We start from the raw sequence: 144,179 nt of genomic DNA, 5'->3' as shown, positions 1-144,179 counted from the left end.
CTTTTTAGGTGTGTGATCTGAAGCTACAAATGATTGTTTTGTAGTGTCAGTGGCACTTGATATAGGATTTTGAATAGTATTAGTATCTACCACTAGTGGCCTCTTGCGAGAGATATTTTGTTGTAGCCCTTGTCCAACAACTAGACAACTAGTATCAGTAGTACTAGTAGTACCCATGCCAACTCCACCATGGCCACCAATCACAACGTCACTTGACTGAACAATAATGAGAATATTGTCCCTAGATTCCCCCCTTGTGGTAGTGGCACTTGATTCACCACCAATGGGAATACCATGATGTGGTGGTGGTTGTAGATTTGAACCTAAAACAAATGTAGGTGGACCCTGAGGCTAATGAGTAGTACCTATCTGTGATGAATCTGAAGAATCAAGTCCAATGATTTGTTTAACAAGAGCTTTTGATTTTGACCCTGATGGAAGTTGTACCTGAAGTGGACACCAAATGCCCTCTCCTTTGGCACCTAAACCACCACCTTCAAAACCCATTTTTTCCACAATGCTTGCCCCTTTGCTATATTTTTCTTTCATGGACTCATGGACTGCACCTAATATTTTAGGGGCGGTAGTAGTTGTTGGAGCTGGCTCAACCTCATACTCATCATAATTTTCACTCCTATCATGTGCTGTTGTGGGATGCTCCATATTCCACAATTTTCTAAACTCATCATCCTCGTCGATGGTCTCAAATTCTACACTGGTCTTTGGTTCATTGAGATTCTTCCTCATAGTCCAAAAATCATTTATTTTGGTTTGAGTCCAAAAACTCTCTTTACATTCTTGTAGAATTGATTTGGGAATAGATTTCTTAGATGGATTAGCAAATTTTAGGTAGAAATTGTAGGACCTCCTAATTTGGATGCCCTGGCCCTCCTCTATTGTTCTCTCTGTGTGCAATGCCATAATTTGTTTCTTCTGTTGAAATGTTATTGTCAGCTGCAATTTTCTCCATCTCTTTTTTAACCTCATCCCAGGAGTCCATGTTTCTAAGCTTTTCTAGTAATGGTTTACTTTCATGTTGACATAATGCTGAAGAGTTCCCATTTTTCTTAAGCCTTGCTTGAACTACACCGATTGGATCATACTGCCAAAGACCCTCATCGCCAAAGTTAAAAACTGTCAAAAAATCATGTGCCACATTGAATGCTTTTCTCTCAAATGTGAACCCTCCACATGAGAAAGGCAAGGAAGGAAATATGCTCTTCTTTTGCTAACCATGGAAGTTCCTATCTGTGCTCTCCAATTGCCGTACATACTCTAATGCAAATACCCTCTCTGTCACATGTATTGGAAGTCTGTATGATTTTATTGCCGATTCGTAAAACCTTAACACAGTGAATTCTTCCATGAAGAACCAGTCAACCAATTCTATTTGACTTCCAAGTTGAATGCAATCTCTACAAGACACAGGCAACCTAGGCATTGGAGTGCTTGTAATTTCATTATACATTGGTGCCAAAAAGAAGTCTACAAAATGGTTGTAGTTCTTTCTGTTATCATGCATCCTTATCTTTGGTGTCCATTCATTTATTGGACACTTTGTTCTATTCCCAGTCTTCTCATCAATCTTATAGCTCACAATTTGAAGCTTGTTGGTCTGGAATATTGCAGGATACTTGGATAGAAGGAGATGGAACAAGTAGGACGAGAACCTAAATGTCTTACAGGAACCTTTTTTGATCATTAGTAATTGTTTTTGCATGGATTTAATAATGTGCTCAATAAAATTATATCTTACTGGCTGACCTACACAATGGATATTATAAATTATTTCAAGAAAGCTTGCACCCACTTCCCTATCAATTTCCAATCCTAGGCAAAACGACAACAAGGAAATAGTATCCCCAACCCATGGAACAAAAATATTAGAATCATAAGGAGGCTTATGATTCTGATCCAACACAATACCAGTACCACTCTTTATTATAGCTTTGATAAATGAATCTCTGTGACTTGGATCGAGATTCTCATAATTCCCTGCCAACTTTTCAAGGTCAATTTGGATGTTTGAGTTTTGGGCTTCAAATCCTAGGTTCAACAAACGAGCAAATTCTCCCTCGTTTATGGATAGAATTTCCTCTTTTGTATTTTTATTGACAATTGCTTTTTTATCTTCATCATAATTTTTTGGCGTAGACCATGACAAAATTAGGGCAAGGGAATACTTCAGGTAACACCATGCTTCCCAATCCAACATCCCACAATGCGATTTTATTTGTTTTTTTGTTTTAACATTCGGTTGAAAACAATAAATTTTGCCCTGGATGCATCTGCAGCCTTACTAGACAATGCATATCTAAAATCTATGATACACTTTTCACCATGGATAGCAGGGTCATAAATATCATGGTATTCATCAGTGAAACCTGGTGTTTTAACCAGTTTGGTTAGGTACATTTTGTTTTTCACTTTGCTTCTTGTTGAACTACTGCTTCTTGTTTTCCCCATCGCTGTTATTGTTAATAATTCAAAATAATCTAGATAAAAACCTGAAAATGCTAACCCTCAAATTGGACCACGAGATTAAAAAAAGCAAAAAGGCAGGATGCAGGTGTTGTAGATTTTACCCAGAATTTACATTTCACTAGATTGGCGCAGACAGTCTCTATTGCAACATGCATTCCTCAATCTAGTAGCTGTTTCTGAATCTCCCTCGATTTATTGGTTTGTCCATGAAATGAAATACGATTATGATTTATGAGTCTCTTATTTTGAAAACTCTGAAAAGTACAAAAGTAATACCTAAAGGGCAAAATATCTAGAATCATGTTGTAATTTTATTAATTATTATTAATAACTATTCCATGCCGAAGGACAAAACATTCATTACTTCAGTATAAATTTCGAGGACATTAAATGTAAAACATTCAATTCCAAGTGAAGTTCTCACAAATGTGTTCACTTCCCACATTCAGGCCGAAATCCACCCTAAGCCGTTGATCTTAACTCATCCAACAGACGATGGCAAAATATCTAGAATCATGTTGTAATTTTATTAATTATTATTAATAACTATTCCATGCCGAAGGACAAAACATTCATTACTTCAGTATAAATTATGAGGACATTAGACTTAATTAAATTTAAAACGTTTCAATTCCGGGCGAAGTTCTCACAAATGTGTTCACTTCCCACATTCGGGCCAAAATCCATCCTAAGTCGTTGATCATTGTGTTAGAGTAACTGGGTCTTTACTTGATCAATTAAACAATATTTGTTTAATTCTTTAAGTTCCCAATTATCTTTTTACACTTAAGCTAACATTAGGTGCATATAATTAATTATTTTAATTAATTATTATGTGCAAGCCTAGGGTTTTCCCTTTTTAGGGTTTCTTGACCTATTAGAGGTTAATTTTTCTTTTCATTGTATTATCTTTTGACAATACATTTTTGGTGAATTGGAGCTCTCATATTTTGAGAATATTTTTCCTGTGTTTTGTATGTTCTTCAGATTTTGCTTCATTGCTTCTCCTTGTAACAGGTTATTCGGCTTGCAAAAGATCTTCAGGCTACTGTAGGGTTGTATTTCTCAACTCCTATATGGTATCAGAGCCGCTCTTTTTGGAGAGGAGTTTTATCCCACTGGGTTTTCTCCTTTGTCTCCGTTTCATAGAGATTTCATTGTATTTGGGTACCTGATCAGGCCTTGCTGCCGGGACCCATCTTTTTCATGCTTTCAGTAGTTGTTCGGTTTTAGCTTCTCCCTAAGTCTAGCTTAAGGGGGGGTGTTAGAGTAATTGGGTCTTTACTTGATTAATTAAACAATATTTGTTTAATTTTTTAAGTTCCCAATTATCTTTTTACACTTAAGCTAACATTGGGTGCATATAATTAATTCTTTTAATTAATTATTATGTGCAAGCCTAGGGTTTTCCCTTTTTAGGGGTTCTTGACCTATTAGAGGTTAATTTTTCTTTTCATTGTATTATCTTTTGACAATACATTTTTGGTGAATTGGAGCTCTCATATTTTGAGAATATTTTTCTTGTGTTTTGTATGTTTTTCAGATTTTGCTTCATTGCTTCTCCTTGTAATAGGTTATTCGGCTTGCAGAAGATCTCCAGGCTACTGTGGGGTTGTATTTCTCAACTCCTATACATTGCTCATCCAACGGACGATGGTACCTGCTGTCAGATGTCGTGGCCCGTGGGTCCCATGACTTCTGCCATTTTTCTGGCACATCACCATACTCATGTCACTTTTCGGGTCTATTTTTTAAGTCTATTTAATCATTTTAAACTTTCACCCGAAAAAGGGCTTTATAGACTTAATTATATTTAATTAAATTTAAAATGTTCAATTCCAATTTCTAGGCGAAGTTCTCACAAATATGTTCACTTCCCACATTCGGGCCAAAATCCATCCTAAGTCATTGATCTTTTCTCATCCAACAAACGATGGTAACTGTTGTCAGATGTCATGGCCTGTGGGTCCCATGACTTCTGCCATTTTTCTGGCACGTCACCATACTCGTGTCACTTTTCGGGTTTGGTTTTTAAGTCTATTTAATCATTTTAAACTTCCATCTGAAAAAGAGCTTTATAGACTTAATTATATTTAATTATATTTAAAATGTTCAATTCCAATTTTCGAGTGAAGTTCTCACAAATGTGTTCACTTCCCACATTCGGGCTGAAATCCACCCTAAGTCGTTGATCTTTGCTCATCCAATGAACGATTGTACCTGTTGTCAGATGTCGTGGGTCCCATGACTTTTGCCATTTTTCTGGCACGTCACCATACTTGGGTCACTTTTCGGGTTTGTTTTTTAAGTCTATTTAATCATTTTAAAATTCCGCCTGAAAAAGAGCTTTATAGAGTTAGACTTAATTATATTTAATTAAATTTAAAATGTTAAATTTCGGGCTAAGTTCTCACAAATGTGTTCACTTCCCACATTCGGGCCGAAATCCACCCTAAGCCGTTGATCTTTGCTAATCCAACAGACGATTGTACCTGTTGTCAGATGTCGTGGGTCCGATGACTTCTGCCATTTTTCTGGCATGTCACCATACTCATGTCACTTTTTGGGTCTGTTTTTAAAGTCTATTTAATCATTTTAAAATTCCACCCGAAAAAAGAGCTTTATAGACTTAATTATATTTAATTAAATTTAAAATGTTAAATTCCGGATGAAGTTCTCACAAATGTGTTCACTTCCCACATTTGGGCTGAAATCCACCCTAAGTTGTTGATCTTTGCTCATCCAACGGACGATGGTACCTGTTCAATGTTGTTAGATGTCATCGGTCCCATAATAAGAGACATTTAAATTTTAAAGACGTGCAATAGTTTGAGATAACTACTAAATCTATTGTTAATATTATTTGTAAAAATATGAAATTGAAAAATAGTATAAAACATGAAACTTAGTTTCTAGAGTAAAACAAATAACTAAATAAAAATATAAATTTTGATATACAATTTGAAAGGTAAAAGATTAATATAAAAAAGAAAACATTCAATATTAAATATAAAATATTAATTTAAATTTTAATATAATTAAAATAAGTAAATATGCATAGTCTTTTAAAAAATGTGCAGTTCTCAACTTGTTAAGAGAATAAATGTGGCAAGTACAACTGTCAAGGTGGTGAATGTTTGTTGCAGAAGAAAGTTCTCTACGGCAGGTCGCACGAACGGAGGGAGGAGAGGATGGTAGGAAATCTTTTTCCTGATCTCATGGCATTAATACCTTATCCTCCACACTCATTACCCGCCCTAGATGGAGGCATAATTTATTACCTTTTGATCTGCATGCCAGATTTTGTTTTGAAGAAGACCAAATTTGTAGCTTGTAGCTTCTGTGTTACATTATTTTAGCAGGAAGTGTTTTTTGAAATTGCAGGTGACCATGGAGGCTAATTTCACGCTGCGAACATAAAACAAATTGGTGGCCTTTTTGGGCTAAGTATCAGATAAATGAATGCAAGGATTATTCTGGTTTAAGGATGAGAAGTTGTGGGTGACAACTCGTCTGATGCTTGCGGAAGAGGTAGCACTTATCTGTCACTGATATCGAACCAACATGGAGGTATACTCTTTGATTCTAGGGTGGGCCTGTGAATTTGAACCGGAGGTGGAAAAGGTGAAACTCACTTTGGTCAAATTGATAGATGGGGATTTTTTGATCAACCTGGACTCAATTTTGGAGTGGGTGGTGCCGCAAGTTGGCATTCGAATTAAGGAAGGGGACGAACAGGAGGAATTGCTCCCTTTTATCCGTGGCCCAGAGGATGAAATCAAATACCAGTGTCGTGAATGAGCTCGTGTGGGGTGGGAAGCTATGAAATGTTTTGTGAAATTAACTAGGGTGGATGAAGTCTTGAAGGCTCTACACGTGGTGGCAAGGATGGAGGTTGGTAGGGAATTGAGAGATAGATTTGAAGGCAGGGCCATACAGCTACTGGCAAATTTGGAGGGCGACCCCGACTTTGGGTGCCTAGACTGCATTCCAAAAATGAAAGTTGAAGTGGCAAAAGGGAAAGCATCGACCTACAAGGAAGGAATAGTGGAGGCGACCCAAGGGGATAGCGAGTGAGTGGCCTATCGACCAGTTCTTTTTAGTTTTCTTCCAAATGTTTTCAACTGTTAGTTTTTTAATTCCAAAACTTTTTATCAATGCTGGAACATTTGTTGGATAACCAACCATGAACTGGTTTTTTGTTTACTGCTACTAGATGTAGGGTAGGATAATTTACAAGTTTGGACTGTGGGCAGTATGGATCTCTTTCCATCTACATTTATGCATGGTGATGGACTGCAAATTTTGTATTTTGAAATCTCCGAATCAATAGAATGAAAAAAATATTTACCGATAAAAAAAGAAGTAAATTTAATATAATTAAATTTAGTTTCATATAAGTAAGTTGGAGTTTTAGTTCAAATCTTAACTATATATTTATAAAATTATAATCAACCATAATCAATGTACAAATAATTAATGGAACGAACTGAATTTTTTTTTAATTAATTAAATATAGAGGAAGAAGAATTACATAAAAAAGATCACAGTATTAAATTTATTTCCATTGTTTAACAAATAATTGAAATAACATAGCTCATATACAAAAAACATTTGAAAAACTTTAATTAATAAAAATGAAATAGAATTATAGAAAGCATTTTTATATCCATAAGACTCTAAGAGGCAAACTGAAACAAACTGGAATTTGAAAAATTATCATTAATATTTATGCTTTGGAAATTTATAATTTTTACGTCTAAGACTTGAGTCCCTCAAAAACTTAAAAGCCAATATGAGTGAACCACTGGCACTAAGCCTGTTAGGGTTCGAGGACATAGGGAAAAAAAACTACTAGGGGCCCAGGGGGGTGGGGCTAGGGCACAAGTAGTGGAATTGATTACAATTTTGTCCTAAGAATCTGGCCCTCCTTCCATGTAGAATTCTTCAAACAACATAAGTTGAGAAAATTCTTCAAGCCACATGTAGTTTGGAAAGTCATCCAGGAGCAACCATTTCTGGAGGAAGTCCCTGCCAATCCGCGCCCATTTTTTGTGACGCGTCAACTGCTCTGCATTCAGGTTCAAGAGAAATGGTTGCCTAGCCACTGGCACTGTTTGGTCAGGGAGGAGAAGCTTGGATAATTCACTCGCCCAAGGGATCCCCACCCCTACTTTTGCAAGGACGATAAAAGTAATGTCATCTCCAAGGAAGTCTTCCTTAAAAACCTTCCTCAACAACATCAACATATCCACCTTGTCTCCTCCGAGGTCTAGAAGAGACGCTAAGAAGTGAGATGTAATGTCTGTGTTAACACGGTACCTATTTTTTGTTTCGCAGAAACTCTCTGCCCAACACCATCTGCACAGCCTCATTGATGAACGACCCAACCTCATTGCAGACTGATTGGAGGGTTGGGTCTCTAACAGAGCCTAGAAAGGCCCTCTGGTCCTCTGCAGAAATGCTTCTCAAGCGGATGGGAGTGTCCATCTTGAGAAAACAGATTAACAAATTAAACAACCTAAGCCTATAAACCTAAACTAGAGGAAGAATTTAAAATTTTAAATACTGTGAGCTCCGATGATTTATCTACCAAATGACAAAGGCTAATTGAAGATGAAAGAAGCATAGATCGTATATAAATAGTTGAATCTCTTGATTGTAATAATTACTTCTTTAACCGTATTAATTGCTATAAATTTTTTTATATTTTTCGTATTTTTGCAAATCTTTCCCATAAATGCACTATTGTGTGAAAATGGAAACAACTATAAACCAGTACCAAATTGGCAAGTATCACATTGGAATTCGTGGGGACAGAGTGGATTGCAGTTAGTGAAAAGATATATATTAAATGAACGAAATTATCAATCATGATTCGTGACATTTGATACGTGTCTATTGAATCCAATTCCATTTCGAGCACTTTCTGGTGAGCTATGTTCTCTTCAAAAAGTTGGGCCGAAATAAAACTTCAGCCATTGATCTATGATCATCGAACGGTTTAAAATCATTGATAGATTTTAGGTATGTGTCACCCTTCACGTGTCAAAGAGGCCGCGCTTATTGATACATCGTGTAGAGTCCGGATTCAATGTATTATGTGATGTGATGTACTGATGTGATGAGATGTGCCTTGTCTATTAATGGCAATGATTTCATGAAACCGCCAATAAATTATAGATTTTTCCATAAATAACAAAATATTCGCCAAAACAAATTAAATAATTTTCAAGCGGTGGATAAAAAATGCTAATACATTTAAATAATTTTCAAGCGGTGGATAAAAGTCGCCAATAAATTTAAATAATTTTTCCTTCGGAGTAAAATTTTTCGCTCATACAATTATATATTTGTTCCTTTTAACAAAAATTATTCACCTCCCACAATAAATATTTTTCCCATAGAACAAGGTATTATTCACCAAAAATTTATGGAATTTTTGTACCATAGAAAAAAATCGCCAATAAAAAATAATTTTTTTCCCCATTTTAAAAAAAATTTCACCATCGACATGAAAATTTCCCTCCGAAAATAATGTCTGATTCACTAGGATTTTACACAGTTGCTTGGGGGGTGGTTTCTTAAAGTTATCCCTGACAGGAATACAACCCATAATCTACGTCTGAGATATTCAAAGGTTGTCTTAGGCAAATGTTTAGTGAATATATCTGCTAACTGTTCTTTGCTAGACACATACCCCATTCTTACTTTCTTCTCCTGTACTCTTTCCCTCAGAAAGTGATCAACTCAATGTGCTTTGTTCTTGCATGTTTTTGAAATATTAATAATACTAGTGTTATCACAATGAATAGTAACCAGTTCAGACATGTCTTCCTGAAAACCTTCCAAAATATGTCTCATCCATATAACTTGAGTACAATTCATTGATGCTGCCACATATTCTGCTTCAGTTGTAGATTGTGAAATACAAGATTGTTTCTTGCTTATCCAGGACACCAATATTTCTCCAAAAAAGAAAGCTGCACTGGTTGTGCTTTTTCGGTCATCAACATTTCCATCCCAGTCTGCATTTGTGAAAATGTTTAAAGAAAAATTATCATTGGAAGGATACCACAAACCAAAAATCAACTGTTCCTTTCAAATACCTGAATATCCTTTTTACTGCTACCATGTGTGTCTCCTTAGGATCTTTTTGAAATCTTACAACCAATCCAACAACATGTACAATGTCTGGTCTACTGTGAACAACATAATGCAACTTTCGAATCATAGACCTGTATTATTTCTCATCCACAGACGGTGAATCATCTTGTTTTGATAATTTACAACATGTCACCATCGGAGTACCAACCGGTTTACTATCTTCCATGCCAAAAGTCTTCAAAACTTCTTTTACATACTTAGTCTGACAAATAAATATTCCATTCTCTAGTTGTTAAATCTGTAAACCAAAAAAGAATTTATGTCACTGATAAGAGACATCTCAAATTCTTTCTTCATTTCATCTGCAAAAGACATACACATGCCATCATCTCCACCAAATATTATATCATCGACAAAAACTTCAGCAATTAACATTTGTCTCCATCAATCTTCAAATATATGTTACTGTCTTCATTGGTTCTTTGGAATCATATCTTGATCAGATGTGCATGCAATCTTTCAAACCATGCTCTGAGAGCTTGCTTCAATCCATATAGTGCCTTGTGTAGTTTTCAAACCATATTTTCATATTCACTCACTGCAAAACCATCCGGTTGCTCTATATATACTTCTTCTTACAAGATACCATTCAAAAAAGTTGATTTAACGTCCATCTAATATACCTTAAATCCCTTAAATGCAACAAAGGAAAGCAAAATTCTAACACCTTCAAGTCTTGCCACTGTTGCAAAGGTTTCACCATAGTCTTCACCTTCTTCTTGCACATACCCTTTGCAAACCAACCTCGCCTTGTTTCTAACAACTTCACCATCTTCATTAAGTTTATTTCTGAATATCCATTTTGTCCCAATAGCATTTTTGTTTTTCGGTCTAGGAACAAGAGACCATGTATTGTTCTTCTCAATCTGGTCAAGTTCTTCATTCATTGCATTCAAATAGTCTTCATCTTTCAAAGCTTATCTAACAGTCTTCGGCTCAATAGTTGAAATCAGACAGGAATTCTCTTCGATTTTTCTTGTTGTTTGCACACCAACATTCTTGTCACCTATAATATGGTCTTCTGAATGATTTAGCCTTACATATCTTGGGATTACTTGTTCAGGTGCAATTCTTTATGCTTCATGTTCATCATCTCCGTCATCGCTTACCGGTTGAGCTCTTATTTCTGCATTGTTCTACTTATCTTCCTTTTGCACTTCTGGTTCAATATACACAAGTTTTTCTTTATCATCAGCAGGATCAGATCTACTGGACTCATCAGGTTTGTCAGAAAATTAATCAATTTTAACATTCACACCCTCAACTATTTTATTTGTCCTTTTATTATAACATTTGAATGCTAAATACTCTTGGTAGAATATCCAAAAAATATTTCTTCATCACTCTTTACATCAAAATTTCCAGTAAAATCATCTCTCTTAATAAAAAATTTACTACCAAAAACTTTAAAGTAGCTAACATTAGGAGTCTTACCATGCCAAAGTTCATAAGGTGTTTTATCATTACCTTTCTTCACAAGAACCTGGTTTAAAGTATAAACAGCAGTACTAACTGCTTCTGTCCAAAACATTTTTGGAACATCTCCTTGTATCAACATTGTTCTAGCAACTTCTACTATTGTTTTGTTTCTCCTCTCTGTAATGCCATTCTGCTGTGGAGTCCTAGGTGCTTCCATCTGTCTCTTTATTCCATGTTCTTCACAATACCTAGTAAACTCATCAGAAGTGAATTCTCCACCCCGATCAGATCTTAAGCACTTCAGATTCTTGTCGGTTTCCTTTTCAACTAGGGCTTTAAAGATCTCGAATTTTTTGAATACCTCTTATTTCTCCTTCAATAAAGTTACCCACATCATCCTTGAAAAATCATCAGTGAAAATCATAAAATACTTATCACCATAAAAACTTCTAGCTCTCATAGGACCACATAGATCAATATGCACTAAATCAAGAATATGCTTTGAAGAAAAATATTTACTCTTAAAATATGTCGAATTCATATTACCCATTTGACAATCCTTGCATAACATATTATCCAGTTTAACAAGTTCGGGCATACCTTTCACCATACTTGATTTGCTGACCTTTATCAAATTATCAAAGTTGACATGACAAAACCTTTTGTGCCACAATCAGCTATCATCAGTTTTAGCCACCAAACAACTATTCTCATTTGCATTTAGATGAAAAAGATTACCTCTAGTTTGTTTACCAGTTGCAATCAAATCTCCATTGCATCCGATGATCCTACACACTCCTTTTTTAAACTCAAAGTGATATCCTTTATCATTCAATTGTCCATAACTCAGCAAGTTATGTTTTAAGTTTCCTTCAACCAAATAAACATCATTTGCATTACTCTTACCATTTAGTGAAATAGATCCTTTACCTTTTACCATGCAAGGTGAGTTATTACCAAATCTTACCACTCCACCATCAAAATCTTCAAGACATATGCATTTGTTCTTATCACCGGTCATGTGATGTGAAAAAACACTATCTATTATCCACTCATCACTAGAGTCAAACTGAGATACCAAAGCCTTTTCATCAGTCATGTCTTTCTTCACAGCAACAAAGACAATTTCCTCATTGTCCTCTTCCTCAAATTCCTCATCTGTCACTCCTTCATCAACTGCAACATAGTATTGTTTCTTCTCTTGTCCTTTATATTTCCTAAACTTCTCCTTTCTATCACTGTTACGGAAATTTGCAACAATATGTCCAATCTTATTGCAAGAGAAACACTTAAGAGGTAGTTTACCTTTGTATTTACCAGTGCCTCTTGGAAGTATCTTAGCCATAAGAGCTTCAAAATCTATCAGATGATCTTCGTCATCATTATCTCCTTTTCTACCGGCATGACTAGATCTGCAATCATAAGTTTGACATACATCTTTCCCTTTTCTCATAGGTGTACCGATTATAGATGCTTTAAAATCTGATTCAAATGACTTAGAAACACTATTATCAAAAATATTTAGTTCAAATGCAGCCAATTTACCAATAAGAGAACCAACGGTGACTTTATCACTACTTACTGACCTTAACTCTTGAATAGTAGAAACTCTTATAGCATAGGCAAGTAAAAGAGTTCTTAACATCTTACTTACAACAGTGTCATCTTCAATCTTTCCCCCAAAACTTTTAATACCACCAACAACCTCTTTAATCCTTTGTCCATACTGAGCTATATTCTCTCCTTCAACCATTCTCATGTCATCAAATTTACCTCTAAGACTCTCTTCCTTAGCTTTTTGAACATGTTTATCACCACCATAGATTAGTTCTAATCTCTCCCAAACTTCACATGCAATTTCTAATCCATGTACCTCAATGTATTTAGTATCAGACAGTGCACTTACAATAGCTTCCAGTGCTTGATTGTTTTCCTGTTGCTCCTTAAGCTGATCTGGAGTTAGAGGACCAGTAGGAGGTACATATTTAGTAGTAACATGTTGCCAAAACTGAGAACCCATACCTTTGATATAAATCTTCATTTTGTCTTTCCATATTGTGTAGTTGTCCTTTGTAAATTTCGGACCCTCTTACTTCATCATCTTTCTTCGGATCTTTTCCTCAAGTGGTTAAGCTTCTACACACAGAGGACCAATGCTCTAATACGAATTGTTATTTATAAGGATCCAATAATTACTAGGAGGGGGATGAATCAGTAATTTTCAATAAACTTTAAAAATTTTAACAATCACCAAAGACTTCTTTCAAAACAACTCATTAACAGTACCGGTAATAACTGAAATCTTACTGCTGATCAGATTTATCAAGCTGCTCATCTAAGTGTTCATCAACATGCATTTAATAGAAAGATATCAACTCAACACATAAGAAACCAATCAACACATGAACACTAGGATTTTCACGTTGAAACCCAAATGGGAAAAACCATGGCAGGAATTGGTACCCACAAGATTTTTACACTCTTTCAGAATGCGCCCTGGTATGAGCCTAGCTCAGTTAGGAGCTTACAAATATGCCTGGTTATGAGCAAACCCTATTAGGAGTTCCTCGATTAAGGGATTTACCTCAGCCCTGTTAGGAGCTTTACTCTATTAGGAGTCACCTTGTGAAAGGATTTAGAACCCAAGCTAATGAGTCATGCCCAGTGAAGGGATTTATATAATCAGGCTTGTCAGGACCTACCTGGTTAAGGGATTTTGATTTTTCTGCAACTGTTAGGGAACAACAGATGTATGATCTGAAAAATAGCACACTCTTCTTGATTGTATAGATCCTTTTCTGCTCCAATCTGCTTCTCTCTTGCAGACACACACACTGGATCAGACACACACTCTTCTCTTTGATCATTGACACAGTAAATCATCAAGAACTTTCCCTAAATAGACTTTCCAACTTAGTCGGTTACAAAACCCTAATCTCATACTAAGATTTACATCATAGATCATCACAGATATTTACAAATCATTACAGATCATCATATGGATCATTACAATAAATTACAAATCAATTACAATTGTTGAATGATCACCAATCGTCACCACACTTCGATCTGATACACTTTCAAACCCTTAGCTCATTCTACTAAGCACTTTGCTCATTCCCAAGAAATTCACTCTTTGATCGTGCCAAAAAATCATTTAAACACTTCACATGGATTCAACCACGTCATCACCAACTTACAAACACAATGTAATACACCGTCAAACTCAAAATCATTATTGGTTATAAGATTTGAATACTGGTTCTTTAAACCATACTAAAACCCTACAAAATATACATCAGTCAATCACAAATATGACCTCCGATAGCCAAAACATGATGTTGTTCTGGTCATAACATCATTACAATGTTACAAACACACATTCCAAACCGCAACACCAAATTCCTCATCAATCTCTAGATCCAATTACTTAAGCATAACACAGTTTCACATTTACCGGTTAAAGTCCTAGTTGCCAGTTAACTTTCAAATCCATTCCATAGCTTCCCGGTCAATCATAGACAACTTAGATAACACGATAGAACAATGTAATCATAGTTGCCATCAATGACAACACAAACTGATCATCAAGTCATCAAACACCATCTCAACTATATCATCACTAACAGTCCTTATACTGGTTCATCAATATGATCAACAATTATGCCAATATGCCAAAATGCATCATATCGAATCATGTCCGCATCAAATCAAAATTTATCATATCAAGATCAAATCTGCATCAAATCATGTCAGCAACATCATCAAATCGAGTTTTCTTTGAACCAATGCGTAGTCACGCATAGCTTCAAAGAGGGGCAAAATGTATACACCTAAAAAATGGTCTGAAGATAATTAATTAAATACACAATTATTTAATTAATAATCCTTCCAAATTTGATTTCACAAGTAATTTAATCAATTTCCCAACATTCCTTTACTTGTGATTAAATCTAAGGATTTATTCATATAGTTCATTCTATAATCCCCCTTCGATTAATTAATTTTAAAAATAATTAATTCCCCTCATTTTAATCAATTATTCTAATTCCTAATTAAGATTAACAAACTCAAGTTTGTTGAGATTAATTACCATTTTCCTAAATATTTGAATTTCTAAATTCAAATATGAAAACATGGCTCCTAGCTTCTAACTACCTAACCTAACCTCCCCCTAACCTAACCCATTCTATCAAATCCTGGGTTTAACTAACCCTATCCTATCTTGCACATCCTAACCTCTTATGGGTTGGATATTCTCCCTTTGAGACACATGGCACTTTTGCCGCATGTCTCCTCCCTTGGACACTTTCCCTCTCATGAGCAAGGTTCCTTGACACTTGTCACCACAAAGATGACATGTTTCCCTTCCTCCAGCCTCTTCTCCAACTTCCTCACTCTTAGGCCTTGATATCTTCATATTGAATCTGGGCCCTTCGATTCCCGCCACCTCAGCTTTGGCCTTGGAATTCCTATAAATACCCCTCATTTTGGAGCAGTAAAGATCCCTTGCATCCTATATTTTAGCATCATTACTATAGTTATTTTTATCTCAATCATCTAGTATAATTGGCATTTTAGATTAATCATGCATCTCATATCATTTGCACAATCAGTCATGAAGTAGCTACTCAACTCTTGAGTTGCCACTTTGGAGGCCATTGCTCCACTGAGAGCCAACAATCCAACACCTTCAAGGTCCTCAAGAATAGAGGAAGATGGGACATCTCAAAGGAGGTTTTGGTTTGCTTTTTGTTTATCTTTCAATTTGCTTCATAATTTGATTTATATTGTCTCATCTATGTGTATGCTTGCTTTCATTTAATGACATTTTTAGCAGCACAAATTCAATGGTAAAATCTGCTACGTGAGTGCTAGGGTCTCCTTTCAAATATTATATAAAAGTGGACTACTTGTGCAATATGATGGAAGGGTTGGTTGAGATTGGGTTTGGCTTCTGTTGGCTAAATATTTTTGTAATAAAGACATATTTTGCACAAGTTGGTTAATGATAGAATAAATAGGTGAATTGATTTGTGAAAATTTAGAATATGAAGGTGGATTAGAATTAGTGATAGATGATGGGACATTAATGGTAGGTGAGAGGTGAAGATGATAGATTAATGGTATGATGGATACTTTGAGAAGTTAAGGGGAGAGGGAAGGATGGTAGAACATAAGCATAATAATTAATAGGATTAGGCCAACGAATAACATGAGTGGCATTACCATTTTGTGTAGTAGTAACATTATAGAATAAGTGAATGTAGGAATAGAAGGTACCATCATGGGCATTGACATCTACGCCTCCATTTTCATTTAATCAAGCATATATCCAAGCACTTCTATGCAACTAGTTATGTTCATAGTGTTTTCATCCATTATGTAAGCTATGCTATACAAAATATTCCACCATGCGAGTCATTCTATATCAATATCCTTAGACTCTCAATAAGAGGGATGACCTCTCCAACCAAATGTTTTGTACTCACAAATTGTTGAAATCCTTCTAATTCCTTGTCTATCTTCTTCACTTGTTCGTTAAAGACTTGAGTTGTAGGGTCATCCTCATCATGGGAATCATGAGGGGAATTGATTTTAGGCATAGGAGGCAAGATGGATGTTGGATTAAGGGATGATTTCCCTTCAACTTCCGTGATTGAATAAGTGAACATGCAACTCAGGCTCAACACCAACACTATTCAAAGCATGAGAATCCATAAATTTATATTATCAAACAAACAATAATTAATCTAGAAGTAGTGCAATTCATGAAATAACTAGAAACACTACAAGTGATTGGTAGGGCTTCATCGGCCATGCTTTACAAGTGTTGAGATCATCAATTCCACCCTCTTAAGAAAAAAACAAAAATGTGGAAATTACTACTTGTATCTCCACTTCTTGTTATACCATGACTCTATTTTCACAAAGTTTTCACTTAGAACTAAGTCTTCCTTTGTATCAAAGATGCTAGAGGTACAAATCCACGATAAAATGCAATTAGAGAAGTCTAATTTTCCATTTAGAAACCTCTCTTGTATAGTCCATCATTACTATAAAATAGTGAAACCAAATTTCATCGTAGTGATTTTATTGGTCAAGTCTACCATTTATTATGTGTAATTGAAAAAGCAAGGTCCTAAAGTAGTTGACTTTGGTGAAAAATATTTAAACGATTGGAAATTTTGCCTCTCTTTTTTCAATAGAGTCAAGGGTTTCTTATCTCTCTCTAGAAAAACACAAAATTGTATTATTATACAAAAATAATATTTAATTAGATGAGATACATGATTATGACTTCTATAATCTTTAGATCAAAATTTGTCAAAATATTTAGAGTGGAATGATTAAAGAGTTTGAATTAATTGTTGCTGCCTGTATTTATAATGATCATTAGAAATGAAGTTTAAAAAATAATCAAAAATTCTTAATAGAATTGAATTTGTCACATTTTTGTTAATTGTTTCCATCTCATTAAAATTATGTCAATTCAATTACATCAAGATTAATAAAAAAATGACATTGATTAAAAAACACAACATTCTGGGATAAATTTAAATTTTATTAAATATAAAAACAATGAAAAAATAATATAATAAAACGAATAAAAATAGATTAAAAATTCTCTTCTTCCAAAATCAACCAATAAAATGTGAAAAAAATATTACATGTTACTATTTTCTAAGATATATTCCAAACTTCAGACCTAATCAACTACAAAGAAATAATATCTGATTGGACCTCCCAACCCTCCATCATCATGAGCCGTGTAACAGTAAACAATGTTAGAAGAACAGTCGTGTAAAATTTGCCAACTCTAAATTGGTTTTGTTCTATTTCTCTGTATGTGTTTTGTTTTCAGTGCAGAGGAATACCAAATGGAATTCCACGCATTGAATTTTGGATTGCTGTGTACAATTCTACTTGTGATTGGCAGCATTTTGGATGGAGGCTGTGCTTTGGGACTTCATGGTGGGCAAAGTGGGATGCTCAGGAATAACCGACTGCGTGGTACTTATCTTGAGAAGTTAAAGAGATTTCGAATCACTAATTCTTATGATTCAAATATAAGTGTGTCTTCATACGAGGCATACAACTATACCCAAATTCTAGACCATTTTGGGTACACACCAGAGAGCTATCAAACCTTTCCCCAGAGATATTTCATAGACAAGTCAAATTGGGGTGGCGCTCAGAACAATTCTCCCATATTTGTATGGTTGGGTGAGGAATCTAGCATTACGTCAGATTTAGACACAGGCATCCTCGTTGATCAGGCTCCTAATTTCAAAGCTCTAGTGGTCTACATAGAGGTAATTTTACAAGATTTCTCATATAATTGTATATTCTGTGCGAGTTATATTGGAGAACAAGTATTGTAAGTACAGTACTTTTTTCTTCAATATATATGTATGTTTAATATTAGAGGGCTAATTGTGGTAAGGTGTGTAGCACCGTTATTATGGGACGTCAATGCCATTCGGGGGAAGGAAGGAGGCGTATGCAAATTCGAGCACAATGGGTTATTTCACATCCACGCAGGCCTTGGCCGATTATGCGACCGTCATTGTCGATTTGAAGAAAACATTAAACGCTGAGAATTGTCCAGTTGTAGTGTTTGGTGCATCCTATGGTGGAAGTAAGTAAGATTTTTTATATTCTCTGTTGAAACTGAACGTAAGTAAGTGGGATTAAACCATTGAAATGATATTGTTGCAGTGCTAGCTGCATGGTTTCGCCTAAAGTATCCACATCTAACAATTGGGGCCTTCGCATCATCTGCACCTATCCTTTACTTCGACGACATAACTCCAACTTATGGTTATGGCAGTGTTGTCACCAAAGATTTCAGAGTATGTTCATTCATCTCTTTCACCTTAATCTCACCTTTACTATCATTGAATTTGACATTTGAAAGTATGGTACAGAATGCAAGCGAGATCTGCTGCAGAAGAATTAATGAATCATGGGATATGATGGACAAAATTGCATCTATCCCTCAAGCCCTGCTAAACCTAAGCAAACTATTCAACACTTGCGAGTAAGTAACCCTAACTTTAATACCTATGTTAAGCATACTTGTGATAAAAATCTCTTGACCGGGTATTCCTACCACAGAAATATTACGGATATGGGTGCCCTGTACGATGTGCTTGAATACATGTACGAGACTGCAGCACAGTACAATTTTCAACAAGTTGAAGAAGTAAAATACACTATCCAAACCTTCTCGCCAAAGCCCATTTTATTGCTTATAATCAATTTAGTTCTATGATATAGCCGGTGCTTACTGCAGATCTGCGAAGCCATCAACAGCCTACCGGAAGATGCAGACACTGTTAGCAGAATAGCTGCTGCAGCAAAATTATCACATTTAGCCAGACCATGCTTGGATTTGAGTCCAATCAGTTATCCCGGATGGCACTGGCAGGTATCTCCTAATCATTATTTCTTTTAAAAGAAGAAAGTGAAATTAGTCTTGTCATTGTCTAACAGCTTTTCTTAATCCACACTCACAGACTTGCACTGAAATGGTGTTGCCAATAAGCAATCCTCCTGGCACCACAATGTTACGGCCCTCCTACTTTGATATCGAGTCCTACTCAAGGGATTGCTACCTTACGTACGGAGTCATGCCACGCCAACACTGGGCAACAACTGAATTCGGAGGACATGTATGTAGCTTTCAATATACTACCAAATTTTGTCGAAAAATGTTAAGTCTTATATATCTTAATCAAGTTTTAATTACAGTTAAACAGACGTCACAATGTGGTTTGGATTGATTTGTATATCTTGGTTACAATTGACATGCAGGACATTAAAAAAGTATTGAAAGATTTTGGAAGCAATATCATTTTCTCCAACGGCTTAAGAGATCCATATAGCAGTGGAGGGTGAGTGACTATCCTTTGAAATTTCATATTCAGATATCAGTTTTCATAATGTTTCTTATTGTTTATCATCAAAATTTCACACTCTTGATCCATCCATCATCAAAATGTTCAAAATGTTAGAGAACTCGTCTTTATTATTCCATCATCAAAATGTTTTATTATTAATTAAATTATTTGAGCATTTTTGTGAATGGAATTTCAGTGTCTTGTTCAATTTATCTGAAAGCATTGTAGCCATCGTCACCGAAGAGGGTAAGTTGGTTCAGATTTGTTTTTCTTGGTCCTTGCCATGATACCTAAGCAAGTAGAAAGAGTTTTTTAATCTTATAATTAATTGAACGCCATGCAGGAACGCATTGTGAAGATATTGCAGCAAGAGCCAGTAAAGATCCAGTGTGGCTGAAAGAACAAAGACTAAAAGAGATCATGATCATCCATAAATGGATTGATGATTACAATAGCCAATTTGAACTGTTTATAAATGGGGATGAACATCTAGACGTTTAAAAGAGTCCAATTCAAATTACGGTATCACGTAATTCTTCATGGTGAATGTAATGTAGTATATGCACTATGTCATCTTATAACCTTGTGGTTAATGTAAACATCCAGCGTACGTCGTGGACAGACTAATTAGCAATTATTTAATTTTGTGTTCGTAATATATAGTTTTGAAATAAACTTTCGTTACACATTTTTCAAGTAGTTTTAAAATGTAATCAGTAATATTTCGTTCATATGATATATCAATTTGTATTTTTCATAATATAATTTTTTTTACAAATAGCATAAAATTCATTTACTTTTGTTTCAATTGATTGAATTTCATGCACTTAATCTACAATTGAAAAAGGCAATTCTGTGAAATATTACTTGCAAAATCCTAAATACTATTTTAAGAAATCCATTCTAATTAATTGATGGACATGACTTGGTAGAATTAGGGGCTATTGCTTCTTGAGATCTCAATAATATTTGTAGATTGATGAGAATTTGTAATTCTTGAAAGATATTCTCCAAAATATAATAATTTTGCAATAATTTATACTATATTTAATTTTCCTTTTTGAAAAATCATTTTGTTAAAAGCCATACATGAAATGATGCATATACATTGTATTTAGAATTCCTTAAATTAAAAGATCACATCAATATAAATGCAATATATTTGTATAATAATTTAATTTGATAACTTTGCGGAAACAACTTTTATCTAGTTATTGTTTAATTGAATTGTTTACATTTCTATCTAATGATTTAAACAAAGTAAGGAGAACAAATAAATCTAGTTTAGGTTGCATGTCTTCCACATTTGACTCAAAGGGTGCTCCACATTCGTTGTTCATGTCTAATTCCACATTCACTGTTCATGTCTCAAACCAAATAAAACAACTTATTGAGTATTGAAACATTTTATTAGAACAATCATACAAGTTAATCAAACATTTCCTACATAACCGTGTGACAAAAAAGAATTCATACAATCTTAGAGAATAATCATATGCAAAGATAAAAGACATATCACAAGATATACTTTAAAAATCACAAGTCACAAGTTTTTAAGTTTGCATCTTTGATCAAATATATTAATTAGGCACAAGGAACATTGAAGTATATGAAGACTCAATATGCCACAACATATATATTAAAGGGAATAATGGAACATGGTTCAACAAACCTTCCAACCTTCAAATATAGATTAGGCCATTCCAAGTATGCATTGGAAATACTATTTCCACTCTTTGAGTTATCCATCATGATAATATTAAATTTCATAATTATAATAGATCATGTACATGTGCCAAATTCTTAAGGAAGGAATAACCTATAGTTGAAAGTATTTCTAGAATTCTTTTGACATTTATTATCAATTTTTTCTAATGTTTCCATTAGATCCCTCTTTATATCATTGTAGAAAATTAATCTAATAATGAGACCTATGACATCTCCCTTTTTTATTAATTTGTGCATTCAACATAGTATTAGAGTAAATTTAAATCATCAAATTCATTTTCAAACTTCCTACTTATTCATTTTTCTTTTCTTTTATATTTATATATTACAAGTCTTGAAATTAGGGTTGATTATACATGAAGTTCAACATACATATCTTTAAACTCCTAGTTCCTCCTACCAAATAACAAGTACACATTAATCTATAAATTTTAATTTAGATATAATGGATCCTTTTAGTTAATTAGATCATGATATATGCACATTATATTTTTTTATTTTTAAATCTAGATAATTATGCACTCTACATTTAAAATTAAATATTATGTTGTCTTGCATCATCTGTGCATTCTTGATATTTTTTTCTAAATCATTTGTGCAAGTGTATGCTACATTTTATTTTCCTCCTACATGGAATTGATTAGTATGTACATAGATTCTAAGTTATATCTATTTAAATTTAAAATAATTTTAAATGTAATGACAAAGTCACCTCAAACTAGCATGCATCTATTATTTATGCTAACTCTATACTTGAGTGCATTATATATAGATAGGAGGAAAGTAATTTACATACATTAGAAAAAATTTATGTGACATGTTTAAAATTTTATAGTGGTTTGAGCCCATAAATGCAAAAAATTAATTTTCTATATATATATGCTCAATCTAGATTATAGTAGAGAATGATTTTGAATAAATTGAAATACATTAAAAAACTTTTAAATGTATCCATATTTTGAAAATTAGAACTTTACATGTATATATCCATGATGTTTCCCTTATTTAAATATTCTAAATTCTTCTTTTATACATGAAATGTGTAGGGGCTACTGCTTTTGCTGGCAAGGTTGTGGATGCTCCCAGACCTCCTCCACTTTCTGGTGGAAGAAGTTATTCTCGTGCGGCTAGGACTTCTACTATTAAGGGGGTTCGTCCCCTTCCCTATGCCAAATCTTCCCCTATGGTGGTTTGTGGCCAGGATGTTGTGGACAATATTGACTTCTATCAGTGTAATGCTTTGGTGTGCAGATTTTCTGGGCTTTGGCCCTCTCTTCCATACCTCCATAGTTGGGTGAGTAACTCTTGGAAACCTCTGATTCCCATAGCATTGAGCTCTTTCCTTGTGGGAAGGGTTTTTTTATTGCATCCTTTACTTCTACCTTGGATAGAAACTTGGTTTTGGAAAAAGTACGAGCTTGGGGAGATCACTCTCTTTCTGTCAAGCCCTGGACAACCTCTTTTAATCCCCTTACTGAATCATTGTCTATGTGTCCAATATGGGTTTGCCTCCCTAATCTCCCTCTCCATTTTGGGAACTCTCTTTCTACGAGGCCATTGGCAACTCCATTGGTCATTTCTTGAAGGTGGATGAGGCCACATCTTCTATGGGGCACTCTATCTTTTCTCACTTGTTAGTCAACATCGACATCTCCTCGCCTCTCCCCAAGGATGTTGTTCTTATGGTTGAGGATAGGCCTTGGTCTTAGCTATTGGATTATGAGGGCCTTCCCTTCCATTGTCGAAAATGCTTCTCAATGGGGCATCTTGCTTCAGAATATTTTCTTCCTCGCCATAAGGGTGTTGCTACTTGGTGGAAAGATGCCACTATTGAACATTTGACTATCAATGCATTGGATTCTACTTGTTCCTCTAGTGAGGGTGACGTTTCCTCCTGTGATGAAGAACCTCTCACTGCTGCTGAACCTTCGATTGATCCTCTCACTGTTGTTCAGCGGTCTTGTTCTACTACTATTGAGCCTGGTTCTGGTGTTTCTCTTCTTTGACAACATATTTCTGCACCCCTGCAACAATCTGCCTTTGTTTCTCAGCTTCTTGTTGCGGTTCTACAGCAACACTCTACAGCTACTTCTGATCACAACTCTATTGAATCACTTCCACCTGATCTCTCTCTTGGTCCTAATGATTGTATCGCCTGGACTATGGTTCGTCATAGGCGGAAGGGGAGGTCCTCCCTCCTTGTCCTAACCTCTCCCTCTCAAGGCTTGGGTGTCTCTTGCCCTCCTTGAGTTGGGTCTAGTTTGTTTTTTGATCTGACTTTGTTGTAAAGGGGCTTGCTCCCTTGGTTTGTTTTATCTTTTTGATAGTCTCTGACTATGTTAAGGGTTGGTGCCCTAGTTAACGCTTCTATTTTAATAAAAAACATATAGAAAATGAAGTAGAAGTAGAGTCTAATGTAAATATTGGAGTAAAGGAGGTTGAAGAATACATAATTATGTGGGGAGGAGGCTCAAGCACAAACATTGGATGTCAAAGACAAAGCCCATCCACACTTTTATGTTAAAGAGGGATTGGGATCACTTACTTCTATCATGGATATAAATATTAACCTAATTAAAGAGGTGAAGAGAATTTTTTTTTACAAAAATACTTGTAAAAAATATAGAGAAATTGAACTTGAAATTTTATGTTGAACAACTGAGTCAAACTAGTAAGAGATAATTGAATATAACTACAAAGGATATACTTGAGACTTATTTCAAAAATCGTGGTACACTTGGTCAAGACCAAGTATTATCAAATATACTTCTTTTTTTATGAGCTAAAAGAGTCATTACAATTGTTGGGTGCATATTTCACAAAAAATAGGAAAAGACGCCTAGAAAAAGATATTGTTGAAAAATTAAAACTTGAGGTTTTGTTTCCATTGGCAAACATTATTGATTAGTGGATAAAATCATTTGCAAAAGAGTGATGTTTTCATCTATTGTAAGTCCACAAATGCCAAGAAAATGATAGATCTCTTTGCTTTCATTAACAAAAAATGGCTTAAGTAGAAAGACACTAACAAGATATGTAAAAAGGAGAAAGGTTTTAGATAATAGTACTATAAAAGATAATTGGCAATGTTGTGTAGGGATCCTCATTCTAACAAGATTGAAGATGGTGTTAGAAAGTTGATCTCAAGTTTTTAGCACAATCATACTCACCCTTCATCAAATAGAAGAGATGTTATAAAATATAGGATTGGGCCTAATACCTATAGCTACATAAATACTTTGGTTAGACATAACATTTGACATGAGATTTATGTGATGTTTTGTAATTCAAATTCTCATATATAGATTGGAAAAATAATGTTTAAAATGTTAAGGTCATATTATGTGAAGTCAAATAAGGTTTTTGAATCTTGTTGTTGTTATCATATTGAATTTGATCTTTACTATCAAGTGTTTCAAATTATTAGAGAAGAAAGTGATAGTATTTAAAATGCATCTCATAAGAAGGTAATTCAATTCATAGCATCCATCTTATGCGATAAATCAAATGATGATGTAGACGGTCCAATTAAATGCATAATGGCACTTTGTGAAACATGTGAAAATTTGGCTAAAATGTCACTGGGAAATGAAGTTACTTTTATGAGAAAGATGGTAAATTGCAAGAGTTATAAATACATAAAGTCTGAAAGAAAAATCGGGAAACAATCCATAAATTTAGATTATGTAGAAGAGGTACCTATTGAAAAATTTATGAATTGTTTTGTAAATTGATAGAACTATACATACATAATTTCTTTTTTCTAAATGGCAAGAAAAATAGATTCAGTTGTTAAGAGATACTTTCCCATCTAGAATAATTTTATCAATAGTCAACTTTGCAAAAAAATTTGTTTTTATCCATAAAAAAAGATATTCAAACATAAAATAACTATTCTGATTAGGTCATTATTATAGTGCATGTGTGTTATCGACATGCACAATTGGAATTGGAGGGTGTTGAAAGTAAATTTGAAGAACGATTCACTAAGAAAGAATATCACTTTTATGTTAGTGATGATAAAGAGCATGGCACACATTTTGTAGAATGTTACTTTAAGAAGTTTTTTGAATATTTGGCAAGCATGAGTGTTCAAAAATTGAAAATATTTTCATACTGTCAAAAAGGGTGTGTGTCACAATTCAAATCATCAAGGACATTTTATACACTATGTAGACACCATCGATATGTCAATAATGTCAACTTAAAATTAGAACCAAAAAGCGACAATGTAACATATCAGTGGGTAGCCATGCATTACATGACTTGATTGTTCCTCTGCCAAATTCAAAACATAAAAGAGTGCAAATGAGTGGCTAAGGGTGCCCATGAAGATGTGATTGCCACTTTGTCAACATCAAGAGATAACAAAAGTGTAAATGAGTGTCCAAAGGCACCATTGAACTCCCATAGCCACATTGTCAAAGTGAAATTAGACCAAAAAGTGCAAATGGGTTCTCAAGGGTCATGGACCTCAAATTGTCAAATTGTGGAAGTGAAATTAGACCAAAATATGCAAGATAATACCTAAAGGTTTTCATGAGGCTCCTATTGTCAATTTGTCAATGGAAAATAAATGAAAAGTGTAAGTTATCCTACAAATCGATGGACTTATTGTCAAATATAAAATAGAATAAAAGTGCATTCCCATTCTTGGGGTGTCCCTCATGACTTGATTGCAAATTTTTCAAGAGAAAAATATGTTAGAAGTCCATTCTTGTCTCTGGGAGACATCCCCACACCTTCAAATATTAAGTTGTTTATTAAAAAATAGAAGACAAAGTGCCATTGATTGCCCAAGATGGGTTAAATTTTAAGAAAAACAAGATAAAAATAAGTGAAGACTAAAAAGAACACTTCGTATAACATAACTAAGTTTTCTTCCTCACATCCCCATCAGAGATAACTTCCATAATCTCTTGTTGATCACTAATAATAGGTTTCTTAGGAACTGCCAATGTTGACCAAGTATTGACATTTGCCTTCATTGTAGATAAGATTCAAGTATAAAATAGTGGATTGCACAAGCTCCTAAAGAACAAATTAGAGTCAATTCACTAAGATTGGTTTTCCCAAGCAAAATTTATAGCCTGTATTATTTTCATCCATCATTAATTTTGAGAAGTTAATCATATCTTGAGAAACCAAGTTTTAAAAATCTACTTATAGACCAACTATTTTTAGACACCCTTCTAGAAGGCCTATTTTAGTTTGTATTTATCCTTATTAAAAATCCACTTGAAGATTTCCAAATTAAGAGTTTGAAATTTGTGTACAAACTTGTATATTAAACTTTCTTTATGTGCAAGAAAACTATGCATAATATAGAAGTACAATTTTATTTTATTTTTAATTTCTCATGCAAAACTTTATGCACTTATAAATAAATATATTAACACTATTTTTAAATGGTTCTTTTATTAAATTGATGTTCAAAAGTGTAATGATATATATATGATGTGTGTGTATGTGCGCGAGCGATTAGGTGTCACGCCTCTTCTTTGGACTAAGAAAATAATTCAATAAGTCAATATAAGTTGTTCAAAAAAGTAATTTTACTATTATAGAAAGGTAGCTTATTTTTTTGTTATTAAATTGTGAAGTTCGATATTATAAAGTGTTATTAAAAAAATTCTAAAAAATCACTAAAACAAAGGAACAATTTGAAATATTTAAATTAAATTAAATTTGCAAGTATTTCTTTTAGAGGGCTAAAAATAGAAAATAAATGAGATTATAAATATTAAGAGTTGGGTTTGAGAAAATCAACTATTGTCTGTCAAAAACCTCTTTCTTGAAGATTGAACATTTGTATTTGTTTTTATTAATACAAAGTTAAATAAGAAATATTCATAAAAAATGTGTATTTATCTTTCTGTCAAATGCTGAAAACCTTGTTGCTTTCTAGACAGGATTTGTAGAATAAACCATCTTATGCAATTAAAGATGACTCCATCAAGGAATTGCATTTGTGCAGGAAGATCAACTCGGATATTTTTAATAATATTGAGAAAACTATATAGTACATTCTATGACTTTTGAAGAAGGTCATACCATATTGTTTAGTCAAAGAATAGCTGTCATATCAAATTCCCAAGTTCACTCACACCCTTGGAGTCAAATATTTTAAGAGTTATTTAAGACTAATCACAGTTTTTAATATTGGTTATGTTTCACCAATCAAAAAATTATTGGTTATGTTTCTTTTAACTATTAGAAAAGCTAAATCAATAGGTTCCATCTTACATCAAAATGTAAACATGTTAATTTTATCACAAGAAAAACGGCTATCCAGTCTCTAAAATATATTTATACATAAATTATGATATACAAAACTCGGAAAGTTTTTTCATAGAGACAACCTCTTTTAACAGGCTGTTTGCAGCCGACCTCTAAGGAATCAAATAAGCAATATTTTTAGTCACCAAATCAATTCTAAGATTACAGAAATATTAGATGGAAAGGCTTATGATTATGGACCAGCTGCAGCCTTAAAGGCATAAGATATTTAATTTATACTTAGTTTAGAATTGTCCTGATTTGTCAGATGATATGGCAGATTTGGTGAAGTCTTCAAGGCATTTAGCCTAGCTGTACATATTATATCAAGCAGATTTCCTTGGATCTTATGTTGCAAATACCTATTTGGCTATCGTAGTTTGTTGTATCATTTAATTTTTTAGTTGTATCAGAGAACCATACCGTTTTCAGAAGAGGGATTCAATCAGTTTGTTGGTATGGCCTAGAGCTCAATGCTCATTGTTGTAAATTATCTTCCATTCATTGTTGTTGGAAAAGGTTTAATCAGATGAGATCAATATTAAAGATTCTTCTTTGCTCAGGTAATTATTTAATGTGTTTTCAGTATTAATTGTTCTATGAAATGTTTATTTTTCGTTTGTTGAAAACTGTTTGTCATAATTCTTACATTCGTATATTGAATAATTGTTTTATCATTCAAATTGTGATCATATGTGCAGTTTACTGTCATATTAGTTCAAATGTATAAGTCCAAATGACAATACCACCAATATATGGTTAATTATTAAAAAAAATTGCATTACATACATACATTGTACAAAAGTGCAGCTTACCTGATCAGAAGCAAATTTGAAATATTGAAAAAAAATATATTTTTATATTTTTTATATTTTTTCTATATGTTAGTAATTGGCATTTTTGAAGGCCTTCCGAACATTTTCAGCCCTTGAAAGTTTGGCCAGTCCTTAACAACACATTCTTTCAGGACTTCGCCTTCAACTCTTGGAGACCTTTCCAAGGAGTTAAACGGTTCGTAATTTCGAGTCCTGAGTAGAAAGTTATCTCTAGTTGAAGTTAGGGCAAAATTTCATATAGTTTTTTGAAATTTTCGTAGTTTTAGATATTATTATGTAAATAAACAGATGTGACTGTTGGGTTTCGATTTTCAAAGGGTTTTGGTGACCCTTGGAATCTCATGAACTGATATATGTTGGATTTTCGAATTGAATAGATTACTTTTTGGCTTCCTTCAATTCTGTGTTTACCTTGTTCATGTAAACAAATCCACAATACCACAGGTTCTCACTCGGATGTTGTCATCCGAATCCATAATTCGAATCATTACCGTTGATTAATTAATGTCTCAATTACCACTTGTTTTCACCTTACTCACATCGAGGTATAGACAATCAAAATATGCAAGTTTCAATTTTATGCTAAATCTGTTAAAAAAATAAAAAAATCAGTTCTAAGACATCATAAAGCTGTCAAAATTACCGATCTTGTGAGCCTATTAAAAAAGCTATTGCAGAATTTACTACTTGTTCAGTTGTATCAAGAAATACAAAATTGATCAAAGCCAGCCTATAGGGTTAAAACTAACATTTTATGCATATCATATGTTTGTCAGTGATGAAAAGTATACAAAATGAAAATGTTTCAAATTTTTTTATAAAAGAGATTAGAATATTTCCAAGATATAAGGAAATGGAATGGTTTTCGCCAGAAGCAGAAGGAAAAGCGTGTTTAAAGAGCCCAAATTTTAACAAAATAAAGTCAATATTACTTTTGGAAAAAACTTCGAATTTTTTTGAAGTCGTCAAAAACAGAAGGGTAAACGAGAAAGAAGAGAAAGCTGACCAAAAGTCAAAATTAGAACATTAGAAGTTGCTAAGGAAGGAGAAAGGTTAGTATAGCACATTGAGCAAGAACATAAGGATTGTCATGCATGTTAAAGGTAAAAATCCTTTGATAGTATAACATGTTTATTTGGTTTCTAATGATTACATGTGTTAGTGAAACATTGATGAAGTTAAGGAGGAAAATGCATCATTTGTTGGTTACGAAAAGTTCAAGATGGAGGATGATGTACATTGAATTGTGAACTATCCTTTGAACTTTCAAATGGTGAGCCCTTGATTAATTTTCAAAGTATCATTGTAGATGAATATGCATTTTAGGAGAATATTTGAATTGAACCTAAATATAGAAGTGTTGAGGATATCTCAGGAATTCCAATTTTAGGAAAGGGAGGTGAGTGCTTTGGTTGTAGCCTAAGATGAAAGTAATGGTCATATTTCAAATTTGTTGTCATCATGAATTTAAGCATCATAAGAAGGGTAAAAATGTTCAATATGTTTGTACGTAAAACTGTGAGATCTAGGTCATATTTCAAGATATACAAGGAGTAGAGTTTGTAATAAGTTTAATAACATCATTGCTAATAATTGCATCATCCTCATACAATTGGACAAGAAGAAATTCCAAATTGATAATAGTTTCAGAGCATAAGAAAAATGTTGAGAATGATAACAAGGTTTAGTGGTTGTAGGTTATGCAAGGAATACAAGGAAGGCACCTCCTATTTGAAAATGATAATAGCATAGAATTCCCTATCTTATTATTGTAGTATTCATGGATGGACATTTTTCTTTAAAGGCAACTTTATCCCATAAAGCTTGCACATGTGCACATAAGTTTATACGACACCAAAAAATAGTTTATGGGATTATAATAAAAAGAATATGCTCCTAACACCTATCTATCATGAGAATTTATTGCATGTGCAAGTGTTTCTCAATAAATTGTGCATGCTTTTTGAATCAACGTTTTGGATTGTGTAGACACCTAAAATTGTCCTAGCCTAATTAAATAAATATTTTATTTATTTATTTATTTTATCCTAAGCCTTCTATTAATTAAATAGAATTTTATCTATTTAATTAATTCACTTATCCTCTTCTAGCCTTTCCCTATTTAAATAAATATTTTTATTTATTTAATTAGCCCCACCTCTTCTATATTTCAAATAAATCTTTATTTATTTAATTAATTCATTATCTTTTTCTCTCCATGACACTTCTCATTCATCTCTTAATCCACCTTTAACCACCTCTCTAATATTTTCCTATTTCCTATGCCTACCCTCTATTCTGAGTCAGTCATCTATCCCTCCACCTCTTAATCCCAACCCTCCATTTCTAGGTACCTACTCTCTATAAAAGAGGATCCTTTCCCTATCTTTCCATATAGAATTCAAGCATAAGAACCTACACTCTGTCGAATTGCATACACAACCACAATCCATTATCTATTAAGCTCTTGTGCACACAAAATTTGAGAGCAAACATAATCAATATCAAGCAAGATCAATGAAGATTAGAAACAATGGCGATCAAACCCTATGAGCATGTGAATGATATATAATCTTTCTATATTTGTTGTTTGCGTGCTATCAGGTTCTTCATTGGTGTATGGTAGATTTCATTGTAGAACTAGGTTTTATGTGGTTGAATCTATTTTATTTTACAATATTTAAGTTTTCAATTCTAGCATATACAGATTGCACTTAGCAATCCTTCATCAGAAAGAGGAAGAGTGATGATTTGGATTGCAGACAAAGTATTAAAAGAGGGGGTTAGTGAGCATAGACCTAAAAATCAAGGAGCAAATGTCTACACCATTGCACTCGTTGGAGAGTAATTTTTTTTTGTCTTTGTTGAAAATAGCGAAGATGATTTTATCTACACCATTTTTTTCAGGCATCCAAGACTATCAACACTACAAAACTATAATATTCCTATTTTTCATAATAAAAAAGAGCGGGAGGAGAGGCACATTTTGGAAAATAAACACCATATTAGTTATTGCATAGAAAAGTAATTGATCAAAATTCACCAACAAGGTTGTTGGGCTAATGGAAAGCAAATGATAGCTATAATTCATACTTAAATATGATCACATTCAACCAATGTTATGAGATTGAAATTAAATGTATAGAGAAACCAAGAGAATTTGGAGACTCGATGATAGTTGTTACAACAAAGGAAACACTTCATCTTGCTCCTAGTGTAAATTTTGAACAACAAAATAATTCTTTTTTTTTAAAGTAGTAATATGCTTATCAAGATTTTGTTGATAAGGGGAATAGGGAGATATACTAATGCTAGAAGGAGATAATTATGCTCCTAAAATTTTGTGCATGACACAAGTTGTGAGGATTTCCCTATATTGTAGGAACATAGTCAAACCTCATAGAACTATGTATGACAAACATATGGAGGAAAGTAACCTAAGAGAATGCTACTTCAAAGATACTTTCAAGGAATGGCCTCATTGGGATATTTTCAATTATCAGAGATTGATTTGGGATCCCAATATTTGTAAAATTGTTCAATTAGAAAGAGTTGAATCAACATTTCTTGAGGGCAAGTAATAGTTGGGAAATATAGACTATTAAAACCCTTTATTAAACAAACAAATAATTTAATAATTAAATTTAAGTTGCCTGAAAAGTAACTTTAACATTATAAAAATGATAGCTTGAAATATTAAAATGAAGAGAAATACCTAAAATGGGATGTCCAAAATCCTATAGATTTTCTTCACCTTCGAGGTCAGGGTTTTGTCATTGAGGAGATAAAGTATGCTTATCTATACATTTAGAAGATTTAAAGCTAATTATGAGAGTGGGTAAAATCCTATTCTTTGATCTCAACTTAAACCCAAGAGGATGCAGTTTAACATATCAATTGACATATCAAAGAGTTAACAACTATACATAGTTGTTCCCTTGACCCCTAAAACTTGTGACTAAGTTGAGACAACACTAGTTGCATCCAACCTATTATAGTTGATTATATGTCTTGCATCATATGTGTAAGATGAAAGAAATTTATGGTTCACATTTTTTTTATATCCAATGCATATAACATACAACAAGGTATACAATATTGTGCATGATTTACTAAACATAGGTTAATTCAAATTTCAATTAACATGCATCCCTAGTTATTTCATAGAATAATAGGTCCAAAATGCAAATTTTCTCCTTCTATTTTAATAAAATTGGTAAAAGATGTGGGAGGCTGAGATCTTTAGTGATCAATGCCTTGTTAGGTAACAAAGTAATGTCTAACCATTGCAAATGAAAATCAATAAGGAACAATAGAGATATTATGCAAGATAGATAGTTCTACTTAATAATCATTGTATGAATTCATTAGTATTTGAACATAAGAAATGAAAGATTATTACTAATGACATAATAGATTAAAATTCTAAAATATTTCTCAAATATGCATTACAATTGCACAAATAAATGTGGTGGAAGAGAATTTACAAGGAGAGGTCTTATCACCTCTCAAAACCCCTAAAACCCTAAAAACAAGTGAAAGAGAACTATTTACAAGCACATGTTACAATAACTATCTCTATGCAACTTAGAGAGTAGCTTTAATGATGGATACATTATCAAAAATTAAAATCCTAGACTATTTTTCACTGTATACAATGAAAACCCAAAATGAGCAATCTTTATAAACATAAAAACCTATAAATATATAAACCTCAAACCTTAGAAGCTAGGATGAGCTGAGAAAACATGGTGGAGGAATGTTGCAAGGGTCACTTAGACCATTTTTGACGATGTCATTAATATTTATAAACCGTAATTGTTGAGCTTTGCAAGACAACACCAATGGGTAGAAAAACTTCATCATTTTGATTTATGTCACTTTAGGAGATGGGAAGAGTATTCGAGGAGGGAAAAGTCTGACTAGCCTCAACAAGAGTAAAGAGAATCAAACTTAGGTTGCATGAGAGGATATGAAAGTCCAACATCCTGATAAGGAAAAAAGGAAAGTAAAGGTGAACAAAAGTATGCATATTGAGAAAACTTGGACAATTTTGCAAATCTATCAACATACCAAACTTAAGGAAAATGAAAAAAAAAATGTCAAAAACAGGATTTCTTAAATTTTTAGCAACTTTTGGCAAATAGGGGTGGATCCAAGATATATTAGATTATTTATCAATAAGGGTTAAAATATGGCTAAATGCACAAAAAATATGGGACTCAAGAAAAAATTGACATGGCAAGATTGAATTCCAATAAGAGAGGGTCTTATAGTGGAGCACTTTAACTTCACACCTCCCAAAATATTATGCATGGATAATTCCAATCACTCTCAATTTTGTATAGTAGCTTACTTGTCAAGTCCCCTACTTAAAAAATTTGGTTCAAGTCCACATGGTCAAATATGTGTTGAGGTGTCCAAAATGGTCCAAAAAACAAGTAAGACCAATAGTTGTACACTACGTAATGTTTATTTGTGCATTGATGTGGTAGCATATAACTGATTGCTTTTATAGATTTATTGAAATCATTTTTGAGATAAGTATTGGGATGACATTTTTTTTGCTCCACTAAAAGGATTATTGTGCCCAACTACTAGGGGAGATGACCCTATAAGTGTGTACCCTAACTTTGCGCTTTTCAAAGTCCTATGGATATTTCAAATTATTCTCAATTTTGTATAGCAATTGACTTGTCGAGTCCCCTACTTGAAAAAATCGTTTTCAAGTCCACAAGATTAAATATGATGCCACATCAACATGCATTTTTGTGAGGGTGTTCAAAATGGTCCCAAATTGTGGTAAGACAATAAGGTATGCACTAACTCATGTTTACTTGTGCATTTATGTGGCATCACATGATTTGTTATTTTTTGAATTCTAGAGGTACTTTTTTGGAGATAAACATTGACATGACATATTTAGGGCCCCAATATTGATCCCATTTTGTTCAACTACCATAGCATGTATTGGACCCTCTCACCTATTGGTCCCTCTCCCATATCCCCACTAGTGAGCCCCACTCCACTATGGACTCCTCTCCTTAAAATATTTGAAAACTATAATTTTCTAAAATGTTATTATAGCAACTAGTTTGTAAATCGCACGAAGTGAGATTGTCAAATCCCATGCACTAGAAGACTAGGAATATAATAATAAAATAAATTAAAATATCCTTGGAAACATGCATTAATGGAGGAATTCCCCCTCCTTTCTATGAAAAGGAGACGTATCACATTAAATGGGAACCACACGTGTACAAATATCCATTAATGTTGAGTGACCTCCAACAAGGTATCCACCATGAGGCCATACCTACACATTCAACTGAGTTGTTCACCTCTACAATCAAGACATCTTGTCCTTCATATTGGATTATTTTCATTAGAGCCGCGAGTGCTTTGTTGGCAGTTGACACTCATTTGATTGGTTTCAATATGTTGTCATTGATGGCAACATGTTCTAGCTTCATATTTTGGTTTGGTTGTTTACCGACAGACACTTCACCGACATCGACACTGGCAAGTCTCTTCACCAGTTGGGAGGAATTCTTTGGTTAACGACATTGCAGGTCGACATGGTTCACATTCAAGATACCGATATTGGAAGTCGACATCATTTGGGAGATCTAGCATCGGCAATTGATTTTGATATTTATGTATTTATGTTATTGAGCCGACTTGTATACTCATTTTGTAATTATCTATGTAAGCCGACATAAGTCATAAAAGATTGTAAGGGTATATAGGTCAGTTGATTAGATCATTTTGTGATATGAGATGTGATGTAATGTGAGTGAGATGGATAATTGTAATGCGAGGAATGTTGATTATGTAAGAGGTTATTCTGGTAAGGGTTTAGGGTTTCAAAACCGGAACAGACAGAGCTTAACCGGAACTGTATTCAGGCATAGAAGATGTTATTATTGTAGTTCACTCATTTCTCCGGATTGTAGTCTAGATTTGTATGTAGTCAGTGAGACTCCTTTTGTGATGAGTAGTGTGCTCTAGGCTATAAGCCTTCTTGCAAGTGCAGGCCCCCATATTTTGTAATATCTTTTCATATGGCCAGTGGATTGATATTGTGGGTCACAAATCCCACTGTGGTTTTTCCTCTTTGAGTTTTTCCACGCATAATTCTCTGTGTTATGGTATTCATTTGTCTGATTGTCTTATTGATTGCTTTACTTCTTTCAATCTTATATGTACCGGTATACTGGTCGGTGAATGCATGTTTTAATAAGGCTAAAATTGATCATTCTGGTAGAACACTAATTTACCCCCCCCCTTCCTCTCAGTGTTCTTGGATTCCAACAATTGGTATCAGAGCTTTGTGCCTCTGAGGAAGTTTAATAGCTTGAGGGAGATCCTGAATCTGGAATCCATGGATATGAGTTTGGAAAGACAACTTGAGGTAGCACTTGAAGATTATGATGTTGAAAGGATGAAGAACTTGAAGTTACAAGATGAATTGAATTCTGCTCAGGAATTCATTCTTATCCTACAAGAGAGGTTGTCATCTATTCAAGCTAGGAGGAAGGAACTTTTGCAAAATCAGGATAATGATGAGAAAGATGCCCTTAATGAAAGATGTCTGAAGCTGAGTCAGGAGAACATGGTCATGAGGAATGAATGCAAGGCTTAACTATGAGGATGTCAAAGGAGATTGAAGACCGGAAGAAGAAGGAAGAAAATCTTGCTATATCTCTGAAAGACAAATTTAAAGAATGTGTTAGGTTGGTTCATGAAAATGATATGTTGAGAACTGATTTAGTGCAATCCCAGAGTAATGAACAAGAACTTGAAAGACAAATGATAATTCTGAGAGATGATCTGACTATTGCAAGTGAGTATAAAGAAAAATTCAAGGTTAGTTCAACAAAACTTGATGAGTTATTGAAAAGTCGAAGACAGAATGGAGAGTCCAGTGGACTTGGATTTGAACAAGGTCAAAGCTCTGGTACTGCTAATGAAGATCAAAACCAAAAGGCACTGGTAAGGCAATTTAATGCTTACAAATTTAATGGTAGATGCTTTGTTTGTAATAAATTTGGTAACATGGCTAGGCAATGTAGAAATAGAGGAAATCAGAACCCTGATTCTGCTCCCGGTAAATGTTCTAAATGCAACAAGTATGGTCATAAGATAGAAGATTGCATAATGAATGTTAAATGTCATGCATGTGGAAAATTTGGACATATGGCTAATCAGTGCAGGTCAAGCAATTATATTGTTTTTAGCAAAGCAATTCAAAAGAACAATGTTAAATGCTATGCATGCAACAAGGTTGGACACATAGCTAAGTTTTGTAGAAGCAGAAATCCACCGGTTGGCAATGATGGATCAAATGATAAAGGGAAGGAGAAGGTCAACGAAATCTGGCAAGATCATATCAAGAAATGGGTCAGGAAGTCAGATGATCAATCAACAGATGAAAGTGCTCCAGTTACTCAATCGGCAAAAGAGGTTGCTCCTGCACCAATAGGAAGCTCATCCAGTAACTGAGGCAGATGCCTTAGGGGTAGGCAAAATTCATGATAATATTACTTAAGCCCCGGGAAGAGGTTCTGGAAGATGTTTCAGATATTGGAAATGTTTATCTGGCATGGAGATGTTTGATCGAGATCTAGTATCTTTCACTGGTAGTCATTCATATCAATGATGGATTAGGGTTTTTGGGAGGTTAAAAGGTTGAATCCACTTCATTTCTAATCACCTTGCATTCAGAGCAACTAAGTGTAATTCAGAGCGATTCTAAGGCGATTCAGTGCGATCGATATCTTCTTGAGCGATTTCACTAGTGATCGGAAGAGTTCTTTAGGGTTTTTCACCAGCAACTATTTCTCAGGTACTTATCGATATGATCTTTCATCATGGAAGTGAGATCATCCTCTGCACCTAATTTTATTGCAAATCCTATTGTTGTTGAGGTCAAGGACCGTCCTAGGCCAATTTTCAAGCAATGCCCACATATTGCCAATTTGGATGATTCGGTTGGCGCATTTTCCCGTGTCCTGGAAGGAGTTGTATATGTGGAAGATGTCAAAGCTTACATTCAATGTGACATTGAGGATTTGGGAACCAGTGATATCAAGAGCATGTATATGAGCGAGTTGATGGGAGATTCTGGAAAGATTAAGCCCGAGTATCAACATATTGAGGATCTAGGGTTTATAGGCATTCTGGATATTCTGGAATTTGAAGATGAGATTGTCATATATGTTTTGAGCAGAGTGCATGGAGAGTTCATCTGGTTGGACAGATCTTACAATATTTCGAAGGAGGCCATCGGGGCCATCACCAATTTTCCATAGATTGGTCAGCGTCCGGAGAAGAAGATCTCTAATGATCAGGTTAACAAACTCACCTGTGCAACTTCAGACCGACGATCGATGAGGGTTTGCACTATCACCGATAGAGATATCAAATTTGGAAGCATGGTTATTGGATACAAGGTAACTCAATCAAACCATCTAAATTCTGTTTCTAGCTTCTGCATTTATGCAGCACATAAGATCATGAGGGAGAATGAGAAGTTAGATCTTTGTGGATGGATGTTAGATGAATAATTATTTAACCTAGGGAAGATCAAAGGAGAGAAGAAGGGAACATTCCGGTATGGAAATCTTATTGTCTGTTTGATGCTATTTTTCATTAATGAAACTCCCAGTTTTGGGAAGAGACAATGAGCATTTGATATCCCGATAGGAAGACAACTGAAACAATCTATTGCTAGTTTGGGTAGTCATCAAGATGATAAAGTTTGGGGTTACTTCAAGGCATTCCAGAAGGCTATGAAATCTAGAGAGAGGGTTCCAAAGCACATTGTTGAGAAATACTCAACCGAGATATGCTTCATGGTTAAGAAAGATGAAACTTTAATGGAAGCAGTCAAGCCCCAGAAGATTTGGATTGAAGAGATGAGTTATGAAGTTGATGCAATGATTTTGGATGCTTATGCACAATTGCTAATTGATGCACCTATTGATGAAGCTGAGAAATCCTTTGGTACTGCAAAACAGAAGAAGCAAGTGGTTGAAACTGAGTTTAACAGAAAGAAGAGGGAGAAGCAGCAAGGCAAGGCAAGAAAATTTGTGGAACATGTATCTCAAGACATCAAAGCATTAATAGATGTTCCAGAAAAAGGAAGGAAGAGGAAAGAGCCTGAAGTTTTCATTGAGCCTATTCCATCAGACTCTGGAACTGATGATGACACACCTTCAGCATTTAAGAGGGTATTGAGGAAGAAAGGTGAAGAGACTAAGGAGGAAGAAAAGAAGCAACTGGTTAGGAAGGTTACAATCAAGGTACCGGCAAAGACAAGAGCTCCGAAGGAAACACCTTCTCCTCCATTTGGTACTGGAAGAAGGAAGAAGATGGATGATACCAATCTTGCACTTGTATCTGGTAATGTAACTATTATTCCACTCAAGACTTGTGCAGAATTGGTAGATGAAATAACGGAGGATGATATGTTGAAAAATGTAGAATTCTATTATGAGCATTTAGATGATAATGAACAGAGAGAAGTTGAGGAAGTTGTTTTGTTGTATTTGGATATTTATAAGAAAGCCTTGTTAGAAATTGAAAATCAAATCCCGACACAGTTATATGACAAATTAGATGCTAGAAGATTATCAGCTATGGATATAAAGATTGAAGAGTTGTTGACTACTTGTACAACCATTACTCCAGAGGAGTTGGATATGACTCTTGAGGTTGTAGACATAAAGATTTTTTACAGCAAGAACAGGATAATTAGCCTTATGTTAGGAAGGGTTAATGAGATAGTCACTGAGACCCACAAGGCATGGGTTCAATTCTTTGCTACGAACCCTGGTTTTTATACCTCACCAAAAGCTAAAAATGTTACTACAGACATCCTGGTTGAAGGGAAAGGTAAAGGTATAATGGGTACAATTTTGAAGGATATTAAGATATTGGATATAGAGCCCCTGATAGAATCTAATGTACACGACACAGTGGTGACACCGACAAATGTAGATATACCAGCAAATTCAGAGAGTGTGCAGGTTACAAATGTTGAGGACAATAGTCTTTCGGGTCAGAATGTACAGGTTGAGGACATAGTTCCTAAGGAGGAACCGACAGTAACTGATACTGCACCAAGTGGCGAAGCCACCGATGCAAGAGGGAAAGCTATCAAAATTAAATAAACCATTAGAGGAGAAGGGAGATGAAACTGGTAGGGAACTGGTAGTGAGCGCATCATTGTTGTCAATTGACACCTCACAGATAGAGCAGAAAATCTTAACGAAGATGAGTTCTACTGAGCTCATGATGATGGCCACACAGAAGATGATGAAGGAAGGATCTATGGACAAAGGAGTTATTGATCAGTCAATCCTAGTATTGCATAGACTTGTCCCGAAGTGCAAATTTGACAAAGGAGCAAGCCCATCTGACAAGCTCAAAATAATCACAAAGCACATTTCTAAAGACTTTCAATCTTTACAGCAGATATCAAACCGGTAGGCATTGGAGAGGTTTACACAAGCTAAGAGAGCTACTTTTGATTAGATGATTGAGTCAGAGAAGAAAGAGATTAATGATAAACTGAAGTTGATCGATAATGCTTTGAGGCAATGTACTAATATTTATAGAGTATGCTGCAACACAGGTTTACTTACTGCAGAGACAGATAAAGGGATCAAGGATGTTCAGGAGAAGATTGTAGGTATAGTCAATTCTTTTGATGGCACATATTCTTTTACTACATCTATTGATGGTTAGATTTTGGTATTGGAAGCCTAAGTTTCAGCTCTTTAGAGGGATAAAGATAAAATCATTAGGAGAGCTAAAGGTCTTAGAGGATTGGTGAGTCCCTGGTTGGACTCTTTAAGTGTACATAAGAAATAAGGCATTGATTTGGTTAGTAGGTCTACACCGGTAGAGCTTAATGAGAAAGAGTAATATGCACATATGCTTAATGGACTTGTATCTATTTTCGACACATTCAAATCAAGTTGGGACACCTATCTAGAGCTTTTGGAGAAAGCTTATCCAAAAAATTTCAAGCATATTCAGCTCCGGTAAGATATTTTAGGACATTCTTTGTACAGACTTTCATTCTTCGTCCCTTTTTTTTGGTATTTTTTTTGGCATTGATGTCAAAGGGGGAGGTACAGGTGAAAAATATTCAGGGGATATGGAGATATGAAGTATTTTGTTCAGATCATGATCACAGATGGATATTCAGCTCAGGGGGAGCAGTCTCAAGATGAAACCGACAGATGGAAACCATTATCATTTTTCACATGAGTGTTGCCATCAATGCCAAAGGGGGAGATTGTTGGCAATTGACACTCATTTGATTGGTTTCAATATGTTGTCATTGATGGCAACATGTTTCGGCTTCATATTTTGGTTTGGTTGTTTACCGAAAGACACTTCACTGGCACCAGCATCGACACCGACACCGACACCGACACCGACACCGACACCGACACCGACACCGACACCGACACCGACACCGACACCGACACCGACACCGACACCGACATCGACACCGACATCGACATCGACAGGTATCTTCACTAGTTGGGAGGAATTCTTTGGTTATCGGCATTGCAGACCGACATGGTTCACATTCAGGATACCGATATTAGAGGCTGAAATCATTTGGGAGATCCAACATCAGCAATTGATTTTGATATTTATGTATCTATGTTATTGAGCCGACTTGTATACTCATTTTGTAATTATCTATGTAAGTCGACATAAGGCATAAAAGATTGTAAGGGTATATAGGTTAGTTGATTAGATCATTTTGTGATATGAGATGTGATGCAATGTGAGTGAGAGAGACAATTGTAATGCGAGGAATGTTGATTATGTAAGAGGTTATTCCGGTAAGGGTTCAAGATTTTAGAACCAGAACAGACAGAGCATGCTATTATTGCAGTTCACCCATTTCTCTGGATTGTAGTTTGGATTTGTATGTAGTCAGTGAGACTCCTTTTGTGATGAGCAGTGTGCTCTAGGTTGTAAGCCTTCATGCAAGTGCAGGCCCCCATATTTTGTAATATCTTTTCATATGGCCAGTGGATTGATATTGTGGGTGACAAATCCCACTGTGGTTTTTCCTCTTTGAGGTTTTCCATGTATAATTCTCTGTGTTATGGTATTCATTTGTGTGATTGGCTTATTGATTGCTTTACTTCTTTCAATCTTATATGTACCGGTATACCGATTGGTGAATGCATGTTTTAATAAGGTTAAAATTGATCATTCCGGTAGAACACTTATTCACCTCCCCCCTTCAGTGTTCTTGGATTCCAACATGCTTGAGGAAGTTTAAAATTTGTGGGTCTTAGAGAGGAAAAAGGCATGAAAAAATACAAAGAGAAGGGTGCGAAAAGGGAGGATAGAGACATTGAAGTGCTAATTATGGAAGCATGAAGGCATGGGAATTAGGGGGAGGGGATGAAATCCCTCAAAGAAATGCGGTCTCATGAAATAAAAAGATTGAAAGATTCTCTTCAAATAAATTTGTTGAAAAGGTTTTAGAAATTTTTAGGCAAATAGAGCTAGTGGGTGAAAATACTAGACTACACAACATTTCACTTGCCTGCACTCAAATTGGTTCTTGGAAAGAGGCTAAGGATGGTTAGAAAATTCAATTGGAATGGTTTTTTATTATTTGTTATGGTTGAAAGGTCATTACATTGCATTGTGGACTTTTTGTTGAAGCTTTTTTAGACTACACAAAATCTTTTGAAGTTAGCTTTTCACTAACATTTCACTATACATATATATGGGTGTGTACACACACACACACATGCATATACATATATGTACATGCACGCGTGCGCACACACACATGCATATACATATATGTACATGCACGTGCGTGCACACACACACACACACAATTTCATACTACTACACATTGATATATATTTGTCTATTTCTTTCTTGTTCCTCTTAGTATCTTATAATGGAAAATATATATTGACCACTATAGTATAGATTGTGAGAGGGAAGTTTGAGCTAAGAAAATATATATTCAAGATGTCCCTACAACTTTCTTTCTTCTTGGCCTTATTCTCTCTTTATTGTTACTAATATATTGTCACTTTCCCATAGAAAGAATATAATTTATGCCCAACTTCTCTTGAATGATTTCAAACCATGATTAATTCTCTTCATACTTTATATTGGGTGTTCTTAGTTTAAGAATATGATAAATAATTTGGTCAAGGGAGATGTGCGACTACTATAATATCAAATTTTATATAAAATGATCAATCTTTCGACAATGACATAATGTTATTAAAGGTATATACACACATTGGTCAAAAGCTACTTATTTATGGGTGGACAAACTTGTTTGTAGTGGCCTAAGGGCAATTGAAGTTGAATCTACTAGGTTGATAGATTCATTACTTTAAAAAAATCTTGAACTTGTGCTTATATGACCCTTGGAATGGAGGGTGGACTCTCGGTGTAGTATGGGATACACCAAATTCTATTCCCAGATGTCTAATGGTATCACAAATAGTATGGGATGCTTGTGATCATCACATCTAGTGCAGAAAATTGACGAAAAGGATGGACCCATAGTGTAGTACAAAATGCAATGACATTTTTTTTTCTATATGGGATGCACTAAAAGGGGTAGGTGTTACCCACTCATTGTGGGTGCATAGTCACTTATTGTTTATATGTTAGTCATTCATTGTGTACTTGGGTAAATAGCTACGAGTTTTATTCACTTGTTTATATTGATGCCCTTGCTAGTGATGACATCAAGTAGTACAAGATGCTTGATTGTTGTCATGGGAGGCAGTGGTTTAGGAAAAGGATGAGACCCACAATGTAGTATAGAATGCACTGACATACTTTTTTCAGATGAGATGTACTTACAAATGTATTTGTCGGTGAACCAAGTAGTGGGATGATACATATAGTAGGTTGCATCCACTTCCATGGTGCCAATTGTTCTTTATGTGAACATGTGATGTATTATGTGGATTGTTCACAATATATATATGTTATGTATGTTTGAGCTAACCACTATTGCACTTGTGATGTGTGTGTACGCTAGTCACTATTATACTTATGATGTGTGCATAAGCTAGTTACTATTGTGTTGGCATTGTGTTGTCATTGATGTCAACCGGTATGGGATGACTACTGGTATGAGAGATGTATGTGCAACACTGCCATGAAGGAGTACAAAATGAGATATCTTTGATATCACCTTGTGTTGCAGTTCATCGGTAAGGAAATGATGTCAACTAATAAGTGTTGTGTTGACAGTGTGTAGTTGCCAACTGGCAAGCTCATGACCAGTGTACAAGCATGATGGGCAAGGTACTTGAGCTGTTGTTTGAGATGAAGAGGCAGAATGTTACCTAAATCACATCAACACCGGAGGAGAAGAATGAATTGGTCACCGATATGTTGTGTGGCTGCAAAACAACAAGACTCCCATCGGATGAAGATGCGGTCACCATGTGAAGAGATGACTGACAGTGAATGTACCCACATCGGATCACATGTGCCTGTTTGAAGATATGCTACACAAACAGGGAAGTCACATGAGTGCATTACAGGATGCAGATGACAAGGTGTCACTCCATCGATAAGTGGACCTTATCTCCTATTATGCATAGTATGCATCATAGTTCTGAGAGATAAGGAAGAAGAGGTAAAGGCAAGTGTTTAAAGTCTCACACCGAAACTACCAGTGAATCAAAGGAATGCCTCAAGTGCATAAGATCAGGGATATGCACTGGACCGATAAATAAGGCATGTTGTGTTGTCGGTATAGATGAAGAGTGATGGCTTTGGCTCTTTGACAAACTGGTTGAGATATGGTCGGAGCTGATCTGGGAGAAGGCAAGGCTGAGCAGAGGGAGTCCGAGGAGAATGGTCGGATTGAAGATGGAGTCTAGTGAAGGTTGATGACATAGTATCATCAAGAGTGTTTACCGGTATGTATGTCCACCGGTAATACATTCAAGGTGCAGATGCAGAAGACTCCCATCTGATGAAGATGAACATGCTATGGATAGGCATGTCTGGTGACCGGTTAAGGAGTTCCACCGGCAGTTCAGCAAAGAGAAGACATAAGGAGTTAACCAATAAAATGTGAGATACATGCAGAAAACAAGTGTCGGTTGTGTGTTTGGTCGGTGATTCATTCTGAACTGACACACTGATCTAAGCTGGCAGTTGGTCGACATGGATGCCACATGGAAGTCAAGGTGGCAAACTTGCATGCAGCGGTAGATGGAGTGTGCACCAACAAGGTAGTTGCAGAGTTGGTCGACATTAATGGTAGATCCCGTAAATCATGGGATGTGTTGTTGAGTCGTTGCAGAGGTTTGCGGCTCGAGGTCTGAGGACAACAGAGTGCCAGCTCAGAGTGATTAAGGAGATCGAGGCAGATGAAGGAAACCGCAAGACCAATCTTGGTGATTGACCAATAAATCAACTGATAGGGTAAAAAGCGAATTGCCAAAGATAGAAGGCGTGATCAAGAAGGCATGACAATGGCGGTGATGAGAAAACAGTTGTCTGGGTGATCAGATTAGATAAGATCTGATTGGATTTGATTTGCCTCGAGGTTTATGAGGAAACCCTAACCGCCTATGATTTGAATTGGCTTTTGGTGAGAAAACCAGGTTATAAATAAAGAAGCCAAAATTATTGAAGGTTGTTGTGGAATAGAAGAAGATAGAGTTGTTGTGAAGTGATTGAGTGCAGTATGAGAGAATTAGATCAGTCAAAGTGAAAATAACAGAAGAGGATAGTGACTGAGGGAGTGAAGATTAAACCAGTGATAGGGTTTAACAAAGGGTTAATCGGTATGGTTTGAGCATCCAGTATAGTGGCTAGAGTGCTCTGAGGAGATAACCGGTAGGTGCTTGTACCAGCAAGAGGACAGTTGAGAGGACTGAAGAGCAGAGCAGTGAGGAGGAGATCCAACAAAGTAGAAGAAGAGTAGAGGTGAATCGGTAGAGGTTACCGGCAATGCAGCAGCAGATGAGAGCAACATAAGAGTGAACCGGTCAAGCAGAGAAGGTGTCTCATCGACAGAAGGAAGTTATGTGCCGAGGTTGCAAAACTCTTTTGTAACCAGGATATTACTCTTGTATTTGAATGTTATTTATGGTCACTGAGTTGTATCTTGGTGTAGGGGTTGTAGCTCCTTTGGGTTGTAGCCCTTAAACAAGTTAGGGGTTGGTGCCCTAAATCAGAGGTTGGTGCTCCTTGGGTTAAGGCCTTAAATTAGGGGTTGGTGCCCTAAACATTGTAACAGAGTTTTCATTATGAGGCTGGATTGTAGCAGTAGACTCCAACAGCATTGCTCACTGAGGTTTTTCCCATCTTGGGTTTTCCTCGTACATATTGGTGTTATGTGATGTCCCTTTGTGTGAATGCATTTGTGTTTTGTCTCCTCACAAAACGATAAGTCTGCATTCAGCTAGATCTATTAATCAATATACTTTCATAAGGATAGTTAAAGGGAAAAGTTTAAGAACCAGTGATTCACCCCCTTCTCACTGGTGCATTGTGTCTAACATATTGTTTTTGTGATGTGCGCATATGAGGTAGTCACTATTGAACTTTTGATTCATCTATGAGCTAGTCACTTTATGTATAAGTGATGCATACTTGATCTAATCACTATGTGAATTTGGGATTATGAAATGACATGACCCCTATGTGAATTTGTCTGTGTGCAAATTAATGATTGGTATCTAACTAATGTTTGATAGCAATTTGTTATCATTATATTAAACTGGACTAAGTTGATGGCTTACACCAATGAATGGTTGTGATTTAAAGGCGAGGTCAGAAATCTCCTACAAAAGAAGAAGATGGGCTCTCTTTATCATTGGCATACAAATTACGAAGCCTTTGATTTCCAAAAAGGGATACATGGGCAAGGTCACCACGAATAGGTTTAGGACTAGGTCTAAGGATGACCTTAGTATTGGGAGCTTACCACTTTCTAGTGTAAGCAAATAAGCAATAGTGTCAAGTTGCCGCCACCATGGTAATTGGAGAAGTTATCAGGTTGGCATTTCTAGGGTAGATGGAAGGTGCTCAATTGATTATGTTGCTAGTAGTTGTGAATTGAAAACAAAAAAATAGTAACCCAAAAGAGATTTTTAATAAGAAATTAGAACATGCAGCAATCAATTTTGTTGGTATGGCCTAGCGGCCAATTGCTTTTCATTGTTGCAATTTTCTTTTATTTACTAGTGTTAGCACAAAATTTAATCAACTAGGATCAATAATAAATATTCTTATTTGGTCTGGCCTTGCATCGTTTCGAATAATTATTTTATTGTTCTTTTAGTTTATTTTATGTCTTTTAGTTTATTTTCCAACTATTTGACATGACTACTTTGAGTTTATTTTATGTTTTTAGTTTACATTCTAACTATTTGACATGTCTACTTTGAATTTGTTGGACAACTATTTGTCAAACTTCCTAAAGTTGAAAATTGAAATCTATTAATTGTTTTACCAATTGATTAATGTGGTTTACTAGTCATATAAGCTCAAATGTGTAAACCTAGATGGCAATGCAATCAAGATGTGGTTGGTTAAAAAAATTTGCATTGCATACATTGTAGAACTTCATAGTTTGTCGTTAGTTAATTAGTGTCACAATCATCATATGCTCACCTTGCCCACATCAAAATTGGGGTAATCGAAAAGTGCGGGTTTGCATTTCATGCTAAACTTGCAAAAATCCTAAAAAAATCAACCACAAAACATTACATTAAATAAATAGAATTGCTTCATTGACTTCCCACGCTTTATATCGTATATATTTCTATTTGACAGTTTTGGCTTTCTAATCAATTCCTTAATCCCTTTACACTTCCAATCTCTACTTTTATTAGCAACGATAAGTTTGTTTTAAACATAAAGACAAAAAATTCTTGTCTCAGAGTATAAGTGCCTATAAGCCTTTGCCCTTGTCTAAGAACTAAAATATAGGTAGTTAGTTTCTTTTGAAAATGTATATTAAAAACCTTAATCATTAAATTGTACATACTCTAATAAAAATAGAGGTTATATCAGATTTTAAGATTTTTGTTATATTCACTGATAAGGGAGCTCCTCTTAGAATTTGAAGAGAGATCCTCACATGTTTTGTTTTGTATGCACCAAAAGCCCAAATTAAATGCGCTATCTTCTATGCTTTGTTATGTCCACTACAAACCTCACCAATGGTTAATGCTGTAATTGTGGTTTGCTGCTTCTGATTTCTTATTCCTTTTTCTTGCAGTCTCCCTTTCTTGGACTGCTATTATTTTTCTCTTGTAATCAGCTTTGATCACTATAAAAAAAAATAAGGAACTCCTACTCCAAACACAACCAAAAAACCACTACCATCTCCATCATAACAACATAATACAACAGCAAACAAAATACAGGGAAAGTGCAAGGCAATCCATAATAAAAAGCCCATTACCACAAGACAAATAAATACATGGGTGCAAATCACAAAGCGACTGATTATGTGGCCCAATCCAGCCATTTTGCAGAGCATCGCACCAATCTCCCGTGCCATTATCAAGATTAACATACGAGGCATCACCTTTTCAATCTACGGTGGCTTAAAAGTGAACGGCTCCTTAAAGCCCAACCAAGATTTGGGAAAAGCAAGATACAAAGCTGTTAGTGAATCCTGATCCACACCCCCATTGCCTGTAAAGTCCACCACAGAATTTGCTTCCCTCATGTAATGCGAGAGCTGTGTCTTTTCAAATGAGTAACTATAACTCTTGTGCTACCTCTAAAAACCTCCATAGTTTTTCCAATTGGGACGTAACTTTTCCAAGGGCCATTAAAGACTCTTAAGTAAATCTTCTTCAACCAATAACTTCTTACAACCAAGCAAGGAAGTTAGGGAGATACCTCGAACATCAACTTCCCACTCAGGCTCATTATTAGACTGACGCCCCAATAAAAGAGAATCACCATGAACAAAATTACCTTCCTCATTTCTAAGCACCACCTCTGCCCCCGCCAATCCCAAATCTCCTCTTGATGCACCATTGAAATCTAATTTTAGAAACCCCTATGGGAGCCTGAACCAAACAGCCAACTCCCTCTACCTTCCTCATTTCTAAGCACCACCTCTGCCTCCGCCAATACCAAATTTCCTCTTGATGCACCATTGAAATTTAATTTTAGAAACAGCCATCTTCCTCTCGAACTGCTTATCTCTTAACCCCTTAAATCGAAGTCCTTAAGCAATAAACCTATTTGAAATCATTACAAAAGAATGTGAAATTGAGAACACCGTACACTACAACCAGAGACTAAAGCCATGCAAAAACACAGACCCATTGTGTATACATTGTCATTACATTCATCCCTTCAAATTTCAACCCTTTTATTGGCAAACCCGCCACAAAAATACAGGAAAATATTACCAAGTATACATTTATTTCAATTTCCGTCAGTATTTCCAAATTTTATGACAAGGCTAAGTTCAATTTAAATTTGCCACGGCTTTCAAAGACAAATTAAAATGCTTCGGTTGGCTTTGAGACATTTGCGCATCAAGATGAAAGCATCATTGCCTTTGATGACATTTTTCTTCAAATGTATGCCACCCTTTATTTCACAAAATCAGATGTATGCATGCCAACTATTCTCTGTCCTTCCATTTTACGTTTGTTTTCCAGGTCAACTTGACCATGTAAAGCACATGTTTGAATCAATACCTTGTAAAAATGACACAGGATAAATTAGCAAAAGAAATAACGTCCCCATTGTACACTTTTGCTTCTAGGATTACATTTGACTGGAAAAATCAAACCTTTACTCATATTTAATTGTTCTGTTTACAATGGGATTTTGCCTGTAGCCTAGTAAGCCTGACAAGGTGATCCAATATGATTATTGAATCTTCTTTCATACAGGCACTTCAAAAAATTCCCTATAAACAATACTATGGTACACCTTTCAGCATCAAGCATCTAATTTATAATTTTACAAATGTTACAAAAGGAAGTCCATGTAGCTTGTGAGCAAGCTATTTCCCGACTCAAGCTGCCAGTCAAAAAGTCCTTCCCGTGGGCACCGAAAAATAACACTATAAACCTCTTCCAGTTGCAATGTTCGTCAATAGATGTGGTACCCTCTTTAAGCTGTCATGTTCTCCAGCAAAAACAGATTCTTGAAAGAGTGAACATTTTTAAGTAAAAATCATACAGATGCTTCGAGCAAAGAAGCAATAGGAACTGGTGCTGAGAAACAGGATCTGCCAAAAGAAAGAGTGAAAAAGGGTTGGAAAACTTCTGGTACTCTGTACTCAAATGTAAACAAAGAAGAAACCTAAAACATCGCCTGCATTTAGATATTTGAACATCTGCCAGAAAAAAACCATATATCACTCTCTAAATAAATTAACTAAGCAGACTGACAATGCTGTTCAGAGTTCAATCAAGTCGCTTCAAAGAGGGACAGAAATACTGAATAAATAGTAAGAGACTCAATTCTTAAAAGGACTTTGCTAATAACAGATTCAGAATTACTAAATTTACACAAAACCCAGCCATAATAGATTGTCAGTAAAAAGCTCCAACTTAGTCTAGTACTGAATAAGGAGCAAATTAGTTGTGTATATTTGGGATAATATGCAAAACTGAGTTAACTCTAAATGCATAGCGCCTACACAATGATTCAGAAGAATGATAGCATATCTGTTTCGAATAGGAATCCTTGCATGGACCTATACTTTCATGAAATCTGGTTCCACCTATGCATGGAAGTTGTAATTAGCTCTTATAAGAGGAGCATAAATTTCATTATTTAAAACACCTTATAGCTTAAGACTATCTGGGTAAACGAGAAACAAAACAAGAAATATTTGCAAGCAACGAGAAGTAAATGAGAATATATTTCCAAATTCCCTTCTAAACAAAATTCTGCCAAGAACTTATGTCATTTTGTAATGGTGAAGCATGCACACAAAAAAAGTAACCATTAAACAAAACACCGTTCCCAAGAATTGGAGAAACTGACATCTGATCAAAACATAGAATTTGAGTTAAATATTTCTGCTCTAAATCTGGGATAATGTAAGTGTTGGCAGAAGCACACTCATGAAATTACATTAACATACACACACCCTGATACCACCCCTTGAAACTGGCGAATCCAGCATAGAGTTAATATACAGCTTCTAATATTAACAATCCTATTTTGGGAGGAATTGGAAGGCACAAACTCCAATGAATATTGCATATGAGAATAATTTACATTTACATTTCAAGTATGCCTGAAACGCAGACTGATATGACGAGAGAATGGGCAACCACAAAAAACTATACTTCCAAAGAAATATAAAACATCAAAATAAGTTCTCTTTGGTATTATCCCTCTGAACAAAACTTTGTGTTTACAAATTTGAAGATGTATAAAGATTGTCATGCAGAGAGGAAGACTGATTCATGTCAGATGAGCAAAGGGACCTTTAAATAAGGCAGACAATTGTCATCTTTTGTGGTATTTAAGTTGACTTCAAAGAATAAGCTAATGGGTGCTGATGTACAGCTATAGTTACACAAAAAAGTGCAAAATATGTAAAAAGTGATTCCCCAAGAAAACTTGAAGATTTATATAATTGAGAAAGCATACATTGTTTTACAACACAAAATAATATTACAAATATCATCAAATTTTAAATTAGCACCTTAAGTATTGACTTTACAAGTATAATAAAAATCAGAGAAAAACTACAAAAATGAAGATTCAAAAGGGTATAAGCCAATACCTGAAATGTCTGAATGGTTGATTTGCATCCAAGACTAAATTCTGTTATCTCTACATCAAATTCTCTGCAGTGCATCACCAAAATCTGCTTGAAAAGGCCACATATATACAGCATCCAATCTTATATTCTCGAAGATCGATGCCCTTAATTTTTTTGTCTCTCGCCCGATTATACAGTGCATAATTCATTGCAGTCAGTGACCTGAAACTTAACGGAACTTTATAATTCCACAGGTACAATCTTCACGTGGGTCACTGTGTTCTCTTATAATTGCCAAATTTGCAATAAATGCACGACTTTATACACTGTATGGATAAAAGGGCATCTTTCCTGCAAAATTCAAAATGATGAATACGCAGTTGCATGGTGGAAAACTAGCCAAAAGAGTCTTCATCATTCTTTTTCCAAGCTTTTCCTTATAGAAGGCAAAAATGGTCGTTTAGATTCCATTTTTGTAGGAGACAATTTATTTTTCTCCTTTTCTGCCTCCTTTAAAGCCTTTTTTCTTTCCATTTCAGCTTGTTTGACATTCTCCTCATGCGCCCGCCGGAATGTTGTCACAAAGTTAAGAAGTGTAGAAACCACTGCGCATTGAGAAGTTAAAAACCATGAATATCTCTATATACACAAGGAACTACCATTTTGTAAAACAATACTAAACATATCCATATCCTACATAACTTCCCTCACAATTTGACTTTTGAAAAACAAAATGCGTTCCATCACCCACAATTAAACTAACAATCTTACTAGTGGAATCTACTCATTCAATAACACCCAAAATAAACATTCAGATACTAAGATAACATATTTGTCAATTGCAAGTGTGCAAACTTAAAACTAAGGCTTTTGATATGAATGTCAATGATCGGACCATTATTTCATTAAAAAACAATATATATTAATAAAATGAAGCCATAAAAGGCTGTTGGAAGCATCACAAGTTCCATAGCCTTGTTAATTTGCCTGATCCCTAGGAGCACAACTCATTCTTGAGGCAATTGGTACCATACAAGCAAAACTTGTGGCTAAATCATGATTACTCACAGATGGTCATGCTAGCAATATGATTCAGACCAGATGACTGGCATAACTCCTGAGGCCACTTAAACTGCAATTAAACTAGATTTTTCAATTTGCCTATAAAATAGTTGTTTTTTGAATTTTTAGTCAAAACCTCAGCTTTTCATTGCAGATTTAGATTTTATTAAAGCAAGCATGCATTGGATCAATTAGGGAATGCATTTTTAAGCAAAAATCTGTTCCTCTCAGTGAGATAAGGCCTAATTACTGCTTTATGGCCTTAGCACTTGTTTTTCAAGTCAAAACCTCAGCTTTTCATTGCAAATTTGGATTTTATCAAAGCAAACATGCATTGGATCAATCAGGGAATGTATTTTTAAGCAAATATCTGTTCCACCTTCAGTGAGATAAGGCCTAATTACTGCTTTATGGCCTTAGCACTCGTTTTTCGAGGGTTTGGAGCCTATAAATACTAAAAAGGAATAAATTTAATTTCTGTAGTTTTTCCCAATTAAATCCCAAGCAATTGAATTAAAATTATACTTTTGGTTTGCCAAGTCAAGCCTGATCCCAAGTAATTGTCATTAGCAAAAGCCATTGACTATAACTATGAACTTTAGGCAAAATTTCAGTTTTCATTAAACATAATATTCATTATATGTCATGTCCCCTTTTCCCAATTAGAATAATTAATAATACTATTTAAGTTGGGCCCAGTAATTTCTAATTTTTGGGGCAACTTAATAATATTGTTATAATCAAAGAAAAAGGTGTTTTAAACACTAGTATTACAACAAGTTACTGGTTCAGGTACGGGCACCGGTTCGGGTTCAAGAACCCAGTTCGCTGGTACGGCAAAATTTTGAAAAGGGATTTGGGTTCGTTAGTACAAAAACAATGTAAAATATATATATTCTTGCTATTTGTCCACTCATTAGATAAAATGTTGGAGCCATTTTTCTAACATATTCTATTTTGGTCTTCTACCATTAGCAATGCAATTTTTACACCCTCCTCTAGCAATGTCCTACTTAAATCATGCAAAGTTGCTGTCCTAAACCTTACACCAGCATTGATCAAGGCACTCACTGATGTATCCCAATATCGCATGCTTGCCACATTAAATGATATAATATAAAATTACCAAACATTTCTAGTGACCATCCTCACCTCATGAGCTTTTCTTGAATCCATGCAATACCTTAAGTGAAGGTTGTGCACATTGAACATTGTGAGAAATGAAGCAGCTAAGAGAGTAAATATAGTTTGAATCCTCTTCAATTTGAATTGGGGGACATTGAATCCACATATCAATAAAAAAATCTCCAAATGAATCTATGATGGCAATGGAATTCATCATTGATGCAACTGCTTCCCTTGACCCCTTCCAATTTATTCTCCACATGGTTGAACAAGTAGGGCATTCATTTCTTGTTGCACTTCTTCCCCCACTTGTCCCACAACTTGACATCTTAGACAACAATTTAAGAAAGATGATATTTGAGGCAATTGATACCTTCTCTAATTTTCAAGCCCCTATAATTTTAGTTCATCATGCCCTTAATTGGACCCAGTGTGCTATGCTATTATGCATGGTCCTTTCCACCTTTGTATTGCACACTATGGATTCTAAACATTGAAAAAAATGGTAAGCAACAAGATTATAAATAGGAAAGAAATAGGAACAAAAACCAAGGCAAATACATGTCAAATCACATTGCAATTGTCAACAAAGCCTTCCAATCACTTTATGCAATTGAGATTCAAACTTCTAAACACAAATATGATAATGAAAGATTTTTGGGGTTTTATCGAGTGTTATACTATTTCCATGGTGACCAAGAAAACAAAAATGATAATAAGAATTGGGTTTTATAGAGTTTTTTACTATTTCCATGGTAGCCAAGCCTACCTAACGGACTCATTGAGTCCAAGTGAATCTCAACAAGAATACCAAGTAACTTGCAAGTTTTTCAACAACTTAGCTTGCAGGTCATGAGTTACTTGCCTTCCCAAAAAAATCATGAGTCCAATGCGTACTTGCTAAGTTTTAGATCTATGAATTAAAGGCCCCAAGCCTACAAAATAACATGTCCAACAATAGGCATAGTAATAAGATTATAGATATTAAAATGTACAACCATCAACAACTAGACCCCTCCTTCAACTACCCCTCATTTGGGCTATCACTATCAAAATTGGTTTTTGACTCTAAATCACTGAGTCCTTCCTCTTTATAACTATAAGCAATTGGTTTTTGGCTCTAACTCGCTGAGTCCTTCCTCTTTATAACTATATGCAAAATGCAAATTGATTGTAATAATAGTGAGTTGCAAATGGGTCTACTGGTTAGCTATAGGGAAGGTTTAGGCTTTGATAAAGAGCATGGAGGGTGTTGTGGGGACACCACACCCTTTCTTTCTTCACTCTTTTTTTTTTAATTTTAACTATTTACTTTTTAAGGCAAAAAAAATGGGGATGATCAAGAGACAATTGTCTTGGGGACAACCACATGTCCTCAAGACATAGGGTCTCAACAAGAGGTGTTTCAAGGATGTGTCCCCGAAAACATCAAAAATAGGGGACGGGTAGGGAATGTCCCCTACCATCACTATGTCTTGAGGATGCCAAGAGGAGAGAGTATGGAGATTCGGAGCTAGGGAGCAAACACATCTTTACCATATAAAATAGTTATAAAATTTCATTAATTAGTATCCAAGTTTCAATATTTATGATATTTTGAATGAAATAAAAATTTAGTCTTGAAGAGAATATATTGAAATTTGAGATCCACTTTTTGTCCTAGTTTTTTGAGGTACATTTTTGGCTCTTCAACTCCTTTCCTTGCTTTCTAAAACTCGAGAACCAAATCTGGAAGAATTTATACAGATGAATCTTTAATAGTGTTTTGCAAACATATACTAGATGATTCCATCCAACAAAGGATCACTATCGTACTAAAGAAGCATGTGCTCTACCTAATCATTGTTTGTGAAGTTGATATGTCTCCATTTCTGAATGATTGCTTACTTAAGACGAGCCAATATTTGTTGGCCAAACATCTTACACAAACATTAAATATTAATAATTATTATATTTCCAACTCCCATCTGTGCACTCCTTTTTATAGTTTGTTTCCATCTACCCTTTATATCATAGATGAAAAACTCGGATTTTGCAATAACTCGGCAAGGCCAAAAAAATTTTAAAACTCGGGACTCGCCAAAACTCGGCAAAACTCGGCAACTTTATCGAACATTTGAAAATACATTTTTTTTTTATATGTAATTCAAAAACACACATTTACACCAAATTTGTATAACATATATGATTTCCATGATATATAAATCAAATTTTTTTGGTAATACATAGCAACAAATGCAAGTATCATAGCATAAACCAAAAACCAAGTGCAACATATGTATAAGAGTTCAATACATATCAACGTATCATAGTGACAGTCTCATAGAGTTATAGAGTCATAGACCACAAAACAAGAACCTCTGAAATTCTGATTACATATCAAGTTCAAAGTTTGGTATCAATGAAATTATGAAAATAAGAAATCATAAATTGCGTCTATGACTAAAGCTCAAAATAGATTGTGGCCGCTGGGTGGGTGGTGCTGAAGTAGTGGCAACATCCTCAACACTAACAGGTGCCTCTTCTGCATGATCAACCTCCTGCTCCTCCTCACGTGCTGCCACTTCCGCATCCCATTCCTCTCCTGCCCTCTCCAACTCACTCAGCTGCTCATTAGTAAGGAATGGATCCAAATCATTATCAACATCATCAGGAGAAGCAACCCATTCTGCTGCATATGGATCAATGTCATCCAAGTCAAGTGCTTCATGTGAATCTTGCCCTAGCACCTTCTTCTCATGTAATCGAATGTTGTACCGCACATAGACAAGATCATTCAAGCGTTGTTGAGTCAACCTATTGCGCTTTTTTGTGTGGATGTTCTCAAAAACACTCCAGTTGCGCTCACAACCAGAAGCACTACAAGGCTGTGATAATATGCGGATGGCAAGCTTTTGAAGATTAGGCGTTGTGGCACCATAATCTTCCCACCACAAATCTGCAAGGATACAAAATGTGATTTATAACTTGTAAAGATTTCAATAATCTTAAAGAGAGAAATAAATGGTAAAAATTAAACATATGTTTTTTTTTACCTGGTCGTAAGGTGGCTCTCCTACGTTTGCAATCAGGTGAAGAAAACAATTCCCCTAAGGCCTTCTTATAACTCTGCAACTCATCAAGTATCAGGTCTCGAAGGATCTCATCATCAACTAATCTCCGAATGCATGTGTCAAGGCCAATTCTAACCTCTGCATCTGCTTTGAAACTCGGAGAGTAAAAAAACTTGGGATTCAAGAAGTAGGCAGCAGCATGAATATGTTGGTGGAGTTGATGGTTCCACCTCCGATCAATTATGCGCCATATGGGTTCATACTTGGTCTTGTTTGACCCATACAAGTGTTGAATCGCCTCTTTGGCCTTATCCATGGCCTCATATAGATACCCCATGGAGTTATGATCCCCATCCACCATTCGTAGCACCCTCACCAACGGTTCCGACACCTAGATATAAAAAATCTAACAAAATCAGCAGATTGAAATATTAGAAAATTAAATAATAAATCATCAATTAAAGTTTCAAAACTTACATTGATGATCTCCTCCACCATCTTGGCAAAATTAGTATCAAAAATGGCAATCACAACCTTCTCTGCTTCAGGCTTTGTAGCATAAGGACTCCCCAACCATCTTTCACTCACGAACATCCGCTTCAGGTTGGGCAATGTAGCAAGTATGCTCTGCAAGGTGAGGAAATTGGTAGCAAAGCGTGTGACCCCTGACCGCACAAGATCCTTACCTTCAGTGTGTTCTCTCATAAGATTCAGGACCCACGTGTGATTGTAGATGTATTTGGTGATATTCCTTCCATCTTCAACCACTTTCTTTACCCAACTTAGTTTCCCTATGTCCTCAAGGAGCAAGTCAAGACAATGGGCAGCACAAGGGCTCCAAAATAATGTCGGATGTCTAGCCATTAGAAGTTTGTCGGCTGCCACATATGCAGCTGCATTATCAGTCACAACTTGGATGACATTCTGCACTCCCACATCCATCACCACTTCATCCAACATGTTGCACAAGGTCTCCGCATTCTTCACTTCATTGGAGGCATCAATTGATTTTAAAAATACTAACTATCCTCCTGAAGCAACTAGAAAGTTGATGAGTGTCCTGTTCCTACCATCTGTCCATCCATCAGAAAGAATGGTGCAGCCATTCTTTTCCCAAATAGTCCTTTGCTCTTCCACTAATGCATGAGTGTTTTGGACCTCATCCTGCAATAACGGTCCACTTACCTCGTAACGGCTTGGGGATTTGAACCCCTTACCTGCCACAGTCAACGCGGTGACCAATTGGTCCCAAGATGGACTAGAAATAGCATTGAACGGAACATCGTTGTAGATAAAAAATCTAGCACACGCCACCTTGGCTTGTTGGTGAGCCTCTTTATTCCATGCAGTGCCAAGCAATCCAGGTTGTGCACCAGGAGTGTTACGTGGAATAAAGAAGTTTTCCATGTTGCTGTCCAAAGTTCCCTTTGCTCGTATCCGTGGCCCAAGGGAAGAACCAGATGTCCCCACATCTGTATGTGACCCCATGGAACTCAAATCTGCCCTTGGGGCTGCCATTGCCTCTACTGTTCTCTTTTTTGTTGCCTTCCTTTGATCATATGCTTCAAGCGTTGCTATTGCATCTCTCGTAGCCTCTTCAGTACATTCCGTACAGCTTGTGGTATCTCGGCATTGAATTTTTGCAAGGTGATATTTGAACCTATTAATGCCACCTTTTACAATTTTTTTGCAATGGTTGCAAAAAACATCTCCTCGTTTTGGACCTGGTCTCCCATGTTTCCAACAAGGGTCTCTCTTTTTGCCACCAACTTTAACTGTAGAAGCTGAATCCATTTTCTTTCAAAAAGATGTGGAAAAGAACCTAGCAAAAGAGAGGCAACATTTAGAGATAAATAACATTGTTACCAAAAAAAATCACAAACATCCAAAAATTACAATGACTGTATAACTGTATTTTATTTACAGTCAAAATAGATGACTCTCTAAAATTAAAATTTTTAATTGGTTGTGTATTTTTTTAAGTTTTTAACTTCAAATTTAAATTTAAATGAAATACTTTAATACACATTGACATTACACAGTTGACAGTCATTTCAAATGACTATGAGTATTTCACAATTGACTGTGTAATACACAGTCATTAATTACAATGTACATTAATGATTAATGTATTACACAGTCATCAGTCATTTGAAAATGACTATGTATTACACAGTCATTTCAAAATTTCAAATGACCGTGTATTACACAGTCATCAGTCATTTGAAAATGACTGTGTATTACACAATCATCAGTCATTTGAAATTTTGAAATGACTGTAATGACTGTGTATTACACAGTCATTTGAAAATGACTGTGTAATACACAGTCATTTCTCATTTGAAATGACTGTAATGACTGTGTATTACACAGTCATTTCAAATGACTGATGACTGTGTAATACACAGTCATTTGAAAATGAATGTGTATTACACAGTCATTTGAAATGACTGTGACTGTGTAATGATGACTGTGTAATACACAGTCATTTGAAATGACTGTGACTGTGTAATGATGACTGTGTAATACACAGTCATTTGAAAATTTGAAATGACTGTGTATTACACAGTCATTTGAAAATTGAAATGACTGTGACTGTGTAATGATGACTGTGTAATACACAGTCATTTGAAAATTTGAAATGACTGTGTATTACACAGTCATTTGAAAATTGAAATGACTGTGATTGTGTAATGATGACTGTGTAATACACAGTCATTTGAAAATTTGAAATGACTGTGTATTACACAGTCATTTGAAATGACTGTGACTGTGTAATACACAGTCATTTTCAAATGACTGTGTATTACACAGTCATTTCAAATGACTGATGACTGTGTAATACACAGTCATTTGAAATGACTGTAAATTGTAATTACTAATTACTAATGATTGTGTATTACACAGTCATTTGAAATGACTGTGACTATGTAATACACAGTCATTTGAAATGACTAAGACTGTGTAATACACAGTCATTTTCAAATGACTGTGTATTACACAGTCTTAGTCATTCGAAATAAAACAATACAAAAAGATACCTGGTTGTGCGTGCAAATGCAAACAATACAGTCATTTTGACTGTGTAATACACAGTCATTTCAAATGACTGTGTATTACACAGTCAAAATGACTGTGTATTCGAAATAAAACAATACAAAAAGATACCTAGTCGTGCGTGCAAATGCAAACAATACAGTCATTTTGACTGTGTAATACACAGTCATTTCAAATGACTGTGTATTACACAGTCAAAATGACTGTGTATTCGAAATAAAACAATACAAAAAGATACCTGGTCGTGCGTGCAAATGCAAACAATACAATCATTTTGACTGTGTAATACACAGTCATTTCAAATGACTGTGTATTACACAGTCAAAATGACTGTGTATTCGAAATGAAACAATACAAAAAGATACCTGGTCGTGCGTGCAAATGCAAACCCTATGCAAATCGCGTGGCGTTTTTTGCCTTCCGGAGTCGCGCGAGCCGCGAAATGGAATAAAGACTTCGGTTTTTTTTTTTGCCTGCGACTTAAGTCGCGTTTTTCTCGCATTTTGTGCCACGTTTCGGGCGGGTTTTGGCCATTAACGGCGATTATTTGCCAAAAAAATCGCGGCAAGTATATAAAAAAATCGCCCCGAGTATTTCCGCGATTAACTCGCGCGGGATTATGGATCGCGATTACTCGCGAGTTTTTGAATTGCTCGCCGAGTTTTTCATCTATGCTTTATATAATTCCGTTATCCTAATTGCATATGATTTGACTACTTAAATTAACATTCTAACTTCAATGAATCTCAAAAGGTTGTGCAATTACACTTATTGACAAAGTATTATAAGTAATGAAATTGTAAAATGCTACAAAGACATGGTATGTTGGATTCACCTCTGAGAAAAATTATCTAGGAGTAGAATATAGTTATCCATTGACCATAGTTGAAAAACTCAGACTGAATGATAACTTGGCTGACCCAAAAAAAATTAAAAACTTGGACCTAGCAAAAACCAGTGTTCCACGGATGCTGGGGACGGGGACACGGGGGGACACGGGGACGGGCTTCAGGGACGGGGGGACAAAGGGAAAAAGTTTTGGGGATGGGTTTCGGGGACGGGGGGACTTGGGCCTGGGAGGGGGAAACGCGTTTCCGTGGAACACTGGCAAAAACTATCCTTCAAAAACATGCATATTGTTGAATTCAGGGAACATATGACTGATTTCCTTCTTATATAGATCAAAATTAGAGTTCAATACATATCAACTAGCTACACTGCTGTAAATTTTCAAAAGAAAAAATCTAGCATTTTTAGAGAGGCAACCTAGTTGTCGAAAAGCAAAACTAGGGCTGACCTAATCATATTATGAGCAGAAATTATATATATATATATATACACAAAGTAAAATTGTTGTTATTTCACATTAGTTTGCCCTTTACAGTTTCCAGCAGGTAACAGCAAAATAAATGCAATCACAGCAGCAACTAGCATTATAAAGGCCGTTGCTTCAGTCTTCCAAATGCATAAAGAAGCATTTTCTACAGCAGAACAGGAGTAGCATTCAAAGGACAGAAAAGGGCATTTGGGGAGCAGCAACAGAAATTTAAAAAGACAGAATGGCAGATATAAACACCTGTAATAGTCAGATCAAATTTTTATTAGCAGCAGATCATAGGCAAGTTTTTGACAGAAGTTGTAAATTTTTTACGAGTAACTGATGAGTTTTTATTGAATGGCTGCAAATTTTTTTGTAAGTTCCTTGTGAGCCAGTTTGACTCACGAGTTTTGTGAGTAATTAGCAGGTTTTCAACTAAAAAAAGTTAAATTCCATTCAAACAAGCATGCCTCCTTATTAAGATGGATTGGTTAGGGTTATAGTCCCACCAGTAAACTGATGTAATTGGGTTTGAGTCTTGACAACTTTAATTGATTGCATTAAGACCATATAGAAATTTACAAAAGGTGGAGTTTTCATTAGATAGCAACTGTCAGTGTGTTCCAACAGTCTACTAAGGCTTGAAAAATGTACCAAAAATTACATAATTGTTTGGTAAGTAGATGCCAGAATCCCTTTAGAATGAGATAATGCAAAAGATTTAATGAGAGAATCAATGCCAAGAGTTCTTCAATAGATCAGATATAAAAAGTTCCTTATGATGATGCACTTGCTTGAAGCTTTGATGGAATAGAATTGTAGATAATGCAGGAATCAATGTCGTGGTAGAGGGTTATTCCAGTTAAGGAAATATCAGGAAAGTTGAAACAATTTAGTATATTGGTTATTGGCTGATTAGAGATTTCAGGACTTCCCTTAGGACTCATAGCTGCAGTAACACATATTCCAAGTGTAGGAAGTAAAGCCAATCTGAATATCATGAAAAATCATTTGAAACAGAAAATTTTCAAATTGCAGAACCAAGAGACAATAACTATGATAAAACTTTTGCCAACTATATCAACCATTTGACTTCACCAAGTACAGTCAAATTTCCCATGCCAATAGATAACCATATGGCAAATACTAGTCAAAAAATGCACTTGTCCAAACCAAGCCGTGAAATGAAACTTCTAATAGCCTTAACAAAGAAGTTACAGTGTATCTAAGACTAATAAGGACCATCTGTATGTGCTACATTTCGTGCCTAGGATAGTTACTTTCTTCAGATTGAGACACTATTAGATAGAACTGGTCCTGACCATCTACAAGTCTCTCTATGAAGCCCAATCCAAAGCATACGAGTATGCAGACAACAGAGTACACATGTAATGGACCATAATATTAGAAATACTATAAATGTACCTTGCTCAAATGGACATCGTGCAGGGTCTTCACCAAAAAAAATAGCAAGTGCATCTGCATTCCGTCCCTGCATGCATTAAAACTAAATAAGAAGTATAAGGCAAGTATGCACTCCTGAGCCTTTACATTCAATTATGTTGCCCATAAAAGAAGAAAGAGATTAGAAAATATACCACTTCTGTATATAAGGAAGTTAGAGATTTCACATCAGCTTCAGCATCAATAAGGAATCTCTTTAGTGTCTACATGACATCAAAAACGTAGTCAGAAATATTGCCTTAGATAGAATAGACAAAAGAAAGAACAATCAATATAGATTAACAGATGCCCACAACTAAGGTACTTCCTTAGGTTAGGACTAGTAACCTGACACATCATACAATAAGAAACCTTAGTGGCTCTTTAATTGGGCATAAACAAGCATTCACTTATTGGTTATTCAACTGGACAAACAACCATTCACCCTAAGATTTACGAGTTGAAAACACAACTTCCAAGAAAGGCAAACAAATTAGGTTTACAAAAATTCCATAAAAACGACATATAGTAAAAGTAGGCAAGAAATCAGCAGCCAATCAAACAAAGCAAAAAAGTGGTATGGTTATGTATATTGTGGCATTAACCATTCTAAGTGGATACTTTGTTGGCAAGGCATGCTCATATATGGTGTTTAAATGTGTCATTTCCATATGATTGTTATTTAACTAGGTGCGATGATCTCAAGGAGTGAACTTTCAAAATAAACTGAGTAAACAGAAAAAAATGTTAAATTAAAAATTTAGGGAAAGTGGAAACTAATTGCAAAATATTTATCTTAGATTAGCTTGTGTTGGATTGATTGTCATAGATGTCAAAAGGTTTTCTTGTCTGCATGTTAAGAGGAGAATATATGAAATAAAATGCAAAAGTAATTGTAATGACCCCCTTTGAGCAAGCACCCAGAAACAAAATCAATAAATAATCAATATCAAATACTTGCTGTTTGGGCCGGACCACTTTAGACAGGGAATTAAATTAAATTAAATAAAAATATATATTTGCCTAAGTAGGCCGACCTCATTGGGAAATACATGACAGTTGCTGAAAGGGCATTTAAATTATTTTTTATTTATTTATTGGCGCCCCTCCAAAAGGGAGAACCTCCTAGTGTAAAGCACCCAGCTTTGGGCAAAGAGATTTAATCAATAAAAATATATTTTGTGCTTGCCTGCCAACCTCCTTGGAAGGGCATAACCGTTGGTGAGAGGTTGCATTTTAAGGCATATAAATAGAGGCTGATTGGCAATCATTTATACAACAATGCATTTGTAATGTCCCCACTTTGAAATAGAATTTAATAATAAATAATAATAATAAAATTTAAATATTAAAAAATAAATTAAAATATAAAAGAATATAATTAATTAAAAGTTAATTAAGTTAATGAATGGTCAAAAGACATGAAAGGAAAAGTTGTGACTCCCTTAACAATGAGATATAAAAGGGAGAAGAGAACCTCATTTGAGAGGGGGATAAATTGGAAATCAGAAGTGCACCTCTGATTTAAATAAGAAGTGTAGATCTGATTATGAAAGATTATGTCCCTTTCAAAGGGCAGAAATAATGAAGAGTTGCACTCTTTCAAAAGGTGCTAATGGTGAAAGGGTGTATCTCTTGCCAAAGGGCATGCATGATGAAGAGGTGTGACCTCTCCCTCACATTGAGAGATATAAAAGGAATGAATCGAAGCATCTAGTGTCATCACCCTCGATCAGATCAGATCAGATCAGAACTGTTATTAAGTTACAGGCAGTAACACCCTTGTTCTTGGTGATATGCATGGGGATGTGTTTAATAAGTATGCTTTTATATATGAAGCCGGATAATGTTCTTATGCAGAATTAATAGTAATATTAATATGGACTGCAATATGTATGACAGTCATATTTAATTTCATATATATTCACAATACATATGAAATTAGTATACTTATAGTCTAAATCATGTTATTACTGTCAGTACTTAAGAATATGGGAATGAGATGTTCCAAAGAGGGTCAGTCTAAATCCAAGCAATAGGTTATGTCCCAAGATAGGGTGAGAATCAGTGACCCATGAGGGTTAGACCCAAGATAGGTACGGTCTTGGATTTGTAAACTTTGAGGGAACCTATTGTATTTGGTCTCTAAGCGCTTTGGTAACATACATAGACCCTTCTCCCTTAAAACTGAAGTAGTAGTAGGGTTTGATATCTATACTAAGAACTATGAATAATGAAATTCACCATCTAATGAGGAAGATAAATAAGCACTTGTTAATAACTAATAAATTGAAGAATAACAATGTCTGGCTTCATGATTAGTCTCTCAATCAATTTTAGTATTATTGAAATAGATTAATTATGTTAATTGGGTGGGGGACATTACATCATTCAATATTTTTCAGACATTACATCATTCAATATTTTTCCTATTTGTAGAGCAGAATAAGAGCAGATTTAAGGGCAGAATTTAAGGATATGCTAAAGCACATTTATGAGAAGCAAAACAATGATTATTTGTGTGCATGAAGGGCAGAATTAAGAAGAGGTTAGAGCAGATATATATTGAATACACAAGCAAATTTATGGGATTCATTTGATCTCATTTTGTAAAGACATTGGAATGAACTTATGCATGTTTTGTGAAAGAGTATTATGAAGACTTGAACAAGGGTATGAGCAGTTCTGTGGAGAAAATTTGAAGAGGAAGTTTGCATACATCTATCATATTGTATTTCAAAGGTTGGAGCCTTCTATTCTAAGATATCAAGAGGTTGGTGCCTCTCATTCAAAGAGATTGGAGTCTCTTGCTGAGTTGGTGCTTAGTTGTGGGGATTGGTGTCTCTAGTGGGTTGGTCCCTATGAAACTTGTAAGAAGATTCATATATAAAGCAATAGTTTGCAGTGGTTTTCTCCTGCATGGATTTCCACATAAAATCATGTGTACATCTTGTGTTCTTCATCGCTAGATCTTGCTTGTGATTATTGCTTTGTGATGAGAATTGTATAGACAACTTTTTAGAAATATCTACGAACTACAAATTTTGAGTCAAGTTTGTAGGATGAGGATAGTAAAGCCACTTCATTAAAAATCATCTATGAACTACGAATCCAAACATTGTTATCATATGTTAGTCAATAACCACCATGCTACATTTTTTGAAACCACCTAGAGACTAGTAGACCTCTAGAGAGTCTAGATCCAATGATCTTCCCATTTGATTAGAGTCATACGTAAAAAGGATTTTGAAGGGTTGTGTGACTTACAATTGGGTATGAAAAATTGATTGCTCAAAATAATTGGATTAATCTATTCAACGATATACAAGCGTATATATAGAGATTACAAGACGACGTTCTAAATTAAGAACAAGTCATTTAAGTGAAAACTAATAAGCTAAAAAACTTTAAAAGCTAAATAAAGCTTCATAATTAAAAACTAACTATGCGTCTTTAATAAGAAGCAATAGTTTCACTTAACGTACTAGAAAAGCTAAATAAGTCGACTAAAAAGCTAAATAGCTAAATAAGTCGACTACTTAGATGACCATTATAGAATAGATATTAATAATGTTTTAACACCCTCCCTAATGGTCATCGTATTCAATACCCTACAGAAGACACTGCAGGTGTTGTTATTACAAATGCAAAGAACACTCTGCTGCTACGAAGACCCTCCCAGGATCTGCAGAATGTAAATGACCAAGAGTACCAAAAGCCATCCAAGCTAATGTAGTTCTCACACGCGAATTACGGAAGCCTGAAACCATGATTTTGAGGAAAAATCAGCAAACCCTTTTGTAAAAGAGTACTGAGCACTGTTTGCTACAGCAACTCCAAAATAGACTGCAAGATACCACAGTTGCAGATGTTCGCCCTGGCAACTCCAGGTGCGACTCAAACTTGACTGCAACAAAGCACGATTTTTGTGGAGAAAACTATCAAACCCTGAGATCTTCGTGAACTTCGCGTATTACAGATTTTTTTGAGGAAAAAATCGAAAAAACTAGCCAACAATTTTTGAAGAAAAATCGTGAAAACCTAGAAATCTCATGCAAACTTTGCGGATTACAAATGAAAATTTTTTAGGAAAAAATTATAAACCCTGCAAACAATTTCTCAGGAAAATATCGTGAAAAACCTGGGACTTGTAGAATGAGAGGCCTTGCCCATAAATAAATAATTTTTGTGGAAAAAATTAATAAAACCCAGAAATAATTTTTAAGGCAAAAATTATTAAAACCCAACAGGGCAAAATTAATAAAGCCCAGAATTTTTTTTTTTTAGGAAATAAATATCAAAAAACCAGAATAAAAAATCGCTGCAAATCTGAAATCATAACCCTTATGAAAAACCCAGAAAAGGAACCCTAGGACGCATGCAGAAAAACCAAGCCGAAATAATCTGCCACCATCACGATTTTGGAAAAACTCTTGCGAAAAATAACGGACAAAGAACCCACGATTTTTCGCGGGTTAAAAATCTGCCAAAAAAATCCTATCACGCCAGAAATCGCGAACTCAAACACCAAGCCCACGATTTTCGCAGGCATAAAATGCGGCCAAAACACAGTTGCGAAAAACGTGAAATACGCAGTGCAGTCGCCAAACACACAACCTGGAAAAAAAAATATCCGCTGAAAATCGTGCCGTCGAAAAAAAACTTTGCCAGAATGCAGAAAAATCGCGTCAAAATGCGAAAATCACGTCGCTGAACGATACTCAAGTCTCGGGAAACAGAGAAACAGCGCAAAAAAACATTTTCACGTGCTGGACCAATGTGAAAATCACTGCCGCCGTCGCAAAAAAAAGACACCACTGCCTGTGAAAAGTCGCGGGCAAAAAAACACGAAAATAATACGGCAGAACCAGAGTGGTCGTGCGGGATGAAAGATCCGACGGGGAAAAAACATCGCTACCGTCGCATAGAAAATGTCGCGAAAATCGCACGGAAGCAGAATTCGCGCCCAGAAAACCAGATCTGCCAAAGCCCTAGCACGAAACCTGCAAAGGAAAACCGACGAAATTTTTTCCAGAAAACCCTTTGATTTTCAAAAGAATTTCGAACCAAACTAGCAAAAAAAACTTCACCATGAACCGCCAAAAAAACACAAACTACAAATAGCAATTAGATTTTTTTCATGAAAGAACCTTTAAAAAAAACTCTGGAAATTATTTCCAAGTAGCCTCCACGAACTTTTACTAAAACATTCGCCAAACTTTTACTAAAACATTCGCCAAACTTTAAAGCCCATCAACCTGCTCTGATAACATGAAAAATTGATTGCTCAAAATAATTGGATTCATCTATTCAACGATATACAAGCGTATACATAGAGATTACAAGACGACGTTCTAAATTAAGAATAAGTTGTTTAAGTGAAAACTAAAAAGCTTAAAAAGCTAATTACAGCTTAATAATAAAAAGCTAACTATGCATCTTTAATAAGAAGCAATAGTTTCACTTAACGTACTTAAAAAAGCTAAATAGCTAAATAAGTTGACAACTCAGATGACCATTATAGAATAGATATTAATATTATTTTAACAGGGTATGCTGGCTTGCAAAGAAGATATATTGTTGGATTTTGATGGGTGTTGTGACTTACAGTTGGGTAGGCTGCCTTGCAAAGAAGATATATTGCTATGAATAATCACGTTCCTCAAGGTAATTTCCATCCAATTGTTACAAGTAATTTTCAAGATAATGTTTTAATATTCATTAGTGGATATTAAGAGAGATTGATCCTCATGGTAGAATCCTATTGAGAACATGTACTCTTTTATCTTTATATACTACTTTCATCTACATATAATCCTTACTTCATTGAGGGGCCCTTCCCTCAAAGGCATATATTTTTTGTACTTAGCCCTTAAGATTCAATATTTAAATGTTTTAGGTTTACTCCTTATGTTATGACTAAATTTCTTTGGTGCTTGCTACTTAGTGTTATGTAAAAGTTTGCCCTAGGGTTCTCTTATCTTATAAACCCTCTCATAATGAAATGTATAGTTCAGGTACCATTGATACTCATTGTAGAAGCCAATGACGAACATTGTAAGTCTTTACTGATATTTTGTCTTTGTCTACTACTTTCATCTTCATTTTCTAAGTCTTTACTGATATTTTGTCTTTGTCTACTACTTTCATCTTCATTTTCTCCATGCTTCATTGAGAGGACCTTCCCTAAAAAGACTATTTTTTTTGTACATGGTCCTTAAGATTCAAGGTTTAAGCATTCTAGGTTTACTCCTCTTGTTATTTGGTGCTGACTGCTCAGTGTTAAGCAAAAACTCATTCTAGGGTTTTCTTACCTTACTAAAGAAAGTGGAATCATGATTCAATTCTAGAGGGGGTAAGGTATCTAATATACACTAAGTTGAAGGTTCAGGAACGAGTTAGGATTTGACAGTTTGATGTTTATTTTTCTAAGTTTTCTTTTATAATGTATGAAACAAATGGAATTAAGGAAACAATATATGAACTGGATCAAGGAATTTGCTAGCATCCCAATCTTCTCCACAGTCCTCAATGGACAAAAGGGGACTTGATTTAACACAACTTGAGAATGAAACAAGGAGACCCTTTAAGCCCATACCTCTTTATCATAATGGGTGAAAAAATCTTAAAATATCTTGCCCAAAATCAGAAAGATAAGTAAATACACAGGTTACCTCATACAAATGATAGAAACAAATATAAGGCATATCAATTTACAAATGACACCATCCTCTATTCAACAAGAAACATAGCAAAAAATAAGAAAATTGAAGCAATTTAGCTTCACTAACAACAAACAAGGAGGCAAAGGATCAACAAGGGTATGCCTAGTATTATATTTGCCAATGTTTATGTTGAGAAACAAAACCAAACTCAAGCACTCCTGTGCTGTAGATAAGGTGCTCTTACCAATGACGTATCCATGGTTATCAATTCACTAGGCAAGAAAATGAAGGGCAATGGATTACAGTCGTCAACGCACTACAACTAATAACTCAAAATTGGATTATCAAATATCTCACATTGGCTGAAAATCCCAACTCCTAAGATCATTTTTAAAGTCAGTGCCTATTGTGGGCACTCCTCAAAATACCAAAGGGCAAAGTTGGAACCCAAAGAAAATCCTAGTGAAAGGGACAAATGAGGCATTCAAACATCCTCTTGTGGCTTAGGATGACTTACACAAAATCAAATAGAGTGGGGAATTAAACATAAAAAGCGTCAAAGACTTCAATACAAACTCTTACCATGAATTTTGCATGGAAGTTATGACATATATATATAAAGGAATTGATAGACTTGCTCAAAGGCGGCAAAGGGAAATAGATGTAAGAACAAAAACTAATGTTTGGGAAGATGGTTGGAATGACATTCACCCTTTGGCTGTCCAAAACTATAAACCATTCAGTGGAATCTCTAAAACAAGGACTAGCCGATGTAGCTAAGTAATCGACAAAAGACACAACTAGACAAGAATGGAATCTAGAACTTCGACAACAACCTAATTTAGTGAAGCCACAAAGTAAAAAAGCTTACAAACGCCCCAAATCCAAGTTTTTGACTATCAAGACAATATAATGTGGAAAGCAACCACAGATGGAGAATGCACTATCATCTTGTGGCTTACATGGAATAGCCAACATTAAAAAAAAACATGGAACTATATCTCCCAAAATAAAGCATTCTCTAGCAAGTCCATAGCAAAATTCTTCCACTGATCAACTAAGTAAAAGGAGATGGATAGAACCAAACAAATGCCCCAATATGGAAAGAAATAGACTATAAACTACTCCTAGTTCCTCAAAAATAAGACATTTCTACCCATTTATATCATTGGGAGAAAATCTCAAACATTATGGAGGCCAAATGCTAATCATCAAGAAAATCCAACTTAGCTACATCTTTTAAGGAATATGTTTGGAATATAACAAAAGGATTTCTGAAAATAAATGCCACAACAAAGATCAAATAACAAGGATATTAACTTAGCAAAAAGTTGAAGAGAGATATCATATATACAAAATCTAAATATGGAAGCTCATCAACTGTGCTAGACCTTGGCATCATAAGGAATTGGAATCTACCATTCAAGATCAAAATCACACTTTCTCTATTGGCCACCATGAGGCTCCCTTTCAATCACTCTTCTTTCATAATTCACACAAACCCTATTAAAGCCCCCAAGCCACTTGAAATTTGTTGTCCAACACATGGTTGCCAGACTTTTGACTCACCAAACACTTGACATACCCAAAATTTCTGACTCAACAAAACTCAGCAAGTTAAAAACTGCTTGAATTTCTTTTGAAACACTTTTTTTCACAAATTTTAATGGTAAAATGCTAACTTGCTGGTCTTGGTTCGGAATCGGATTCGGGTTTGAGATTCGGGTTCGCAAATTCATTCAATTTTCTTTGGGGGTGGGTTCGGGTTTGCTTTAGGTTCATCCATACAAAAACATATAAAAATAAAATATAAAAAATATATACATATATGCAGCAGCAAATAAATTCATAATACACCATTGTCAAGTGTCAACTATGTAATAGTCTAATAGTAAAGTAACATAGCAAAATACACCACCATATATATTGATGTTTTAGTCCAAATGGCAAATAACATAGCAAAATGCCAAAATACACCACCATGTCAATGTTATGGTTCAAAAATAATAATGTCAACATTAACAATCAGCCATCATTGATCAAATATCATCAAAAGTCATCAAACATATCATCATCATCCTCCTATGGCAAATTAGAAGCACAAATAGTGCCACTGGTAGTGGTACTAGCAATCTCAACCCATTTTAGGGTTGGAGGGTCGAGTTGACCAAAATAGGCAAAAAGAAAACTTAAACAAAAATTAAAAAATGTGTCAAATCCCCCAAATTCAGCTCGGGTTCTGCCGCTGGAATCAAAATTTGCCCTAGGCCCTTCTAAGTGAACCCATAGGGCAAAATATGAACCCTGGAAGAATTTTCAAAGAATTTTGTGCGAACCCTAATTTGGAGAGAATCGAACCAGGACCCAAGGATTTTGTAGAAGAATCTGGTAACTTAGGTAAGATGTATCCAATGAGTACAAAGTGTTTTTTATAAAATTTAATTAATTTCAAGACAAGTTGAATACAAAATCACATAATAGCGTAGAATCCTAATACAATAGATAGCTGATAGCTATTATGAATTCATAATGATTGCCTATGAAAATCATCATCATAATTCCTATATTACATTTTACAAAAATACAACAATTTGCATATTCCTCTTCCCTAATCTAGTGAAAACTTGGGGATAGATTGAGGTTCTAATCCATTGAGTCAATTGTGGCTCCTCACTCAACATAGAAGGTTGTGCTTATGGCTCTAGGCTTGACCTCCATCCTACTAGTAGATGGAAATGACTCCTCTAACTCATCAATGTCATCCAATCCTATAGCTCCTTTTGTTACACCCCCATCCTCCATTGCATGCCTCTCCAAATCAAGAATCTCATCTTCAGTAAACAATAGGGGCTGCTCATCCCACCATATCCAGTTGTTATAAGGATCAATGTCATCCAAATCAATGACCTCCTCTAATTTGTCCTCTACCCTTCTTGTGCAAAGTTGAAGGTTGTATTGCATAAAGACAAGGTCATTGAGGCATTTTTGAGTTAATTTGTTCCTCCTCTTGGTGTGGATGGCCTCAAACAAACTGCAATTGCACTCATAGAAAGATGCAATACAAGGTTGGCACAACATGCAAAGGGCTAACCTTTGAAGATTTGGGGTATTTGCACCCCAATCTATCCACCAAGAATCTAAAAAACAAAATATTAAAGAGTTAGTAACCAAATCATATTTCATCAAATTATCAATAGTTGTAAATTTGAAATTCGTCACTTGTAAGATGCACGTGATGTAAACACTCCAATTTTTGTTACATAGTGGCTAAGTGGCTATTCCTTGAATTGCTAGCTCCAAAGAAAAGAGCTTACCCATACCAATTCTTTAATTGTACAATTCTTTATTATTGAAGTCTCTCACCTCAACCTGAGGTGTAATCCTCTGAATGCATGTCGTGATACCCACTATAGCCTCTCAATTAGGATTTGAGAAGCTATCTAAATAGAAAATATTGGGGTTGAGGAAGTACCCTACTGCATGGATGGGTTGGTGGAGTTGCTTGTTTCACCTCTGATCAATGATCTCCCAAATGGGATCAAATTTAAGGCTGTCCACTTTGTAATAATTTTGGATGGACTCTTTGGCTCCATCAATGGCCTCATAAATGTACCCCATTGGATTTTGATCCCCATCTAGACCAATAGAGAACTCTAACCAAAGGCTCTAACATCGACAATTTACAAATACAAAAGATTAAGGTTACAAATTTATAATAAAATGCTAAAATTAAAAAATAATTTTTTTCAATTTGAATTTAAAATCAAAGCTCTAAGGTTTTATCAAAAACTATTAGGCTTCCTTGAATATGATGAATCTCACCATGCTTGACCCACAAACATTTGTTTCAAGGAAGTCAACAAACCAATAGAGAACTCTAACTAAAGGCTCTAACATCGACAATTTACAAATACAAAATATTAAGGTTACAAATTTATAATAAAATGCTAAAATTAAAAAAAAAAAAATTTCAATTTGAATTTAAAATCAAAGCTCCAAGGTTAGCTTCATGATCTTCGTAGTTTTTTGTGAAAAAAATATTATCAAAAACTATCCTTGCAACCCTCTCTCCTTCAGGCTTCCTTGAATATGATGAATCTCACCATGCTTGACCCACAAACATTTGTTTCAAGGAAGTCAACAAACCAATAATGCTTTGCAACATTTGGAAAATCATTACAAACCTTGTGACACGTGATCACACCAACTCTTTCCCTTTGGTGTCATCTCTCATCAAATTAAGAAGCCAAGGGTGATTGTAAATAAATTTTGTTATGCTTCTTGCATCATCCACAATCGATCTCACCCAATTTGAGTTTGCCTATGTCCTCCAAAAGAAGGTCAAGGCAATGTGTTGCACAAGGATCCAAAAGAGTGGCTGATACCTCACTTCAAGCAATCTCCCATCTGCCACATATGCTACTACATTGTCAATTATGATTTGAAATACATTCTCTATGCCCACCTCCATAAAAACTTCCTTCAAAACATTAAACTCAATGTTTCTACATTTTATACTTTCTTAGAGGCATCCACTGATTTCAAAAAAATGACCTCATCATTTGAAGCTATCAAAAAGTTAATAATAGTGTAGTTCTTTCCATTTTTCCACCCATGTAAAAGAATAGTGCATCCATACTTGCGCCATTCCTTCTTTTGATCTTCCACTACTAACTTTGCCTCTTCAGATGCATCCATGAGTAACCTTCCACTTATGTTTATCTGAGAAGGTGCTTTGAAGCTTTTTCTTGCTACTATCAATGCAATTACCAAATTCTCCCAATAAGGTCTACTCACCACATTGAAGGAAAGGTTGTTGAAATACCAAAAATTGGCACATGCCTTATATGCTTCTTGATGCATATCCTTGTTTCGCCCTATACCTTCCAGTGATGATTGTGCTCCAGGTATATTTATGAGTACAGAAAAGCTATGTGGTGTGCGTTTAGGCGCTCTACTTGAAGTAGATGAAGTGGATGCAAATGAGTTTTGTATGCATAGACCACAAAGGGAGCCCACTAGGCCTTCAAATGTTGTTTCTTCATATGTTTTTCTTGCATTTGAAGACCACGACCACTAGCTATGGATGCTCCTATAGCTGTCCTTGTCTTCTCCCTTTGTACTTATTTCTCTTCAACCAATGTAAGGTTTTTCTTACATTTGAGGACCATGTCTACTAGCTATGGATACTGCTATGACTGCCCTTGTCTTCCTCCTTTGTAATTTTTCTCTTCTGCCAATGCAAGGTGTGCATTCATCTCACGTTTTATCTCTTTTGTGGTGTTAGTCCACAGCTTGCCATCACAATGAGCATTGCCTACATGATGGTATTCAAGGCGGTTTATGCCTCCATGATATAGTTTCAAGCATTTGATGCAAACAATTGTCCCAAGTGTTGGTCCCTATATGACATATTTCCAAGAAAGGTCTCTAGCTCCATTTGGACAAGAGCTTGTAACCGACATTGATCCTAAAGTTGAGCCTAAGCATGACCTTGATCCAGAGGCTTCTCTATTTGCCATTGTATCTAGCCTACAAGTGCGAAGTGAAATTAGTATAAATCAACATAAATTAGTTAAAATCAACACAAATGGAAAAAATGGTGATCAATCCAATTGTTTGGAAGTAAAATTTTAAGGCCATGTTTTAGGAAATTATGAAATTTGTATAGCCTACATGCTAGATTTTAGCAGCCAAAATGAGTTTAAATACTAGTACAAAAAGAAAACTTATCCACCATTGAAATTGTTCAAATGTTCTCTTCAAATTCACCTACAAATCTTTCCAATCAACTCAAATTTTCTCTTCAACTATTGTGTGAAGTGTGAAGGCATTCATGCATTTATAGGACAAATGGAGTGTTTTAAGTGCATTCACATTTTGGATTGCATTTGGTGAGTTTTCCCATCGAACTTGTGAAGTTTCTAGAGAATTGTTTGACGATTTACTCATGTTTTAAAACCCTTGGCAAGTACTCACCAATTCTACCAACTATAACTAAAACCATCACAGAACTCCCACATGCATTCAACATGCATTATTTGCAGGCTACGGTGGAAGAAGATATCACCACCTCTCTAAAAATAGGGACTACATGTTTTATTTGCACAACTACTAAATAAAAAATGCTAAGGAAATCTCGAATTGTCTATCTAAAACTAATAACAATGATCAAAGACTAGAAGCATGCAGTGAATGCTGAATACTACGGTGGGTGGTGGAACTAAGAGTTTAACTACTGGTTTAAATTGGTGCATGGCGGTGAGGCTAGGTGCATCGTAGTGAAGCTCATGCATCACATGCCAACATACTCCCCCTTGATGCTGAGACTCACAATCTGATCTCAAAGCTTTGACAAACTGGATTTTTGCACCTCGATGTGGCGAAGTCCAAACCCTTGCAATTCGCTATGCAATGCCAATCATAGCAAGCAGTCATCTGCTACTTGACTCGAACATCCAAACTGTGCCTGATCACTTCTCCCATTCACATGAGAACATTTAGGCTTCTACAACCTTCTAAACATATTTGTTAACTTTTGCCAACAGGATCCGTCGATCCAACCATAATCAATTTGCATACAACCTTTCGTAGACTATCCATTTGTCTCTCTATTCCAACATGACTTTTCACAATGATTCTTCAACCCACAAATTGAACAAGGGTGAAGATCCCAACAATTCTCCACTTTATGTCCTCTGTGACAATGCAAACATTGAATTCTTTTAGCTGATTTGCACGAGCCTGTAACACTAGCAACATCAAATCCCTCTTTCTTATCATATCCCAGGCCTTCATACTTGAGCCTCATAGTTGGCTTAATGGGCTCCCTTATTCCTTTCTCATGCTTTCCCAAACCTTTTCCTTGATAACCCATTTTTTGCATCATCTTCATACCAATATTAACCAAGGAAAATGTTTGGCAAATGAAAATCGCATCCTTACTTTGATAAACCTCCATTCCAAGAAAATATTTCAAAGACCAAGATCTTTCATCTCAAATTCGTTCATCATAGCATCTTTGAATTCATCTTTCATCTTAGAACTACTACCCATATACAATATATCATCAACATACAAACTTATGATGAGAATATCAGTACCTTCTTGTTTGTAGTAAAGGGTAGGATCACTCTTACTTCTCTGGAAGCTATTCTCCTAAAAGTATCCGTCAATCCTGGAATACCATGCTCTTGGTGCTTGCTTGAGACCATGCAAAGCCTTCTTCAACCCGTAGACATGATTCTCTTTTCCTTCCACTTCAAAACCTTGTGGCTGCTCCACATATACTTCTTCTTCTAAGTACCCATTCAAGAAGGCACTTTTCACGTCCATATGATGTATGCTCCACTTCTTCTGAGTTGCTAATGAAATCAACATTCTAATGGTCTCTTCATAATCAATGCCATACTTCTACATGAAGCCTTTAGCAAATAATTTTGTCTTTTGTTTTTCAACACTCCCATCACTGTTAAACTTGGTCTTGTAGACCCATTTGGTGCCAATCTTTTTCTTTTCATGTGGAAGCCCTATCAACTCCCAAGTGTCATTCCTGTGAATGGAATCCATCTCTTCTTGCATGGTTGTCCAACACTTAACAAATTGTGCTTCAACTGTGAAGTACAATAAATATCATGAATACTCTTTATACCTTCTTTTGTTTGGACCTCCATAGCTCCTTTTGCACTAACCTCCAATGGTTTATTGTCACCAAGCTGAATCTTGGATTTAAAACTTCCATCCTTTATTGAAAACAACTTCTCATTCCCTGTCATATGGTTAGAGCATCCAGAATCTACATACCAAACATCTTTACTAGTACTATCACTGCAACCAATTGAGTTTGGATGTTTCAGGTGAAGATGGTGAAGTTGAAGGTAAGGATATGTGTGAATCTCCAAATTTTTCAGGTGCATGTTGTGATATGAAAAATAAAGGTTATTTTGAAAATAATATTGGTATGAGGATGATGCAAAAATGGGTTATAAAGGAAAAGGTTTGGGAAAGCATGAGCAAGGAATAATAGAGCCCATTAAGCCAACTACGAGGCCTAAGAATGTAGGTCTTGTATATGGTAAGAAAGAGAACTTTGATGTTGCTAGTGTTACAAGCTCGTGCAAATCAGTTGAAAGAATTCAGTGTTTGCATTGTCATAGAGAAGGACATAAAGCAAAGAATTGTTGGGATCTTCACCCTTGTTCAGTTTGTGGTTGAAGAATCATTGTGAAAAGTCATGTTGGAATAGAGAGACAAATGGACAATCTACGAAAGGTTGTATGCAGATTGATTATGGTTGGATCAATGGATCCTGTTGGCAAAAGCTAACCAATATGTTCAAAAGGTTGTATAAGCCTAAATGTTCACATGTGAACGAGAGAAATGAGTTGCATTGTGAGTTGCATGAGTTTGGGAAAAAGATCCAGTTTGTCAAAGCTTTGAGATCAAATTGTGAGTCTCAGCATCAAGGGGGAGTATGTTGGCATGTGATGCATGAGCCTCACTGCCATGCACCTAGCCTCACCACCATGCACCGATTCAAACCAGTAGTTAAACTCTTAGTTCCACCGCCCACCGCAATATTCAGCATTCACTGCATGCTTCTAGTCTTTGATCATCGTTATTAGTTTTAGATAGACAATTCAAAATTTACTTAGCAGTTTTTTATTTAGTAGTTGTGCAAATAAAACATGTAGTCCCTATTTTTAGAGAGGCCGTGATATCTTCTTCCACCGTAGCCTGCAGATAATGCATGTTGAATGCATGTAATGTAATTAGTCTAAATATAGGAAAGAATTATTTCTTCTAAGAGGCTGCAACCTCTATAAAAGTCTGCCAATTGTAATGCTTTAGGTGTGGCTTGCAAGATGTAATGCCAATTGTTTGTGTGTGTGTTAAATCTTTCTCTATTCTTTAGCAGTCTTATTGTATTTGCATGTGTTTCAAGAATCTATTCCAACTCTTGAATCCTTCAGTTGCATGGAATAGTAAATCCATCAACCACTGTAACATTAAAACCCTCAAAATCTTTTGTCCTTGAAACCATCTTAGTCACCATGTTGTCTCAATTTTTGAAAATTCAAAAATTAGACAACCCCTAGACATTTTGGCTTAAAATTTGTTGTTTTTGTCTCGAAGGCACATCTTACAAGGTTCCAAAACTCGTATTCGTTTATGCCTTATAGCTAGTATGTGTGTTGGTCATCTTTGTCCAATTTTGGATGTCTTTTTCCTTCCTTGTACAATTTCAGGTCTCAAAGACCAAATTGCAAGTAAAGGGGAACTTTTTAAGTGCATTGCAAGTAAGTGTGTTAACTTGCAATCGGGTCGTTAAGACCCGATTACAAGTAAATTCATAAAGCACTTGTAATCGGGCCTTAAACACCCGATTGCAAGTTATTTTATTTTTATAAAGTGTTGCAAAGCATTTTACTTTACTTGCTATTGGATGTTTAAGCCCCGTTTACAAGTAATGAGGCGAATGGTCACTTCTTGCACTTGTGTTGGATTCGATTCTTTTCTTTTTACATGTCTTCAACATCCCGCATTTTGAGTGGAGTCGCATTTATGCTTTGGTGATTGTGTCATGAAAGGAGTGTTCTTCTTATAAGACGTCTATAAAAGTTTTTGGGTGACTTATTATTGTTTCCTTCAGCTCATAGAGGTCATGTTTTGCAGTTGGGTGATTTCTTTTTCCAGGTATGTTCTTTCTTTGTTTCCATTTTCTCTTTGGTCATTTTTATCTATTTAATGAATCTTGTTGCAGTGTGTTGTTTCCATTTTCAGGTCTTTGTGTGGTTATAGTTTTTCTTTTTGATCATGTGATCATCTTTTTTCTGTATGTTGTTGCATTCGCCTCATCAAGTGTGAATGGAGGTCATTTGATTTCAAGTCCCATAGAATCATACTTGAAGACGGGTTCATGAGGCTCAATTGCAAGTCTTTTCCCCTCATTCAATTGCAAGTATCATACTTGCATTCGGGTCTTCAATACCCGACTACAAGCATGCATAAGTGAATAACTTATTTTCTATTTCTTTTACTTACAATCGGGTCTTGGAGACCCAATTGCAAGTCTTCATTATCCACGCCATCCCTTGCATACTTGCAATCGAGTCTCCAAGACCTAACTGCAAGTTCTTTTATCCTTCGCCTTTCCATTTGCAATTGGCTCTTTGAGATTTGATTGCAACTTGTCTTTCCTTCAAGTTTGCATAATCGCATTCAGGTCTTCAAGACCCGATTGCAAGTGAAAGTTTCATCATTTCTTCCACTTGCATATTCTAAGCTCGCTATCCACTTGCTCCACTTGCATTCCGCCTACCAAGATCCGAAATCCTGCCCTTGTCACCATCAGTATCTTATCCACAACGCATCATGCAAACTTATCCTTTTCTTTTCCACCTTCTCCATGATAAATATCATAATAGGTCTAAAGTTGGACATTGTTTTTTTCCAATCTCTTTCATTCAAGAAGAGAGATTATGGCTTCTCTAATAGCCTATGAAGACATCTTAACTCTTTGGAGTTTTCATCGCATTGTTGCAGATTCTTGTTCAATGACAGAAGAGCCAACATCTTCTTCCAACAAGAGGATGAAATACAAGTATGATAAGTATCATAATGAAATTGCTCCTCAAGTGAGCTCTCATGTGGATGAAATTAAGGACACGGATATCGGACATGCTGATATGTCCGAGTTTTTCGAAAGACCAGAAGGATTGCCAAGTCATAGCGGACATGATGATATGTCTTGAATAGTCATATCCATCTGGTTTCCACTTTCCTAGTGGCTGCCTTAGAACCAGAATTTGTTCTTGCCTATGCTACTCATTTTGACAAGGGTCTAGGACGATCAAGGATGATGATGGTAATATTATCATCAGGTTGGATGTAGAAACCATTGATAAAATCTTCAAGGTTCTACCGCCCCAGTATATGCAGATATATCCATGAAGAGTGCTTTGGATCATTACAATCAGAAAAGATCAGATTGCATAAGACATATCAATTCTAAATGGCTTAAGACTCCCAGGACTTGTTTCTCTCGATGGCCTAAGTTGTATCAATCTGATTTCATTGAGGAAATCAGTGATATGATCACACTTCTGAGCAGGATAATGGGGTTAAAACAGTCCAATGTATTTGAGATCTGGATGTACAAATGCATTGTAGTCATGAGGAACGGTCAATCTCATATCTTCTGGGGTGAAGTCATCGTCGATAACCTATGTGAGCAGTTGTCACAAGTTTCAACCACCCTCACCTTCTACATGAATTCCTACTTAGCATACATAGCAGCGTCACTTACACAATTTCCTAGTCTTTCTACCAACGGTGACAGCTCGCTGGTACCAATATGGAAATATTATGAGCAACTCACTTTGAGACCTAGTAGGATTCATTACAAGAGGGTACAAGATGCCTTCTTTGGTCACTTCAAGTGCTTGTTTGATAAAACATTTCAGAACAAGAGAGTGTCTGAGGCAGTCTGGAAGAAGGTGAATGAGTATGGATGCATGTTTCTTCAGTTTCCAACTTTCACTTACATGAGGGTTGGATGTTTTGAAGGTCATCCATACATGCTTCTAAGGTATCCTATCGACAAGATCATCCTGATGGAGTTGGCTAGCAGTTGATGATAGTTCATGCAGTCCAGTTGGCTAACCATAAGTTAGGCATCAACATATCTTCACACAATCCACTGCAGATTGGCTAGCATTCTTTGATAACTTTAGCAAGAGCCAAGGCAATGGGGACAGAACTTCAAGAAATCAAGTTGAAGAAGTTCAAGGTGAGGAAGGATTTTGATTATCGAGGAATGAAGGATAAAATCAAGAGAGCCTTCACCCATGTTCATCGCCTCGAAGATATCTAGGTTGATCTTCATACAGAAGAGGATATCAGAAAAATGGACTACAACAGGCCTACTTTGGAGTAGATTGTAGATCAAGATCTAACCAAGATTCCAGAAGGCATGGTAGATGACAAGAAAACCCTTGATCTAGAGTATAGAGAGCAAAGGGTTGTTGAAGCTCCTCTACCAACTGTCCAATGGTCATAGAAGGAATGTACCTCAATCTTTGACAGATTTCAGCCCATCCTTGCTAATACCAATTCTTCACTGAAAAGTAATAATGTCAAAACTATAAAGATCAAGGTTGAGGCAGTGATACAACAGGACCTATTGGGCGTAAGTCTGAGGTGAGGGTCAAGTCCAAAGAGGGTGCTTCTTCCTTAGGCACCAGAATCAAGTTGACTGTTACTAGGGCTTTGGTTATTCCTCCAAAAGAGGTGTCACTGAAAGGAAAAGAGAAGCCTCAGTGTAAATTCAGGTCATTGACCCTGAGGATGAACCACAAGAGGAGAATGTTTTGAAATCTCCTATTGCTTTGAATGAAGATTCTCCTCATATGGCCATTCCTCAATTGTCTTTGAATATCCCTATGTCTCCAATAGACACGAATGTGGATTCTTTCTCTACGGTTCATGTTGACCCTATTGAGCTAGATGCATCTGTTTGCACAAATGTATCATCAATAGTTGTAGAAATACCCATGGATATTTCACATGGCAACTTGGAGAACATTTTTGATGTAAATCCTTCGTATATTGTTCTATCTAGCATGTCACTTCCTGAGATTGATACCTTTGCTATAAGTTTTGATAAGTTCATGACTAAAGCTAGCCATGATTTGTCATCCAAGCAAACAATTGTTGTTGTCTAGACTGAGGCTTCACCTAGAATGACAATTGTAGAACAGGCAGAGCCTGTTTCTACACAAACCACAATTGTTACAAATGCAAGCTCATTAGATTTAACCCCATGGTTGAGCTCAATCACTCTTAAGAGGAAAAAGCAAGAGATCTATCCTAATGTGTTTGACTTTCAACAACTTAGGAAATCTAAGCCCAAGGCTACCAAGAAAGCCAAGACAGTGTCACGAATGGTTGTAGATAGTAATAAGATAAAATACGCAAAAGTGGCCGAACCTCTTGCTAATAAGCCACAAGGAGAAATGCAGCTATTTGATTACAGGCTCACAAGGGTAGAATTAGGAAAGCAGACACATGCTGGAATGAAGCATGATGCTCAAGATTTTGTGGCTTCATTGGTTCAGGGTTATGGTGAGTTCCTAGCAAAGAAAGATAAGCTCAAGGAGGAAAATGCATAACTCATCTCAATGATCCAAAAGATCACAAATTCTTCGAAAAAGGTTGCTTCCTTAACTTCCTCTACTTCTGAAGAGTCCATCAAATGAATTGAAAAAGATGCTCAAAAGGCCAAAGCTGTTGATTCTTGGGTAGATCAACTGGTTGATTGAAGTGCTCAAGTGTTGAAGAAGGCCTTATTGGTGCTAGGCAATGTTAGGGCAGCGAAGATAAAATTGAACCAAACTTTAGAAGATTTTAAGAAAAGTTTGGAATCCATAGAGAAAGATTTGAAAATCTGGCATGAGATGGATCAAGTCAAATTGAATTTCTTGTGTAACAACATTGTGATACCAAATAGAGAGGTATATTGAAATTGAAGAACTTATGGTCAATAAGTCATTAGTTCTCAAGGACTTAATCAAAGATATTGAGGCTACTCTAGAAATGAGTACTGAGGTGGAGCAGGATATCGTCTCTAATTTTGAGAAGATGTCTTGTAAGATCTTAAGTCAAGATGAAGAGTTGCTTTCTAAAGATTTAATACTTTTTGAATTGGTGTCAAGGCTTCGTCAAGAACTTGACTCAAAATAGTTTACAGTGACTTCTATTCATAGACTTGTCAATTGCCAAGTTTTCCTTGAAAATATGCAAACTATTCTTGAGGAACATATAGCAACAACAATAAGATATTCTGATGTCATCATCAAAACTATTGTTGTTACAAAGAATACAGTAGGACCAAATCCTGATGAATTGTAGGAATCAATTGATAGGTTTCAAGCTTTCATGGCCAAGCATAGAGAAGGACAAGAAATGTGGCCAGGAATAGAGAAGGACAAGAAGTGTCTCTTGACTCTTGAATTTTGTTTTTGTTTTATGTATTTCCTTTTTGACAAATTACATGTAGTGGCAAAACTTGTAATTACAAGTTGGTTAGCAATAGGAATGTAATTTGAATAATTCATAGTTAGCTATAGTTACTTGTGGGAAAAGTCTTTGTTAGTTAGACTTCTCCCACTTTTTGCTCTTAACCCTTCACCTATATATACAAGAGGGTGCTCTATGTAATTTTTATCTTTTTAGCAAGCAAGAAAACTCTACAAAAATTTACAGTCATAAAGACTTTGTGCTTCATACTTGTAAATTGGTTTCTCAAGTAATATCAAGAAAGCATGTGAGTTTCAATAAGACATTTTGGACATCATTTCAATACACCTTCCAACTAAACTAAGCAGCTATGGAGAGAAATAACCAAAATGTGACCATCTTTGTAGTAGGAACAAAAGTTTCTTGATAGTCTATTTAGCAACAAAACATGCATTGTACTTGTCTGAGAGACTATCAACTATCTATTTTACCATATAAACCCATGTGCACCCAATGGACTTTTTCCTAAAGGTAATTCTACCAACTCCTAAATATGATCTTTTTAGCAAAGCTCATACTAAACCTTCATAGTAACTTCTTTTTTTGGCCTTAGAGGAATTTTGTGGTTCAGGAACCTGAAAAATATCATAAGAAAGAGCAAAATGAACATGCTCAGCAACTAGACCAACCCTTGATTGTCTTGTTCTCTGAGGTCTATTATCTGGTTGAGGAAGTTTATCAAACACTTTGATTTGGCACCCTCCAATGAACTGTTGGATTGTTTGAATACATGGATGATAATTTTTTTTTTAAAAAAAATCATCCATAAAGAAAAAGCTTTTAGTTAGATGATTTTTAGATCTCATAAGAAAAAGAAGTATGTCTAGTCCTAAAGCGCAGGCAAGTGTTAATGTTTAGTTTTTCTGGCTGTAGATTGTTGGTGATATTTTGTTGATTTGCAACTTCGCATGGTGTGTGCCTGTTGTGATGTATTCACACATCGCCCCATTGCAAATGGGAACCCCTGCTTTTTGCTTTCTAGGGTTTGTTTTCTAGGTCTTTTAGGGTTTTGTCTGTTAGCCTTTAGCTTTCGAGTGTCGCCAGGGGGATCACCTGGATAGCAAGTTCTGCTTGAGTTAGGTCAAGTTGGTGAGTGATGAAGTCTGGAATGTCCTGATCCTAAAATTTGGCTAAGTCTGGAATGTCCTGATCCTGAAATTTGGCTAAGTCTGGAATGTCCTGATCCTGAAATTTGACTAAGTCTGGAAAACTGAAGAATCCTTCAAAAACTAGATTTTGCAATATAACTCCTGGAGGTCTGAAACCACTCTCAAACATCCTCAAAGTATATATGGAATATAACTTAAAGTATAATCACTTATACTTAAATGTTATATTCCATAAAATTATCCTGACGAAGAGTCTAAAAATGTCAAATTTCGCTCCTGACCCTTCCAGAGGGTCCAAAGCGAATTTCGCTCCTGACCCTTCCAAAGGGTCCAGAGCGAAAATCTCCATAAGACATTCTAGTTTGATCCAAACTTAGAACCAACTCATTCCCAAGCATCTTTGAGGGCAAAACACTTGTTTGGATGGAAAAATGTGAAAATAAAATCAGGATTTTGGCCAAGATTAGGAATTTCGCTCCTGACCCTTCCAAAGGGTCCAGAGCGAAAATCCTTATACACCTCAATTTATCACTTATCAAGACCAAGTTCCTAGTTTCCAAGGCACGTGTGGAGGTGTTTTTGAATGTTCTTGCCTTGAGAGGGAGTTGGATGATTTCAAAGATCAAGATTTTGCTTAAAACCTAATTTTCGCTCCTGACCCTTCCAGAGGGTCCAGAGCGAAAATCTCTATGAGGGGTATTTCTTGCCTTGTTTGGTCAAATTGAGAAGTGTAAGGCATCATGAAAGGAAGAATGAGCATATTCAAACCCTTAGGCATGTTTAGAAATCATTGAAAAGTGAAGGAATTGAGCCAAATGGTGAAATTCGCTCCTGACCCTTCCAGAGGGTCCAGGGCGAAAATTCTAAAACCTATCTTTTCTTCCAAAGTTTGGGCAAAGCTAAACTTAAGCATGGGTTTGAGGAGACTTTTGAATTGCCTTGAAGTGAAATTGGATTGTTAAAAATGAAAAATTTGAAGCCAAGAAAGAATTTCGCTCCTGACCCTTCCAGAGGGTCCAAGGCGAAATTTCCAAATCCCCTATTTTGCCTTGCAAAAACAGACCAAGTTTGGATGGAGTAAATGAGGAAAACCATTGCCTAACTTTGAGTGAGGGATTCAAGACAAAATGATGAAGGAGTAAGCTTAAAATGAAAAAATCGCTCCTGACCCTTCCAGAGGGTCCAGGGCGAAATCATCAAAAAATCTATCATTCAACCTTGATTGATTGAATCCAAGGCAAATTGCAAAATTGTGAAGACCAAGTCGTGGAAATTTGCAAAAATGTAGGTTGAGAAAATTTCAATTTGATCAAGTGAACAAGCCTAGATGGGTTCAAACAAGTCTTGAAGTGAACCTAGACCTTCATCACTATTGAATATTTCAAAGCCTAAGGAGAAAGGAAGCTCCATTAAGCCTCAATCAAACCTCCATATTCCCAAATTTTCACCAAACTTGCTAAAATTAAGACATTTGGGGAGGTTAAATTAAGTTCGCATAATTTGAGGCCTTTGTAATTGAATTGATTAATTTTCAAGCCTTAAAATAAATGTAAAAATCAACCCTTAAAGCTTTGAAATTAATTCAAAAAAATGAAAAAATTAAGTTGAGCGCTCAATATTTGTTATTTGCCTTTATTTGCCAAGTCGGCCATCCTTTAAAAAGGGGGTTTTATTTCATTTTATTTCCTTTTTGTCAAGTCGGCCTCAACAAGAATTAGGGTGAGCGCACTGTATAAGGAAGGAGTATTGTTTCAAAATTCAAATCATTCATTCATTCCTTCTTATGCGAATTTGAGGAGCACATTAGAGGAGCGAAATCTAGCAGATTGGAGGCGAATTTCTTACTAAGTTGGAGGCTAAATCCCAGAGTTTGCTAAATGTTGGAGGCTAAAGAAGGTGAAGCTTTTGAAGGCTAATTGAGGCATAATTCATCCAAAGGAAGACCACAATTCAACCCTTGTCCAGCAAAATCCGGTCTTCTTTCTTCATTTTCCAGGGTTTTATAGTTAGGCTTTCAAAGGAGAAGGTATGAAGAATCATTTTGAAGTTCTTATTCAAGATTTATTTTGATTTCATTGTCATTAACTTGAAAAATTAGAATTTTGGATTTATCATGTCATTTCCAAATTAATATCTTGAATCTTTCCCTTGAAAAGCCCTAAATTCTATGCTTTAAGGTATGATGCTCAAAGACTAACTTTAATCTTTTGTGTAGGCATCAAATGGCGACCCCCGGAGTCGAAAGATCAACTACTTGGCGAACCCTCATCAAAGAAGATCAAGTCAAGACAAGGACGATCTCCTCCAGTCCAGTTTCATTAAGGGTGACCTTCTCCATCTATCTTCCAGTCCAGCATTTGAAGGAAGGCATCACCAAATTGAGCATCAACCAAGTGTTGGACAAGGTGGCATCCTAGTCATCACTCCTCCATTCGGGTTGGTCCACCTCAGCATGTCCAGATTCAATGTACCTGACTCATGGGAGATGGCACAAACCTACCCCAGCTATCCATTGGTCGAATATTCCAAAGAAGACATGTGTCCAAATAATGCAATTATTTCATTGGTCAGAATTAAGTTTGTTGTAACAAACCCTAATTAGGGTTTCAATGTAAAATCTTGGCCATTGATCTCAAATTGATCCAAGCCATTGAATGGTATTGTGGGCACTATATAAGCCCTGGCTCTTCATTTGTAAAGGCTAATAGTTAGTGAATAGTTAATCAGTAGTTAAAAGGTGAATAGTTAGCTAATAGTGAATAGTCAGTTGATAGAATAGCAATTAGAGTAGAATAGAGAGAGAAGGCAAAGATTGTTGCCAAGATGTTGTAAAAGACTTGTAAAACTTCATTGAAGAAATGGTGAAATCTATGGGTCAATTCAACAATTTGCATGGTCTTTATACTTCTCAAATTTGATTTCATGTTATTAGATGAGTGGAAGAAATGTGTTTGATTGATGGTGAAATTCGTATATCCATACTACTAGCAGTTTGTTGATTGCAGACTTGCCTTGTGTAGTCAACTGGAATCATTCAGCTTAAGCTCAACTTCAATTGTCGCTTCTTCACTGATATGCATCAACTTGATGGTGTCTATGCCTGTAGCGATGATCTGAACATCATAAAGCTTTCCTCCAAGATCGCACTAACCTTGTGGAGATGATCCTGCGATGTCAAAACAAGACTTAGTTAGAATTTCATCAAAGATCAATCATTGCTCCTACATTTCTTAGTATCAGAATTAGATCCTTTCCTTGCCCTCGTCCTTTTTCCTTTTTTTTTTCAAATCTAAGCCAGTGAAATCTTGTGACTCCAGCAAATCAGATGTTTAGGTCGTCAAATGTAAGTCCCCTTGTGATTCCAGCAAATCAGACGTTTAGGTCGTCAAATGTAAGTCCCCTTGTGATTCCAGCAAATCACATCATACCACAGATAGCTTATCCACACATAGAAATCCTACATAGCAGAACCTTGAAGTCCTTCCGATTGATCCTTTTTGCGATATCTTCAGCATTCGAAGACTTTATTCAAGAGAGGATAAGGTACCTTTAGGTATTTTATTATGTGTTTGGTCGTATACAAAATACACATCAACAGTGCCCTTTGTAGTATTTGAGCTCTTGTTCTTTGCTGTTGTTGGCTTGCAACTTTCAAAGTTCACCCTTTTTCTCTATGTGTACCCCTTTGGATCTTATTTCAAATTTTATGAGTGAGGACCCAATAGAACCCTCTCTAATTTAATGTTAAAAGAAAATAAACTATTTTAAAGATAAACGTCAATAAGAGTGCTCCAAAACCAATGTTTTCAGGTCAATAAAATCTAAAACAATGGTGGAAATTTTTTGTGAATATAAAAAATGAACCATCAAAGTTCATATAAGTTTATTTTGTAGGTAATGAAAACCATACTTTCATGGAAAGATTGTTAAAATATATTTTTATTGAAGAAACTAAATAAATAAAAGATAAATTATCTAATTAGCTGAAAATAGTGCACTTTTGAGAAGCTAGAATTACTTCAAAACAATAACTCTCAATACTGAAAACATTTTAATGAAAACTCACAAAACAACATAAAGAGAAAAATTAGAGGCATTAAAGAGAACCAGAGGCCTTTGAATTGTGATGTAGAGATATTTTTTGGAATACCTTCCTAAATCCTTCAGATATTGGGCCATCGTTTTCTGATGCTGTCAGTTCCTGCTGCACCTTCTCCATGCCTTTGCTTACAGCCTGCATCTCCTCTGCCAATATCTTTAATTGTATCTTCAAAACAAAAACAATGATGTTATTATTTTAAGTCAAGAAAACCTCACTATATTATTCCTGACAATTTGTAATGAAGTTCCTTAATATATCCATCTCTAACAAAAATAAATGAAGATAGAGCTCCAAGGAAAGAATTACTCTATACTGACAGATTCTGGAAGGATTTGCTCCTGATTCAAATCGCAAATACAGATGATGGCCCTGGCCTGATTCAAAGGTTCTAAGTTTTGTTTGAGGAAAGCACTCTTGCGAGCTGTCATGCTCCAGTTGATTAAGAAGTTCACAGTTTCTCCATTAAACCCATATTTTATGTCATGTATTTGGGCATATAAATTGAATTGGAAAGGGAAGGAAAAGGACAATCATATTAAGGTTTTGGCAATAAAGTTACAGAGTGGATTCCATCAGAACAGTAATATTGCTCTTGGAGAAGTGAGTAGTAGAAGGTGAAACTTGGCTTACTTAGAAAATGAAAATTCTAACCGCATGCACTCCATTGGGGGTAACTAATATTTATGCCCCTGCAAAATCTAACTAAGAATAAAAAAAAATTGGAAGATTTGTCACACTTATAAGAATCGCTTCCTAAGAATCATTAGAGCATGGGAGATGATCTGAATTCTAATTTATCTGAACAGTAGAAAAAGGGGAACTGACAACATGAACTTACTTGCCATTTTCTGAAAACATATATGACAGACTAGAACCTTGTTAACTTCTAGTTGAAAAGGGTAACACACACTTGGAACAGTAAAGCATGCGCTGCAGCCTGGTAAGACTAGACTGGTTCCTAGACTTCTTATTTTACAGATAATTTTGATTTAGGGACTCACATCTTGAAAGGAGCGGCAACCTGACATTTCAGATATGGCTGAGTACATTCTAACAAACTCTTCTAGACCTTTATGTGGGAATTCAAGCCACACTCAAATATTTGTCTCTAATTCAGATCATTGTATTTCCAGTTTTTTAGGTTCAAGTTTGAAAGCTTTCAATCTCTTATGATAATTCTTAGCTAATGTTGCTCAGTAACTCAGATTTGAAGGAGAAGACAAAAGTTTGGTGGAGGAAGGAAAATCCAGGCATGGCACCTGCATGTATTCCTTCTTCAGCCAGTTGAAACATGCTTAAAAACACCTAAAAACCTACAATATGAATGAAATTGAAAATTTAAGAAAAGGTTCAATAGGGTGGTCTTTCCTCCATTCTAAGAAATATCTACAAACCTACAATTGGAACAAATTTATAAATTTAGGGAAAGGTTCAATAGGGTGGTAGGGTGGCACCTGTATGTATCCCTTCTTCAGCCAGTTGAAACGTGCTTAGAAACACCTAAAAATCTACAATATGAATGAAATTGAAAATTTAAGAAAAGGTTCAATAGGGTGGTCTTTTCTCCATTCTAAGAAATATCTACAAACCTACAATTGGAACAAATTTATAAATCTAAGGAAAGGTTCAATAGGGTGGTAGGGTGGTCCTTCCTCCAAGTTTTGTGGAGAAACAAAACTCTTTGTTGACTCAACTAGAATAAGTCAAATTCAGGAGGAAATCCTGTGCCAAGTGAATTGGCAGGCAAAGATGACCTATGGAAGGGGATAACATCAAAGTACAACCTTTGTGCATAGGTTGACTATGTCAAGAAGGAACATCAATAGACTCGCCATGCTTAATTAAGAAATAAGAAAACACCTTTTGACAAAAATGATCACAAGGAAATTGTAAACTACTTTACAAATAATATCAAAACTGGATTAAAAATAGAGGATATTACAAGATCCTTATTGTCATAACCTGGCTATGGGACATTAACCATCGCTATTCTAATTAAATAAATCCAGAAAACTGTCTTACTCCATAAGACTTCAGATTTTTCTGAGTAACAGCCAACCAAACATTCGATCCATTAATCAGCATACTGTTAATAAACGTCTTCCTAGGAGGGAAGGATCAAGCAAAGGAAGGTCTTTGATGTTGGTAATACCCCTAATGTAATCAAGAATTTGTTAAGGAGAATAACTAAAGCAAAGTAACAAGTCAGCAATCCTTAGAAGAGGCACAGGACAATGTGAAAGGACACAGCCTTGGGAACGGTTGTGTATTTTGAAGAAGAAGTGACTCTTCATTCCATTTGAAGAGGTATATGAGGCAAATCGATATTGGCATCAAAGGGGGCACGGAATGAGAGAGACAAATCAAGCGATCATTTTGGAGAAGAACATCATAAGCTTCCAGTAATTACAGAATTCAGTAAAAGAAGATAAGATCCAGATCAGACGTGTGTGGGCAGCAGATACACAATCAAGAACAGAACTCTAACTGATCCATTTCAGATCTGTTATACCAAGCATCTAATAGTATGGAAGGAGATCTGATTCAATAAAAGCAGACTAGCAGGTCAACATATAAGTAAATTACAGAAATTTAAGATATCAACAGAATTTTTCCATCTTTAAATTAGAATAATTAATTACTGCAGGGCATCATCCATCAATTGGTCAAGGAAGAACAGAAGCCATTTCAGAATTAATATACATAGTCAGCAGACATATATATCTCCAAGTATTTGGTCTTAAATCAAGACATTTAAGTTGGATTGCATTTGGTGATTCTAGGGCAAAATTTAGGAATGTCCCAATAGGGGACATTTCAAATGGTATTTGAAAATAAACACTGCCCCAATGCCTCAATATACTCCCAATATTATAGATCAAAAACTTAAGCAGAATATAAATCTGATCTAATTATAGTGGAAGATTAAAAGTATTGAGATCTTTGAATGCTTGTTGAATTTTTTTTTGTAGCTGCAAGAGAGTTTATTAAGCAAAATCTTGATAATTTTTCCAAGCAAAATCTTCAATCTTCAACATGTTGTTGACTCCTATTAAATCAATGTTGACCTTTTGATAATGTTGATAGTTCAAATTCCCAAATAATAATCTGCAAAGCTTAAGTAGGGCTAACATAAAAACCACAACCCATATTCAAAAGACTCTCAAATGGGTCCCATTCCCTTTAGTGGAGCCTGCTGCTAAAACACAATAATAATCTCCAACTCTCCAAACCTTTTCTTATTGCTGCAAACACTGAGTGAGAATTCATTTATTATAGGAATATGAATATTCATTGTGTGGAGCCCACAAAACACTTGGTAAGCTTAATCTAATACTAATAAACCTGAATTTTCTTCTGAAATCCCTTTTCCTCCTTTCTGATATCTCTGTCAAAAGAAAGACTCCCCACGTGGTATTGCTTCCTTTATAACAAGCTCCCACCTCCTAAGATAATTATAAATCATGCTGTGTTTGGTATATAATATTGCTAAATGCAATATAGTTGCTGTTGATATTACGTACAATATGATGCAATAAGTACCAATATTATTGTTGATTCTGATTCAACACTTAAATGTATGCTAGAGGATCTTGTCTCTTACCCGTACCTAGTGTAATTAATGTTAAGATTAACTCTGCTGTACCTAATATGTTCCTTGCTAGTTCAATGAGGTGATAAGCTTATACGACTAAATTGAATACGAATTGCTTAAACTGACTTGACATCTGAATCATGCAATTACTGGTAAAATAATAACCCGTATAGAAACCCCATTGCTTGCAACCAGTAGTGTTGTATGTGATGTAGAATTATGTTCTGGCAAGCAACTTGTGCCTGAGAAGGTAGAGGCTCACGGTACCAATCCCAATGGATTGAAAATAATTAGTAAGTCTATGTGAGCTTCTGGATTAGATTGTGTGAGCTTTTTTGTGTCAACGTTTCGGATCACACTCTGTGATCCATTATCAAGATGAAAGCATAGAGAGAGCACAAGGATGATGGATCACAGAGTGTGATCCGAAACATTGATACAAAAAAGCTCACACAATCTAATCCAGAAGCTCGCATAGACATACATATGGATTGTGGAAATCTACAGATATTGAATAATTAGTAATCCATTTCTATCCCCTCTCCTTCACTGGTTCAAATGTCTTTATAGCTTGATCCAGAATATGATAATAATATGATAGGTTGCGTATCCAAAAGATACATCTATTCATTAAGGCTTCTTTTCGTATGTTAATCGCACCTTTCCATATTGGATAACTAATTAAATAATAATCCACCGGTATCAGGTAACTTAATAATAATGATGACTAGTTTCTTATATTTGCTATCTTGATAACTTCCTCTACCTTTACATTATTGAGATAATGATTAACAATTAAACACTATGTCATCCCCTTGTGATTACTTCCTACATTATTTCTTCTCTTATCGTTCTGTGGATATGCTCCTTTAAACAAATGTAATTAATCAAACATCGGTACTAAGATACCGATTCAAACATTATTGTATTCGGTCTTCCTTGGTTGACCATAATATACCAAGTATGGTATCACCGCCACAGATACTAACAATACCCCTAAGATGTCAACAGACTGCTATTAATTCATAGTAACTATATATTCAAAACTACTCTCTCCTAAAATCAATAGACTTAATGACTTATCCAATATTAGTAACATCGTATTTTCAAATATAGATTATATTCTTCTTGACTGATGTTAATTCTGTTTGGAGGAGTTTGTCTTCTTTGCGTATGGGTAAGAGCTATTACTATCATCTGTTCTTTACGTAACGTAATCGATTATATCCCCTTATATTTACACTATGAGAGGGACATAGCAAATCTTTTGTCTTTGTTATATTGGCTGTTAATATTTTATAAAGATAATACTGCTTTCTCAGTCGTAACTACATTTGATGAAATTCAATTTGCGGACATCACAGAATACGTGAAGTCTGATGTAGCTGAGCCTACTGATGACACTGAGAAAGCGCAATGGTGAAAGAACAACGTCATGGCAAGGAAGATCCTAATTGATTCTATTAAAGATCATTTGGTACCTAGGATTTCCAAGTTGAATTCAACCAAGGAGATGTTTGAATGTCTTGAAAGTCTATATGAATTCAACAACTCTAGTAGAGCTCTAGCCTTGAGACATCAATTGTTACATATTAAGATGGCTAGAGGTGAATCAGTTGTGTCCTTTATGAAGATTTCAGAATTAAAGGATCAGCTCAATGCAATTTGTAATATTCCCCTCAGTTTTTTCCACAATTTTTTCCACAATTACATTCAACACAACACTTGTTATGGTTAGGAAATGAAAACCAAATGCTGTTGAAAGTAACCCTCCACTTTCTGATCACCCAGAGCCCAATCTGGGAGTGTGAGAGCATACAGTGTCGAGGGGATTGTTAGATGCCAATAATTGAAAATGATTACAATCTTCGACTGGCAAGCCAGCCCCTTCCGCTTATACAACGGGATAATGAAAACAATGCAATCACTTGGGGGTAGACCAGCCAAGGACAAGCTAAAGAACTGAAGAATGCAATCACTCAACCGCTTGTTCAATGGGAGGACTAGAAATGAAATTACAATCAACTCTACCGCTTATGCAGCGGGAGAACAGTATTACAATATTCAAAATAGGCAGCAAAGCCAGCCTCTTCCACTTATGCAATGGGACTAAGAGCAATAATCCAATTAGATAGCTGTTAGTACTACTAACCAGCTTTACAATGCACAATATGGATTACAATTTAAGGGAAATCACTATTCCAAAGATAGGCAGCAAGGCCAGCCTCTTCCACTTATGCAGTGGGACAAGGAAGAACAATAGAACCTGTTGTTAGTACTACTACAAGCATTACAATATGAATCATAGCATATAAGAGTGATGAACCAAGTGCATTAACATGACCAACAGCTGCAAATGAAACCAAGTCCTTTCTCTTCACACCAATGAACTCACACACCCCAAAACCAACTCCAAACACCAAAAACTCTAATTCTGATATACTCCCAGCACGCTGAAAACACACAGACCAGCAACACCAATTCTCACTAAAACACTCACAACTCACCCAATTCTTAACCAAATGACACAAAACTGAAAGCAAATGATCACTAGGAGGTAGGCAATCATTCCTAGGACAATAAAACATGGCAAATCGACCCCAATAATTTATGCATGCATTCCAAAGCGCTCAGCCACATGGTATGACCAGCTAAGGTACAATTTTGCAAAAATAAAATCCAAAACACCATTTTAAGCTCTATAAACTTGCAAAATGAATCGCCTAAACAATAAAGAAAGAAAGATGAAATACCCAGAATGAGGAGAATGACACACTAAGACCTACGACCCAAAATCCACTTCAGCACACTCCGCGACTAGCAACAAGAACACACTACAGCACTCCCAAAAATCAGAAATCTAATATATAAATCTAATATGCCTAGGAGGTAAGCGTTCCCCGAAGCTTTCACTCTACATTTCGGCAACATTTCATTATAAAAATTCTTAGATACCAAAAACAAGAGCCCAACACTCTTATTTATAGACTTTGTGTCTCCAAATTCAAATTCACATTCCCTCCAAATGAACGTCAAACCCAAATGCACATTCACTTCACATTATTTTGAAATTACATTTCATTTCTCCTTTCTCCAAATCGACCTTCTCATAGGAGCAAATATACTTTATAAAAATGACAATAAAATCATAATGTAGCATCCAAGGTAGATAAGTGAAATATATTATAAAATTAACTTATTTCTCCATAAGGCATCCATCTTGCCTTATTAATATTTCACTTTATAAAGTATTTTTCCTCAACAATAAATCGCCCAATATATAATTAAGGAAATGACTTAGATATCAATATAACTTAAGCAATCCCTTTGAAATAAATTGTCCAATCTTTGCCTCAAATTATAATTTAATTTAAAACACCATTTTTCATCAAATACCGAACCTGCCAAAACAAGCTCCAAGGATATGGGGAAACAAGCTGAGAGAATTGCCTTGCCAGAAATAGCCATCTGAACAAGCCTACTGACATCCTGCTAAAAATGGTACTTACTAAAAATAGCATACTGCTAAAAATAGTAAGTGTTTCCAAAGTGATTTTAACCACATTCTGAGCAGTTGTCGCACTTAGTAAAAATAGTAAGTCCGGAAAAAGTCACCCGATGCACATGCATGTCAAACCATCTTGAAGCTCTCTAAAAACCCAGAAGGAATCCAGAATCCAAACTGTCAAACTCCCACATACACCCTCTGAAAACACCAAAGAATCCTCCTAGAAAATGGGAAACCCTAATTTTTGCTCTCGACTAGCCTACAGGTCTCTGAAATAGGCTAACGGCCAACTGAACTAATCACTGCGGAGAAGGGAACATTACACAATTGGAAATTCCATTTAAGACAAAGATCTTGTTATGTTGGCCATGAATGGCCTTCCACACTCATGGGAATCCTTTATTCAGGGTATCAATGGAAGAGTTGAACTTCCTAAGTTTGACCGATTGAGAGTTGATTGCATTCACGAGGAATGCAGGTTAGAAGCTAGAGGTAATGGACGTAAAACTCATCATGAAGATGATCATGTACTTGCTGCCCATACTTCTAAAGGAAAAGGGAAGACAGGTAACTTTAAGAGGTTCAGAGATAAGAATTTTGACTCAGCTCCTGAATCCAAGAAAAAGAAGAAAGATCTATCCAGGATTCAATGTTTCCATTGTGACAAGTTTGGTCACCTTGCTAGAGATTGTAACTCTAGACCCAACCATCAAGCTGCTACCACTAATGTTGAAAATGCATCTCCCCCTAGAGAGTCTAGTGAAATTTCAGAAGGGTTCTTGTTTGTTTCTGCTCTCTCCAATAATATTCCTACTGACAGTGATTCATGGCCTATTGATAGTGGAGCCTCCCGCCATATTTCAGGTTATCGTGAGCATCTCTCCAATTTGAAAGAGAAAGACTCTCACTTACAAGTTATCATTGGTGATGATGCTTGCTATTCTGTGAAGGGTGTTGGTTCTACTTCATTTCTCGTAGATTCAAGTGTTTCTCTTCATTTGAGTGATGTTCTGTTTGTTCCTGGTATTAAGAGAAATCTGATTTCCATTTCAGCATTGGAAGATAAAGGTTATAATGTTGCATTTGTTGATGGAAAAGTCCTTGCATGGAATAACTCAAGAATTAAGACAGCTCATGAGATTGGTGTACGCCATGACAGTCTTTATAGACTTTCTGCTCATCCTATTCAAGTTTTTGCACACAATTCAATAAGCTCAAGTGAGTTGTGGCACAAAAGATTTGCTCATCTAAATTTCAGAGCCTTGTCTTCCATGGAGAAGGTGGTAGTCGGCCTTCCATAGCTAAATCAAGATCATGAGGGTGTCTGCAAAGGGTGTGCTCTAGGTAAGAACATTAAACATCCATTTCATAGTAGTGAAAGTAGAGCAAAAGATGTCTTGGAGTTGATTCAGTCTGATTTGTGTGGGCCTATGTTGGTTGCTTCATTTAGTAGCTTTAGGTATTATGCTACTTTCATTGATGACTTCTCTCGTAAGTCATGGATTTATTTTCTAAAATCTAAAGAGTCTGATGAAGTGTTGTCTAGATTTAAAGAATTTAAAGCTCTTGTTGAAAATTTGGCAAATAAGAAGATAAAGATCTTAAGGTCTGATAATGGGGGTGAATATACTTCTGGTATATTTCAAAAAATTTGTATTGAAGCTGGGATTAAGAGGGAGTTTTGTGTCCCTTATAATCCGCAACAAAACGGTGTAGTTGAAAGAAAGAACATGTCCATTATTGAGGCAGCGAAAGCCATGATTCATGATCAAGGCCTTCAAACAGTTTTATGGGCAGAAGCTTGCAAGCCAACGGTATATGTTCAGAATCGCAGTCCACATAAGACTCTAGATAATATGACACCTGAAGAAGCTTTCACAGGTTCCAAACCAGATATTAGTCATCTCAGAATTTTTGGATGTCCTGTGTATTTTCATGTTTCAAAAGATAAGAGATCAAAGTTAGAACCTTCAGGAAGGAAAGGCATTTTTGTTGGTTATAGTGAATCATCAAAAGCATATAGAATTTATATTCCAAGTCAAAAGCAGATTGAAATCAGCATAGATGTCTCTTTTGGAGAAGATGTAGCTTGCAAAAAGTCTAAAGAATCTATTACGGAATTGATAGAGAAGATTTTGTGCCTTCTCTAGATATGGATATAGCTGTTTGGAATTCTCCTTTTGTGATTCAGAGGGAGACTTCTGAGTTAGAGGATCCTGTTGATTCTGTTGATCCTATTGATACTGCTGCTGGTCCTAGTAATGCTTCATCTGATAAGAAGAGAGAATTGTGGGCCAGGCATACTATGCAAGAAGCTGAAAAATATGCAGCCCCATGTGGCACTTTCGGGGAAAGTAAAAGACCTCATAAGTTTGCAGGATATGTTGCTTTGATGAGTCATATCATTGCATCTGAGCCTTCAAGTTTTGAGGAGGCTTCAAAACAGCAAGTATGGAAGGATGCTATGATGGAGGAGTACCAATCCATAATCAAGAATGATGTGTGGGACATAGTTCCTAGGCCCAAAGGTATATCTATTGTTTCCTCTAAGTGGTTGTACAAAATTAAACATGCAACTGATGGGAGTGTGGAAAAATATAAAGCTAGATTTGTAGCTAGAGGGTTTTCTCAAAAAGAAGGTATAGACTATGAAGAGACTTTTGCACCTGTAGCACGTTACACTTCTATCAGAACAATTATAGCTGTTGCAGTTATTAAAGGATGGAAACTTCATCAAATGGATGTGAAGACGACTTTCTTGAATGGGATAATTGAAGAAGAGGTTTATATTGAACAGCCAGAGGGTTTTGAGATTCATGATAAGGAATCACATGTGTGCAAATTGAAAAAGGCCTTGTATGGCCTTAAGCAAGATCCGCGTGCATGGTATGAGAGAATTGATCATTACTTATTGAGCTTGGGCTTTCTTACAAATGATGTTGATCCTAATTTATATTTCAAGGTAATTGATGATAAAGCCTTAATCTTAGTACTTTATGTTGATGATTTGTTTCTCATTGGTGAAGATGATCTCATTATTAAATGTAAGGAGTTAGCTTCTGAGTTTGAAATGAAAGATCTTGGTCTTATGCACTACTTTCTTGGACTTGAGGTATGGTGAAGACCAAATGAGATTATCTTAAGTCAAGGGAAATATGCTCTTGACATTCTGAAAAGATTCGGTATGTTAGATTGTAAGTCCATGGTTACTCCTATGGAAGCAAATCTGAAAAAGTTACATGAGGATGCAGCCACTTCAGATTTAGTTGATCCCACTATGTTTAGGCAATTAATTGGTTCATTAATGTATTTGGTTAATACTAGACTTGATATATGTTAAGTTGTTAACGCTCTAAGTCAGTTCATGTGTGAACCAAGACATATTCATCTTGTTGTAGCTAAACACATTTTGAGATATGTACGTGGTACAGTGCGATTTGGTCTAAAATATTGCTCTTGTGAATAGTTGAACTTGCAGGGTTTTTCTGATTCAGATTGGGCACGTTGTGTGCCTGACAAAAAGAGCACTTCAGGATGTTGTTTCAGCCTAGGTTCAGCTATGATTTCCTGGTGCAACAGGAAACAATCTTGTGTTGCTCATAGTACAACTGAAGCGGAATATGTTGCTGCTAGTGTTGCTGCTAGAGAAGCAGTGTGGCTTCGCAAATTGCTTGCAGGGTTGCTTGGACAGCCTTTGGAACCTGCAATGATTCTTTGTGATAATCAAAGTTGTGTAAAGCTTTCAATTAATACTGTTTTCCATGATAGAACCAAGCATGTGGAAATAAAATACCATTACTTGAGAGATATGGTTCAAAGGAAAGCAGTGTTGCTCAAGTACATTTGCACAGAAGAACAAATAGCGGACATTCTCACTAGCTTCTTCCTAGAGTGAATTTTTGTTATTTTTGAGACAAGCTTGGTATTGTGGAGAATGATACTCTTGCTGAGAGAGAGTTTCAACTTCAATGAATCTTTTACATGTTGTTAATGAGTTCTTCTCTATGAGGGAGAAGTTCGAGGTGCAATCCCTTGTTAATGCATTCTTCTCTGCAAGAGAAGTTTGAGGTGAAAGCCCTTGTTCCACCCTCTAGGAGTAGCCATGGTAGAAGTCATGTGTGAGACTTCATGATTTAGTTTTCTGTTCTTTCACCCTCTGAGAGTAGCCATGGTGAATGTCATGCTGAGATGACAATATTGTGTTGAAAAAATATAAAAAAATAAAAAAATAAATAATAATAAAATCTGTGATGAGATTTTGGTTACTAACATTTCTTGTTGCAGCTTCTTATGCTTGTCATATTAAGAGTTGGCAAGACGTATGAATAATCTCTCTCTTGCTAAGAGGGAGTGTTGAAGTTGTTTTTGTAGCTGCGAGAGAGTTTATTTATCTTTGATGACTCGAGCTGATTTATTTAGAGCTGGGACCATTCTTTTCGTGGTCAATGCATGTTCGGGAGCTTCTTCCTTCGTATTCCTTTCTACCGTTCTCTCTGCTGAGTCAGCATGTCATACGATTGCATACATCTTGAGGTGAATGGTGTTTTTTGAGTGACTGGGCAACAGCTGGATAATGTCGATTCATGTTCATCAATTTTATTGTGCCGACAAGTTTTGTATGTGTCTACGTTAAGCTTTGTAACAGCTTGGAGAGTTATGGTTCTTTGGAATGCGATGAGTCTTTGCAATTGTGATTCTTTCACCTCCCGTGAGAAATGCCTTAGTGTTGATCGTAATATATATGTGTGATGAGATATTTGTATAGGTCGGTTTTTCAAGAATATCGCGAGGCATGTGTGATTGTCGAGCTTGTTGTGAGCATCGTTTCTTATGTATTCAGTATTGTGAGTCTTGAGAGGCTATGGTTACTCTAATTCTACAATCAAGGAGTTGATTCTGAAAAGGAAGTTTCTCAGGCTTATCGATTGCATATTGAAGCCATCACTATTTTGTATTTGTTTTGGAGATCTCAATAAAGGCGTTATCTTTTGTGGGCTGGGTTTTTGTTGATGTGTATTTTGTACACGACCAAACACAGAATAAAATACCTAAAGGTACCTTATCCTCTCTTGAATAAAGTCTCTGAATGCTGAAGATATCGCGAAAAGGATCAATCAGGATGACTTCAAGGTTCTTCGTTGTAGGATCTCTACATGTGGATAAGCTCTTGTGGTATGATGTGATTTGCTGGAATCACAAGGGGACCTACACTCAATGACTTGAACATCTGATTTGTTGGAATCACGAGTCCTATTTACTAACTGGAAGACAAACAAATGGCAAAAGATGCAAGGTTCGGGAAGTCTACTCTACTACCTAGAATGCGAGAAGATGGATGAATGACTAGGTGGATTCCTACTGGGCTAGGTCTCACCATCAGGCTGAACAATTCAACACCAACTCAGTGCGATCTTCTAAGAGATGCTTCCAATATGTTTAAATCGTACACCATCTGACAATGATCACCATTCAAGAAAATGCATGAAACAATAGACGTGTAACGACTTATGATTAAGCTCATTTGTTCCAGTTGACCACGCAAGGCGCACTTACCATCAGCAAGAGGCTAGTGGTTTGGATTAGATGGATCCCACACAAGTGCATTCAACAATTTCCTTCATTCGATCTAATCATCTACAATCTAGAATTGAAGATTCAACAAGAAACCATGCATATTGCAAAAAACGACACACTTCACCATTACTTCAATGAAAATGGAGTTTGTTTACAATCAATGGCAACAATTTCTTGCCTTGTCCTCCTATTCTACTCTAATTGCTATTCTTATCAACTGACTAATCACCTTCTAACTACTCTCTACTCACTAACTCTTTTCTACTATCTATTCTATTATTAGCCTTTCACAAATGAAGAGTCGGGGCTTATATAGTGCCCACAATACAATTCGATGGCTAAGATCAATTTGAGATCAATGGCCAAGATTCAATAATGAAAACCCTAATTAGGGTTTGTTACAAGTTACAACCATTACATAACATTTAATGCTTGACCAATGATAAAATTACATCTCTAGGACACATGTCTTCTCTGGAAAAATCGACCAATGGATAGTTGGGGTAGGTACATCGAAGTTTGTGCCACCTCCCATGAGTTAGGTACATTGAATCTGGACATGCTGAGGTGGACCACACCGACTGGAGAAGTGATGATTGGGATGCCACCTCGTCCGACACTTGGTTGATGTCAATTTGATGTCGCTGAGAAGCTAGCTTTAATTAACTCTTCTGAAACTATCTGCTTCTTCAACGAACCCTTGCTCTAACTTCTTTTGTCTTTGATGTGCAGGATGATTGATGTACCTCGCCTTGGAATGCTGGATTGGAAGAAGTTAGTCATGATGATGCTTGACTGAAGAAGGCCATCCTTATCCTTGCTTGATCTTCTTTGATGAGAACCTGCAGACTTGTAGATCCTCCGGACTTTGGAGTCGCCATCTTGATACCTACACAACATTTCACAATTAGCAATATATCTTGAAGTGTAGAAATATAGACTAAAAAGGAAGATTTAAGATTTTAATTAGGAAACTTCATGATAAATCTAGAGTTATCATTTCCTAATTAACCATGCAATACTTAGACTTTTCTAAAAATGTGTCTAAAAATCAAACCTTCAACAATGGTGTCAAGATGATTTCACCATACCTCCTCGAGTATTAAACTCTAAGAAATGATGCAAAAATAGATGAATTTCGCTAGGTAAAGTGTAGATCCAAGCTCTCTTGAATGAATGGCGCCTCCTCTAGCTTGGGAAAGCATAAAACTCCACTTCCTTCTAGCCTTCCAACACTAGAAAGAAATTCGCTCTAAGTACACCAGATTTCGCACCTCCTTCTAGCTCCCCAAATTCCCACTTAAGGCAATGATTGAATGATTTGAAATGTGAAAAAACTCCTCCAATATATAGAGCGCTTACCCCTTTGCTCCCTCTACGCCGACTTGGCAAAAAGAGGTTAAAAATAAATAAATTTCCAAAAAAAAGGGGGGCCGACTTGGCAAAATAAGTGAAAATAAGGCCTTGTGCGCTCCACATTTAATTTTAATTTAATAAAAAATAATTTTAAATGCCTTCACAATAAAAGTTCGATTTTTTAAGGCCTAAAATCAATTTATTAAATGCCAAAATGTCTTTATTTAATGCCAATTTAATTTTAATTTTTTCAAATGCCCCAAAGTTAGCAAATTTTGGTGAATTTCAAGGAATGTCAACATTCAATTAATGCAAAAAATGAAGGATATCATCAATTTCGCCCTGTACCCTTAGTTAAGGCCAGGGGCGATTTTTCAATCTAGACCTTGCATACCTCCTTTTTTCCGCCCAAAACTTCATCTAGACATTTAAATGGCATTTTTAACTGGAATTTTGAGTTTGATTTCATTTGATATTTAGGAGGAAATTGTATTTATTCCTTTTTCGCCCTGGACCCTTAGAGAGGGTCAAGAGCGATTTTGCAAATTCAAGCTTATCCATCTTTTGTTAGTCCTCCAAATTTTCTTCAATGGGTAAAACATACCTCTACGCATCCATTCCAACCAAAAAATTGCTTTGACCTTGCAAGAAAAATGAACTTTTGAGAATTTCGCTCTGGGCCTTCAGAGAGGGTCAGGAGCGCTTTTGCAAATTTAAGCTTGTCCATGCCTTGTTGTTTCTCCAAATTATCTTCAACGGATAGAACACACCCTCTTCCATTTATTTTAATCACAAAACTTGTTTTGTCCTTGCAAGAAAATTGTACTTTTAGAATCTAGCTCCGAACCTTCAATGAGGGTCAGAAGCGCTTTTGCAAATTTAAGCTATTTTCTCTCACCTTTCCCTTTGAAATCACCTTGATCAGGAAGAACTTTCCTTTTTCATGCTATGAATAAATCTTTAAGCCCAACAAGTGATAAAATAATGTGTCTTTCAGAAAAATCGCTCTGGACCTTCAGTGAGGGTCAGGAGCGCCTTTTTTGCTTCTTGGTATATTTCCTTATTCTTTAGACTCCCAATCGCTTCTAAGGTATAAAACATCATCTCTTCCTCCTATCCAAGTCAGGTTTTGCCTCAAAATTTCAAACAAAGAGGAGAATCTTGAAAAATCGCCATGGGCCTTCAGTAAGGGTCAGGAGCACCCTTTGTTTTTTTGGGTTGATTTCCTCCTTTATTGACCACTCAAATTATATTCAACGGATAGAACATGCTTTCCTTGATCTCTTCCAATCATAAAATCACTTTGATCCTGCAAGAATGGTGCAAATTTGAAAATCAAGCTCTGAACCTTCAGTGAGGGTCAGGAGCGTTTTTTGCCATCATGATCAAATTGTTTCACTTTTCATCTCGAAATTCCTTGGCTAAGGAAGATGTTATCTTGTTTCATGCTATGAATAAATTCTCATGTCCAAAAAAGGATAAAATGGTGTGTCCACAAGAAATTCGCCCTGGGCCCTCAGAGAGGGTCAGGAGCGAATTTGCCTTCTCTAGGCAAAACTCCTTCATCCTTTGGTCTTCAAACGGGTTTGGGGCTTCATCATGCTCATTCCACCGCTCTTCTTGCCTTTAATACCTCATCTTGACCACAACAATGCTAAAAATGACCTTCATGGAGAATTTCGCCCTGGGCCTTCAGTAAGGGTCAGGGGCGAAATTATCTTTGTTGCCCAAAATTCAACAATTTTCAAACTTTCAAACTTTCAAATGCATCCAGTAACGTCCAATATTCTCTCCGGGAAAATCTGCACAAAACAAGTTAGCCAAAATTAGCGAGAAATAAACTTGAACCACATTTTCGCCCTGGACCTTCAGCAAGGGTCAGGAGCGAAATTTACAATCTAGGCTAAATTGCTCAATCTTTTAGTTTCAAATCACTTCACAAGGCAAGGTAAGATCATTTTCAAGGCCAGGAACAAGGTTTCAAATTCAAGCGAGTTGGCAAACGAAATCTACAATGAATTTTGCTCTGGACCCTCAGCAAGGGTCAGGAGCGAAATTCCTAATCTTGCCCAGAATTCTTCATTTACTCAAGGTGTTCAACCAATTCCAAAGTCCAAACAAAATGCTTTGCAAATCAAAATTTGGTCAAATAAGGCCAGGAATGAGTCTTAGGTTGATTTTCGCCTTGGACCCTCTGGAAGGGTCAGGGGCGAGATTCGCCTTGGACCTCCTGAGAGGGTCGGGAGCAAAATTCGCTTTGGACTCTCTGTCAGGATAATTTTATGGAATATAACATTAATGATGAGCAGCTTATTTTGCATGAGCTGATTCTTTGGCATGTGCTGTGGTTCCAACCGTAGGATCTGCCTTTGGTACTGATAGCTATGGATATTGACCAACTTCCCTCTAGCCTGTGGCCAATCTTCCCCATCTATCTATGATATATTGGTCAATGGTCTATCCTTATCGGTCAATGGAGTCTACTGGCACGGGATATGGATCTTCAACAACCGCTGGTTATGGGTCATAAACCTTACATACATGGGAAAAAGGAAGGGTTCATCGGGACCAAATATCTATGTAGAATAGGAAGGAATACCAAGCAAAGCTCCTTATAGGAGCTGGAGCGGGAAGGAATGCAAGGAATTGGCTCTGCATTGGGATCTGCTACTTAAACTACTGCTTTGGTGCTGCTTGCCCCTTTGATTCTGGTTCACGGATAGATGGAAAAAGGTCAAAAGATGAAACCGCAACTACTGACTCTGTCTCTTACTATGATGTCTTTTTTACTTCCTATGCTACCGACCAAACGTATGCATCCATCACGGCGCAACGGTAAGCTTATTGGTAACTGGCATTTGATCTGGAACCGGATCTGTATATACCCTGTAGCTCCTACTTCTGATGTTCCAAAATCGCTCGATGTTCCGACATAGCCTATTACTCCTATAAGTTCTGTTCCAAGATCTGTACGTGTTCCTAGAAGCTTTGTAACGCATATGCGGTTGCTAGTGTTCCAAGAAGCGAAGATCCAACATTATAGAGTGTTCCAAGTGATGTTGATGTTCCGACATAAGCTTGTGCTCCTAAGAGTTATGTTCTAATAGAAGATTCTTTCCCAATAAGTATAAGTGACATTTCCTTTTATCCTTCTTCTTTCTTATACTTTAAGTTATATTCCATATATACTTTCAAGATGTTTGAGAGTGGTTTCAGACCTCCAGGAGTTATATTGCAAAATCTAGTTTTTGGAGGTTTTTCAGTTTCCAAACTTAGTCAAATTTCAGGATCAGGACTTCCAGACTTAGCCAAATTTCAGGATCAGGACTTTCAGACTTAGCCGATTTTAGGATCAAGACATCACTCCAGCAGGACCTGCTATCCAAGTGATCCCCTTTGGAGACACTCAAAATGCAAAGGCTAACAGACAAAACCCTAAAAGACTTAGAAAACAAACCCTAAAAAGCAAAAAGCAGGGGTCCCCATTTGCAATGGGGCGATGTGTGAAATGGTCACAACAGTTTTTCACCCTCAAGTGGAGGATTTTCCCAGGATAAGTTTTGTGCTTCTGTTGTTTTGTGTATAAGCTTTTGTTCTTTGCTCTGTTTGCCACATACGGATAAAAAATTAAATGCAAAAAGTAAATGCACAGAACATAATGGAAATATATTAAAGAACCAGTCTCTATATTAATTCAATAGTCCATGTACATCAAGTGCTTATAACATTACACCTAGATACAACTATGATGATGCTACTTTGAAGGAAAGGTATGCAATATATAATACCCGAAGGGGTGCGACCAACCATCGCATCCAACTCCCCTTTAGGACGACTAACTGACTGCCGAAACTCATAATTACCGACAACATAACATAATACGACAACATGACATGATTATTCCCGGCAACATCATCCCCCCCAAGAAAAGAAGTTGTCTCCGGACAACTTAATACAAAATAGAGATGACATTAAACAAAACCAAGGTAGAGAATTGCATGAACTGCTGATGCCAGTGGAGCCTGGAACTCATACACCTGCTGCGCCCTCGCCTGAAAACCCTTTTGTGCTACCATCCGATGCTCAAGTGCGGATGTCACCATTATTGCTTCCGCAAGGAGTTTTTTTTTCCTTGACATCACAGTCCTCTTGTGCCTAAACCAAACTTGTCTGCAAAACATACTTTTTAGTCTCAGCCTCCACCAACTGCTACTCAAATGATACTGTCTCCCTAGCCAATTTGTCCTCGATAGCCACCCGCACTACCCTCTCGGCATCCAACTCCTGGGTACACTAAGCTAAGTCTCACGCTACTACTGCCTCCAACCTGGTGGTCAGCTCCTTGCGAGCCCTCTGATCATCCACCAAGGCAACCTCACGTCCAGTCGAGACATACTCTGAATTCCTCAAAGCGTACCATTCATGCCTGGAAGTGGCCACAACCTTCTAGCACAAAGGCTAGGAGATGCCTCAAATCCTCTATCACACTCCCCAAAGGCTGATAACTGAACTGAATAACTCCCTGGTGTCATACGACTTCGCGTTCTTGCAATGCCTTCCTTCAAACTCTGTTTGTTCGCAACCTCCAAATCCGTCTCCCTCTACAGCTTATGGCTTCCCCGCCAATGCTTAGCTTCAGGCTTCTTTCTCACAGTACGAAACAACCCCAACACTTACCATGACTTCTCTAATGCCTTCGCCCAACTCAAAAAGTGTATTGTAGCTCAAAAATAAACTGGGGGTCTGGGGGCAGTGCCCCCAGCGGGGTCTGGGGCAGCACCCCAACGAGGTCGAGGGGCAGCGCCCCTCGCGGGGTCCGAGGGCAGCGCATCATTTTAACACCTTCAAAACCACACGGAAGTCCATGGCAGACATCATTTTTGTGATATTTTAAGATGCCAAAAACCAACTTCTCCACTCTAATTTTTCAGTGTCCTGGCTCCAGACTACATCGAATGATTTTAAATCTGGTCGTCTTTTTTTTTTTTTTTTTATTTCTTCACGCCACTGCCGTGCTCCTTCAGGCCTACGGACTGTAATGTCCCAAGCCCGTACAGAGGTTATCTGCCAGACGATGGAGTAACTTGTACGGTGACTGGGGTCACCCGAAGCTTGGTGTCGTACAGTGATTGCTCTCCCGTACAGTGGCTGGTCATACGATGGATGAATACCCACCGAGTTCCACCCTAGGTCGGTGACCTCTGTCGATGGTGGTGCACCATACGGGGTCCCACCGCACGGTGTGCACCGTACAGTGTCCCACCACACGGTGGTCGACCGTGGTGGTTCCACCGTATAGTGGCCCCCCGACGGTGGTTCCACCGTGGCCACGATTTTTTTTATTTTTTTTTTCAATTTCCTAATCTAATTGTCCAAAGAGTCTTCAGCTCGGGCCCCATGTCTCGAGGATCGCCCTTCATCCTTCTCGATTTGCCTCGCCCAAGAGTCTCCCACTTTGGTCTCGTGCCTCTTGAGTCCCCTTCCATCCTCTCGGGTCCCCCTCCGGCCTCTCGGGTCCCCTGCGCGCTTCTCGTGGTAGGGTTTCAATTTGGACCCGTTGATGGCAAGTCTATTTTCAATAGCCATCCGAAGACCTGGAACCATAAATTCTACAGGAACCACGGTCTCCTTCCCGTACATAAGAAGAAGAAGAAGAAGAAGAAGAATAAAGATTTTGAAGGCTGTGGCCTTCCACACAGGGTTCCAATCGTTGCCGACACGAATGATTTTGGGATTATCTACGTCACCGAGGTTTGGGGCGTCTCCCTTCCAATATTCTCTATATTCCGGCAGGTACACCTCCTCTGTTACTTGCTCTGGTTCCTCTACTTCGAGCCTGTAGCTCTGGAACATTTCGTAATCCTCCATCTGCCAGTGGAAGAGCCCGTTCAATGACCCCATCTCATCCTCGAAGCACTCTCCTAGTTTGAGAATCCCTTCGTCGTTGGGCTCCCTGCAGCCCTGTCCTTCGTCCCTCAGGTCACCTTCTCTTTCACCCTCCGATTCCGAAGATGATGCCAGTTCCTCACTAACAAACTGCGTCCCAAGGTCTATGATAAACTTCCTTCCTCAATTTTCCATAGACAGAGTGTTCTTCTTCCAGTTGTGGGTGGCCTTGGCTGCCACTAGCCACCCTCTCCCTAAGATCGCATCATACCCTTTTTTCTTTAGTGGGATTACCATGAAGTCTAGTATGAAGGGTTGCGTCCCGATGGTAACTTGTTGGCCCATCAGTGTCCCGATAGGTTTAATTCCATGCTGATCTGTTCCCAACAGATTGAATGTAGATGGCCACAGTGTCGGCTTCCCCAGCTTCCGCTAGGTTTCTTCTGGAAGAACATTCACTCCTGATCCACCATCTACGATGGTATCAGTTAGAATGGTGCCAAGGATACCCATCTCCACAATGGTCGGGTTCCTTCCAGTGTTAACTGCCAGCAACTTGGGGTCTATTGCAGACCCCCCAGGAACATCTGTGCGTGGTTGGGAGAGATTATTCACCAACGCCATTCGTAATTGAGGCATCGTCTGGAGGAGGTCATGTGCCTTCACAGGCACCTCCAGTTTTAAAATTTGATTTAGTATAGCCTCCTTCGCCTCCAGTCGGCTGGAAGTACCAGTCGTACCCTTCGCCTTCGCCCCCTCTCGTATCTCTTTCTCGATTTCTTCCCGTGCTTCCCGTACCCTTCGCTTCTCCGTCTCCGAGTCTGGGCACATTGCTTGTCCGGCTTGGGAGCGGGTTACGACCAACACTTCCTCTTCTTTGGTTTCCTCGATATTGAGCAAGTTGACGCCGGACTTCGGGCGGGTGGTGTCTTCGTGGTCTCCCTATCCGCACCATTTGCACAAATATTGCGTTGCCTCTCCCTTCGGGCAGTCTCAGGTGAAGTGCCCCCACTAGCTGCACGCTCTACATTGTATCATCGGTCGGCCTTTGGAGTCGTATTGGATCCAGCTCCTTGTATTGTTATTGTTGTTTCATCCTCCCCATCGGTTATCTCGGTAGCCTCCCGATGTTGCATTGTTGTTCGCCTGGGAGCTGCTGGTACCGCCCGATGTAGTTGGTTGTTCCTGCGTAAGCAATACTTGTTGGTTTCATGTTTTCATGTTGTATGGGCACTCCTTGATGGAATGTCCCATCACTTGGCAAATCTCACAAAAGGCCTTCTTCAAACAAGTACCCTTCGTATGTCCCTCCTCTTTGCACTCCGTGCACCATACATCCCCTTCGGTTCGACCCGTGCTTCTCATTGCTTTAAATTCTCTCCTCATTCGCTCCATGTCTTTCTGGAGCGCTTGCACCTTTTTGCCGAACTCACCATCGCTGTTGCTTCCCTCAGAAGAGTCATCATCCTCGAACGAGCTATCCTTCTTCTTTTTCTTCTTGGATGTCTTGGTCTCGCTCTCGAGATCCATCGCTCTATTATATGCATCTTCGTACGAGGTTGGTGGAACGATTTTCATCTTCTTCCGAAGGGAGTGTTTCAGTCCCTCCACGAACCATCTCTTTTTCAACCCATCCGCTAGTTGACTCTTCATTTTCCCCAACAGTTCCTTGAGCCGCCGACTATAGGCTCGGACCGTCTCGTTCTTGTTCTTCTTTGTGCCATAGATTTCGGCTACTATTTCATTGTCATCTTTGAGGAGGCGGAACTTTGTCTCGAACTCCTTCTTCAGGTTGGGCCATGTGCCGACTTTGGCCTTATCCGTATTGGACTATAAGTCGATGGCCACTCCCCTTAAGGTTGCTGGAAATTGTGTTACCCATTCGCCCTGGTCGGTAACACCGTTCGCTGACCATATGGTTTCGCAAGTGCGGCAATGGCAGACGAGATCTTCCTTCCCGTCGCCATTGAACTTCGGCAGCTTCAGTTTACTGGCCATCCCACCGCTAGGTCTCACTCCTCTGGTGCCTTGTGTGCTTGTACCTGGTGATCCTCCGCCTTCACCTCTTGCACCTGACCCTCCACTCATGGGTCCTCCAAAGAAGGTTGTTGACCCCGAACCGAACAAATTGCCTCCCGTACGGTACCCTTGTGCTCCCCTGGCATCGTCGGCCATACCGTCACCTTTGGTCGTCTCCCTCCAGTTGGTTGTCTCCCTCTGGTTGTCCTCCGAAATGGACAAGTTCTTTAGTGGGTCTCTGGTAGCGTTGATCAGATTTAGACTTCGCCTTGTTTGTTCCACCAACTCTTCGCGACTTCTTACCCTACAGTGGTATTCTGGCGAACTGTAGAGTTCTCCTTCAGCACCCTCCGTGACTCCTAGATTCCCTTCGGGCAACCCTACGATAGTATAGAGAGTGTAATCCTCTCCGTTTATCTCTGCATCCGCAACCTCCGTGACACCTCTTGGGTTCCCTTCGAGCAACCCCTCGGTCGGTCGTCCCTCGGCAAGCTGCCTTAGCCTACTCCTTCAATCTATTTATTGTCTGAGATTCAACGCTCTTTGTGCCACTTCCCATTCATAACTTTGCATCTTTTTATTTTTGTCCTTATTTAGTAAATTGGGCATAAATCACTTCCGTACATAGCAAGCACACACCATGTACACAAAAAAAAAACTTTTATTATTTTCCCTTTCGACCACAATTTATGTCAACATTGTGCCGGGATTATTACAGGGTTCAATTTCCCCTTCGCCTCTTGCCATCACGCTCTACGTCCCAACGACGATTGTTTTCTTCATACTGTCGAAGGACCTGTTGGCGTCGCTCCGCACGGGCAATCTCCTCCAGGCGGGTTCGCTGTGCCAGTGATGCCTGTGCAAGCAACTGGGGGAGGTGGTTCATCAACCGATTCGCTGCGGGGCTAACTTCCAATGCGGTCCACACGGCACTTGTTGGGACTTCAGCCTCCATGGCCTCTCTTCGGACGTAGGTCTCGATGGCCGCCTGAAGCAGAATTGAGAATTCCCTCGTTGCAGTGTCCTCTCCATCGTAGAGTTCCGTTTGTGCGTTGTCGGCCTCTGGGTTAATCTCACCGACGGTTAGGCCCATCGTGTCCATACGCCATCCGCTCCTTCCTTTCCCGAGTATGTCTAGGCAACGACACCAAATGTTTGCCACATACAGGTAACAATTAAATGCAGAAAGTAAATGCACATAACATAATGGAAATATATTAAAGAACCAGTCTCTGTATTAATTCAACAATCCATGTACATCAAGTGCTTATAACATTACACCTAGATACGACTATGATGATGCTACTTCGAAGGAAAGCTATGCAATATATAATACCTGAAGGAGTGCGACCAACCGTCGCGTCCAACTGTCCTTCGGGACGACTAACTAACTACCGAAACTCATAATTACCGACGACAACATAACATAATACGACAACATGACATAATGATTATTCCCGGCAACATGCTCTATTATATGTATTCTGGTTCAATTTCTAACAATGCTTAGTTCCTTTCTCATGTCTCCAAGAAAATACTGAAGCGAATTACTCTGATACTTTAAGGCCTATTGCACTCTCTAACATGACCTGCATGAACACTGCACTAAAGAGATACGTTACAGGTCTATTTTGCAAGAATATTGACCTGCAAAGGGAACTGGAGCAATCTGTCTATTCTGGAGAGGATGTTGACCAACAAAGAGGACTGGTACTGTGGTGCATCTTTTGTGAGGATCTCACCCATCAAACGTGATCAGATCAGTCCTATGCTTTTTCTAATCCCAAAGCAGGATATCAATCAGAAAAGTATGTCAACAAAATTTTGGACCCTCCTTGTCATAACCCTTAATATGCCTTCCCTCAAGAGAGAAGCAATCAACTGTATATTGATATTCCAACAGAGGACATGCTAAGCCAGCACAGATAAAAATTTAATTTTTAGCCTTAATATGGGTAATGACATTATCAATTTCTTATGACATGCTTCTAAATTTCTAACATTATCCTCATATTTTTCCATAAATTTCTGAAAATTTGGCTATAACCTCGCATATTTTCTTTTTTGGAAAACCAAGAATTCAATACCTATACTAAATGTAGTTATGCCATTAGTGAAACCCATTTTTACCCCTTGACATGGACTGACTATTGATAACAGAAAAGTGTCAAGGAGGAAGACTAATAGCTATTATATAATATTTATAAATGTGTTTGATGACTAATAGCTATTATATAATATTTATAAATGTAAATAAGAAAATCCTGAAAGACTGAATGAGTTTTTATTGCTATAAATCTTGGTGTGCATTTTATTAGGGCTTAAGTTGAAGTTGATCATGTCCCTAGTTAAGAATAGAAGTCCACTAAGGTTGCTTGTTCATGATTCCCGATGCTTGATTGAAAGGTTTATTTTACCCATCCAAAACTCAATATTGGTACTACTCGTTAATAGTTTTTGGCATCAGTTTATCAATCATTTGTGTATCAATTCAATGTCAGAATTAGTTGTTTCTGGTCAAGTGGCAGGGTGTACTATCATAGTCCAGTATTTCAAACTAACAAGTTTTTGCAGATTTTTCATGGTTGCACATGTTCTAAGATTAAAGTGAATAAGTTCCAGGCCGATGGAGAAGATGGCATGGAGCTGTGAATGAATGTATTGACAAATAAAGGATCAGTAAAATGAGTCTAGAGGCACACTTTTAGAATCCTAAAGTTACCAGCCATCAGTCACATTTGAGTTTAGTAAATTGTGCAAGCATGATATAAAATCAGCACGCATGTTTGATCTCATAATCAGCAAGCGTAAGTGGCAGATCTGACTGATGGTTCGCACCAAGGAACAACAGAGAAGTGTTTTAAGTTTTGGCACACTTTCATATTACATTCTCATCTTTAGGAATTGTGCCCAAGGCGAAGTTTGAAGAGTCCTTCAAGCCAATGCACATATAAGGTGGTACTACAACTGCAAGCAAGGAAATCATGCTTAAGGTAGGAAAAAAATAACAGAAATCTGTTTGTAAGAATCAATCTACAGTTAGCAAAGGAAATTACACTTCATTTAAAATTTGTCTTGTCTAAGCATAGGTGTGATTCTTCTATTCTGCCAGAATTTAAAAATAGCGCTCATCTTTTCTAAAATCTAGCATGTCAAAAATATGTCAACATCTCTGAATATTGAACTCAAATCAGCATCTATAAATATAATTGCCACCATCTTTGCCCATGACAAAAAAGTATTTCCCACTCTTTGCAATGCTACAAACCTTTGACGCCGCTTCCAAATGAGCAAGATCCTTGTAAAAATCAAGGAGCTCAGACAGCTTGTCAGCAAGCACCTGCAATAATATAAAACAAGCAAGCAAATATTTATTTTGAGTATGGAGAAATCATCTTTAGACTTGGACTTCTAAGCCTTCAAAATTTCACCAAAACGAGAAAATTCATCATGATAACTATTTGCATGCATCAAATCCATAATTATTCCATTAATGATCATGGTAAATTATGAGAAATCAATCAAGAAATCAAACTACAGCACAAGTTGAATGATATGGACCACCAGCATACACTGTACTTTCTGTCCCTAGCAAGAAAAATCTAAAAATCCAACATTCTTAAGTGTGTCTCTTAAGGGCATTCCATCTATACCTAAAGGACTAAATCATTTTAGAGGAATTAGCTCCTTGCAAAAAAAAAATCTAACAGGAAGAAGCCTCAATTGCTAGCTCTAAATTTTATATCCTTGACAGTAAATATCACCTTATACAGTAATTTTAAAGCCTGTAACTTTTCTTCTAAGTGCTTGACAACATAAACAAGTCTCTGAGGATAACATACATTGCAATTATTATCAACTCTCTATATAAGTAAGGTTTAAGTTTCTACCATAAAATTATGATTTAACGACGGTTTCTTTGAAAGAAAAACTGCTAATAATTAATTTGAACACACAAAAAAAAAACTTATCCCAACTCAATCCAACAAGGAAGTAAGTAGACTTTACATCAGAAACAAAGAATGAACAACTCATTGCACTTATGGCAGAAACTACTATATTTAAGTAGGCTTGACAAGCATGCAATGCCCAGTAAATAAAATCACAATTAAAACTGGATTACATGAGGAACAGCTCATGTCTCATAATAATCAGAGTTGAGCCACAGACAAGTATGCACATTCTAGATGACTAAGGAAACCAGGCTCAAAACTTAGGAGGCATTTGATAGGATTAGCACACTTCATAACAATATTTTTTAAAGTGCATTCATCTTATCTCAATAAATTGTATTGAATGCAAAATACCCAACCAACAGGCATTGCTTCAACATATAGCATATTTAGGGAAAAGATATAATTAAAATAAACTAAGCTCCTTGTGTGCATTTTACCTATTCTATATAATAGTAATGAAGATTGAATGGTCTCTTGGTCAGGCTGTTAACCTTGGACATTACTAGAACTTGCTACCTGTCTAACTAGGGATATTGATATTATAAAAACAAATCAATCTTTCAATGTGAAGTAGGCTAAGGAAAAACATTTTGAAATGTGTGCAAATGGCCAGCACAAAATTTTGAATTATATATTAACACCAATTACAACAGACTATGGCTAGGCACATACAGTTCCTTCGTGGTGTCGCCTGCCAGCCCGCCCTGATTATTGTATTCGGTCTTCCTTGGTTGACCATAATATACCAAGTATGGTATCGCCGCCACAGATACTAACAATACCCCTGAGATGTCAACGGACTGCTATTAATTCATAGTAACTATATATTCAAACAATGACCATGTAGTATGTGTAAGAGTGTTGCTAGGACAACTTGTGTGTCCTTTTTGAATCGACGTTTCAGATTGCACTCAGCGACCCATCATTGGGAAGAGGAAGGGTAAAGATTTTGGATTGCAAACTTAGTCCTAAAAGGAGGATCTATTGAGGACAAAACGAAAAGCACAGAACAAGTGTGAGGAGGATGGATTAGGAGAGAGAAAAAATTAAGAACAAAAAATTATTTTAAATAGATTAATTCATATAGCTAGAAACATACTATAATTAAAATAAATTATAAACTATTTAGAATCAATTTATTTATAATTATATTTAATTAAAAGTTCATAATTTATATATTTATTTATAATTAAATTAAAAATGATTATAAATTACTGAATTAGAATAAAAGGGAAGCAAAGAAGGAATATAAATATTTAATTGACAATATATAATTTATTGTTAGTGACCCTTTCTGTTTGCTCCAACATTCAAGTCTTTAAGGTCGATTTGACTCCTAGCATCACCACCACCTGTATTACCTCCTCTCACATGCCACCTCTTCATCCCTCAAATCTCAATCTTGCTCACTTTTTCAACCCTTCGATATCTCATCTAGTTAACTCTGCCACCGTATCTCACCAAATGGCTAGCAAAAATTTGGCCATAATACTCTCCTCACTATCATCCACTCACCTTCTCTCTCCACCACATCTTCTCATCCCAAATTACACATGGACTCCTCTAATTTCCACTCATTCACCCCTTCCCCTCCTTCCTCAGTTTCCCTTCACCCATGAGCCCCAGTTTGTTCAACCTCTTTGCACTGCGACTTCATTAATGTTAACCCCTAAAAAACAATCCCCGCTCATGTCAATCCTAAGTTTCACAAAGATTGGTTAGAAAAAATTGTCATCAACCTTTCTTAAATGCTTGTTGTTGACCCCCTTGCCCTCAACACCTTTATACGTGATCTAATTTTTGAAATTTCTCCCTTAAGAATTCCCAAGGAAAAATTATTGCTTGAAACTCAAAGTGCCATTCACCATATCCTAGAAGATGTTGCTAATGAGATTAGACAAGATTGCAGCATTGCTCTTAGGCATGCAAACCCCCCATCCCCCCAACAAAATGTTCCCCAAGATGAATTTTTTGCCTTTAATAAACAAATTAATAATAAGGACATCATCATCACCAAGGCTAATAAATGCAATGTTGCTATCATCCACAAGAAGCAATACTACATCAATGAAATGCTAGATCACCTATTCAAAATGGCAGCTACAAGGTTCTCTACCATCTCAAATTACTAATGAAGTCAAGCATACCATCTCTCTCTCGTCTCTTAATGACCTTACCAGAAAATGCTTGATGCCTCGCAAGGTCATTACCCCTCATATTTATGGTGCTCCTAAAATTAATAAAACAAGTATTCCTCTCCACCCTATTGTTGACACAACCTAATTTGTAGACTTCGTTAAAGACAAAAAATGGAAAATAATGAGATCCTTGTCAAAGTTTCGTCCTTATTCATTCAAGTTCCTGCGTGTGACTTAGTGGAACTAAGAAAAAGTCCGAGTCTTGGCGAGTTTGGCTCAAACTCATCAAACTCGACGAGTCTTGAGCCCCAAACTCGGCTATTGCCTGGGTTAAGTAAAATGACAAATAAAAAACATTTTAAAAAGTTTTTTTAAAATAAATGGTCTCGTCTTTGTTCACTACAACCTCCGCCTAAGAATGAGAAAAATTATGGTTACAACATGTCAGCCAATAGAAAAATAACACCCGACGCCTTTATTAAATAGACAGACATCTTCAGCCTTGTAAAAGTTTTGGGAATTACATAGATGGTCCTTATTTTAGGATTTGGAACTGCTATTAAGGGGATGGCAATAGGTAGGTTATTGTTTATGACAGTCAGATGATAAGCATGAAAACAGGCTTCTCCACTTTATTTTCCTATCAAATGTATTCCCTTCTCCCCAAACTTAAGATCTTCCTTCTAATACCTTCTGCATTGATATCTGAGTTCCTAGCCATAGGAATAGCATTTCCAAGGGTTCTGTTATTCAATACATTGTTTGAATATGTGAGCGAAAATTGGAGATTTAGATATTTAGCACCATATCTTATAGGAGTTGGACTTCAACTGCATGACTTGATTTTTCCATATAGTCATCTCTTGGAAAAAATGCATGATTTGGATAAAGTACATTATGGTTTGCCTCATTTCAACTCGTTCTTTAAGTCAACGCCGCAGCACCCTGGATGGAAAACCCTGATTTGCGTTTCAATATAGGTAGCAGCTGCCCCATTCAGATGTTGCAAAGCCACCTTTTAGTTTCTCTTTAAGGTCATTAACTCTTTGCACCTTGAATGCTAGCCAAAATTTACTCAACCAAGTATGTACCTCTACTTCCTTCCCAAAATCATTGTCAGATCTCCATTTGCAGCTTTGCAAATTAATAGAGGATTTGTGTTGGCATCCTTCCCCCACTCCTCTGTCTCCCCATATGGGAGATTAGATTCACTCCATGGGTTAAGATCTTGTTTAAACTCCAGATCCACCAACCTTTTCCCAAAAGAGATAAGAACCATAATAATATTTGTTCTGAATTTTGCAAGAAATGCCATCAAATCTTCACTTGTCACAAGCTTTAAAGTATTTAATGGATAAACCCCCCATGGCATAATTACAGCAGCAACAAGGACCAATAAAAGTCTGATACCACTTGCAGCGTCTCTAAACTGTTGACTAAAAAACAAACAGAAAATATTGAATAAAAAAAGCAAATATGCAGAAAAATAGATTCACCTCCTCACCCAAGATGGATTGCACCTACAAATCCAACTGTAAACATTAATCCTTCAGTGTTCCTAGGTAAATGGAATGTGTCTTAAAAAATAGCAATAAGACTAAGCATTAAAACATTAATCTGTAGTATGTTGGGTTTAGGTACAGTAAAAAAGACAAGGACTATCTTTCACACCTTACACAGGTAGTGCATCAGAGTCATCTTGTTGTTGCGAGCACGTGTATCTGACAATTTCAAAAGACTGTCCAGCCTAAATCCAATTGCAGAACCTGAAAACATTAAAATCAACAAGAATAAGAAAAATTATAATAACTGTACCACATGCAAAAGAGAAACTCGATGAAAGAAAATAGTAGAGCTAGAATCAGTAAATATGGGGGATACATCTCCAAATTGTGCCAAGGTGCTCACCAAGGGTAACAAAGGTACACATTACTATATATGCAGAAACATTAAATGACAATAAAATAGCTCTTTCAATCTTTTCCCTCTCATCTATAAACTTATGTTTCAAAAACATGAAAATGAATTGGTTAGGATTTAATTGAACTCACCTCGTGCAGTTCCCTGATTCATTGCATTTCCTAAAGAAAGAACTGTTTGCATAATTCTCCGTAGCTTGACTGACTGCCTGACCTGTGAAAATGCAAAAGCTCAAGATAAAAGTCCAGAGAATAATAAACCTGGACAAAACAGCTATGATAATTTTTTTAATGTGAGAAAAATAAGAAATCACCTCTTCAGATGCATTCTTTACAATATTTAGGCTTTTTCGTAGGTCAGCAACCTGCAAATAAATATGATAATAACCAGTGGTGATACTGCCATGGATGTTTCTTATGAGCCCATAACCTCTACTTATCAGAAAAGCTAAATAAAAATTGTAAAAGACCAATATCTGCATACCTGTGACTGAAATTGAATCTTGAAGGAAAATACTCTTAACTTAGACTCCACTCGTGGAACTTTCATCATCTCTAAGAAAAACTGCATTACCCCACAATTACAAACCATAAAGCACATGGTTAAATACCTCAATGACCTGAAGCTTATATCACGTCTGAGGAAAGAAGAAATATAAAAACAGAATAATTTTACAAAATGTCATCAGTAGCTAGAACTTATCTGAAGCTGACAGACATATCAGCAGCAATCCCAATAAGTTATAACCGATTGTTTGTCACTAATAGACATCAATGGAGGTCTTTTCTTTCTCTCTTCCTAGCATTTACTGTTATTTATTATTACCACTTTGCTCACCTTCACTCCATTACACAAACATAAAAGGACGTGTATTTAAAACAATGTAATTTTCTCATTGGTCAGTAAGGTGTTAGTTGCAACTAACCCTAACTTGGGTTTGTCTTGAATTATCTCGGTCATTGATTTCAAATCAATCTAGGCCATTCATTTGTAATTAGGACCTCTATATAAGGCTTTGCCTTCTCTTTTTCTAAGGTTAATAGATCAATAGTGAATAGAGTAATAGTTAGAAGCAGCAGCAGTAGTAGGAGGTGAAGGAGGTGAAGGAGATCAGAGATTGTTGCCAAGACTATGGTGAAATAAATACATGATTTTCATTGAAGATATGGTGGATGTGTGTTGTTTCAACATGTTGCATGATTTCTAATTCTCAAGTTTTAAATTTCTTTAAATGGAGTTGATTAGTTGAATGGAAGATCTTATTGTTGATTAATGGTGAAGCCTATATGTTCATACCAATTGCAGTGCATGGTTAGTTTGAAGTTTGAACTCATATTGAAAGTTTAACTTCAATTGCTCTATGCTCATTGTTCATGGTGTTGATGTGCATAAGTAATTTGAAAATCATTTATGTACCCTTTGAAGATTGCACCATCTTTGTGTAGTTGTTTCCTTGTGGCAAAGCAAAGCTTGGTTTGGTTTCACAAAGTCAGAAATCATTTCTTGCATTGTTAGGTTTTAGATTAGATTTCTCTAACCTTGTCCCTTATTGTCCCTTATTTGAAGTGAGTTTAGTAATCAAGTTCCACGTTCCAGCAAAACATAAGTCCCTTTGTGTTACTAGCAAATCACATCATATTCGCTGAGTCTATCCATCATTTAAGTCAATTGTTCACATTGTAAACCTTGAGGTTGCCTTGTTTGATCACAAGGGAGGATAAAATACTTAGTATTTTATTTTGTGTTCAAAGTGTCGTAAAAAACACATCAACAAGATGCATACTGCTTCTAAATTGTTTTCTAGAATTTTGTTTCATATTACCTACTTGATCCGAACCACGAACATCCTGACCTTCATCATATTTTAAAGAAGCCAACAATTTGGAAAGAGATTGGTTTACAGAATCCAGAATTGAATCAGGGATGTAAACCCCTACACCCCATTCCTCAACTTGAGACAACACATTAAGCCAAGCAGAATTTTAATTTTTTTATGGAGTAGTGATCTTCACAAAATATTGCTTCTACTCTTTGCTCTTCTGCATAGGAGTTTCTGCCATGCTACACAATGTCTTGACCTTTCTTTTTCTCAACACATCCAAAGCCCACTTATCCTTGCTTTTATTTGTTACACCTTCAATTATCATCCCATCCAAAGCAACGAGAGATATAGAAAGGGTGCAACAATTTGCAAGCCATCCAATCCACAATGTCAAAAAGACTTACAATTTTGTCATTAGTATAGAGGGCAAGAATGGTGTTGAAAGGGAAACATTCTCCAATACAAACTTCTAGTTTATCTACTATGTCCACTAGGTGTTTGTCTATTATGTGTCATCCCTTGTCAACCTCAAGTGGTATGGAATTGCATTCTAGTGATGGAGTTGATTTAATAGTTGTGAGCATATATTACATGCTTCAAATACTATTAAATTATTAATTCTATGGACTACCTGATGCACATTTGGAGATATGGATTTTAATGGAATTGATTTGAGTAAAAAATTGAAAAAAATGCAATTCTCAACTACAAATACATGGGTGTGATCTCTAGAATCCAATATATGGAACATTTGTTCCATGAACATGGGTGAGCCTGAATAGAGGTTGGTGGATCAAAGGCATGAATCTTACCTTGTTAACCTACAAAATCTGACATTGCTACTACTTTGATTGGGGAAGATCACACATTATTTGAAAACTTTGGCAGAAAAAAAGAGGGTGAAACTTTTTACTTGAGATGCCTAATTTTGGGGGGAGATGCTATTTTGAGGATTCTTCAACAAATCTGCAAAAGAGTCCAAGTCTTCTAAAGAGTAAGGAGTCATACATTTCACAAAAATGTGGTCAAGACAAGCTCCTCTCACCAACTGTCCTATTTTGAGGAGCACAACTTTACCACTTTGCAATCAAATGCAATGTGACCAACTTGTAAGTATTTTTTTGCATTGAAAAGGAATGTTCTTATATTTTGTCATCATCTCGCATCCATATTTGTTATAGAAACCCTTTATATATATCTAACTCCACCAAGATTCTGGCAGAGGTAGAGTGTATCAACCCATCTATCTTTGGATCCAATTTCAAAATTCTTCCCAAATACATTCCCTATTCCTTGAAAATAAGTATCCATTCAAAACTGAAGGAGGGAGATATGGAAGCCTAACCCAAACTAGCATGACAAAAAAGGATTGTCATTGGATTAAACCCACTGAACTAGGGCTTGACCATCAAAAAAAAATTCTTAGTACCAAGATCCTTTTTCCAAAATATGTGATCTATCCTCTATTGATTGACACAAAAGTACGAAAAAACCTTGAGCCCTAGGAAAAATTTAATTCAATTCTTTAATATTGTATGACCACCATTTCAAAATCCACACATGTAAGTCAACAAGGGTGGGCCATAGATTACTAAACTTACATGTCAAAACTTTGTTGGAGAGCTTTTCCTCTACAAATATCACCTCTTTACCTGGATACAAGATCAGATGTGTACCTATACATAATACAATATTCATGAACCACATCTGCAAACACAAACCCTGAATAATCTCCTTCTTTGAGATGTTTGGATTTGCGGCACTCACAAATGGTTGTTTCTCCTTATAGTTGGGCCTTGCTCATTTGTATCTAAATAATCTTCACCGCCACAAGGCAAGGCATCCAAACCTAGTTTACACAAAGTCAATAAGGCCATAAGGGCCTTGTGACTCACAAAGAAGGGGCCTATACCATCCTAAGCACATTTCCCCATATCTATCAATGACACCACATCTGCAAATAATGCCCACACCTGATCCAAGACATTCCCTATTGCATCACACTCAGATTCATGAACTTAGTTTGTAGAAAAACAAGTGGGAGATTGCATTTTGAAATCTTGAAAGCAATTGGTACAAGTACAACTGACTTTGATCACAGCTATTGTGAATTAGCTTATATATCGATATATATCGATGGACTCACACAAGTAGACCATTCGTTCACTAGTCATCTAAACCTACAAAGCACGTAAACATAAAAATGTAAGCACGCACATGAGATTCCCATATGCACAGATGCTTTTCTTATTAAATGTAAGGTTTTCCTTTCTTTTCATACTGCGTGCAAGTTTTTCCCTGCTTTTATTTTTATCCAAGCAATCTTTTATAGCCACTCGCCGATGTGCAATTTTTTTGTTTTTCCTTCCCTTAAATGTATTTTAATCCATGGTTGTCTTTTGCATGCAAAAAAATTCTAGCATTTTTTATGAATGCCTACTTGTCTAGTGCATGAAAAGATTATTATTTTAAAGAAAAAGCTGATATATCCATGCTTTTTCCAAGATAATCTTGAATTTTTAATATCATGTATCTGCATTTCTTTTTCTTCATAACTTGTGGCATTTTTTACCACAATTTCCTTCTGATTTTATCCTCTCAAGTCTCACCATTTGTTGCCTATTTCTCCTAATTATTATGCCATCTAGATAGATCCTTATGAATCTTTTTGGTTTTCCCTCATACATTCTTGAGTTAGGTTGTGAACCTAACTCCACATTTACCTTGGTTTCATTCTAGATCTTTGTCTTCCATGTTATCCCAACACAACTTGTTCTCCTTTGGATATTTTTCTCCTTCTTAGAATGTTCTTGATGGGATTCGTGTTCAATCTTAAGGTTCTCCATTCCCCCATCTTAATATTGAGCAATCCTTCCATCTCAATATTTGCAAGCACATTATTATGTAGTTCATGATGAGCTTCTATTATAAGGCCCTCTACAGCCCCAAAGAAAGTTTTTCCTTGGCGTCCTTGTTTAGTATTCCCCTTTTCTTGTTAGTAAAGCTTCATCTGATCTGAACCTTTTTCTTCTTTTTCATCTTTTAGAATCCCACCTCCACCTTAGCTGTTATCTTAAATTGAGCTTTAAATCAACCCTTTCTATCTAGTTAAAGGTTGGATTTCTCAAGCAAGATGACCATGTTAGAATTCTCATGCATATCCTAAAAAATTTCAAGTTCCCAAGACATATTCAACTTGCAAGAACACAAGTTATTTCAATTAAATCTCCAACCTTCTTGAACACATTCATTCCAAAACAAAAGCAGCAAGACATACAATCTAGTACAACAGTCTTCCTTTGATATGCATATCTTATGTGGATTTGAAACTTTGGAGCCAAGATGCTAAAACATGGAAACATGCACATCAAAAAATCCAAGGACCACCTCAAGAGATCCTATCTCTATTGTCTTCATTTGCAAAAACTGCAACATGTGGTCTTTGATACATGGCTGGAACTTATATTTCCCCTCGGTTTTCCAAATCTCTTTGCCTAATCACACAGATCAATAGGGATGCCCAGATTCTCAAGAACTCTTGATTGGCTACTTATACTACATTATCTCACAAGTTTTTTCGACTAAACTCAAATTTTAGACTTTCGTCATTTGGCCTCTAGAGGTGCAATACAAACCTTCTTATCTACAATCTTTAGCTTTTCTGATCCCCTGAAAATTTGGTAGAAGAATTTCTCCTTGTTAAGAAACTATGTGAAAAAAGAGTGGATTGGGACAAGGTGTACCCTAAGCCCTTCCACCTCTTGAGTGGCAACTACAAATTATAAACAAAAACTCAAATTCTTAATATAAAGCTTTCAAGAGCCAAATATTGATGCCTCAACTATACACTTACTAAAACCTAGCAAAGCATAGCAAGTGCATCCACTGGGGTTATACATAACAAACATTATCACCATTAGTTGGCATAAATTTTCCATAGTCCATGATTGAAAAAATATACACAACGAATCCAGAAGCAATCTTATTATCACCATTGTAGAGTTCATCAATGTCAACTCTAGCATAGAAACTAGAGTGTTAGATCTATGCTCATCCTTGGTCCTTTAATTATATGTAATAAATTCCGTTTTCCTTAACTTGAACATCTTAAATGAGCCACGAGTTGTTACAATTTTCTGAATTTCACATAGAAATAAGAGGTTGATAATATAATCTTTGTTTATTAGTTAGAAGCACGACATCATATAAACTACATCCATTACAAAGTTAATAGACATGATAATAAGCTATTACAAACTACCTTTCTTGTGTCTGCATACACACACGGTTGAGATGACATGAACATGAATATACAGCACCAAAGAGATAAAAATATAAGTAAAGCAGGAAGTACGTTTCTAACGTGATATTCAAATATGCTCAACTCTTAAGTAATTAAAGGTTTGGGTGTGGATGTATTGAGGAGAAGGACATGGTTATCACAAATCTGTTATAAATAAATATTACTCGATGCTTAGCGTTTGCTTCTTGCTGCTATTTTGGTGTAATAGTTCATGGGTCCAATCTACTTTGTCACATTTATTAATCCCCTAATTGTTGCGACATTTTCACACATCGCCCCATTGCAAATGGGGACCCCCACTTTTTGCTTAGATTAGCTGTCTTAGTTTTCTTAGTTTCTTTAGTCGTTAACCTTTGCTAGTGAGTAAGAGGTGTCAGGTTGTGGTCACGTTGCAAAATTGCTTGAGTATGTAGGTTGTCAATAATGTCAATGTGTTGCAAGAATTGCCAAGGTTGTCAGGAAGGAGTCAAGGCAGATAAACTAGGAAATTCCCTTCTAGGCTTTGATTTTGGGAAAATAATGATTTTGAAGGAAATAAAATCTTCCTTGTATAACAAAGTCCCTCTCTTGTGAATTTCAATTTTCATCTTTAGGAGAGAGAATAAAATTCTAAGGCACTGGACCTGGACAATCAACCTCCAACATAAAGCAAGAGCCTACACATTAACTTAAGCCTCCGGATCAACTTAGGTTGATAGGAAGTAAAATTTTCTAAGTATTAAGCCTACGGATCAAATTAGGTTGGTGAGAAGGGGTAGTGAAATTGCTTAAGCTAAAATATCAACCTTCAATGATAAGAAAAGGATTGTGAATCAACCTAGGTTGGCAAAAAGGATTAATTTTGAAAGGGGTTTCATTTTCTTAGCAAGTTAAAGAATAATCCCTCCCAAACTAAGAAGTTGATAAAGTCTAGAAAGCAAAACCATCAAGTTTGAAGGATTAATGAAGAGCATTTCGACTTAGGCTGATAGAGAACCTCATGCGGATTGACTTAGGTTGGTGGGATATAAAAAAGTATCATAAAGTCACCTACGCACCAACTTAGGTTGATAGGAAGTAAAATTTTCTAAGTATGAAGGCCTACGGATTAACTTAGGTTGGTGGGAAATAAAAACATCATGAAAAGTGCCTACACGCTAACTTAGGTTGATATGAAACCAAGTTTTCTTATACAAGTTCAGCTCCCAATGATAAGAAAGGCTAAGGATTAACTTCAAGCGATGGGAGTCGATCTTCCTAAAAGAGAAGAGGCACACATCAACTTAACTTAATCAGAAGTTGATCTTTCTAAGAATATGAAAAGTGTGAATCAACCTAAGTTCGTGAGAAGAGCAAGCAAAGGAGATAAAAGTTAGCTTCCAATCATAGAGGGTAAAATCTGCCCCATGCTTCAAAAGATAAAAACTAGATGTTGGAAGAGATGAAGTTGAAACAAATTGGTACTTTTAGGAAGAAGAAAAGATGAAACTTTCAAGTTGCAAAGATGAGGAGTGAAAATCATTTAAGTATCAAATTTAAAATTCGAACCTCTAAGGATTCAAGTTGGCCGAATCATCAAGTGAAGGAAGATGCGAATTTAAACCAACATAAGAAATTGTTACAAGGCAAATCACTAGAAGTTCGAAGGGTGGAGGTTTGCTGAGGGCTTCAAAGCAAGGTGAATTTTCATTTATAACATGTCGGCTGAAGGTGAGATTCCCTTTGGGAATTAAAAGCAAATAACAAAAAAAAGTTGCAAAGTTGCAAAGTCGGCTTGCATAAGGTGAAGAGGTGCGACTCCCAACTCCTAGCCATATAAGTAAAGGAAGAGAAGCCTCTTAGATGAAACAAATTCAAATCAAATAATATCTGCCATTCCAAGTTCGCACAGCAACCAAATTCGCCCAGCAACCCAGTTCACACAGCAAGTAAAATTGGGAAATTCACTTCAAGTTGACAAATTTGCACAAGAAAGGAGGTTCGCCAACCTTGATCAAACAGACTTGCCTTGTATCGGCATCAAAAGAGGACTCCACGAACTCATCTAAGAAACTGAAAAAACAGAAAGTTAAGTGCCACGAATCTGCCTTGAGAGGGTACTGTTGTAAAGAGTTTTTTTTTTAAAACATCAACTAGTGGAAGGAAGAATCAAAAGGCTGGTCAAAGACCAAAGCCTAAATCGTCTCACATTCTGAGTGTTGATTAAAGATACATCTATCTCAGAGATTGGATCAATTTTTTCAGAAGTAAAGACAGAGAAATATATCTCAGATTTTCTGAGTGACAATCAAATTTCTAAGGTCACAAAAACCAGGTTTTGAAAGATAAATTGAATGCACTATTATGCTATCTTCAGAATTTAACATAAATGATTCTAAGTTTTGATCTTGTAAATTTGAAAGCATCTGTATTCACTAATAAGAAAATCAGAACTAAGAAGTATTATTGGAATTAAGCTTTAAAATATTCTTTAAACCTTCTAACTTCTAGCTTCGTACATGAACATGTCAGGGGAAGATACCACTACGAATCAAGGCAACTTGGAGAAGGCGAATTGGCATCATAGAAGAAGGCTGTAAGCTTGAAAGTGTAGAGATAGAGAGTATCACAACAAGCACATTTGAGCCAAGTCAACAAGGAGATCCACACATTGAGGTCTAGCTCAACGTTCCAAGGGAAGCACATGCTTCACATTTCAACATCAAGGTCATCAACATGATAGAAGATACCTCAAAGATGCATGAAGAGGATACATGTCACATGGATTCCAAAGAATCAAAGTCTACTTTTCAAGACAACAACATGTTCCAAGTCCAAGGCAAGGAATTTCAAGATCAAAGAAGGTTAAGGAAGGAAATACTTCATGATTCAAAGGTTGAGATTGTGAATGCATCACAAGGAGGAAAATTTCCAAGTTAGAGTAAAGAAAAGTGAACGTGATCAAGGAATGGAGATAGTTTCGGAAGACGCTGATGTGGCATCCTATTCACATTCAAGCCAATCAAATTACTTCCACATCAGCGAGTCCAAGTTCGATGAACCTAATTCATCTCATGGTGGAGCAAGTGACACATGGCGCCTCATCAAAAACAATTTTATGTACCTAACCTATTCTCTCATTGGTTAGAAATCAAGATGGACATGTGTCCAATTCATTGTAATGATCTTATTGGCCAAAAGGAAGTTTGCTGTAACAAACCCTAATTAGGGTTTTATTGTAAAATCTCGGCCATTGATCTGAGCCTTAGAATTGTAAGGAGCTCTCTATAAAAGGCTCAAGTCTCTCATTTGTAAAGGTTAATAGTTAGTAGTTCAAGAATAGTTTAGTAGCAGATAGCAGCTAGAATAGAATAGGAAGAGAAGGCAGAAATTGTTGCCAAAGTTGTAAATAAATTTCTTTTTCATTGAAATTATGGTGGAATGTGTTGTTTCTTATACAATTGCATGGTTTCTTGTTGGATTTTCATGTTAGCTAATAATAATTAGATGAATAAAAGAACTTTGTGCATGATCAATAGTGAAAGTCATATATCCATACCACTAGCGATTTGCTGATTGTAAGTTTGCCTTGTGTGGTCAACTAGAATCTTTAAATGAGCTTAACTTCAATTGCTATTCATTCCTTGATATGTATCACCTTGATGGTATCCTTGTTGCTAATAGTGATTTGAACATCATTTTGCTATCCTTAGAAGTTAGCACTAAGCTTTGTGGAATTGTTTCTTTGCATGTCAAAGCAAGGCTTAGTCGAGTTTCACCAAAGATTGTCCATCGTTCCTAGATTCTTAGGATTAGATTAGATTCCTTGAGTCCTATTTCTTTTGTCATTTTATTTTCCAAGCAAGTAGTTAGAATCTAAGTTCCAGCAACATCCCAATGTTCAACATTCAAGTATTCAACGTAAGTCCCCTTGGATTACCAGCAATCACATCAACCAATTGAGCTTATACACGAGTCAAGACCTAACAGTAGAAACCTTGGAGTCTTCCAATTGATCACATAGTTTATCATTTGGGAAGATTTTGTTCAAGAGAGGATAAGATACCTTGGCATTTTATTATGTGTTCAAAGTGCATAAAAAAACATCAACACTAATCATCTACATGTGATTATGGAGTGCAGAATCAAAGAAGCACATAACCTTGGAGTAATCTTTTAGTAGTTTCACATTTTCTGATTTGTAATTAGGGGCTTATAGGTTATCCAACAGTAATTTTCTCTAAAACAAAGAACATGTCTCCATTTGGAAATAATTAGTTGGGTAATTCACGTCTTTCCCTGATATCATTGCTTTATCATTTCAATCAATTAGTCATTTAAGGCACTCTACCTTACATATCATTTTCAACCTACTTGCTTCTGACTTTATCAGCCCTTTTGGATGTGTTCAGTTCTGCTCTGGTTTGCTACTACTGCATGAAAAGCATCTGCTATAATATTAGAACTCAATCTTTTCACTTGCAAGACAGAAAATATCATTTCAGAAGGTATGTTGCAGTGCAGAGAAGGAACAAGGGAAGACAATGACGGTGGTGTTGTGTTTTAGGGTAAACATTTCTGCAATTTTGGCCCAAATGAAGTATATTCTATCCACTTTCCTCAATAGATGCTGTGCTAGATTTTATCTAGTTCTTTTTCAGCCTTTCCTACAGCAATCACTTTTGCATTTGCAAGAATGGTTGGGCTTGCCCTAAGCCCAAAAAGTTGTCTCAAACTGGAAAGAATCTCACGTTTCTGAATGCAACAAAGAACACCATGTAAAATTAGAAAACATGTCCTAGTATGGGATCCTTTAGGATTTCCTAGAGACTTATCATTGGATTCATTTTGCTAAACGATCACATTGTATTGGTCTTCCCATAAAATCTCTTTTGACCCCCTGTGTGTGTGTATTCATACCCATATCTTCGAAGAAATATAACCTATGAAAATGAATAAATAATGATGATAAAATTGAAATGTAAATCAAGATTTGAATATTGAGAATAATTAATCTAGAAAGTGAGACGTTATTCACACGCATACGTTCATACATACTAATATAACCTATTCACACTCAAACACTAGTATCTATATTGAAATATTGTTTACTTTTAATTGCAAAAAAAACAATTACTTTCCTCAGGCAGATTTATGAAGATTGAAGAACATATGTTAAAATGCAATGAGTTGTGCTACCTGTTCGCACTTGCCCAGGTTCTCTTTCTCTCCACTATAACCCTAAAGTTTCAATACAAAAAAGGAATTAAAATGTTTAGTTAATCTCAGAAAAGGACTATTTATTGCTGCTTAATAATAGACAAAGCCCCGACATCAGATCTATCCAGGAAAATCTAAGAAATGTAAAAATTAGAGTGAGACATACTGCATACTGCAATTTCTATTTCTAATGGCACCCACCTTTAAGAGTTCCATTTCTTCCTTTGTTGGACAAAACTTTATGAGGTTGTCTACCTGATCAACATCTAAGACTGTATCATCCAAAGCCAATGCTGCACCCTGTGACCAAAGCATAAAACATGTCTAGTCAGACAAATAAGAAAGGAAAAATAAGTTTCTAAGGTGAATTCGAACTTCATAAATTTTTTAAAACTCAAACCACCTACAAGCCTGGCTAGAATACAAGATTGAAAATAACTGTGGAAGTAACAAAAAGTGGAAGATAGGAATAAAACTTGAAAACTAGCATCCTAAGGTGGTAAGTACTTGATAGAAATTTCCAGTTGAGAGAGTATACATTTATATTGACAACTTATGAACTCAAGCTACCTGCAGTTCATGCCATCTGATGGAAAGCAACTATATCATAGACAATAACAATCTGGGTTCAATTTTATAATGGGCTCCTCTTAGAGCTTTTATGTAATAATATTGGCAGGAAGAAATATCTAAGTTTTGCACATAATTAGAGTTCAAATATGAAGCAAGCACATAATGCTGCAATGTGAGACTTTGACATTAGGAAAGCAGGATCTCAATGGCATCCAGCAGAACATCAAGAACACGATTATATTTCCAATATGAGATTAATTCCAGTCATCTTGATTGTTGGTGAAGAGATAATTACCATAGGGATAAACAAATTGCTTTTTACCTGAAATAAAGAGACATAAAAATGATGGCAGCATCTATTGAAGTTTTATTCAGCTATTAGATAGCTTACCAATACATCAGGCAATGGCATCTTGACCTTAGTCAGCATAATTTCACAGTTATTAGCCCTTCTTAAATCAACCTGCAAACATCCATGGAATGAAATGTTGTTATAACATGGAAAACGCCAAAGATTGTTTGACATGGGATTCTAATTCTAATTGCCACAATTATCTTTCCCCAGTTACATAGATCTCATATCAAGCAATAATTTCATCCAAAACCTATATAAGTCTTATGAAATAATACATTTACATTTAATGCTAAAAGATAGAAATCTTTGACCTTTCTATGATGTTATAGATTCTAAAAATCCAGCTAACCATAATATTTCTTGTAAGAACTCACTTTTCCAATTTGTACTAATACAACATGCAGGCAGAAATAGTACTATTAGAGCATGTATGTCCATTTTTTATCATGTCCATTGCTAAAAATGATATTACCGAGATTAGAGAAGAAAGAAATGAAAGACTGACAATCTATTTCTCAAACTCATAAAACCTAAACCTTCAAAAAAAGGTCATATCATACTTATATTGTGCACTTAAAAACGTATTATTCTGCTTGCAAGCAACCAATGTTTTCATCATCAATGGTTTCTAAGAAGCGTGGTTTGGACATCCAAATAATATATTGGAATGAATTTTTTTTGTCTGTCTATAATAAATGAAAGAGATTAATAAAAATTTGTCGATGAAATGTTTGAATACTTTAATAAGCCTAAAAATTGAAATGATTTTAAGTTGAGGGACAGAGTCTTAAGCTTGAGAAGCTTACCTAAATGAAATAGGTAGATCAGATCAAAAGCAAAAAAGGAAATGGAAAAGGGGAAAAGAACAGTAGTATACACACACTGGAACACATACCAAATGCACTCTATCAGATTTGGCCCCTCGAGCTGCACGACCTCCTCCTGATCTTTCTGAGCTGCTATTAACGGAAGTTGGCATGGCAGCAGAGAACAGACTTTCAAGTTCTGACATGTCAAATTCTGGTGGCCTGACACAGATGCACAAAATTAAAGTTTATTTGCAAATTCATTCCAACTGAAAATTTATCTGAAACGTCATGACCGAAATGTGCTCTAAATACTAATGACATAGGAAAATAGTAGATCCTAGAAAGGATGGTTAGAGAGGTACTTAGTTGCTTCATTATATATCTGAGCCTCTGCCCATAAGCTTCCCTTCACCGCCCTTGTTACTTTGATCCAATGCAATGGCTTCAATGATGAGCGTCTAGGTGTTGCAAGAGAAGGCGATCCAAATCCTGGAGATACTCGTCCTCTTCCTAGAGGAGGAGGTGGGGGCCCAGAAGCTCGTGGTGCTTGACTAGACAATGGACTAATAGTACCATTTGGCATTTTCCCACTTGGTAGTGTTGGTGGTGGTGGAGGAATGCTACGTCCTCCAGGAGGAGGAGGTGGTGGTGGTGCTCCCCGACCAACTGGCGGAGGTGGTGGTGGTGGTGCTCCTCGACCAATTGGAGGAGGAGGAGGTGGTGGTGCTCCCCGACTATTTCCAGATGGTGGTGGTGGAGGGGGGGGAGGAGAGTTACGAACTCCACCTCCAGGAGGTAAGGGCGGTGGTGGGGGTGGTGCAACAAGTCCAGACCTAGGAGGCGGTGGAGGTGGAGGTGGAGCAGCAATTCCTGATCGAGGAAGGGGAGGAGGTGGTGGTGGGAGTGGTGCAAAAGTTCCAAATGCAACAAGTGGAGGGGGAGGAGGTGGGGGTGGTGGGGTACTTCCAGATCTAGGAGGAGGTGGAGGTGGGGGCAGTGGGGCAATTCCAGATCTAGGAGGAGGAGGTGGTGGCGGTGGGGCACTTCCAGATCTGGGAGGAGGAGGAGGTGGTGGTGGTGGGGCACTTCCAAATCTAGGAGGAGGAGGTGGTGGTGGTGGGGGAGGTGCAAAAGATCCAAATTTTGGAGGAAGCAATGGAGGGGGAGGAGGTGAGGGTGGTGGGGCGATTCCAGATCTAGGAGGAGGAGGTGGTGGTGGCGGAGGAGGTGCAAAAGTTCCATAGTTTGGAGGAAGCGGCGAAGGGGGAGGAGGTGGTGGTGGGGGAGGTGCAAAAGATCCAGATTTTGGAGGAGGCGGTGGAGGGGGAGGAGGTGGTGGTGGGGGAGGTGCAAAAGATCCAGATTTTGGAGGAAGCGGCGGAGGGGGAGGAGGTGGGGATGTTGCAGGAGTTCCAAATCTTGGAGGGGGCAGTGGTGGGTGAGGAGGTGGGATCAATGCAACAGTTCCAGATCTTAGAGGGGGAGGAGGAGGAGGTGGTGGGGGTGGTGTAGTAGTTATAGATCTTGGAAAGGGAGGAGGAGGAGGAGGAGGAGGTGGTGGAGGAGGTGGGGGTTGTGTAGTAGTTATAGATCTTGGAAGGGAAGGGGGAGGAGGAGGAGGAGGAGGGGGTGAAACACTTCCAAAACTTGGAGGGGGAGGAGGAGGAGGGAGGGGTGTAGTCGAAGGAGGTTCATGACCTCCAAAATGAGGTGAAAGGGATGGGGGTGGATGAGTGGAGGATTCAAGGCAAGGTAGATGAGGGGAAGGGGAAGGTGAGGCAGGAGGGTTTGCTGCTGTATTAATTCCTGACTGAACAAGAGAGGGAGGAACTGAGGGTGAATTTTGAGGAAGTGTAGGAATGTGAGCTATATGACTGCTTCCAAGTTGAGGAGGACCAGAAAGTGGCATTTGAGTCTTCGGAGGAGTTAAGGAAGATGACAAGGAGGAATCTTTCCCTGATAGAGATAATGGTGGAGAAAGCGATGGTAAAGGAGGAGCAGTGGAACCAGGCCGAAATGGACGTAAGTTGGAAGTCCTCCCATGCACAAGGTTGTGGGCAGAAGTTGCATTTACTTCTACAGTATTTCTATATGCAGCACGCAGTTGCAATAAAGAATGGATTCCAAGAGCCGCTGGTGCACTATGATATCTTGATGGAGGAGGTAGAGATGGTGGCTGTGAAACATTAGCATTAGCATTAGTGATACTATCTGATAAAAAAGGCGGTTGTGTCCATGGACTTAAAGCCTTTGGCTGCCCAGGTAATAAACGTGAGTTTTGGAGTTCCTTCCAATCTATGTCCTCGTCTTCTGGAAACAAATCTTGCACCAACAAAGTTGAGCTAGGTGAACTTGATGTATCATTTAAATCAGAATGTACTATAATCTCTTGTTTATCCTCCTGCTTCTCTTGTTCTTCTGACAACAAATAATTTAAATCAGAAGCTAAGGCTTTATCTTGCTTCTCAGCTTGATTTGTTTGGTTCCAATGCATCTCTTGCTTCTCCACCTCTTGTTGTGAAGTCAACAAAATGTCTGAATCAGAATTTATGCTTTTCTCTTGATTGTCTTCTTGTTTGTTTTGTGTCTGTGGTTTCACCTCTATCTGCTGCTTCACCTGTATGTCCTGGTTTTCCTCCTTTTTCTGTGAAGAAAACAAATTGGCTGAACCATCCTCTTGATTGTCTTCTTGCTTCTCCACCTCTTGTTGTGAAGTCAACAAATTGTCTGAATCAGAATTTATTATTTTCTCTTGATTGTCTTCTTGTTTGTTTTGTGTCTGTGGTTTCACCTCTATCTGCTGCTTCACCTGTATCTCCTGATTTTTCTCCTTTTTCTGTGAAGAAAACAAATTGGCTGAACCATCCTCTTGATTGTCTTCTTGTTTAATTTGTGTCTGTGGTTTCACCTCAATCTGCTTCTCCACCTGTATGTTCTGATTCTCCTCCTTTTGCTGTGAAGAAATCAAATTGTCTGAACCATTCTCTTGATTGTCTTCTTGTTTGTTTTGTGTCGGTGGTTTCACCTCAATCTGCTGTTTGACCTGTTTGTCCTGATTCTCTTCCTTTTGCTGTGAAGAAAACAAATTGTCTGAACCATTCTCTTGATTGTCCTCTTGTTTGATTTGAGTCTGCAATTTGGCCTCTATCTGCTGCTTCGCCAGTATTTCCCGATTCTCTTTAAGAGCACTTGATGCCAATATCTGCTGAAGTATGCGAATTGCAGTATCCTCCTTGACATTGTCCTCGTGTTTGTTTTGAGTTTGTGATTTCACCTCTATCTGCTGCTTCCCCAGTGCCTCCTGATTCTCTTGAAGAGGACTTGAAGTCGATATCTTCTTAAGTATGTGAATTGCAGTATCCTCTTTGCCATTAATCCAAGTCACATTGCTGAAGATTTCTTGTACCCTTGCAAATGCATCGACTGGAAGAGCTTGCTTTTCCTCTCCCCCCAATGTTGGTACATTGAGAAGCGATGAAGTAGTATCCAGGTCAGAGAAAAGAACCTGCTTACCCATAAAACCCCAATCTAGTGTCATAAGTTTATCAAAGTAGACATAACGCGTATATTAATTACTGATGTCTAATAAACAATTAATTACATCTAAATGGGATATAGAATGCACACCTCTGCCCTGAAATCCTTTGGAAAACGATCTTTTGCATTCCATAAAGTGTCAATGTCATCACGATTTAGCATCAAAATATTGGATTTAATGAATGCGGTGTTGAACATGACCCGAAACATCATCTCTTCCTGTCCCAATTCTGCATCTAAATTGATGCACTCAAGAACAACATCGCCTTGCACATGACAACGGATGTCAATTTTAGCAATATCACAATCTGCCTGCAATGGAAAATTTTGAAGTCAACCCATAGACAGAAGTCAGTATTTTATTGTAGTTCAGTCCAATGGATCATTGGAACTCGCCATAACCAATCTAACATATACACTCGAAACCTATACGTCTAATGGTAGGAATCCATTCACACAAAGGAATTAATTCTTATCTAGTAACAAATTCAATGATCCCAAACCAACACCAGGAATAAGAAAATTCAAAACTAATAGTTCATATCTTCGTTCTGAATTAAGGAGGATTTTCCCCATATAATGATGCACACCACCATTCCTCTTAAACTATTGAATGGAAACAATTGAAGGAAGTTCTAAACAAAATTATTGGTATTCCTTCATAAGAACTAAACTATTAATACCTGTGAGTAATATCGCACATTCTTATTCTTCTTTCCCATGGAGAAGAGCAATTCGGATGCCCGATCATCGCCACTAAAGGGGTTCACACCATAAACACGTAAAATGGGTCTGCATCCTCCTTCACCATCAAAGTTGGGGATGACTCTAAGCATGAGGCAATCCAATGTCAAGGCCCTATCAAGAGGGGGCCATTCTGTCCCAATGTTCCTTCTTGATACGTATTGAAGATATCTGAGCTGAGAAGGTATGGGATTCAAAGAGCACAGCTGTTGCAGAAGCTCCCTGGGTGCTTGTCTGTGAACTGCGTCTAATGCCTTCTGTTCCACTGGATACTGTTTTAAGTAAATAAGAAGACCGGCCAACATAACTGCCAGCACAGGCCACCCTCCTCTTTCACAATGCATTAGCAATATATTATGTTTTTGATCCAAGGTTAGCCAGCTCTCGCTTGACTTCAAAAAATGGTGGATCATTTCAAGCGAGAGCAGGGGACACCCTTCGTATTGCTTGGGATAGTCCATTACAGTCATGTCGAACGGAGACAAAATCTCTGTGAGCTGACTTTGTTTCTCCCCTTCTCTAAAATTAAATACCATGAATGAAGAATCCCTAAATTGGTCATGTAACTGTGTAACAATGTTTGCCAAGTACACCTTATAAGCCCGTTCCTCCGTAATCTCTGTTGAGAAGCAGGAGTCGAACACTGCACGACCCCAAATTGAACTTCTTAAACCCCAAATATAAAATCAAAACAGCGAATAGAAGGAAGTGCAGCGTATTATTTAAGTTTGACGTTTACTCTTCGAATCTAAATCCTTAAAGGAAACGAATTTTCGTCTTTTACAGGACCCCAAATATGGTGGAAAATATGGTGGTATTCCAGAATACAGAGACGGAAAATGTCATGATTTCAATTACTTTTATTGCATTTTTTTTCAGTGATAAATTCAGCCTGTCCATAGAAATAAAAACACAATTGAATTGAAATAAACGCAGTGATCGGAAAACTCACCGTAAACGCGCTCAGAAATCTCAAAGAGCCCGTCCGGCGGCTTTCTGTAGAAAAGTCTCTTGAACAAAGACATTCTCTAATGTTGTCGATGAGGTATAGATTGTCGCAGCTGAATGACACCTCGTTTCTGCTAATAATCGAACGAGAATCGATGGATCCTTCAAAATATTGCCTGTACAGATCAGCGATCCCAACCAGATCGCTGCGTCTGACTTCCAAATAACGGAGAAATTTTCCAGTAAATGGAAGAATAATATAAAATAAACAAATGGAAGGGAAAGGAGAGCACAGGAGAATAAATAATGGTGGAAAAACTGTAAGAAGCTTCATAGATGATCAAAATCGATAGTCCTGCGCATCCTCAAAAGAACAGAGTCATCAATTGTTAAATTGTTTGATCATCTTCTTTTGCAGCAAAAGCAAGCAAACTGCACAGTACGTGCCAGAACCAAAAAAAAAGCCCGTAAACGTCCAGTAGCGTGGCAGACCGCAAACTCACCCGGGTTCGAACCCGGGTAGTTTTCCATTTACCCGGACTTTTTGCTGACCCTCCTACCCCATATATTACACGCGGCAGCGCCAATTACTCGTGGCGTAAATTTGCACCACCGAGTTTTGGAACACGTCGTACAACGTTCCGCGGGTACTTTCCACGTCGTCAACTTGCTGTAGTTCTATACCACGAGATCCTTACTACTTCCATTGGAGACGCTTCTGAGAATAACATACTTAATAAAGCATGTACAATAAGAGTTGCAATAAATATATTGCATGGTTCATCAAAACAAAGGTTTTAAATTAAAATCACAAATTATAAAGTGTTTTTAACAAGGAATATAGTCATATAAAAAATATTGAACGATTCATCACATTAAAAATTAATTATAAAAATTATGAGTTTTTCATTTATCTTAAAATTTTAGATTATAAGTTTTTTACTATATTTTGTTAATTAAATCTGTAAAAAAATCATTTAATAGGTCAATAGTCATCCATATTATGAAAAAAAGTTAGTAATTAGATCAATTGTAGAACTTCCTTTATTGGTACATAGTTATTGGGGTATTTGTGCATAAATATTGAATCAATTGTTTGAATTTTTTGGTTGTCAAAACAAACATGTACTGGGATAATATAGAATATGTTTCAAACGAGACTTCAAAATGACCACGTTTGACTATTATGTGCATAATGGATCCCACTGCATTCATCTAGCGTACCAGTAGCCATTATAGTTTGATAGTTTTGATACTTAAAGATAAGTACAGATGCCAAGCTAATAAGATGAGAGGGGGGGTGAATCATACAAACTTAATCTTCCATAAAAACATCAGATTCAACCTCGGTAACATATACTTCAGTAATATAATCAAAAACTGCTAAACATGCAAACTCAAAAGCATATAAACATCATAACACTCATAACACCAGATTTAATGTGGAAACCCAAATAGGGAAAAACCACTGTGGGATTTCGGACCCACTAAGAAATATACTCTTCTAGAGTATACTCGGTTAAAAGCAAATCCTGTTAAAGATTACAAACACATTGCTAGATGTGACCCGGTTAAGGGATTTCCCTCAGATCTGTTAGGATCTTCACCTTGTTAGAAGTGACCTTGTTAAAGGATTTCAAACACTCAATCAGAATGTCACCTTGCTAGAGGGTTTTACAAATAAGACAGTTAAGTCCACTCGGTTAAGAGATTTTCTATCACTTTCACAAAATAACAGTAATAAAAATCTACCTACAACTTCACATCTAAAATGCTAAAGCATATTCTTATTTGCTTAATACAATATAGACATAAAACTAATCTTGTCCATCTGTTGGGCTCTATACTCTGTTTATTCAAAACAGGTCTTCAAGCTTCTGTGCTTGGTAATCACTATGTAGTATCCCTGTGCATACACTTGCCCGCATGCATTGTTTATCAATAGTTCCCTATTTATAAACAATTCGCCAACCGCTTAATTTCCTTGATCACATTTCCCATGATCAATCATAGCCATCAGATCTTCAAACTTTGACTAGGTTCAATGTATCCTTCGATCTGAAAACGTTTTACCCTGCCTTGGAACTTGCATACATTTCTTGGAACTTGTGTCAGGGTATTGTGGTTCAATCTAAGATGTAGATCTTCCTGCCGATTTTCCTTTGGCATAGATCTTTTAACAAACTTCATTCACGACATACCAATCATTTAATCATGGCCAGCTCATCAGCTTCCTTCATTAAATAACATTTGTAATCATTTAATGCATTTTGTTACAGCTCGGTTACAACTCGGTTGCAACTCGATGAATACTAAACTTTACTCGGTAGACATTTTGCCTTCATTAACCGATAGCGATAACCTTAGGGTTTACCGACTAGGTTCTTTGCTCGGTAACATAGTATAATATTACCCTTACAATCAATAGCATATGTATGATATCAAAACAATCTAAACATCATGATCTCATCATTGTCTAACTCGGTAATAGTTGCCCATTGAATAACTTATTTCTCCCCTTATCCATTATATTCTTTCTGTGTCTTTTACCGACATCTTTATACTCATCAAATCATACTTCTCAAGATATGGCAACATCATACTAAATTAGAAAATCAATTTCTTGACATCAATGACAAAATAATAATATTAAGACAGTAAACATCCTTAGTCAGTTATATCCATAATCATCAACAACCTTCTCAATATCCTTATTGAAATGCCAACAATCTCCCATTGTCTGTTATGATGCCAAATGCCAACATAGTTAACTTCATGCACCCACATATTCTAAACGGTACATCAGATTTTGAATTATTTTTTGGTTGTCTCCTTATGCGACTTAACTGCTTATAGTTATTGTTTTGGCTTCTGGGTAGTAACAATGCACATTGTGGGATCTGTTATGCACACAAGGGTCAAAAAGTACACATTTCAATGTGTTGTCTGATACCTGCTTTAAGATGCCCCAATAACCGTGCACTTAAAATTGCCAATACTTATGCACAAATGTCTCAATAGTCCTTACTATGGGTACCGATAAAGGTGCACAAAATGGGCCAATTATGGTCCAAAAATGCAAAAAATTGAGCGGCTATTGGTACATCTAAAATTTATTAATGGACTTATTTTTTTATTTTTTTAAAGTTAATAATTGGGGGGTTGGATGTGCAAGGAGCTAAAGGTTATCAGAACATGAACGATAGCTAGTGCTCTTCCCCTGCTACTAAAAATCCAAAACAATAGCTATAAGAAATTAAATCACATGCAAAGACAACCAAAAAAATCGTTGAAATCCAATGTATCGTTTAGGAGCTTAGGGTGTGCAAAGTTGGCTACAAAAACTATTGGTTCTCTTCCCCTATATATTTTGATTAAACGGTTTCTTTGAAAAGGATAGAGATGTTTGTATCTATGTGATCTAGTTCTTTCCATTTAAAAATAAAATAAAAAAATTAGTACTAGCATTTGCAACATCTTGTATAGAGGAGGGTCGCCTCCTAGATGCTTGTATCTATGTTATCTAGTTGTTTGAATCAAAAAAACAATAGGACTAGTCCTTACACCATCTTGTATAGTAGAGGATCTCTTAGATGAGCTAACAATCTTTCCATGTGCAACTAAAGATTTCAACCTCTTTGTTAAGGAGGAAGAAGGGATGAGAGAAGACTTTGACTCCAACTATAAGAATGACTCATATATCCAAAAACCAGTGACTATGTTCCTTCTGATGAATAGTTGATAGTAATTATGCTCATTATACACGATGCACTCTCCTAATAATTAAGCATAACTTAAAGATATTACATGATAATTTACCACTTGTTTAACCTACATTTAAATTTAGAAATATATCTACTTGAAAACATACACTTTTATGTTGATAGTAATTTTGTTATACACAATGCATTCTCCTAATAATTAACCATAGCTTAAAGATATTACATGATAATGTTACTTGTTTAACCTACACTTAAATTTAGAAATATATCTACTTGAAAACATACATTTTGTATAAAACAATAAACACAAAATCAAAAATCGCATTATTCTTAAAATTTAATGAAAAATAATCTAATAGATAAGTAAATTCCAAACAAAATAATTCTCCATTCTTCATGAACTAAAACAAACACAACAATTCGGATCCTTCTATTCTAATTATGACCATGCGCAAAACACAGCAATTTGGATCCTTATATTGATTATGACTATGACAAAACACAACAATTTGGATCCTCCTAAACTGATTATGACCATGCCCAAATAAATTGCTGTCATATTTATTCAATTAAAAAAAACCATATATAACCACAAAAAGACAAGAAAAATCCACACGAATAAAACCTTTCCCATCGACTAAACAGTAAAACCCAAAGTGGATCACCTCGCAAGAGAGTATCGGTCGTAATTACCTCTACCTTTTGTGTAGCCTAAAAAGAAGGCAATTCAAAATCCATAATTAAATGCACTCTACAGTCAAAGCTTTACCTCAACGGAAATATATATATATAGAATTTATCTCAATCTGCAGTTCGGACATCCCCTCAGCTGGGCCCTCTTATTAATGTTGTAATCTGTATTTCATTTGCCGCCTGTTAGGTTAGGTGCCGCTCCTCCTCGAGACTCGAAACCACGACCTCGCAATTTCCTTTACTTTCCCCGCCGTCCAAAGAATTAACGTAAGACGTTAGTTAGCCTGCATACCGTTTGGACGTTGGAATTTTTGTCGTGGGTAAAAGCCGTCAGGTTTTAACTCTAGTGCGGAGGGCCCACCGTCAAGTGGTGAAGAATATTTTACACGCACAAAATTCGTTGTTTGTTGCCGGGTAGGAGAAGTACGGCAATTGTCGTGAAGCCCGATGTGAATTAAACTTATATTTACCGTCAGTGTATGTGAGTGCATGATGCATTTGCAGCTTTACAGAATATTAAGGTCGGCTAACGTTAATTCTCTTTCGGTTGTTGTGATGTGAGGCATTTTTGTTTGTTTGTTTCTTATTTTTGTTTTAGTTATTTAACTATTTCCTTGTATATTGAAATTGTCAACATCCTCATTTAATGTAGAGCATTACTGGACCATTTTCTATGGCTGTTGTTGTTGCAACCACAGTAGAAGAGCTTGCACGAATGATTGCGTTAAATTATAGTATAAGTATTTTAATGATGTTGACCCTCGATGTTCGAATTACTTGAAATTAATATACACAACTTAAATACATCTATGTAGGAAACACTGAGAGATAATTATTAGACTTTATTGGGAGAGGATAAATTTAATATGCAAGGTTATAACTTTTTAATATAGTGAGATATATAATTTCAATTATTAAACCTTGTTTTATTTTATTTGAAGAGATTAAATTTAATATGTAATGTTATAATTTTTAATATATAACTTTATCCAATCAACTCTTCATTAATTAAATAAAAATTAATATACATAAATATTTAATTATATAATTAATCTAATATATTATATCTTTGGTTATTATAGATTATATCTTATTTTTAATTATAATATAAAGATATTCTTTTATTTATATATTTAATCATATAATTATTTTAAAAATATTATCTATTATTTTAATTACTAAAATAAATAATTTTTTACATAGAATATATAAGATAAATTGTTACAATAATTATCAAAACTGACTGGTCATACCACGGCCAAGAGCCTAACTTTATAGGTTCAAACTCGGATTAAATGTTGAATACATAGTCTAAGTAGCATGTTTGAGCAAAGGAACTAAACACAAAATACAACCTATACACAATGCTAGACATCCTAAAATGGGAGGACAACCAGTTATCCAGTTGTCGATCCAAGAGGTCCAAGCAAGCAGACCCTCCATCCATATAATATGTTTGTCCTCCATCACCGGGATTGCTCCATGCGCGGCAAGCTAAGTCATGAACTCTCTCTCAGCTCTCCTGCCTTCATTAATTTCTGCTACGCAGGCTGCAAGGCCATTGACAAAGGGGATCCTTTCTATCTTTGTTTATTATAAATTTAAATCTTACTTTTAATTATAATATAAATATATTATTGTATTTATATACTTAATCATATAATTATTTTAAAAATATTATCTATTATTTTAATTACTAAAATAAATAATTATTTATTATTTTATTTATTAAAGTATATAATTATTTCATAAAAGTATTTTATTTATTATAGTTAAATGAAAATACTTATAGGCACAAATACAATATTTTTTTAGAGAGAAATTAAACTTTTTATGAAAGCAATATAATTTTATTTGTTTTGTATTTTTATTATTTTTGTATCTCAACTATTTAGTAGCTCTTGTGAACATGTATCATCACATTCCACTCCTTACTACCATTATAGTTATGTTTATGAATGTCAAAAAATAGTTTTTAAATATTTTATATTCGTAACAATACCTGAAAATGTTATTAAATGGTTGATAATACAAATATTTATAGTTCTATCAACTAATATTTCTAATCTTATTTGTGAAAGATCAATTTAGTAATATTCGATCACAAAAAACTATAAATATTGGGGTCAACACAAATATTAATAGACTTGTGGATCAAATTTTAGAATGCAACATGATTTGTAGGACTATAAATATCTCTTTTATGGACTAAGTACTTTATTAAATGAATCTAAAAAATATATTGTGTAGTGTTTGGTCAAAATGACTATAAATATGTGTGTTTGTGGGCTAAGTACTTTATTAAATGAATTTCAGAACATAAATGTGTAGTGTTTGATCAATATGGATATAAATATTTATGTATATTAAGCATTTACTGATATTAATTTAAGATATATTTTGAATTAAAAAGTTGAATGATGGTAAAAGTATTATAATTTATTAATATTGATGAAATTATTTTGAAATACATTAATATTGATAAATCAAGTGTTAATCATAAGGAGTAAGACAAAAATTAATAAGTTATGTATTTTACTTTGTGACACCATATCTCTTTAAAAATAATGGAAACATTACATAGTGAGCCACATACAATATGCATTATTCTTATAAATTAAAAGAAATTCTAGATTTGTCTATATTTTTGTGTCACACGGATTGCTAGATACGTCGTTACCTCTTACATTATGTTTTGTGTACACACTTTTTCTATCTCGTATTAAAAAATCATAACATAGTTAGTTTGTGTGAACAAAAGAGGATATCAATAATATGTTCATGCAAAACAAACATTTATTAAAAAATTTCTTTAAATCAACTTAGAAACAAGAACGACAATCAATATTCTTCATTTCCTTTATTTCAACATTATTTTTAGTTTTTACAAATTTTAACACACTAAAAAATTAATTTCCTTTGCTTTAACACCATCCAATATAAGTTATT

The 144,179-nt window shown here is 36.3% G+C and overlaps 2 protein-coding genes across 5 annotated transcripts; one reads left to right on the top strand and one right to left on the bottom strand.

The window, feature by feature from the left end:
• Positions 1-17,864: 17,864 nt before the first annotated feature.
• LOC131072545 (uncharacterized) lies at positions 17,865-20,672 on the top strand. The gene is made up of 10 exons (XM_058008718.2): positions 17,865-18,386; positions 18,526-18,712; positions 18,793-18,926; positions 19,002-19,114; positions 19,192-19,279; positions 19,370-19,504; positions 19,593-19,748; positions 19,891-19,970; positions 20,173-20,222; positions 20,320-20,672. The coding sequence occupies exons 1-10, from the start codon at positions 17,919-17,921 to the stop codon at positions 20,475-20,477; spliced, it is 1,569 nt and encodes a 522-aa protein (XP_057864701.1). The 5' UTR covers positions 17,865-17,918; the 3' UTR covers positions 20,478-20,672.
• Positions 20,673-49,572: 28,900 nt separating this feature from the next.
• Positions 49,573-137,333, bottom strand: LOC131072597 (formin-like protein 14). 4 transcript variants are annotated; one of them, XM_058008798.2, is made up of 18 exons: positions 136,820-137,332; positions 135,807-136,510; positions 135,214-135,435; positions 131,949-135,091; positions 131,673-131,805; positions 130,814-130,885; positions 130,051-130,149; positions 129,829-129,870; positions 119,030-119,110; positions 118,860-118,910; positions 118,678-118,759; positions 118,298-118,392; positions 113,801-113,872; positions 88,643-88,747; positions 62,795-62,863; positions 62,622-62,688; positions 51,603-52,186; positions 49,573-50,087 (listed from the first exon to the last, which is right to left on the bottom strand). In XM_058008798.2, exons 1-17 carry the CDS (start codon positions 136,890-136,892, stop codon positions 51,996-51,998), a joined length of 5,301 nt encoding a protein of 1,766 aa, XP_057864781.2. In that variant the 5' UTR covers positions 136,893-137,332; the 3' UTR covers positions 49,573-50,087; positions 51,603-51,995. The 4 variants fall into 4 exon arrangements, with proteins under 4 accessions (XP_057864781.2, XP_057864780.2, XP_057864779.2 ...); XM_058008797.2 differs by having other exon boundaries at positions 49,573-50,195; positions 88,643-88,759; positions 136,820-137,331; XM_058008796.2 differs by having other exon boundaries at positions 88,643-88,759; positions 136,820-137,331.
• Between the last annotated feature and the right edge of the window lie 6,846 nt (positions 137,334-144,179).

This window comes from Cryptomeria japonica, chromosome 10, assembly GCF_030272615.1.
Source record: "Cryptomeria japonica chromosome 10, Sugi_1.0, whole genome shotgun sequence".
Lineage (NCBI taxonomy): Eukaryota > Viridiplantae > Streptophyta > Pinopsida > Cupressales > Cupressaceae > Cryptomeria > Cryptomeria japonica.
The sequence above is the reverse complement of the archived record's forward strand: the minus strand, read 5'-3'. Positions and strand labels throughout refer to the sequence as shown.

Excerpts from the sequence above, each read along its gene's own strand:
- LOC131072545 (XM_058008718.2), top strand. The coding sequence starts at position 17,919 with ATGTGTTTTGTTTTCAGTGCAGAGGAATACCAAATGGAATTCCACGCA. Across the intron at positions 18,713-18,792 it reads TGGTGCATCCTATGGTGGAA|TGCTAGCTGCATGGTTTCGC; the intron begins GTAAGTAAGATT and ends ATATTGTTGCAG. Across the intron at positions 19,280-19,369 it reads ATTTTCAACAAGTTGAAGAA|ATCTGCGAAGCCATCAACAG; the intron begins GTAAAATACACT and ends TGCTTACTGCAG.
- LOC131072597 (XM_058008797.2), bottom strand. The coding sequence starts at position 136,892 with ATGTCTTTGTTCAAGAGACTTTTCTACAGAAAGCCGCCGGACGGGCTC. Across the intron at positions 130,886-131,672 it reads AATCTGATAGAGTGCATTTG|GTTGATTTAAGAAGGGCTAA; the intron begins GTATGTGTTCCA and ends GGATGTTTGCAG. Across the intron at positions 113,873-118,297 it reads TGATGCACTACCTGTGTAAG|GTGCTTGCTGACAAGCTGTC; the intron begins GTGTGAAAGATA and ends ATATTATTGCAG.